The 144,179-nt window shown below is 43.9% G+C and overlaps 6 protein-coding genes and 1 long non-coding RNA gene across 7 annotated transcripts; 2 read left to right on the forward strand and 5 right to left on the reverse strand.

Moving 5' to 3' along the window:
* Positions 1 to 784: 784 nt before the first annotated feature.
* On the reverse strand, positions 785 to 2,609 carry LOC137356395 (histone H2A-like). The gene is made up of 2 exons (XM_068022282.1): positions 2,241 to 2,609; positions 785 to 940 (listed from the first exon to the last, which is right to left on the reverse strand). Exons 1-2 carry the CDS (start codon positions 2,607 to 2,609, stop codon positions 785 to 787), a joined length of 525 nt encoding a protein of 174 aa, XP_067878383.1.
* A 296-nt stretch (positions 2,610 to 2,905) lies between these two features.
* On the reverse strand, positions 2,906 to 4,107 carry LOC137356131 (histone H2B 5-like). The gene has a single exon (XM_068021933.1). It carries the CDS (start codon positions 4,067 to 4,069, stop codon positions 3,689 to 3,691), a length of 381 nt encoding a protein of 126 aa, XP_067878034.1. The 5' UTR covers positions 4,070 to 4,107; the 3' UTR covers positions 2,906 to 3,688.
* Positions 4,108 to 33,626: 29,519 nt separating this feature from the next.
* On the forward strand, positions 33,627 to 35,517 carry LOC137356396 (histone H1-like). The gene is made up of 4 exons (XM_068022283.1): positions 33,627 to 33,765; positions 33,904 to 34,147; positions 34,839 to 34,931; positions 35,475 to 35,517. Exons 1-4 carry the CDS (start codon positions 33,627 to 33,629, stop codon positions 35,515 to 35,517), a joined length of 519 nt encoding a protein of 172 aa, XP_067878384.1.
* Positions 35,518 to 38,886: 3,369 nt separating this feature from the next.
* LOC137356156 (histone H2B 5-like) lies at positions 38,887 to 40,045 on the reverse strand. The gene has a single exon (XM_068021970.1). The coding sequence runs from the start codon at positions 40,032 to 40,034 to the stop codon at positions 39,654 to 39,656; it is 381 nt and encodes a 126-aa protein (XP_067878071.1). The 5' UTR covers positions 40,035 to 40,045; the 3' UTR covers positions 38,887 to 39,653.
* Positions 40,046 to 40,999: 954 nt separating this feature from the next.
* Positions 41,000 to 84,190, forward strand: LOC137356480 (uncharacterized). Its single transcript, XR_010971085.1, has 4 exons — positions 41,000 to 41,052; positions 49,796 to 49,889; positions 74,342 to 74,515; positions 83,989 to 84,190. It is a non-coding gene; the product is annotated as an uncharacterized lncRNA (long non-coding RNA).
* On the reverse strand, positions 41,758 to 42,204 carry LOC137356301 (histone H2B 7-like). Its single transcript, XM_068022175.1, has one exon. It carries the CDS (start codon positions 42,202 to 42,204, stop codon positions 41,824 to 41,826), a length of 381 nt encoding a protein of 126 aa, XP_067878276.1. The 3' UTR covers positions 41,758 to 41,823.
* Positions 84,191 to 120,712: 36,522 nt separating the features above from the next.
* Positions 120,713 to 121,403, reverse strand: LOC137356135 (histone H2B 5-like). The gene has a single exon (XM_068021936.1). The coding sequence runs from the start codon at positions 121,401 to 121,403 to the stop codon at positions 121,023 to 121,025; it is 381 nt and encodes a 126-aa protein (XP_067878037.1). The 3' UTR covers positions 120,713 to 121,022.
* Positions 121,404 to 144,179: the final 22,776 nt, after the last annotated feature.

Genomic DNA, 144,179 nt, shown 5'->3' on the forward strand with positions numbered 1-144,179 from the left:
AAGCACTGCACTTAGGCGGGTGTATTACGAACTTTTATTTGTTACAGATCCGTATTTAGACCGCCGGTTTTCTGTTATCAGTGACTATCAATGCCGAATCTCCAAGTTTTATGCTGAGCTCTAATGTCGAGAATTGTTTTTTCTTGAATTCGCGGTTCGAGCAAGTGGGAGGCGGAGCGAGAGGATCAAAGACATTTCTCTGCTCTGTCTGTCACTCAGTTTCCTCCAGACACGCCTCTGGCTCTCTGTCTCTTTCTCAGTCAGGTCGGGGCAGGCTGTATAAAAAGGCAGCAGAAACTACTCGTTTCTGATTCAGAATTAGGTTTGTGTAAAGAAGCGTCATGACAGGAAGAGGTAAAGGAGGCAAAGGACTGGGCAAAGGCGGAGCAAAGCGGCACCGCAAAGTGCTTCGTGATAACATCCAGGGCATCACCAAGCCAGCAATTCGCCGCCTGGCTCGCCGTGGCGGAGTGAAGCGCATCTCGGGTTTGATCTATGAGGAGACTCGCGGGGTGCTGAAGGTTTTCCTGGAGAATGTGATCAGAGATGCGGTCACCTACACTGAGCACGCCAAGCGCAAGACGGTCACCGCCATGGATGTGGTGTACGCTCTGAAACGTCAGGGCCGCACTCTCTATGGATTCGGCGGCTAAACAAATCGACCTTGTCTACCAAAAACAAAAGGCTCTTCTAAGAGCCACCCAAAACCTCATATAGAGATAAGTGACCTTGAAACTGCAGCGGGGATGTCTTGGGATGTGAAATTGTTGTAGCTCATCCAATGTTATGTGGACTTTATCAGATCAGTATTGGGTTGCATTTGATCATGTCCATTGCCGACCTGAACTGCCGGTAAAGATGTGGAAACGGATTTACTCCCGTTGGAGTAAGAAATGGCTGGAGCTTTATTCCCGCCAGAGACCGAACAGGGAATGAATCCCTATTCAAACCGTGTTGGAAGACACAGAGGGGGATCCAGGGCGGAAAAAAAATCACGCTAAAAGCAATGAGATTTTATAATTGTTCCCGCCGAATTCGGTTTTATTTAATCTTTGAGTAGTTTGCTAATTTGAAATTGGGGGGCTTTTTGAAATTGATGAAATTTCAGTTGCAGTTCAACCAATCAGGGAGCAGCAATTCCCACCGCCCTTTTCCATCCCAGACATCGTTTCAAATTGGATGATGGACGGTGCTTCATCCAATCACAACATTAGGGCGGTCCTTCGACTGTCTTAAATAGGCAGTCCCTGAGCAGCCTCCTCATTAACAGCGAATTTGTTCCAAGATAATGGCGAGAACCAAGCAGACAGCGCGCAAATCGACCGGAGGGAAAGCTCCCCGCAAGCAGCTGGCTACCAAAGCGGCCCGCAAGAGCGCTCCAGCCACGGGCGGAGTGAAGAAGCCTCACCGTTACAGACCAGGCACTGTGGCTCTGAGGGAGATCCGCCGCTACCAGAAATCCACCGAGCTGCTCATCCGCAAACTGCCCTTCCAGCGCCTGGTGCGGGAGATCGCACAGGACTTCAAGACAGACCTGCGCTTCCAGAGCTCTGCCGTCATGGCCCTGCAGGAGGCCAGCGAGGCTTACCTGGTGGGGCTCTTTGAGGACACCAACCTGTGCGCCATCCACGCCAAGCGAGTCACCATCATGCCCAAAGACATCCAGCTGGCACGCCGCATCCGCGGGGAGCGAGCCTAAACTGACCCTGCCCGGAACTGAGTTCGGCATCAAATACCACAACGGCTCTTTTAAGAGCCACCAAATGGACAAAAGAAAGAGTTGTGATCTCTTGTTCATTCCAGCACAGGAACGTCTCAGAAGGTTTTGATCACTTATTTACTAATAGCCGGGAGACACAAATACTATCTGCATCCGGTAGCTGGAGATTTCATGACGTGTCTGTTGTAAGATCTAGAGTAGCGATACCAATGTGCACAGCGCATTTTAATAGACCGGCGATCGTTTTGGGACTGAACAAATGTTTGTGGTACATAAAGGGTAGAATGGTAAAAGTGCCTTTCCAATAGGGTCTGAGGGAATTAGAATGTATTTCATCTGATGAGCAACTAAATACCAAAATCCAGTACACTTCATTCCAACACAAAACAATGATAACTGTATAATATTACAGTCTCTCAGACAGTAACCAGCCCTTTCACAGATAAAGTGGGTGGCTCTGAAAAGAGCCTTTGGGTTCACAGATTCAAGTCAGGCCGCTTCACTTGCCCTTCGTGCTCGGAGCGCTGGTTTTCTTGGGCAGCAGCACGGCCTGGATATTAGGCAGCACCCCGCCCTGAGCGATGGTCACCCCTCCCAACAGCTTGTTCAGCTCCTCGTCGTTGCGGACGGCCAGCTGCAGGTGTCTGGGGATGATGCGGGTCTTCTTGTTGTCCCGGGCCGCGTTGCCGGCCAGCTCGAGGATTTCAGCTGTCAGATACTCGAGCACAGCAGCCAGATAGACCGGGGCTCCGGCACCCACCCGCTCAGCATAGTTCCCCTTTCTGAGGTGGCGGTGAACACGGCCGACCGGGAACTGCAATCCAGCCCGGGAAGAGCGAGACTTGGGTTTGGCCCGAGATTTCCCACCGGTCTTCCCTCTTCCAGACATTGCCACAATCTCACAAACACTTTCACGAAGAATGCTGAGATCCGCCCACATTCCTCCTCCTTGTACCTTCTGGAGGAATGGTGTTGGGGACACTGCTGATTGGTCAGTCAGCACACGGTGTCATTGTACTGTACATGTAACCAATCAGAGAGCTGCTCAATTCACCAATCACAAGAAGACAGTGAGTTGAGAGCGGAAAATAAGAGCGCGAAATGGTCAGGCTCCCAACGATATTTCACATTTGAAAAGCCCGCCAATATATTTGTAAAACAAGGAGCGGCTTCAATATAGAATATCACATTTATATGTCATATTGTTTTACAGAAAACATTGCAAAAACGTTTTCATTTTTTTATTCCACATTTTGTCCCAGATTCGCTTTTGTCATCCGCCATGTATTCTGCTTTATTCTTTTTCATGATACAGTCTAACCAGCGGCTGAAAGACTCATTCACAGCATTTTGTAACCGGACACATTTCAGGTTAATCTTAGTAATTATACTGTATCAGTGATTCTAGATTGATCCCTTTCCGTGGGAGACAAAAGCGGAGTATAGATTTTCAGTGTCACGGGTGAGAGACTGAGGGTGCCTAAACCAACGGGGTTTCTTAACAATAAAATAAAAGCAAAATACTGCGGATGCTGGAAATCTGAAACAAAAACAAGAAATGCTGGATTCACTCAGCAGGTCTGGCAGCATCTGTGGAAAGAGAAGCAGAGTTAACGTTTCGGGTCAGTGACCCTTCTTCGGAACTCGGGGTTTCTTAACAATTTACTTATTCATAAAGATAGCCAAACTTCAACACGGCAACCAAGTAACTGAGAACATCTTTAAATCATGCGTTAAATCAGCTTTCATTTTCGAAATATAGCAAAGGGGCCGAATGAATCTGCATTAACCTGAACTGAATGGATTTAAACAGAAAATACAACCGCCATCAAAAATTTGCAGAGTATTCATATTAACATAAAAAGAATTCGATAATCATGATAATGTTGTAGATTGTTCAGAGAAGTTGTGGGTGGCTCTTAAAAGAGCCTTTTTTGTATATTGTGTTTTTCAGTCCATGGCGGATATTTACTTGGAGCTGGTGTACTTGGTGACCGCCTTTGTACCTTCCGACACGGCGTGTTTGGCCAGCTCCCCGGGCAGCAGCAGGCGCACGGCGGTCTGGATCTCCCGGGAACTGATGGTGCTGCGTTTGTTGTAATGGGCCAGGCGGGAAGCCTCACCCGCGATTCGCTCGAAAATATCATTCACAAACGAATTCATGATGCTCATGGCCTTGGAGGAGATGCCGGTGTCAGGGTGAACCTGCTTCATCACTTTGTACACGTAGATGGAGTAACTTTCTCTCCTGGATTTTCTCCGTTTCTTGCTGCCCTTTGCTGGCGCCTTCTTCAGAACTTTCTTGGCGCCCTTCTTGGAAGGTGCAGTTGTTTTCTTGTCGTCAACCATGATCGCGATCAACTTCAGACACAGTATAAGCGAAATTTTGCTCGTAGCTCGCGTTTTATAGGCATCTCCAGAATCCTATGCTAATGAAGGATGGGAGAAGACCATGCTCATGATTGGCTGGTTTACAATGATGTCACTGGCTGATGTTCGGTATCTGTGTGATTGGATATCTAAAGTAACCAATCACACGTCATGCCGATCACAGCCACAAACTGACGCAGCAGTCAGATCGTCCAACCCCCTTTGCCCGAACTTAACCATGACTTTCTGAGTCCCTCTGCCTCTTCAACCATTTCCATTTTGCTGGTACGAACACGTCTATTTTTTCACTCTGTACATATAGTTTCTCGACACTTCCATTCCTTATCAGGATGTTCCGCCCTGCTGCACTTCCGTCCATCACCAGGATGGAACCGTCCAGTATAGTTGGGGTCAGACATGGGCAAGTGCAAGCATTGAAGTGCAAGTCTTTAATCTATGTTGCGTGCCAAATAAGGTTGGACAGCTGCAGCCACAAGTAACCACATGAAAGATTTATATAGTGGCAATTACATAATTCTGGCTGAAACTAGGCGAGGCATGGGAACTTATTATTACTGGCTACAAATATTCAGCAAGACAGGTCTGAAAAAATATGGAGGGTTGTGGAGTGGAAAGAGTTGATCAAATAGAATATGATAACACTGGCAGCGATGACGTTTTTGAGCTGTAAACAAAATAATCTATTTGGTCACATATACGGAATATGGCAGGAGGAAATACATGGACATTCTGGGTCGTGTCATGTTTGTCTTTCCCTGCAGGACATGTGAGTGTGGGTTTCATTCTGTGCCTATCAGTATGTGATATTTAACTGTGACTTTTACTCCGTATCTGTCAATCTATGGTCAATGATTTAATTCAGTAATTTCAATCTTCAATAGGTGATTCTGTTTTTTCTTTCTTTCTCTGGAACATTCAGTTTCTAAGTGGGTGATTATGGGTTTTGTTCTGTACCTATGAGCTTCTGCTGAGTGAGTGTGGGTTTTGTTATGTTTCTGTTAATATCTGCTTTTGGAGTCTGGGCGTTTCTCTTTATCTGTCAATTTCTGAATTGTGAATTTGGATTTTAATCTGCACCTGTCAGTTTCTGGGATGAAAGGTTGTTTGATTTTGTCTCTGTACCTGTTAGTAAGTGACATTTTTGTGTAGCTTTACACAGCACATGTTAATTGATGACACGTCAGCATTGTTTTCACTCGACATGTCAGTCTCTGGTTTGGAGGCCTCACCTGTGTTCTGTACCCATCAGACGTCTTCATATAAGGATGGGTTTTAACCTGTTCCTTTCAATCTGTTGTATGTAAGTACTGTTTATTATCTGTATCTGTAAGTTTCTGATGAACGAGTGTGGACTGTATCACATCCCTGTCAGTGGTTCATTAAGAGATATTTTACACTGTACCTGCCCGTTCTGATATGTGAGTGTGGGTTGTGATCTACGGCTGGCCGTTTCTGGTATGAGACATGAGCATTGTTTTTACTCTGTGCATGTTAGCCTCAAGTGCAGAAGCTGGGTTTAATAGTACAGCTCACTCTCTGCTGTATGATTATGGATTTTCATCTGGACAAGTTAATTTCTGGTACGGGCATGTGAATTTTATTCTCTATGCCAATTTATGGTATGTGATTATGTGTTCTTTCTGTTCTGTCAGTTTCTGCTGAACTGTATGGTGGATTTGCTTTCAATCTGCCAAGTTCTGCGATGTGAATGTTGGTTTTACTTTGTATTTGTCATTGAGAGATAGAGTCATAGAGTTATACAGCACAGAAACAGGCCCTTAGACACATTGATGGCCGGCACAGGCACAATCAGTGATCTATTCTAATCCCATTTTCCAGCACTTGGCCCATCGCCTTGTATGCTATGGCCTTTCAAATGTATATCTAAATACTTCTTAAATGTTGTGTGGGGTCCTGCCTCTACCACCCCTTTCAGGTAATGTGTTCCAGATTCCAACCACCATTTGGGTGAAAATGAAATTTTAAAAAAAATTCTCAAATCCACTCTGAACCTCCTGCTTCTTACATTAAATCATGGCTGATCTGTTTCTGACTTGAATTCCACACTCCTATCTCCTCCCAATAATCTTTGATTCCCTTGCCTGACAAGAATCTATCAATACCTGACTGAAAAATAATATATTCATTGACACCGCCTCCACCACATTCCAAGGCACTGAATTCCAAAGTCTCACAAACCTCAGAGGGAAAAAAATCTCCTCATCTCGGTCCTAAAAGAGTGACCCATACTTTTAAAGCAGCACCCCCGATTTCTGAACTCATCCACAAGAGGAAACATCCTTTCCCCATCCACCTTGTCAAGACCATTCAGGATCTTATACACTTCAATCAAGTCTCCCCTCACTCTTCTAAACTCCAGTGAAAACTAACCCAGTCTGTCCAACCTTTCCTCATAAGACATCCACTCATTCCAGGTATCAATCTAATAAACCTCCTCTGAAACACCTCCAACACATTTACTTCCTTCCTTAAATATGGAGACCAAAACTGCACACAGTATTCGAGCTGTGGTCTCACCAAAGCCCCGTCTAACTGAAGCATAACATCCTTAGATTAATTTTCAATTCCTGTTTTAATAAAGGATAACTTTCCAATTGCCTTTGTGATTTGCCATACCTGCATACTAACGTTTTGTGACTCAAGCACAAGAACACCTGGATCCCTCTGCACCTCAGAATTCTGCAGTCATTCTCCACAGATACTCAGCAGGCCTGCCAGCATCTGTGGAGACAGAAACAGAGATAACCATTCAGGTCAATGGTCTTTCATCAGAAAGGTCCGTTCTGATCGAAGGTCATTGACCTGAAATGTTAACTCACTTTCTCTCTCTACAGGTGCTGCCAGACTTGCAGATTATTTCCAGCATTTTCTGTTTTTATTTCCACTGTACATCGTATATTCTGGCAAATGAATGTGGGATTAATCTTTAACCTTTGGTTTCTGATATGCAAATGTGGATTTTACCTAGCATGTTGTCAGTTACTGCAATGCAAATATCTGTTTTATTCTGTAACATTTTGTTTGTGGTAATTGATTGTGGGTTTTACTCTGTATCTGCCAGTCTCTGTAATGTGAATGTGGCTTTTGTCTGTGCATGATTTGTGAGTATGTGTTTTACTTTCCCTGTATGTTTCTCAATGTGGATTTTGCTATGTACCTCAGTTACTTTATGTGTATATGTTGTATTCTGTTTCTGTGCATGTATGGTGAGTGTAACATTTCCCCTGTATCTATCAGAATCACTCTTGTGAGGATGGTCATTATTCTGTACTTGTTGGTTTATGGTAGTGCTTGATTTACACTTTTACGGTCACTCTCTGATATGCTACTATACAGTTTACTCTGCACTTGTCAGATTCTGCTATGTGATATTGTCTTTTATCTATCTGTCTGTGTCTGGTATCCTATTGCAAGTTTTACGGTACACCCATCAGCTTCTGGTATTTAAGTATGAGGTTCACATTGTATCTTTCATCTTGTTCTGTGTGAATCTGCTTCTGCCTTGAACTGACAGTTTCTACTCTGTGAGTGAACATTTGAAGGGTGCTTGTTAACTTCTGCTAAATAGATGATCGTTTTACTCTGTGCATGTCAGTCACTGCAATGGGAAGTTGGGATTCATGCTGTATCTGCCATTTGATTTATTGATCTATTCTGGTTTTTGGCTGGCCCATAGAAGACAGAGGGTGGTAGTAGATGGAAAGTATTCAGCATGGAGCTCAGTGGCCAGTGGTGTTCCGCAGGGATCTGTTCTGGGACCTCTGCTCTTTGTGATTTTTTATAAATGATATGGATGAGGAAGTGGAAGGCTGGGTTAGCAAGTTGCTGATGACACGAAGATTGCTGGAGTTGTGGATAGTGTGGAAGGCTGTTGTAGGTTGCAACGGGACATTGACAGGATGCAGAGCTGGGCTGAGAAGTGGCAGATGGAGTTCAACCTGGAAAAGTGTGAAGTGATTCATTTTGGAAGGTCGAATTTGAATGCAGAATACAGGCTTAAAGACAGGATTCTTGGTAGTGTGGAGGAACAGAGGGATCTTGGGGTCCATGTCCATAGATCGCTCAAAGTTGCCACCCAAGTTGATAGGGTTGTTAAAAGGCGTATGGTGTGTTGGCTTTCACTAACAGGGGGATTGAGTTTAAGAGCCGCGAGGTTATGCTGCAGCTCTATAAGGCCCTGGTACGACCACACTTGGAATATTGTGTTCAGTTCTGGTCGCCTCATTATAGGAAGGATGTGGAAGCTTTAGAGAGGGTGCAGAAGAGATTTACCAGGATGCTGCCTGGACTGGAGGGCATGTCTTACGAAGAAAGGTTGAGGGAGCTAGGGCTTTTCTCATTGGAGCAAAGAAGGATGAGAGGTGACTTGATAGAGGGGTACAAGATGATGAGAGGCATAGATAGAGTGGATAGCCAGAGACTTTTTCCCAGGGTGGAAAGGGCTATCGCCAGGGGGCATAATTTTAAGGTGATTGGAGGAAGGTTTCGGGGAGATGTCAGAGGTAGGGTCTTTACACAGAGAGTGGTGGGTGCGTGGAATGCACTGCCAGTGGTGGTAGGAGAAGCAGATACATTAGGAACATTTAAGCGACTCTTGGATAGGTACATGGATGATAGTAGAAAGAAGGGTATGCAGGTAGTTTGATCTTAGAGGAGGTTAAAGGATCGGCACAACATCGTGGGCCGAAGGGCCTGTACGGTTTAGTTTAGTTTAGAGATACAGCACTGAAACAGGCCCTTCGGCCCACCGAGTCTGTGCCGACCATCAACCACCCATTTATACTAATCCTACACTAATCCCATATTCCTACCACATCCCCACCTGTCCCTATATTTCCCTACCACCTACCTATACTAGGGGCAATTTATAATGGCCAATTAACCTATCAACCTGCAAGTCTTTGGCATGTGGGAGGAAACCAGAGCACCTGGAGGAAACCCACGCAGACACAGGGAGAACATGCAAACTCCACACAGGCAGTACCCAGAATTGAACCCGGGTCGCTGGAGCTGTGAGGCTGCGTTGCTAACCACTGCGCTGTACTGTTCTATACCCCGTATCCTGAGACTGTGACCCCTGGTTCTGGACTCCCCAGCCATCGGGAACAACCTCCCTGCATTCAGCATGAATCCTGTTAGAATTTTATAGGTTTCTATGAGATCCCCTCTCATTCTTCTAAACCAAAGTAAATGTAGGCCTACTCTCCTCGTACATCAATCCTGCCAGCCCAGGAACCAAGGCGAGAACAAAATTCCTAAGATAAATAGACCAAAACTACACACAATACGGTGGCACAGTGGTTAGCACCACAGCCTCACAGCTCTAGCGACATGGGTTTGGTTCGGGGTACTGCCTGTGTGGAGTTTGCAAGTTCTTCCTGTGACCATGTGGGTTTCCGCTGGGTGCTCTGATTTTCTCCTACAGCCAAAGAGTTGCAGGTTGATAGGTAAATTGGCCATTGTAAATTGCCCCTAGTATAGGTTGGTGGTCGGGAAGGTGGGTAGAGGTAGGGAATATGGCATTAATGTAGGATTAGTATAAATAGGTGATTGTTGGTCGGATGGGGTTAATGTAGGATTAGTGTAAAAATAGGTGGTTGTTGGTCAGCACAGACTCGGTTGTCCAAAGGGCCTGGTTCAGTGCTGTATCACTCTATGACTCTAAATACTCCAGATGAGTCTCAGCAAGGCCTTGTGTAACTGCAGTAAGACATCTGTGCTCCTGTACTCAAATCCTCTTGCAATGAAGGCCAACATACCATTTTCCTTCCTAATTGCTTGCTGCACCTGAATGCTTGCTTTCAGCGACTGATGTACAAGGACACCCAGGTCTCGTTGCACCTCCCCCTTTCCCTATCTATCACTATTCAGATAATAATCTGCTTTACTGTTTTAAAACCAAAGTAGATAAATTCACTTTTATCCAATTTATATTTCATCTGCCACACAGTTGCCTACTCACCCAGCTTGTCCAAATCACATTGGAGCCTTTTGCATCCTCCTCACAGCTCACAATCCCCACGCCCCCCCCCCCCCCCCCCCAAACCCCACCCACAGCTCTGTGTCATCTGCAAACCTGGAAATGTTACATTTACTTCCCTCACCCAAGTCTGTAAGATATATTGTGAATAGCTAGGGCTCAAGCACAGTTTCCTGCAGTACCCCACTGGACCCTACCTGCCACACAGAAATATCCCCATTTATTCCTACTCTGTTTCCTGTCTGTCAACTAATTCCCAATCCCTGCCAGTATATTACCCCCAATCCCATGTGCTTTAATTTTGCACACTAACCTCTTATGTGGGACCTTGTCAAAAGCATTCTGAAAATCCAAATGCACCACATCCACTAGTTCTCCATTATCGAGTCTGCTAGTTAAATCCTCAAAAAACTCCAGTGGATTTGTTAAGCATGACTTCTCTTTCGTAAAACTATCACATCCTTTATAATAGACTCCAGCATTTTCCCCACTACTGATGTAAGGTTCACTCGTCTGTAATTCCTTTTTTTTCTCTCCCTCCTTGTTTTAAATAGTGAGGTTACATTTTCCACCCTCCAATCTGTACGAACTGCTCCAGAGTCTACAGAATTTTGGAATATCCAGTACTTCATATGTATCTCAGGCATTGTGGTGACAACTCTTTGTTTCACACGTTAATGTATCAATATGTGTTTACTTGTGTTTAATTTAAAATATGGATTAACAATGTTTTATTGCTGTAGGTTTTATTCAATTCTTGTTTGTGAGTTGTAGCATTTTATCCAATTTGTATCTCTGCAAAAGCAATTGTGAATGACAATCTTTCAATTTTAGAGTATGATCTGACATGTAATGTTAAATTCCATCGGTTTGCAGTAAATGAACTAATCCTGTATGTTTCTGTCTGACCCTTAGTGACATGTTTACACTGGTGTGTAATTTGTAGTTCAGTTTATATTGTGGGGTATGTTATTGGGATTCATTCTGTAGCTTTCAATCAGGTATATTTTGTCTGTTCTGTTTAAGATTTGGTATTTGAATTGTAGCCAAGGTGACACAGTGTATTTAAATCAGATAATGTGTGTGTTTTTGGACTGTGATTCATGTATCTACCAGTCAGTTGGAGAGAAATAGAAACAAATACTATCTCTATGCTCTGTTTGACTATTGGATTGATAATGTGTCTCTTTGGGATCAGTCTGGGTCTGACGACTTCTTTTGTTTGTTCCAGTGGAAATGATGACCTGACCATGTCACTGTAGTTTGTGACTGATACTGTACCTAATATGTGTTGGAACGAGCTGGAGGTACTTTTCCATCTATTGATGAGTCATGACTTTCGTTCTGGTTCCTGCAAGTGTTTGCCTGGCAGAAAAAAAAGGTAACTCTTACACTTGAAGAACAGGTGAGTGAGAAGACACAAAAGTAATCAATGTAATATTTTCAATAATAATCATTCTGAGCAATCACAAAAGGAAAGTTCACACATAAGCAGTGTCAGTGCCTGAGTCCACTGCAGTACTGCAGCACTCTGCTTCTGTTTCCCAGGTATTTGGAGCAGTTTTACAGCAATTTTGTGACATTCAGAAACAACCCATGCCCTGCACTGCTCAATGACACGGACGACTCAATGGAGAAGTGACATTTGCACAAGCCAGAGTTCTATTTCCATGTCCAATTGATCAATGGACAAGAAGTAATAACTGTTTAAAAAAGTGTCCTTAATCTCCTCACCTGATCCTGCAATAGAGAGTCTTTGTAAATCTGCCATGTCTTCATTATTCAGCCATTTTTCCCCCACCATTCATCGAGAGATACAATACCTAAACAGGCCCTTCAGCCCATCGAGTCCATGCTGACCACCAACCACCCATTTATACCAATCCTATATTAATCCCATTTTTCCCTCTCACGTCCCCACTATTCTCCTACAACATACATACACCAGGGGCATTCTGTTTTTACAATGGATAATTTACCAATCAACTTGCAAGTCTTTGGCATGTGGAAGGAAACCAGAGCACCCAGCGGAAACCCATGCAGTCACAGGGAACACTTGCAAAATCCACACAAGCAGGGTGAAGAATCGGACCAATGTCACTGGAGCTGTGAGGCTGCGGTGCTAGCCACTGTGCCACTCTGCCACCCACTTCACTATCCAACAACAACAAACAGTGAGATATTGAATCCGAACCAGGAACGTTCATTACAGTTTGGAGAGAGAAATCAGCAATGATTTTGAAAAGGGAGTTCATCATATTCTGTCTCTCTCTCTCTGTGTCCAGACAGTGCCCGAGAAAGACCTCTCCCTTTCCCCTGGCTCACTCCATGTTCCTGGACCAGTTCCTGCTTTACAATGCATATTACAAACAGTCCCCCAGTCCTGCTGAATTAGCAGAAGTAGACCATTCAGCCGCTCGAGCTTGCTCCGCTATTCAATTTGTTCATGGCTGATCAATTTCTGAGTTGAATTCCACACGCCCATCTATGCCTGATAATCTTTGATTCCCTTGCCTAACAAGAATCTATCTACCCCGCCTCAAAAATATTCAATTACCCCACCTCCACCACCTTCTGAGGCAGAGAATTCCAAAGTTGCACAACCCTCGGAGAGAATAAAATCTCATCTCTGTCCTAAAATGGCCACCCCTAATTGGAAAACAGCATCCCCGAGTTTTGAACTCATCCACAAGAGGAAACATCCTTTCCCCATCCACTTGTCAAGACCATTCAGGATGTTATACACTTCAATCAAGTCTCCCCTCACTCTTCTAAACTCCAGTGAAGAAAAGCCCAGTCTGTCCAACCTTTCCTCATAAGACAACCCACTCATTCCAGGTATCAATCTAATAAACCTCCTGTGAAACGCCTCCAACACATTTACTTCCTTCCTTAAATATGGAGACTAAAACTGCACGCAGTATTCAAGATGTGGTCACACCAATGCCCTGTATAACTGAAGCATAACATTCTTACATTTATTTTCAATTCCTCTCATGATAAAGGATAGTATTCCATTTTCCTTCTTGATGACTTGCTGTACCTGCATACTAACTTTTCATGACTCATGCACCAGAACACCTAGATCCCTCTGCACCTCGGAATTATGCAGTTGTTCTCCATTTAAGTAATACTTTGTTTTTTTGAATCTTCCTGACAAAGTGAACAACTTCACATTTTTTCACATTACACTTCATCTGCCAGATTTCTGACCACTCACTCAACCATCTATCAAGGTCTGCAACCTCCTTATGTCCTCTTCACAACACACTTTCCTACCGATCTGTGTGTCATCTGCAAATTTAACTGCCATGCCATTGCTCCCCTCATCTAGGTCATGGATATAAATTGCAAAAAGTTGTGGGCCCAGCACAGACCCCTGTGTTACTCCACTTATCACATCCTCCCGATCAGAATGTTTTCTGTCAGCCAGCCAATCTTCTATCCATGCTAATTAAGTTACCCACTACACCATGAACTCCTGCTTTGCACAATAACCTTTCATGTGACACCTTGACAAAGGCCTTCTTGAAAACCAAATACTGTATGTCAATGGGCTCCCCTTTATCCCCAGTGCATTTTCCTCCTTGAAAGAACTCTAATACTTTGGTTAACCATGATTTCCCTTTCACATAGCCATGCTGAACATTTCCAATGACCTTGTGTTTTTCTAAAGGCCCAGCTATAGCCTCCTTAATGATCAATTCTAATGCCTTCCCTGAATCAGGGGTCAAGCTAACTGGCCTATAGTTACCCAATTTCTGCCTCCCCACCTTCTTGAATAGAGGGGTTATATTTGCTACTTTCCAGTCTGATGGAACCTTTCTAGAATCTCGCAAATCTTGAAAAAATAACGAGTCAACTATTTCAGCAGCCATAACTTTAAGGACCCGAGGATGAAGCCCATCAGGACCCAGAGACTTGTCAGCCAGCAGCTCCATCAGTTTATTCAGTACCACTTCCCTGGTGATTGTAACTTCACCAAGTTCCTCTCTTCCTTCCACCTCCTGATTTACTGCTATTACTGAAATATTTTGTGTATCCTCTAGTGAAGACAGAAGCCAAATAATTGTTCATTTCAACCACCATTTCTTTATTATCTACTATTAACTCCCCATTCTCATTCTCTAAAGGACCAACACTCACTTTACTTACACTTTTCCTTTTTAAATACCTATAGAAACTCTTGCTATCCGTTTTTACATTTCTAGCTAGTTTGCTGTCATAATCTAATTTATTTTCTCCTGATTAACCTTTTAGTTATTCACTGCCGTTCATTATATTCTCACCAATCATCTGACCTGCCACTCGTCTTTGCACAAATATATGCTTTTTCCTTAAGGTTGAGGCTATCCTTAACTTCTTTAGTTAACAATGGATGGTGGGTCCTCCCCTTGGAATTTTACTTTACTGTAGGTATATGGTTAATTTGAGTCTTCTGAAATATCCCCTTAAATGTCTGCTACTGCTTCTCTTTAGATCTATCTCCTAGCCTAGTAACCCAGTTCAATTCAGCTAGCTCAGTTCAATTCAGCTAGCTCAGCTTTCATGCTCACATAGTTGTCCTTATTTAAGTTTAAAATATTAGTCTTAGACCCACTCCTCTCACTTTCAAACTGGATGCAAAATTCAATCATATTGTGGTTGCTGCTACCTAGAGGTGCCTTTACTCTGAGGTCATTAATTAATTCAGTCGAATTACACAATACTAAATCTAATATAACCTGCTCGCTGGATGGTTCTAGAATGTACTGCTCTAAGAAACTATCTCAAAAGCATTCTATGCACTCCTCATCCAGGCTACTATTACCAATCTGATTTTCTTTCCAGTTTATATGTTGATTAAAATCCCCATTATTATTTCCATCCCTTTATCACAAGCACCCAATATTTCTTCTTGTCTACTTCATCCTACATTGTCATTATTGCTTCGGGGCCTGTACACAACTCCCACTAGTGACTTCTTTCCCTGACTATTCCTCATCGTCACCCAAACCAATTCTACATCCTGATCTCCTGAAGCAAGGTCATCTCTTAATATTATACCAATGCCATCCTTGATTAACAGTGAAACCCCTCCTCCTTTACCTTGCTTCCCATTCTTATTGAATGCTTTATCCCCCTAAATATTGAGGAACCAATCCTTGTTATCTTGCAGCCATGTCTCTGTAATGGCTATTATATCATATTTCTTTACTTCAATGTGTGCTATCAGTTCCTCGATCTTGTTATGAATGCTATGTGCATTCACATACAGAGCCTTATATTTTTAACATCTAGTGTTGACTGTTGGTGTGTTCTTAGGTTTTTTCTCTCTGAGCCTTCCCACCATTCACTGGTCTTCATTTCCCATATTACTATTCTGCTCTCTTGCCTTGACTCTACCCTTTGATTTGTTGCATCGACCCAAGCTTGATCCCTCTAACCCTTTGTTTAGTTCAAAGCCCTCTCTATTTCCCTAGATATGCAGTTTGCTAGTACACTGGTCCCAGCACGTTTCAGGTGCAGACCGTCAGAATGGTACAGCCCCCATTTTCCCAGTAATGGTGCCAGTGCCCCATGAACTGAATCCCACTTCTCCCACACCAGTCTGTTGGGGTCTAAGTTTCACTGTATATCTCTCAATTCCCTAGTCTACAATTTAACTCTCTCAGTTTCTGACTTTGAGTATATCTACACCTGTTTTATGTGAGAACCGTCTTATTCTGTACCTTTCAGCTTTTCGTGTGTCTCTGTGTCTGGCTTGTACTTTGTCCCCATCAGTTTAAGGCATATGAGTGTGGATTTGACAGTTAATATTACGATCTCGGGAATATGAGTGGGGGTTCACACTTCATCTTTAAGTGTCTAGTAGGCCAATTTAAGGTTTAACCTGTGCCCTTAAATTTCTAATGTGTAGCTGAGGTTTTTAACCTGTCGCAGTCACTATCTGTTATAAGAGTAAAGGGTACATTCTGGTTTTTGATTGTGGATTTTTCACCACATCTCTACATTGTCTCGAATGTGAATGTGATTTTTAATCTGTACATGCCAGTTTCTGACATATGGCTCTGAGGTTTAATTTATACATGTCATTCTCTGGTATGTGACTGCCAATTTTATTCTGAAACTGTCAGTTTCCTTTACCTGTTTGCGAGTTTTAGTTGGTCGGTCAGTATCCGGTATAAAAATCTTCTTACTTATGTGTTTGTTTTGCTCTATATGTGTCAGTGTCTGAAGTGCCAATTGTTAGGTTTTCTTTGTACCTGTCAATCTCTGTTACGGATGAGAGACTTTCACTCTCTAACTATAAATATCTTGCAATTCACTATGGATTACACTCTGTGTCTGTCAGTCTCTGGTAGTTAAGTGTGGCTTTTATATTTCAACTCCTAATTTCTGATATGTGAATGGTGATTTTAATCTGTACCTTTTGGTTTCCAGTGTGTGAGTCTGTGTTTCAATCTGTATCTGCCAGTTTCTCATATGTGAGGATGGCATTGATTCTGTACCTGTTACTTTCTGAAATGTGTGAAGGTTTTAATCTCAGAGATACAGCACCAAAACAAGCTCACAAGTCCACGCCAACCATCAACCACCCATATAAACTAATACTACATTAATCCCATTCTCCCTCACACATCACCGCCATTCTCCCACCACCTAACTTCACGTGGAGCATTTTTTTTACAATGGCCAACTTACCTATTAACCGAAAAGTCTTTGGCATGTGGGAGAAAACCAGAGCACCTGGAGCAGACCCACACAGTCACAGGGAGAACTTGCAAACTCCACACAGGCAGTACCCAGAACTGGCAGTACCCAGAACTGAACCTAGGTTGCTAGAATTATGAAGGGCTCTACGGTACTAACCACTGTGCCACTGACAGTTTCTGGGAGCTGAATGTGGGTTTATTCTGGATCTTTCAATCTTTGGAATTTGAGTACGTGTTTTACCCTATACCTTTCTGCTTCTGTTAAGTGAATATGGGATTACATCTGTACCTGCCCATTGATAGTAAATTAATATCTGTTTTAGTGTCCCTGGCAGTTTATGGAAAATTAAGGTGGTTTATTTCTCGACCTGCCAGATTCTGATATGTGACTGTTGTTTTATTCTGTACCTGTTATTTTCTACGATATGCTTCTGTTTTTTGATCTGTACCTGTCAGTTGCTGTTACTTGAGTGAGTTTTACTTTGCACCAGTTGATTTCTGGTATATGAGTATCAGTTTTAAGTTGTACCTGTAAAGTTAAGGTATGACAGTGTGGGTTTATTCTGTATCTTTCAAACTCTAGTGTGTGATATGGGTTTTTTCTCTGAATCTGTCGATTTCTGGTCTGTAAGTTCCTGATAGGTATATGTCTGCAGAATTCCTTTTTCTGCAGCTATTAATGTCTGCTACGTGAGTATGTGTAATGTGTGAAGACCAAGGCAAAATATTAGTATAAATTATTTGCCATTTCCCTGTTCCCCATTATCAGTTCTCCACTCACATCCTCCAAGGTCCCCACACTCACTTTAGCTACTCTCGTTCTTTTTATATAACCGGAGAAGATCTCACTGTTCATTTATATATTTCTGGCCAATTTAGAGTCACAGAGTCGTATAGTGTAGAAACAGGCCCTTCAGCCCACCGCGTCCATGCCGACCATAATACCTATCTATACTAATCCCACCTGCCTGCATTAATTCCATATCCCTCCATGCTTTGCTCATTCAAGTACCTGTCCAGATGCCTCTTAAATGTTGCTACAGTTCCTGCCTCCACCACCTCCTCAGGCAGCTCATTCCAGATATCCAGTATTCTTCGTGTGAAAAATTTACCCCTTTGATCCCCTTCAAACTTCCTCCCTTTCACCTTAAATCTATGTCCTCGAGTTTTAGTCACCCCTACCATGGGAAACAGACTCTGGCTATCTACCCTATCTATGCCTCTCATAAATATATATACGTCTATCATGTCCCCTCTCAGCCTCCTTTGCTCCAGGGAAAGCAGACACTGCCTATCCAATCTCTCTTCATAACTCAAACCCTCCAAACCAGGCAACATCCTTGTGAATCTTTTCTGCACCCTCTCTCGCTTAATCACATCTTTCCTGTAGTGTGGTGACCAGAACTACATACACACAGTACTCCAAATGTGGCCTAATTTACTGGCAGAATCAATTTTCCCCTCTCTTTATTAGCTTTTTAGTCGTCCGCTGCTGACTCCTAAAATATTCCCAATCCCCTGGCCAGCCACTAGTTTTTGCCTCTTTGTATGCGTTAGTTTTTAATTGGATATTGTCCTTGACAGCATTTATTAACCACAGATGGTTCATCCTTCTCTTTTTGACTGGGGTAAATTTTTGCTCAGCATTATGAAATATCTGTTTAAATGTCTGCCACTGCTCATCCACTGACCTTCCCCTTCGTCCATTTTCCCAGCCCACTTTAGACAACTCTTTCTTCATCCCACAGGAATTGCCCTTGTTTAAGTTGAGGACACTGGTTTGAGACCCGAGTTGCTCGCCCTCAAACTGAATTTGAAATTCTACCATGTAATGATCACTACCCCCTCAGACGATCCTTATCTATGATATCTCTTGTTAATGCGACCTCATTACACATTACTAGATCGAAAATAGCTGTTTCCTGGGTCGGTTCTGCAATGAATTGATCCAAGTAACAGTCCTTGATGCACTCTACAAATTAATCTTCAATGTTACCTCTGCCAATCTGATTTGTCCAGTCAATATGCAGATTAAAATCACTCATGACAATTCTACCGCCCTTCTTACACAGCTCCATTATTTCCAGATTTATACTTTGCCCTACAGTGAGACAACTCTTCGGGGGCCTATAGACGACTCTCGTTCGTGACTTCTTCCCTTTGCTATTCCTTATTTCCACACAAACTGATTCCACATCGTGATCTATTGCACCTATTTCACTACTCAACACCACACTGATACCATCCTTTATTAACAAAGCTACCCCACCTCCTTTTCCTTTTTGCCTATTTTTCCAGAACATTGTCTACCCTTGAATATTGAGTTTCCAGTCTTGGTCACCCTGCAACTACGTCTCTGTAATAGCTATCAAGTCACATTCATTTATTTCTATTTGTGCCGCCAACTGATCTATCTTGTTACAAATGCTGTGTGCATTCAGATAAAGAGGCTTTGACTTTTTATCATTATTATTCATTCTGGTTCTAATTTCTGCTGCACTCTTCTGCTTCTATTTTCTGCACCGATAAGTCATACTTTGATTACCATTTGCCTCTTCACTATTTTGCACCTCAGTTCTGTCGTTTCTTTTTGATTTTTTAAACTTCCCTTCAATTGAACACCCCCTCACCCCACCCCACCCGAATTATTTAATGTCCTATCTACAACCCTAGTTATATGATTCGCCAGGACATTGGTCCCAGCATGGTCCAAATGAAGCCTGTCCCAGTGGAACAGCTCTCTCCTTCCCCAGCACTGGTGCCAGTGCTCCATGAATTGGAACCCAATTCTCCCACACCAATCTTTGAGCCATACGTTTCCCTCTATAATCTGATTTACCCGACACCAATTTGCATGTTGCTCTGGTAGCATTCTGGAGAGTATTACCTTTCTGGTTCTGCTTTTTAATTTAGCCCCGAGCTGCTCATAGGCCCTGAGCAGAAGCGGATTCCTTGTCCTACCAATGTGGACCAAGACAGCTGGATCCTTCCCCTCCCACTCCAAGTTACTCTCCAGTCAAGAAGAGATGTCGTTAATCTTGGCACCAGGTCGGCAACACAGCCTTTGGGACTCCCTGTTATTGATGCCAGAGAATGGAATCTATTCTCCTAAATCTGCAATCCCCTATTACTAATCCCCCCACTTGAATAGCGCTCTGAACCACGGTGCTGTGGACAGTTTGCTCATCCTCCCTGCAGCCTGTGCCCTCGTCCACACAGGGAGCAAGAAGCACAAACCTATTGGATAAGGGTTAATGATATGTATATGAATGTGGGCCACATTCTGGACTTTCAGTCTCTGGTCCTGTGTGTGAATGTAGGGTTTATTCTGAATTTGACAGTCTCTGGTACTGAATGTGTGTTTGGAATGCATTCCTTATGTTTCTGTCTATGGGGGAGTGTGTAAGTGTGGGAGACATTCTGTATTTGTTAATGATACTGTGTCTGTATATGTGATTCATTCTTGATCAGTGAGGCTCTGCCACCCTGTTTGACTGGAGGATTCACTCTGCATCTATGTGCCTTTGTGCTGTATGTGAGTTGAGATTCTGCTGTATTCAGGACTTAATGTGCATCTCAGGCACTGTGTTGGCAATGCTTTGTTTCACACGTTAATGTATCAATATGTGTTCACTTGTGTTTAATTTAAAATATGAATTAACAATATTTTATTGCTGTAGGTTTTATTCAATTCTTGTTTGTGAGTTGCAGCTTGGTATCCAATTTGTAGCTCTGCAAAAGCAATTATGAATGACGATCTTTCAAATTTAGAGCATGACCTGATTTGGGGCGGCACAGTGGCGCTGTGGTTAGCAGCCTCACAGCTCCAGTGACCCGGGTTCAATTCTGGGTACTGCCTGTGTGGAGTTTGCAAGTTCTCCCCGTGTCTGCGTGGGTTTCCTCCGGGTGCTCCGTTTCCTCCCACATGCCAAAGACTTGCTGGTTGATAGGTTAATTGGCCTTTATAAATTGCCCCTAGTATAGGTAGGTGGTAGGGAAATATAGGGACAGGTGGGGATGTGGTAGTAATGTGGAATTAGTGTAGGATTAGTATAAAATGGGTGGTTGATGGTCGGCACAGACTCGGTGGGCCGAAGGGCCTGCTTCAGTGCTGCATCTCTAACTAACTAACTATGTAATGTCAAATTCCATTGGTTTGTAGAGAATGAATTAATCGTGCATGTTGTTGTCTGACCCTTAGTGACATGTTTGGACTGCTGTGTAATTTGTAGCTCAGTTTATATTGTGGGGTGTGTTACTGGGATTCATTCTGTAGTTTTCATTCAGATACATTTTGCCTGTTCTGTATAAGATTTGGTATTTGAATTGTAGCCAAGGTGACACAATGTATTCAAATCAGATAATGTGTGTGTTTTTGGACTGTGATTGATGTATCTACCAATCAGTTGGAGAGAAATAGAAACAACTCCTATCTCTACTGCTCTATTTGACTATTGGATTGATAATGTGTCTCTCGACCTTGGGATCAGTCTGGGTCTGACTACTTATTTTGTTTGTTACAGTGGAAATGACGACCTGACCATGTCAGTGTGCTTTGTGACTGATACTGTACCTAATGTGTATTGGAACGAGCTGGATGCACGTTTCCTTCTGTCGAGGAATCACGACTTTCATTCTGGTTCCTTCAAGTCTTTGCCTGCGGGAAAAGAAAGGCAACTCTTATACTTGAATAACAGCTGAGTGAGAAGACAGAAAAGTGATCAATGTAATCTTTTCAATGATAAACATTCTGAACAATCAGAAAAGGAAAGTTAACAACACAAGCAGTGTCAGTGTCTGAGTCCACTGCAGTACTGCAGAACTCTGCTTCTACTTGCCAGATATTTGGAGTGGTTTTATAACAATTTTGTGACATTCAGAAACACCCCAAGCCCCGCACTGCTCCATGAATTGGAATACCCGATCGAGTAGTGACATTTGCGTAAGCCAGATTTCTATTTCCATGTTCCATTATTCAACGGACAACAAGTAAGCACTGTTTCAAAAAGTGTCTCTAATCTTCTCACCTGGTCCCTTCAAATCTGCCGCATCTTTATTGTTCAGCCATTTTTTTTCTGCTATTCACTATCCAATAACAATAAATAGTGAGATACTGGATCTGAACCAGGAACATTCATTACTGAAGAAGGGACACTGACCTGAAACGTTAACTCTGCTTCTCTCTCCACAGATACAGCCAGACCTGCTGAGTATTTACAACATTTCTTGTTTTTATTTCAGATTTCCAGCATCCGCAGTATTTTGCTTTTTATTATAACATTCATTACTGTTTGGAGAGAGAAATCAGCAATGATTTTCAATAGTGAGTTCATCATATTCTGTCTCTCTCTCCCTGTCCAGACACTGCCTGAGAAAGACCTCTCCCTTCCCCCCCCAGCTCACTCCATGTTCCAGGACCAGTTCCTGCTCCACAATGTACATTACAAACTGTCCCCCACTCCGGCTGAATGTACCCGGTAATCAATGCTAATCTATGAGCACATCGGCAGACACGGGCCCAAATCTGTTGTACTGCTGTGAGCAGATACTGTTTGTTCACTTACCCCAGGCTTGTAATGTCTCCATTTGCAGCTGATTTAAACAATCGTCCGCTCACTCAGTGAATGACGCTCAGAGGCAGTGCTGGGGGAAGGGGTGCGCATGCGCTCATCTCATTTTGACGTCCAATTAGACTGGCCTATATCGCGCGTGCGCAGATCTCTGCAGCAATTCAGCATTCAAAATTCAATGGGAACTTTCCCCATTTCACATTCATCAATGTCCGATTTGAAAAGCCGAACATGGGGTTAGGGTGGAGGGAGGGAGGGGAGGTGTGGGGCAACATGTAACATATAAAACTGGCAGCTAGTCCAATGTAGATGTTCAAATTGTGATCTGTCTCTGCAGGGTGTTTGTTATTATTGAGCCTCTCCTCTCAAAACAATCGGACAGAAACATGGGAAGACTGAGGGATCCGGTGTGTTTGCTGGGACTTTACAGAGTTAATTTCAGCCAGTAAAATGTTGTTTTACCCGGGTAAAACCCGAGGTCAATGAGAGTAATGTCGGAGGGCGCTCTTCCTCATTTTATTCGAAACAAGAGACACAGGCACGGAAGTACCGCGATTACACCGGACACACAATTACAGTGACAATAGAGTTCCAGCTCCCGGTTGTTAAATGTCCTCATGTTGACAGTCTTTGCTGTGATTCTCAGGGGTTAGTTCCCGATGCCTAGGTCTGTATCCCTTAAACACTCTGAGCCAGGAGATCCTCGCAGTCCCTGTTGTAATATTGATGGACAGGAATTTTTCCAATCTTTGGCCGAGTCGATCATAACCTGCTGTTCAATCATAGTCTTAGTCAAAGAATTAATGAGACATTCTGTTCACTACTCAGGCCTTGAACTCGGTTTGAGCAGACCAAAAACTGAAAGGTTCAGCACTTTTGCAGATAGAGCAGGTAAAGCTGGATAGAGGGACTCAGGGTGAATCCTACACACACAGGATAGAAGCAGTGACAGGTACTCAGGGAGGGGAACTGGTGTCGTTTCTGTTACCTATGTGTGTTCAGACCATCAGTATTAGTCCAAAACTTAGTCTGAACAGGTGCCTCCAAAAACCTGCAAATGCAGAATCCGGAAGCAGCTGTTTTGCTCAGAAATTGGTCGTAGCAGGAGAACCCCTGGCTGAGTGTGGAAACATTTTAGATATGTCCTCAAATCATCTCTCATTTGGGAAGATAGTTTACCCTTCTGGGAAATTTGTTGGTAACATGTGAAGTCGAGGCTCGAAGGCAGCATCCATACCTCCAAACGGGTCATTTACCTGAACCCTTCTCACACCACCTAACCCTCATGTGGCAGAGTCTGCAGATCATGCATTGGATTTATCAGCTATTTCAGAACCCATCAAACTGGAGTGTAAAAAGTCATCCATAATCGCAGGGGACTGTCTGAGATGGAGGAGAATAAATAGGTCAATATGACCATCATCAATAATAATAAAGTGCAGAGGGAGGAGAGCGAGAGGAGGGAGATAGAATAGAGAGGGCAAGTGGGGACAGAAAATGTCCTGTGATTATTGGACAAAATAGACCTACAAGGTACAAACTCAAGTTCTGTGATCAAGTCTGAGAGTTTATTAAGCTTAACTAAAATAGATAAAGTGAATGTTTAACAACAGCAATAGGTTTGCAGCATCACTCAGCACCGGTTCTCGCTTCTGTGCTTACTGGGGCACGAGCTTTTCTCTTTCTGCTTCCCTTGCTGTGTTTTTTTGACCGGAGTCTATCTTTTCCTTCTAAGTGCGCCAATGATGTTCCGTGGACACCACTCCAAGTGCCGACAATGTCCCCTAACACCCTTTCTTTGATCCCTCCTGGGGTGCAAGGATGTTACCATATTAGAACATAGAACATAGAACAGTACAGGCCCTTTGGCCCACGATGTTGTGCCGAACCTTTAATCTACTCAAAGATCAAACTCATTACCTACCCTTCATTCTACTATCATCCATGTACCCATCCAAGAATCACTTAAATGCCCCTAATGTATCTGCTTCTACTACCACCGCTGGCAGCGCATTCCACGCACCCACCACTCTCTGTGTAAAGACCCTACCTCTGACATCTCCACGAAACCTTCCTCCAACCTTAAAATTATGCCCCCTGGTGATAGCCCTTTCCACCCTGGGAAAAAGTCTCTGGCTATCCACTCTATCTATGACTCTCATCATCTTGTACTCCTCTAGCAAGTCACCTCTCATCCTTCTTTGCTCCAATGAGAAAAGCCCTAGCTCCCTCAACCTTTCTTCGTAAGACATGCCCTCCAGTCCAGGCAGCATCCTGGTAAATCTCCTCTGCACCCTCTCTAAAACGTCCACATCCTTCCTATAATGAGGCGACCGGAACTGAACACAATATTCCAAGTGTGGTCGAACCAGGGCTTTATTGAGCTGCAGCATAACCTCACGGCTCTTAAACTCAATCCCCCTGTTAATGAAAGCCAACACACCATACGCCTTCTTAACAACCCTATCAACTTGGGTGGCAACTTTGAGCGATCTATGGACATGGACCCCAAGATCCCTCTGTTCCTCCACACTACCAAGAATCCTGTCTTTAAGCCTGTATTCTGCATTCAAATTCGACCTTCCAAAATGAATCACTTCACACTTTTCCAGGTTGAACTCCATCTGCCACTTCTCAGCCCAGCTCTGCATCCTGTCAATGTCCCGTTGCAACCTACAACAGCCTTCCACACTATCCACAACTCCAGCAATCTTCGTGTCATCGGCAAACTTGCTAACCCAGCCTTCCACTTCCTCATCCAAGTCATTTATAAAAATCACAAAGAGCTGAGGTCCCAGAACAGATCCTTGTGGAACACCACTGGTCACCGAGCTCCAGGCTGAATACTTTTCATCTACTACCACCCTCTGACTTCTTTGGGCCACCCAATTTTGTATCCAGGCAGCCAACTTTCCCTGAATCCCATGCCTCCTTACTTTCTGAATGAGCCGACCATGGAGAACCTTATCAAACGCCTTGCTAAAATCCATATACACCACACCCACTGCTCTTCCTTCATCAATGTGTTTTGTTTAGCTTTGAATTGTTCGAAGTATATTAATTGGACCATGTTGACATCATTGTTTGATCCCAGTAAGTTAATGGTTCAATCTACACACATTACAGATGCTTCCTCTTTCTATTTCAGCAAGGAGACTAAAGGCCACATTCTTGCTGAAGGAAGTCATTTTTTTGCAATTCTGCAGTTTCTCATTGATCTCATCTCACCCTCTGTCAGGATGCTGTGGTGTTCAACCCATCTCTCCCATTGTTCTTCCATAGAGGTTTTAACGGACTATAGCCTTGTCATGTCATTTCATAATGAAGTAAGCATTAGCTCAAACAGACTGTCATATATTGATGTGCATAGCATACAATTAGTCCTATTATTTTAGCTGTCCTTATTATTCACAAACGCAAAATATGTCGCGGTTCATCACCCCCACATTGTGGGACTCCTCCTGCTGCACGTTTTCTTTATGTCGTGACTCAGTGCATCATCCACACAGACACATCTCTCAACAAGACATTTTGACATATTCCTGTGAAGATGACCGTCATGCTTTGCCATCCAGCCTTGACATAGCAGTTCTTGCATAAATGTAAGCCATGGAAATGCTCTAACCTTTACAAAGAGTATAGCAGTGTTCAGGTGATACAGAAAATCCAGTGAATTGGGCAGAGACAATCAGTTGATCTATCAAAGTCTCTTAGTTTTATGCTCCTATCTATACTACTTACTCCACAACTATTCATTTGCACCTGAAAAGCTTGGATAGATGGCTCTGGATTGTGTTCTATAAGTAAAGGGTTGTTCTCCTTTGAGAAATGGAGATTGAGAGGAGGTTTGTTAGAGGTGTATATAAGTTAGACAAGGATAACCTGTTCCCATTAGCTGATGGTACAAGGACTAGGAGACACAGACTGATGGTTTATGGCAAGAGATGGAAGGGAATGTGGGGAAGAACTTTTTCTGTTTTACCTGCTGGAACTCGCTGTCCACAAGTGTGGTGGAAGGAGAGACAATCAATGATTTCAATAAGAAACTGGATAAGCACTTGAAGGAAACAAACTTGCTGCAGGGCGAAGCTGATCAAGCAAGGAAGTGAATCTGATTGGATGTTGAGAATATTTTGTAAGTCTTATTTCTGAATTTACATTGACATTTTTTAAACTGCAAAATTCCACAGCACACTTGACCATCAACTTTAAGGGAGAAGAACATGGATGTTGAGAATATTTGTCACCTTCAATTCAGTCATGGCTTTTCATTTGTCACATTCTATAGCAAGGTTGCAGAAATATATTTGACCGCGAGTGGGCATTGCGATGACCGGGAATCTAACCTGGGTCAATTGTTTGGAAGGCCGATATACTCACCACTATACCAGCATCGCTGGCATACATGTAGCTCGTCATTTATACAGTATACACACCAGAGCTCATTGGAACTCAAATGTCATTTCAACCATTTCAATCTGCACCTTAACACCACGTTCATGTTCCCATTGGAGGATAGAATCATGGAATGGTTACATCATCTCCGAGAAACCGAGAAAATTCTAACAAGACTGGACAGACTAGATGTAGGAAGGATGTTCCTGATGGCGGGGGAGTCCAGGACCAGGGGTGATAGTCTAAAGATAAGGGCTAAGACATTTAAGACTGAGATGAGGAGGGATTTCTTCACCCAGGGAGTAGTGAACCTGTGGAATTCTCTACCACAGAAAAGAGTTGAGGCCAAATTATTAACTAAATTCATACAAGAGTTTGTACTACTGGATTCGGGCATTTAGATGCTCATCAGATGAAATGCATTTTGATTTCCTCTTATATTTGTAAGGCGTTTTTTTTTAAACAGTACTACCTTTTAGGGCCACACAGTGATGAACACCGAAAACTCACAGCCCCAACGACCAGAGTTCAGTTCTGGGGACTGCCTGTGCGGAGTTTGCAAGTTCTCCCTGTGACGTGGGTTTCCGCCAGGTGCTCCGGTTTGCTCCCACAGCCAAACACTTGCAGGTTGATAGGTAAATTGGCCATTGTGAATTCCCCCTCGTGCAGGTAGGAGAATTGAGGGAAGATAGGAATGTGGTAGGGAATATGGGATTAATATAGGAATACCAACTCGTTCTTTCACACTAAACCCTGTCACCAGGTTTCATGGAGGCACCCAAGATCACATCGTTGGCACCAGCTAGACCTCATTGTCACAAGGCGAGCCGCCTTAAACAGTGTTGAAATCACACGCAGCTTCCACAGTGCGGACTGCGACACCGACCACTCCCTGGTGTGCAGCAAGGTTAGACTCAGACCAAAGAAGTTGCATCATTCCAAGCAGAAGGGCCACCCGCGCATCAACACGAGCAGAATTTCTCACCCACAGCTGTTACAAAAATTTCTAAATTCACTTGTAACAGCCCTTCAAAACACTCCCACAGGGGATGCTGAGACCAAGTGGGCCCACATCAGAGACGCCATCTATGAGTCAGCTTTGACCACCTACGGCAAAAGTGCGAAGAGAAATGCAGACTGGTTTCAATCTCATAATGAAGAGCTGGAACCTGTCATAGCCGCTAAGCGCATTGCACTGTTGAACTACAAGAAAGCCCCCAGCGATTTAACATCCGCAGCACTTAAAGCAGCCAGAAGTACTGCACAAAGAACAGCTAGGCGTTGCGCAAACAACTACTGGCAACACCTATGCAGTCATATTCAGCTGGCCTCAGACACCGGAAACATCAGAGGAATGTATGATGGCATGAAGAGAGCTCTTGGGCCAACCATCAAGAAGATCACCCCCCTCAAATCTAAATCGGGGGACATAATCACTGACCAACGCAAACAGATGGACTGCTGGGTTGAGCACTACCTGGAACTGTACTCCAGGGAGAATGCTGTCACTGAGACTGCCCTCAATGCAGCCCAGCCTCTACCAGTCATGGATGAGCTGGACATACAGCCAACCAAATCGGAACTCAGTGATGCCATTGATTCTCTAGCCAGTGGAAAAGCCCCTGGGAAGGACAGCATTACCCCTGAAATAATCAAGAGTGCCAAGCCTGCTATACTCTCAGCACTACATGAACTGCTATGCCTGTGCTGGGACGAGGGAGCAGTACCCCAGGACATGCGCGATGCCAACATCATCACCCTCTATAAAAACAAAGGTGACCGCGGTGACTGCAACAACTACCGTGGAATCTCCCTGCTCAGCATAGTGGGGAAAGTCTTTGCTCGAGTCGCTCTGAACAGGCTCCAGAAGCTGGCCGAGCACGTCTACCCTGAGGCACAGTGTGGCTTTCGTGCAGAGAGATCGACCATTGACATGCTGTTCTCCCTTTGTCAGATACAGGAGAAATGCCGTGAACAACAGATGCCCCTCTACATTGCTTTCATTGATCTCACCTAAGCCTTTGACCTCGTCAGCAGACGTGGTCTCTTCAGACTACTAGAAAAGATCGGATGTCCACCAAAGCTACTAAGTAACATCACCTCATTCCATGACAATATGAAAGGCACAATTCAACATGGTGGCTCCTCATCAGAGCCCTTTCCTATCCTGAGTGGTGTGAAACAGGGCTGTGTTCTCGCAAACACACATTTTGGGATTTTCTTCTCCCTGCTGCTTTCACATGCGTTCAAATCCTCTGAAGAAGGAATTTTCCTCCACACAAGATCAGGGGGCAGGTTGTTCAACCTTGCCCGTCTAAGAGCGAAGTCCAAAGTACGGAAAGCCCTCATCAGAGAACTCCTCTTTGCTGACGATGCTGCTTTAACATCTCACACTGAAGAGTGCCTGCAGAGTCTCATCGACAGGTTTGCGTCTGCCTGCAATGAATTTGGCCTAACCATCAGCCTCAAGAAAACGAACATCATGGGGCAGGACGTCAGAAATGCTCCATCCATCAATATTGGCGACCACGCTCTGGAAGTGGTTCAAGCGTTCACCTACCTCGGCTCAACTATCACCAGTAACCTGCCTCTAGATGCAGAAATCAACAAGCGCATGGGTAAGGCTTCCACTGCTATGTCCAGACTGGCCAAGAGAGTGTGGGAAAATGGCGCACTGACACGGAACACAAAAGTCCGAGTGTATCAAGCCTGTGTCCTCAGTACCTTGCTCTATGGCAGCGAGGCCTGGACAACGTATGTCAGCCAAGAGCGACGTCTCAATTCATTCCATCTTCGCTGCCTCCGGAGAATACTTGGCATCAGGTGGCACGACCGTATCTCCAACACAGAAGTCCTTGAAGCGGCCAACACCCCCAGTTTATACACACTACTGAGTCAGCGGTGCTTGAGATGGCTTGGCCATGTGAGCTGCATGGAAGATGGCAGGATCCCCAAAGACACATTGTACAGCGAGCTCGCCACTGGTTTCAGACCCATCGGCCGTCCATGTCTCCGCTTTAAAGACGTCTGCAAACGCGACATGAAATCCTGTGACATTGATCACAAGTCGTGGGAGTCAGTTGCCAGCGTTCGCCAGAGCTGGCGGACAGCCATAAACGCGGGGCTAAAGTGTGGTGAGTTCCTGCAGTTGGCAGGAAATAAGACAGAGGCACAAGGGAAGAGCCAACTGTGTAACAGCCCCAACAATCAATTTTTTCTGCAGCACCTGTGGAAGAGCCTGTCACTCTAGAATTATCCTTTATAGCCACTCCAGGCACTGCTCCACACACCACTGACCACATCCATTGTCTGTGGAGATAAGGAGGCCAAAGAAGAATTGAATTATAGAGGGTACAGAGGAGATTTACAAGGATGTTGCCGGGACTGGAAAAAATGCAGCTATGAGGAAAGATTGGGTGGGCTGGGACTGTTCCCCTTGGAACAGAGAATGGTAGATCTGATTGAAATGTACAACATTTTGAGAGGCCTGGATAGAGTGGATGTCAAGGGCCTATTTACCTTCGTAGGGAGGTCAGTGACGAGGGGACAAAGACTTAAAGTGTTTGGTAGAAAGATTAGAGGAGAGATAAGGGAACGTTTTCCTCACCCAGCAATGCAAAACTGGGCATCCATGAGGCTCTGTGGGCCATTCGGATTAATGTGTACAGTACTGGTCTCCTTATTTAAGGAACGGTTTAAATGCGTTGGAGGCAGTACAGAGAAGGTTTACGAGGCTAATGCCTGGAATGGACGGGCTGTCTTAAGAGGAAGGATTGGACAAGCTAGGCTTGTATCCACTGGAATTTAGAAGAGTAAGATATGACTTGATTGAAACATATAAGATCCTGAGGGGCCTTGACAGGGTGGATGTGGAAAGGATGTTTCCCCTTGTGGGAGAATCTATAACTAGGGGTCACTGTTTAAAAATCAGGGGTCGCAAATTTAAGACAGAGATAAGGAGATTTTTATTTTCTTTCGGAGGCTCGTGAGCCTTTGGAATTCTCATCCTCAAAAGGCGATATAAGCGGAGTCTTTGAACATTTTTAAGGCAGAGTAAATAGTTTCTTCACGAGCAAGGGAGTGGAGGATTACCGGGGGGTGGTGGAAATGTGAAGTAATCAGTAGAGACAAAACGTATTGAATGGCATGGCAGAGCAGGCTCGAAGGACCGAGTGGCCTACTCCTGATCATAATTCGTATGTTCGTACATGAGGATCGAGTTACCAACAGCAGCAGAATTGTACTCAACTGCAATCTGTAATCTCATGGCCCGGCATATCCCCCACTCGGCCATTACCATCAAGGCAGGAGACCAAACGTGGTTCAATGAAGAGTACAGCAGAGCATGCCAGGAGCAGCACCCGGCATACCTCAAAATGAGGTGTCAACCTGGGGAAGCTACAACACAGGATTATTTGGGGGCCAAATTGCGTAAGCAGCATGCGATAGACAGAGCCAAGTGATCTCATAACCAACAGATCAGATCTAAGCTCTGCAATCCTGTCACATCATCCTGACTTAGAATTATATTGCTGTTCATTCACTGTCGCTGTGTCAAAATCCTGGAACTCCCTTCCTAACCTCACTATGGCTGTACCTACCTCACATGGAGTGCAGCAGTTCAAGAAGCCATTTCACCACAACCTCCTCAAGGGCAGTGAGGGATGGGCAATAAATGCTGGCCGAGCCAGCAACACCCACATCATATGAATGAATTTGAAAAAAAAGTGTGGCGGTTAGTTATTTAGTTAGAGATACAGCACTGAAACAGGCCCTTCGGCCCACCGAGTCTGTGCCGACCATCAACCACCCATTTTATACTAATCCGACACGAATTCCATATTCCTACCACATCCCCACCTGTCCCTATATTTCTCTAACACCTACCTATACTAGGGACAATTTATAATGGCCAATTTACCTGTCAACCTGCAAGTCTTTTGGCATGTGGGAGGAAACCGGAGCACCCGGTTCTGGAACTCACTACCTGAAAGGGTAGTTGAGGCATAAACCTTCAACTCATACAAAAGAGGTCTGGATATGCATCTCAAGTGCCGTAATCTGCGGGTTACGGACCAAATGCTGGCAACTGGGATTAGAATAGGTGGAATTCTTTTCGGCTGGCACAGACACGATGGGCCAAGTGGCTTCTTTCTGTGCCATAAAATTTCGATGCTTCTGTGATTCTAAGTGACTACATATCTCTCTATCTCACCATCCTCCAAGCCTCTCCCCCAATCCAGATCTTTCTCTCTCTCTGCCTTTTTCTCGCTATTGATGCTGTCTCTCTCCCGCTGCCTTTGGTGCTGTATCTATGTTGGAGATACAGTTACTGAGTGTTATATGTATGCATTCTATTGCAGTACTGATAGTCTCTCTCTCTGAATATTCAGGTGAAGGTGAAATACTGTTATTCAGTGTGAAAGGGACACACAGTTGGAAATTGTAAGACTGAAACGGTCTGTCTCCCTCCCTCTCTCACCCCTCTCTCTCTTTCACTCTCCCTCTCTCTGTCGCTCTGTTGTTGTATATGAAAGAGGAATGAAGTTACTGAGCGTGTTATGGACACGCTGAAGAGACGTACGGTATTGGAACAGTGAACACGCCACCGGTGCCGCAGGTGAGACGGTCACTGTCACTTCTCCGCTCGTATGTTCGAATCTGACGGTGTATTTATCCATCTTCAGTCCTGAATCTAAGCACGGAGAGAACCAGCCTGTCACTGCCTGGAACAAAATAAAAACACTGTGTATGAATGTGGGATTATTGTGCAACTGGACGTCTCTCCTTGAGAATGGGATGTCCAGGACACCGAGAAAAAAATATGGATGGAATGTAGGGACAGACAGGGCATAATTTGTATTTTCACCGTCAGGAAACATGTTTGTGTGTGATCAATATAATAACATCAAAGCCGATATTGGTTTGAACAGATTCAAAGCTGTGATTGGCTCTTGCCGTCGAACCTGATAAACAGACAACATTCGCAGCGCCAGTCTCAGAGTGTTTAACACTTACTGAGTCTAGAAAATGCAAATACCCGCCGCGAATCCGCAGCACAGGCCGAGCGGAGGGGAAATCCTGTCCTGGAAACGCTAAATTTAACGAACAGTTCGGCCTGAGATTGTGTGGATGTGAATATTGTGGAAGAGAGTGTATTAAAGGGACGGGCGCGTTAGTCTAATGCCACTGTGTTTGTGGGTCTGGTCTCATCGCCGGATTTCCGAGTCCCTCTTGTGTAAAATGACAAGATTTTCCAGTCAAAGAAGCACTTTGCTCCCCTTCTAATCCTCAAAGTGGGAATTCAGTGTTGTTTGTTTGTTGATTTCAAGATTTCAGTCGAAAAGTATGGAACATGTTAGCGATCGGCTGAGAGAGAGTCATCAGTGCAGCAATGAAACGGGTTTCAGTCGAAAATGGAGTCTTTACTTCAAGTGAAACCTTTGTGACAGCAAACATTCTGATGTCAGAGACAGGAAGGATCTAGCCTGGGACTCTGGAATACCCGAATTTCAGTGGAATTGGAGAGTTTAGGACCAGAGAGAAACACAGAGAGGCAGCAGGAGCCGGGAGCTGACAGCAGGTTGTCTCCGCCCCGTCCGCTCGCTGCCTTTAAGTTGCTCAGTGCCGCCACCACCAGCTTCATTTCTGACCCAGTTCTGACTGACAGAGAGACTTTGTGCAGAGTCCTGGACATGACCGATACTGCAGCCGCCGAAACGGCTCCTCCAGCCGCCGCCGCTCAAGTCAAGACTCCCAAGAAGAAGAAAGCGGCTCCCCGGAAGGGGTCAGGCGGTCCCAAGTTGGGAGAGCTGATCCTCAAGACTGTGGCGGAATGCAGTGTCCGCAGTGGGATGTCACTGCAGGCAATAAAGAAGGCTCTGCGTGTTAAAGGTGTCGATGTGGAGAAGGGCAAGTTCCCAATCAAGCAAAGTATCAAGCGGCTTGTGGCGAAAGACTTCCTGGTGCAGACGAAGGGCACGGGGGCCTCCGGCACCTTCAAAATCGCGAAACAGGAAAAGAAGGGAAATGTAGTGAAGAAGATTAAGACAGGAGCAGCCAAGAGATCTTTAGTGAAGAAAACAGCTGCCAAGAAACTGATCACAAAGAAAACAGCCAAGAAATCCCCAGGGAAGAAAATAGTCTCCAAGAAAGTGAGCAGCAAGAAGACGGCAGCCAAGAAAGTGAGCACCAAGAAGACGGCAACGCCAAAGAAGGCGGTAAAGAAAGCAACGCTTCCAAAAAAATCTCCAGCGAAGAATGCTAATAAAACCAAGAGGGCCACGGGCGGAAAGCCGCCCAAGAAAGTCCAATCATCAAGGGGCGGGAAGAAGCCGAAAGCAGCAAAGGCTCAGAAAGCAGTCCCTGGAAAGAAGTGAGACAGCACGGGAAACTTGTAGACATCTGAACCCAAAGGCTCTTTTCAGAGCCACCCACGTCTCTCAGGAAAGAGCTGATCCCCCGATCAAATGATCCCTGTCCCGCAGTCGTGTGCACATTTCACCTAGAAATGATTTGAAGTAAATCCAGGTTCCCTGGTGACTCTCAACCCATCCCTTCCTCACTCTCTGTAACAAATCAGGGATGTCCGGGCCTCACTGTACCCGGGTATATGTTCGGTGAAGTCTCAGTTCATGCTCGTTTCAGGGCGACAGCCTGGAACACAGTAACACGGGCGTGATACCCCGCGTCACATCTCAAACTCCAATACATGATTTTGTATAATTCAGCTGGGGTTAGGTTTCAGTAAACTGCTCAATCCGTCTGGGAGGAGAGGTGTGCCGAAACAGGTTGACTTGTGATCGGAAGCACTGCACTTAGGCGGGTGTATTACGAAATTTTATTTGTTACAGATCCGTATGTAGACCGCCGGTTTTCTGTTATCAGTGACTATCAATGCCGAATCTCCAGGTTTTATGCTGAGCTCTAATGTCGAGAACTGTTTTTTCTTGAATTGGCGGTTCGAGCAAGTGGGAGGCGGAGCGAGAGGATCAAAGACATTTCTCTGCTCTGTCTGTCACTCAGTTTCCTCCAGACCCGCCTCTGGCTCTCTGTCTCTTTCTCAGTCAGGTCGGGGCAGGCTGTATAAAAAGGCAGCAGAAACTGCTCGGTTCTCATTCAGAATCGGTTTGTCTGAAGAAGCGTCATGACAGGAAGAGGTAAAGGAGGCAAAGGACTGGGCAAAGGCGGAGCAAAGCGGCACCGCAAAGTGCTTCGTGATAACATCCAGGGCATCACCAAGCCAGCAATTCGCCGCCTGGCTCGCCGTGGCGGAGTGAAGCGCATCTCGGGTTTGATCTATGAGGAGACCCGCGGGGTGCTGAAGGTTTTCCTGGAGAATGTGATCAGAGATGCGGTCACCTACACTGAGCACGCCAAGCGCAAGACGGTCACCGCCATGGATGTGGTGTACGCTCTGAAACGCCAGGGCCGCACTCTCTATGGATTCGGCGGCTAAACAAATCGACCCTGTCTACCAAAAACAAAAGGCTCTTATAAGAGCCACCCAAAACCTCATATAGAGATAAGTGACCTTGAAACTGCAGCGGGGATGTCTTGGGATGTGAAATTGTTGTCGCTCATCCAATGTTATGTGGACTTTATCAGATCAGTATTGCATTCTCATAGTCACTTCACGTCTCGCACATTTTTTCACTGTCTTCTTCTGTTCCATGTTTAATAACCGCGTCATGAATTAAAAGGTTGCATTTGATGATGTCCATTGCCGACCTGAACTGCCGGTAAAGATGTAGAAAAGGATTTACTCCCGTTGAGTAAGAAATGGCCGGAGCTTTATTCCCGCCAGAGACCGAACAGGGAATGAACCCCTATTCAAACCGTGTTGGAAGACACAGAGGGGGGGTCTAGGGCGGAAAAAAATCACGCTAAAAGCACTGAGATTTTATAATCTGTCCCGCCAAATTAGGTTTTCTTTCATCTTTGCGTCGTTTATAATTTGAAAATGGCGGGCTTTTTGAAATTGATTCAATTTCAGTTGCAGTTCAACCGGATGTTGCCGGGACTGGAAACAACGCAGCTATGAGGAAAGATTGAATGGTCCGTGGTTGTTCTCTGTGGCACAGAGAATGCTGAGGAGAGATCTGATTGAATTGGATAACATTTTGAGAGGCCTGGATAGAGTGTAGGTGAAGGGCCAATTTACCTTCATACAGAGGTATGGGTCAAAGACTTAAAGCGTTTGGTAGAATGATTAGAGGGAAGATGAGGACAAGGTTTTTTTCCCTCTCATCTAGAGGATGGTGGGGGTCTGGAACTCATTGCCTGAAAGGGTAGTTGAGGCAGAAACCTTCAAATGATTCAAAAGAGGTCTGGATATGCACCTCAAGTGCATATTCTACAGGGTTACAGACCAAATGGTAGCAGGTGGGATTAGAATGGGTGGAGAGCTTTCCGGCTGGCACAGACACGATGGTCCAAGTGGCTTCTTTCTGTGCCATAAACTTTCAATTATTTTCAGAAAAGAGAAGGCTGAGGGGGGACATGATTGAGGGATCCAAAATTATGAAGGTCATTGATTGGTTAGACAGGAGGAAACTTTTTGTTTTCCCTCAGCGAACGGATCGATCAGTCGGTAAGGGGCAGGAGGTTTAATGGAGATGTGAGGGGGGAAAAAACACTCATCATGTGGTTGGAATCTGGAACACACTGCCTGAATAGGTGGCAGAGGCAGGAACCCTCACAACATTTAAGAGGTATTTAGATGAGCACTTGAAACGCCATCGCATACAAGAATACGGGCCAAGTGCTGGAAAATGGGATTAGAATAGTTAGATGCTTGAAGAAATACTTGCAGGTTTATAGGTCAATTGCCCCTAGTGTAGGTAGATGTTAGGAGAATGGTGGGGATGCCGTAGGGAATATGGGATGAATGGAGGATCAGTATAAATGGGTGTTTGTTGGACGGCACAGACTCGGTGGGCCGAAGGGCCTGTTTCTGTGCTGTTTAAATCCATGACTCTATGTTTCGTTATCGCGTCATGAATTAAACGGTTGCATTTGACAATGTCCATTGACGACCTGAACTGCCGGTGAGGATGATGGATTTATTCCCGTTCGAGTAAGCAATGACCGGAGCTTTATTCCCGCCTGAGACCCAACAAGGAATGAACCCCAATTCAAACCGTGTTGGAAGAAACGGAGGTGGAATCGAGGGCCGAAAGATGAAGCTCCAAGCAGTGAGATTTTATAATTGTTCCCGCCGAATTAGGTTTTATTTAATCTTTGAGTAGTTTGCTAATTTGAAATTGGCGGGCTTTTTGAAATTGATGAAATTTCAGTTGCAGTTCAACCAATCAGGGAGCAGCAATTCCCACCGCCCTTTTCCATCGTTTCAAATTGGATGATGGACGGGGCTTCATCCAATCACAACATTAGGGCGGTCCTTCGACTGTCTTAAATAGGCAGTCCCTGAGCAGCTTCTCCATTAAAGCCGACATTGTGTAAGGACTCCGTAGATAATGGCGAGAACCAAGCAGACAGCGCGCAAATCGACCGGAGGGAAAGCTCCGCGCAAGCAGCTGGCTACCAAAGCGGCCCGCAAGAGCGCTCCAGCCACGGGCGGAGTGAAGAAGCCTCACCGTTACAGACCCGGCACTGTGGCTCTGAGGGAGATCCGCCGTTACCAGAAATCCACCGAGCTGCTCATCCGCAAACTGCCCTTCCAGCGCCTGGTGCGGGAGATCGCACAGGACTTCAAGACAGACCTGCGCTTCCAGAGCTCTGCCGTCATGGCCCTGCAGGAGGCCAGCGAGGCTTACCTGGTGGGGCTCTTTGAGGACACCAACCTGTGCGCCATCCACGCCAAGCGAGTCACCATCATGCCCAAAGACATCCAGCTGGCCCGCCGCATCCGCGGGGAGCGAGCCTAAACTGACCCTGCCCTGAACTGAGTTCGGCATCAAATACCACAACGGCTCTTTTAAGAGCCACCAAATCGACAAAAGAAAGAGTTGTGATCTCTTGTTCATTCCAGCACATAAACGTCTCAGAAGGATTTGACCACTTATTTACTCAAAGCCGGGAGACACAAATACTTTTGTCTGCATCCGGTTGCTGGAGATTTCATGACGTGTCAGTTGTAAGATCTAGAGTAGCGATAACAATGTGCACAGCGCATTTTAATAGACCGGCGATCGTTTTAGGACTGAACAAATGTTTGTGGTACATAAAGGGTAGAATGGTAAAAGTGCCTTTCCAATAGGGTCTGAGGGAATTAGAATGCATTTCATCTGATGAGCAACTAAATGCCAAAATCCAGTACACTTCATTCCAACACAAAACAATGATAACAGTATAATATTACAGTCTTTCAGACAGTAACCAGCCCTTTCACAGATAAAGTGGGTGGCTCTGAAAAGAGCCTTTGGGTTCACAGATTCAAGTCAGGCCGCTTCACTTGCCCTTCGTGCTCGGAGCGCTGGTTTTCTTGGGCAGCAGCACGGCCTGGATATTAGGCAGCACCCCGCCCTGAGCGATGGTCACCCCTCCCAACAGCTTGTTCAGCTCCTCGTCGTTGCGGACGGCCAGCTGCAGGTGTCTGGGGATGATGCGGCTCTTCTTGTTGTCCCGGGCCGCGTTGCCGGCCAGCTCGAGGATTTCAGCTGTCAGATACTCGAGCACAGCAGCCAGATAGACCGGGGCTCCGGCACCCACCCGCTCAGCATCGTTCCCCTTTCTGAGGTGGCGGTGAACACGGCCGACCGGGAACTGTAATCCAGCCCGGGAGGAGCGAGACTTGGGTTTGGCCCGAGATTTACCACCGGTCTTCCCTCTTCCAGACATTGAAACAATCTCACAAACACTTTCACGAAGAATGCTGAGATCCGCCCACATTCCTCCTCCTTGTACCTTCTGGAGGAATGGTGTTGGGGACACTGCTGATTGGTCAGTCAGCACACGGTGTCATTGTACTGTACATGTTACCAATCAGAGAGCTGCTCAATTCACCAATCACAAGAAGACAGTGAGTTGAGAGCGGAAAATAAGAGCGCGAAATGGTCAGGCTCCCAACGATATTTCACATTTGAAAAGCCCGCCAATATATTTGTAAAACAAGGGGCGGCTTCAATATAGAATATCACATTTATATGTCATATTGTTTTACAGAAAACATTGCAAAAACGTTTTCATTTTTTTATTCCACATTTTGTCCCAGATTCGCTTTTGTAATCCGCCATGTATTCTGCTTTATTCTTTTTCATGATACAGTCTAACCAGCGGCTGAAAGACTCATTCACAGCATTTTGTAACCGGACACATTTCAGGTTAATCTTAGTAATTATACTGTATCACTGATTCTAGATTGATCCCTTTCCGTGGGAGACAAAAGCGGAGTATAGATTTTCAGTGTCACGGGTGAGAGACTGAGGGTGCCGAAACCAACGGGGTTTCTTAACAATAAAATAAAAGCAAAATACTGCGGATGCTGGAAATCTGAAACAAAAACAAGAAATGCTGGATTCACTCAGCAGGTCTGGCAGCATCTGTGGAAAGAGAAGCAGAGTTAACGTTTCGGGTCAGTGACCCTTCTTCGGAACTCGGGGTTTCTTAACAATTTACTTATTCATAAAGATAGCCAAACTTCAACACGGCAACCAAGTAACTGAGAACATCTTTAAATCATGCGTTAAATCAGCTTTCATTTTCGAAATATAGCAAAGGGGCCGAATGAATCTGCATTAACCTGAACTGAATGGATTTAAACAGAAAATACAACCGCCATCAAAAATTTGCAGAGTATTCATATTAACATAAAAAGAATTCGATAATCATGATAATGTTGTAGATTTTTCAGAGAAGTTGTGGGTGGCTCTTAAAAGAGCCTTTTTTGTATATTGTGTTTTTCAGTCCATGGCGGATATTTACTTGGAGCTGGTGTACTTGGTGACCGCCTTTGTACCTTCCGACACGGCGTGTTTGGCCAGCTCCCCGGGCAGCAGCAGGCGCACGGCGGTCTGGATCTCCCGGGAACTGATGGTGCTGCGTTTGTTGTAATGGGCCAGGCGGGAAGCCTCACCCGCGATTCGCTCGAAAATATCATTCACAAACGAATTCATGATGCTCATGGCCTTGGAGGAGATGCCGGTGTCAGGGTGAACCTGCTTCATCACTTTGTACACGTAGATGGAGTAACTTTCTCTCCTGGATTTTCTCCGTTTCTTGCTGCCCTTTGCTGGCGCCTTCTTCAGAACTTTCTTGGCGCCCTTCTTGGAAGGTGCAGTTGTTTTCTTGTCGTCAACCATGATCGCGATCAACTTCAGACACAGTATAAGCGAAATTTTGCTCGTAGCTCGCCTTTTATAGGCATCTCCAGAATCCTATGCTAATGAAGGATGGGAGAAGACCATGCTCATGATTGGCTGGTTTACAATGATGTCACTGGCTGATGTTCGGTATCTGTGTGATTGGATATCTAAAGTAACCAATCACACGTCATGCCGATCACAGCCACAAACTGACGCAGCAGTCAGATCGTCCAACCCCCTTTGCCCGAACTTAACCATGACTTTCTCAGTCCCTCTGCCTCTTCAACCATTTCCATTTTGCTGGTACGAACACGTCTATTTTTTCACTCTGTACATATAGTTTCTCGACACTTCCATTCCTTATCAGGATGTTCCGCCCTGCTGCACTTCCGTCCATCACCAGGATGGAACCGTCCAGTATAGTTGGGGTCAGACATGGGCAAGTGCAAGCATTGAAGTGCAAGTCTTTAAATCTATGTTGCGTGCCAAATAAGGTTGGTCAGCTGCAGCCACAAGTAACCACATGAAAGATTTATATAGTGGCAATTACATAATTCTGGCTGAAACTAGGCGAGGCATGGGAACTTATTATTACTGGCTACAAATATTCAACAAGACAGGTCTGAAAAAATATGGAGGGTTGTGGAGTGGAAAGAGTTGATCAAATAGAATATGATAACACTGGCAGCGATGACGTTTTTGAGCTGTAAACAAAATAATCTATTTGGTCACATATACGGAATATGGCAGGAGGAAATGCATGGACATTCTGGGTCATGTCATGTTTGTCTTTCCCTGCAGGACATGTGATTGTGGGATTCATTCTGTGCCCATCAGTATGTGATATTTAACTGTGACTTTTACTCCGTATTGGGCAATCTATGGTCAATGATTTTGTGATTTAATTCAGTAATTTCAATCTTCAATCGGTGATTCTGTTTTTTCTTTCTCTGTAACATTCAGTTTCTAAGTGGATGATTATGGGTTTTGTTCTGTACCGATGAGCTTCGACTGAGTGAGTGTGGGTTTTGTTATGTATCTGTTAATCTCCGCTTTTGGAGTCTGGGCATTTCTCTTTATCTGTCAATTTCTGAATTGTGAATTTGGATTTTAATCTGCACCTGTCAGTTTCTGGGATGAAAGGTTGTTTGATTTTGTCTCTGTATCTGTTAGTAAGTGGCATTTTTGTGTAGCTTTACACTGCACATGTTAATTGATGACACGTCAGCGTTGTTTTCACTCAACATGTCAGTCTCTGGTTTGGAGGCCTCACCTGTGTTCTGTACCAATCAGACGTCTCACCAGCGGCTGAAAGACTCATTCACAGCATTTTTTAACCGGACACATTTCAGGTCAATCTTCGTAATTATACTGTCTCACTGGTTATAGATTGATCCCTTTTCGTGGGAGACAAAAGCGGAGCATAGATTTTCTGTGTCACCGGTTAGAGACTGAGGGTGCCTAAACCAACGGGGTTTCTTCATGTGCTTATTCGTAAAGATAGCCAAACTTCAACACGGCAACCAAGTAACTGAGAACATCTTTAAATCATGCGTTAAATCAGCTTTCATTTTCGAAATATAGCAAAGGGGCCGAATGAATCTGTATTAACCTGAACTGATTTAAACAGAGATTTACAACCGCCATCAAAAATTTGCAGATTATTCGTATTAACATAAAAAGAATTCGATAATCATGATGATGTTGTAGCTATTTCAGAGAAGTTGTGGGTGGCTCTTAAAAGAGCCTTTTTTGTATATTGTGTTTTTCAGTCCATGGCGGATATTTACTTGGAGCTGGTGTACTTGGTGACCGCCTTTGTACCTTCCGACACGGCGTGTTTGGCCAGCTCCCCGGGCAGCAGCAGGCGCACGGCGGTCTGGATCTCCCGGGAGCTGATGGTGCTGCGTTTGTTGTAATGGGCCAGGCGGGAAGCCTCACCCGCGATTCGCTCGAAAATATCATTCACAAACGAATTCATGATGCTCATGGCCTTGGAGGAGATGCCGGTGTCAGGGTGAACCTGCTTCATCACTTTGTACACGTAGATGGAGTAACTTTCTTTCCTGGATCTTCTCCGTTTCTTGCTGCCCTTCGTTGGCGCCTTCTTCTGAGTTTTCTTGGCGCCTTTCTTGGAACCTGCTGCAGTTTTCTTGTCATCAACCATGATCACGATCAACTTCAGACACAGAATAACTGAAATTTCGCTCCAAGCTCGCATTTTATAGACATCCCCAGAACCCTATGCTAATGAAGGATGGGAGAAGACCATGCTCATGATTGGCTGGTTTACAATGATGTCACTGCCTGATGTTGGGCGGCACAGTGGCGCAGTGGTTCGCACCGCAGCCTCACAGCTCCAGTGACCCGAGTTCAATTCCAGGCGCTGCCTGTGTGGAGTTTGCAAGTTCTCCCTGTGTCTGCGTGGTTTTCCTCCAGGTGCTCCGGTTTCCTCCCACATGCTGGTTGATAGGTTAATTGGCCATTATAAAAATAGGTGGGAATGTGGTAGGAATATGGAATTAGTGTAGGATTAGTATAAATGGGTGGTTGATGGTCGGCACAGACTCGGTGGGACGAAGGGCCTGTTTCAGTGCTGTATCTCAAACTAAAACTAAAAGCTAAATCTGTCTGATTGGATATCTAAAGTAACCAATCACACTTCATGCCTATCACAGCCACAAACTGACGCAGCAGTCAGATCGTCCAACCCCCTTTGCCCGTCCTTAACCATGACTTTCTCAGTCCCTCTGCCTCTTCATCCATTTCCATTTTGCTGGTACGAACACGTCTATTTTTTCACTCTGTACATATAATTTCTCGACACTTCCATTCCTTATCAGGATGTACCGGCCTGCTGCACTTCCCTCCATCACCAGGACGGAACCGTCCAGTATAGTTGGGGTCAGACATGGGCAAGTGCAAGTATTGAAGTGCAAGTCTTTAAATCTACGTTGCGCGCCAAATAGGTTTGGTCAGCTGCAGCCACAAGTAACCACATGAAAGATTTATATAGTGGCAATTACATAATTCTGGCTGAAACTAGGCGAGGCATGGGAACTTATTATTACTGGCTACAAATATTCAGCAAGACAGGTCTGAAAAAATATGGAGGGTTGTGGAGTGGAAAGAGTTGATCAAATATAATATGATAACACTGGCAGCGATGATGTTTTTGAGTTATTAACAAAAGAATCTATTTGGTCATATATACGGAATATGGCAGGAGGAAATGCATGAACATTCTGGGTCGTGTCATGTTTGTCTTTCCCTGCAGGACATGTGAGTGTGGGTCTCATTCTGTGTCTATCAGTATGTGATATTTAACTGTGGCTTTTACCCCGTATTGGGCAATCTATGGTCAATGATTTTGTGATTTAATTCAGTAATTTCAATCTTCAATAGGTGATTGTTTTTTTTTTCTTTCTCTGTAACATTCAGTTTCTAAGTGGGTGATTATGAGTTTTGTTCTGTACCTATGAGCTTCTACTGAGTGAGTGTGGGTTTTGCTATGTATCTGTTAATATCTGATTTTGAAGTCTGGGCATTTCTCTTTATCTGTTAATTTCTGAATTGTGAATTTGGATTTTAATCTGCACCTGTCAGTTTCTGGTATGAAAGGTTGTTTGATTTTGTCTCTGTACCTGTTAGTAAGTGACATTTTTGTGTAGCTTTACACAGCACATGTTAATTGATGACATGTCAGCATTGTTTTCACTCGACATGTCAGTCTCTGGTTTGGAGACCTCACCTGTGTTCTGTACCCATCAGACGTCTTCATATAAGGATGGGTTTTAACCTGTTCCTTTCAATCTGTTGTATGTAAGTACTGTTTATTATCTGTATCTGTAAGTTTCTGATGAATGAATGTGGACTGTATCACGTCCCTGTCAGTGGTTCATTAAGAGATATTTTACACTGTACCTGCCTGTTCTGATATGTGAGTGTGGGTTGTGATCTACGGCTGGCCGTTTCTGGTATGAGACATGAGCATTGTTTTTACTCTGTGCATGTTAGCCTCAAGTGCAGAAGCTGGGTTTAATAGTACAGCTCACTCTCTGCTGTATGATTATGGATTTTCATCTGGACAAGTTAATTTCTGGTACGGGCATGTGAATTTTATTCTCTATGCCAATTTATGGTATGTGATTATGTGTTCTTTCTGTTCTGTCAGTTTCTGCTGAACTGTATGGTGGATTTGCTTTCAATCTGCCAAGTTCTGCGATGTGAATGTTGGTATTACTTTGTATTTGTCATCGAGAGATAGAGTCATAGAGTTATACAGCACAGAAACAGGCCCTTGGACACATTGATGGCCGGCACAGGCACAATCAGTGATCTATTCTAATCCCATTTTCCAGCACTTGGCCCATCGCCTTGTATGCTATGGCCTTTCAAATGTATATCTAAATACTTCTTAAATGTTGTGTGGGGTCCTGCCTCTACCACCCCTTTCAGGTAATGTGTTCCAGATTCCAACCACCATCTGGGTGAAAATGAAAAAAGAACAATCCTCAAATCCCCTCTAAACCTCCTGCTTCTTACATTAAATCATGGCTGATCTGTTTCTGACTTGAATTCCACACTCCTATCTACTCCCAATAATCTTTGATTCCCTTGCCTAACAAGAATCTATCAAGACCTGACTGAAAAAATAATATATTCAGTGACACCGCCCCCACCACCTTCTAAAGCACTGAATTTCAAAGTCTCACAAACCTCAGAGGGATAAAAAAAATCTCCTCATCTCGTTCCTAAAAGTGTGACCCATACTTTTAAAGCAGCGCCCCCGATTTCTGAACTCATCCACAAGAGGAAACATCCTTTCCCCATCCACCTTGTCAAGACCATTCAGGATCTTATACACTACAATCAAGTCTCCCCTCACTCTTCTGAACTCCAGTGAAAACTAACCCAGTCTGTCCAACCTTTCCTCATAAGACATCCACTCAATCCAGGTATCAATCTAATAAACCTCCTCTGAAACACCTCCAACACATTTACTTCCTTCCTTAAATATGGAGACCAAAACTGCACACAGTATTCGAGCTGTGGTCTCACCGAAGCCCCGTATAACTGAAGCATAACATCCTTCGATTAATTTTCAATTCCTGTTTTAATAAAGGATAACTTTCCAATTCCCTTTGTGATTTGCCACACCTGCATACTAACTTTTTGTGACTCAAGCACAAGAACACCTGGATCCCTCTGCACCTCAGAATTCTGCAGTCATTCTCCACAGATACTCAGCAGGCCTGCCAGCATCTGTGGAGACAGAAACAGAGATAACCATTCAGGTCAATGGTCTTTCATCAGAAAGGTCCGTTCTGATCGAAGGTCATTGACCTGAAATGTTAACTCACTTTCTCTCTCTACAGGTGCTGCCAGACTTGCAGATTATTTCCAGCATTTTCTGTTTTTATTTCCACTGTACATCGTATATTCTGGCAAATGAATGTGTGATCAATCTTTAACCTTTGGTTTCTGATCTGTAAATGTGGATTTTACCTAGCATGTTGTCCGTTACTGCAATGCAAATATCTGTTTTATTCTGTAACATTTTGTTTGTGGTAATTGATTGTGGGTTTTACTCTGCATCAGCCAGTCTCTGTAATGTGAATGTGGCTTTTGTCTGTGCATGATTTGTGAGTATGTGTTTTACTTTCCCTGTATGTTTCTCAATGTGGATTTTGCTATGTACCTCAGTTACTTTATGTGTATATGTTGTATTCTGTTTCTGTGCATGTATGGTGAGTGTAACATTTCCCCTGTATCTATCAGAATCACTCTTGTGAGGATGGTCATTATTCTGTACTTGTTAGTTTATGGTAGTGCTTGATTTACACTTTTACAGTCACTCTCTGATATGCTACTATACAGTTTACTCTGCACTTGTCAGATTCTGCTATGTGATATTGTCTTTTATCTATCTGTCTGTGTCTGGTATCCTATTGCAAGTTGTACTGTATACCCATCAGCTTCTGGTATTTAAGTATGAGGTTCACATTGTATCTTTCATCTTGTTCTGTGTGAATCTGCTTCTGCCTTGAACTGACAGTTTCTACTCTGTGAGTGTACATTTGAAGGGTGCTTGTTAACTTCTGCTAAATAGATGATAGTTTTACTCTGTGCATGTCAGTCACTGCAATGGGAAGTTGGGATTCATGCTGTATCTGCCATTTGATTTATTGATCTCTTCTGGTTTTTGGCTGGCCCATAGAAGACAGAGGGTGGTAGTAGATGGAAAGTATTCAGCATGGAGCTCGGTGACCAGTGGTGTTCCGCAGGGATCTGTTCTGGGACCTCTGCTCTTTGTGATTTTTATAAATGACTTGGATGAGGAAGTGGAAGGCTGGGTTAGCAAGTTTGCCGATGACACGAAGATTGCTGGAGTTGTGGATAGTGTGAAAGGCTGTTGTAGGTTGCAACGGGACATTGACAGGATGCAGAGCTGGGCTGAGAAGTGGCAGATGGAGTTCAATCTGGAAAAGTGTGAAGTGATTCATTTTGGAAGGTCGAATTTAAATGCAGAATACAGGCTTAAAGACAGGATTCTTGGAGGTGTGGAGGAACAGAGGGATCTTGGGGTCCATTTCCATAGATCGCTCAAAGTTGCCACCCAAGTTGATAGGGTTGTTAAAAGGCGTATGGTGTGTTGGCTTTCATTAACAGGGGGATTGAGTTTAAGAGCCGCGAGGTTATGCTGCAGCTCTATAAAGCCCTGGTTAGACCACACTTGGAATATTGTGTTCAGCTCTGAACGCCTCATTGTAGGAAGGATGTGGAAGCTTTAGAGAGGGTGCAGAAGAGATTTACCAGGATGCTGCCTGGACTGGAGGGCATGTCTTACGAAGGAAGGTTGATGGAGCTAGGGCTTTTCTCATTGGAGCAAGGAAGGATGAGAGGTGACTTGATAGAGGGGTACAAGATGATGAGAGGCATAGATAGAGTGGATAGCCAGAGACTTTTTCCCAGGGTGGAAAGGGCTATCACCAGGGGGCATAATTTTAAGGTGATTGGAGGAAGGTTTCGGGGAGATGTCAGAGGTAGGGTCTTTACACAGAGATTGGTGGGTGCGTGGAATGCACTGCCAGTGCTGGTAGTAGAAGCAGATACATTAGGAGCATTTAAGCGACTCTTGGATAGGTACATGGATGATAGTAGAAAGAAGGGTATGCAGGTAGTTTGATCTTAGAGTAGGTTAAAGGTTCGGCACAACATCGTGGGCCGAAGGGCCTGTACTGTTTAGTTTAGTTTAGAGATACAGCACTGAAACAGGCCCTTCGGCCCACCGAGTCTGTGCCGACCATCAACCACCCATTTATACTAATCCTACACTAATCCCATATTCCTACCACATCCCCACATGTCCCTATATTTCCCTCCCACCTACCTATACTCGGGGCAATTTATAATGGCCAATTAACCTATCAACCTGCAAGTCTTTGGCATGTGGGAGGAAACCGGAGCACCCAGAGGAAACCCACGCAGACACAGGGAGAACTTGCAAACTCCACACAGGCAGTACCCAGAATTGAACCCGGGTCGCTTGAGCTGTGAGGCTGCGGTGCTAACCACTGCGCCACTGTGCTGTACTGTTCTATACCCCGTATCCTGAGACTGTGACCCCTGGTTCTGGACTCCCCAGCCATCGGGAACATCCTCCCTGCATTCAGCATGAATCCTGTTAGAATTTTATTGGTTTCCATGAGATCCCCTCTCATTCTTCTAAACCAAAGTAAATGTAGGCCTACTTGACCCAATCTCTCCTCGTACATCAATCCTGCCATCCCAGGAACCAAGGCGAGAACAAAATTCTTAAGATAAATAGACCAAAACTACACACAATACGGTGGCACAGTGGTTAGCACCACAGCCTCACAGCTCTAGCGACATGGGTTTGGTTCTGGGTACTGCTTGTGCAGAGTTTGCAAGTTCCTCCTGTGACCATGTGGGTTTCCGCCGGGTGCTCTGATTTTCTCCCACAGCCAAACACTTGCAGCTTGATAGGTAAATTGGCCATTGTAAATTTCCCCGAGGATAGGTTGGTGGTAGGGAAGGTGGGTAGAGGTAGGGAATATGGGATTAATGTAGGATTAGTATAAATAGGTGATTGTTGGTCGGATGGGGTTAATGTAGGATTAGTATAAAAATGGGTGGTGGTTGGTCAGCACAGACTCGGTTGCCCAAAGGGCCTGGTTCAGTGCTGTATCACTCTATGACTCTAAATACTCCAGATGAGTCTCACCAAGGCCTTGTATAACTGCAGTAAGACATCTGTGCTCCTGTACTCAAATCCTCTTGCAACGAAGGCCAACATACCATTTTCCTTCCTAATTGCTTGCTGCACCTGAATGCTTGCTTTCAGCGACTGGTGTACAAGGACACCCAGGTCTCGTTGCACCTCCCCCTTTCCCTATCTATCACTATTCAGATAATAATCTGCTTTACTGTTTTAAAACCAAAGTGGATAACTTCACTTTTATCCAATTTATATTTCATCTGCCACACAGTTGCCTACTCACCCAACTTGTCCAAATCACAATGGAGCCTTTTGCATCCTCCTCACAGCTCACAATCCCCCCCCACAAACCCCACCCCCAGCTCTGTGTCATCTGCAAACCTGGAAATGTGACATTTACTTCCCTCACCCAAGTCTGTAAGATATATTGTGAATAGCTGGGGCTCAAGCACAGTTTCCAGCAGTACCCCACTGGACCCTGCCTGCCACCCAGAAATATACCCATTTATTCCTACTCTGTTTCCTGTCTGTCAACTAATTCCCAATCCCTGCCAGTATATTACCCCCAATCCCATGTGCTTTAATTTTGCACACTAACCTCTTATGTCGGACTTTGTCAAAAGCCTTCTGAAAATCCAAATGCACCACATCCACTAGTTCTCCGTTATCGAGTCTGCTAGTTACATCCTCAAAAAACTCCAATGGATTTGTTAAGCATGACTTCTCTTTCGTAAAACTATCACATCCTGTATAATAGACTCCAGCATTTTCCCCACTACTGATGTAAGGTTCATTCGTCTGTAATTCCTTTTTTTTCTCTCCCTCCTTGTTTTAAATAGTGGGGTTACATTTTCCACCCTCCAATCTGTACGAACTGCTCCAGAGTCTACAGAATTTTGGAATATCCGGTACTTCATATGTATCTCAGGCATTGTGGTGACAACTCTTTGTTTCACACGTTAATGTATCAATATGTGTTTACTTGTGTTTAATTTAAAATATGGATTAATGATGTTTTATTGCTGTAGGTTTTATTCAATTCTTGTTTGTGAGTTGTAGCTTTTTATCCAATTTGTATCTCTGCAAAAGCAATTGTGAATGACAATCTTTCAATTTTAGAGTATGACCTGACATGTAATGTCAAATTCCATCAGTTTGTAGTAAATGAACTAATCCTGTATGTTTTTGTCTGACCCTTAGTGACATGTTTACACTGGTGTGTAATTTGTAGCTCAGTTTATATTGTGGGGTATGTTATTGGGATTCATTCTGTAGCTTTCAATCAGGTACATTTTGTCTGTTCTGTTTAAGATTTGGTATTTGAATTGTAGCCAAGGTGACACAGTGTATTTAAATCAGATAATGTGTGTGTTTTTGGACTGTGATTCATGTATCTACCAGTCAGTTGGAGGGAAATAGAAACAAATACTATCTCTATGCTCTGTTTGACTATTGGATTGATAATGTGTCTCTTTGGGATCAGTCTGGGTCTGACTACTTCTTTTGTTTGTTACAGTGGAAATGATGACCTGACCGTGTCACTGTAGTTTGTGACTGATACTGTACCTAATATGTGTTGGAACGAGCTGGAGGTACGTTTCCATCTATTGGTGAGTCATGACTTTCATTCTGGTTCCTTCGAGTGTTTGCCTGGCAGATAAAAAAGGTAACTCTTACACTTGAAGAACAGGTGAGTGAGAAGACACAAAAATGATCAATGTAATATTTTCAATATTAATCATTCTGAGCAATCACAAAAGGAAAGTTCACACATAAGCAGTGTCAGTGTCTGAGTTCACTGCAGTACTGCAGCACTCTGCTTCTGTTTCCCAGGTATTTGGAGCAGTTTTACAGCAATTTTGTGACATTCCGAAACAACCCATGCCCCGCAGTGCTCAATGACTCGGACGACTCAATGGAGAAGTGACATTTGCACAAGCCAGAGTTCTATTTCCATGTCCAATTGTTCAATGGACAAGAAGTAATAACTGTTTAAAAAAGTGTCCTTAATCTCCTCCTGATCCTGCAATAGACAGTCTTTGAAAATCTGCCGTGTCTACATTATTCAGCCATTTTTTTTTCGCCATTCATAGCGAGATACAGTACCTAAACAGGCCCTTCAGCCCATCGAGTCCATGTTGACCACCAAGCACCCATTTATACCAATCCTATATTAATCCCATTTTCCCTCTCACGTCCCCACTATTCTCCTTCAACATACCTACACTAGGGGCATTTTATTTTAACAATGGCTAATTTGCCTATCAACTTGCAAGTCTTTGGCATGTGGAAGGAAACCAGAGCACCCAACGGAAACCCATGCAGTCACAGGGAAAACTTGCAAAATCCACACAAGCAGGGTGAAGAACCGGACCAATGTCACTGGAGCTGTGAGGTTGCGGTGCTAGTCACTGTGCCACTCTGCCACCCACTTCACTATCCAACAACAACAAACAGTGAGATATTGAATCCGAACCAGGAACATTCATTACAGTTTGGAGAGAGAAATCAGCAATGATTTTGGAAAAGGGAGTTCATCATATTCTGTCTCTCTCTCCCTGTCCAGACAGTGCCCGAGAAAGACCTCTCCCTTTCCCCTGGCTCACTCCATGTTCCTGGACCAGTTCCTGCTTTACAGTGCATATTACAAACAGTCCCCCAGTCCTGCTGAATTAGCAGAAGTAGACCATTCAGCCGCTCGAGCTTGCTCCGCTGTTCAATTTGTTCATGGCTGATCAATTTCTGAGTTGAATTCCACACTCCCATCTATGCCTGATAATCTTTGATTCCCTTGCCTAACAAGAATCTATCTACCCCTGCCTTAAAAATATTCAATTATCCCACCTCCACCACCTTCTGAGGCAGAGAATTCCAAAGTTGCACAACCCTCGGAGAGAAAAAAATCTAATCTCTGTCCTAAAATGGTGACCCCAAATTCGAAAACAGCACCCCCGAGTTCTGAACTCATCCACAAGAGGAAACATCCTTTCCCCATCCACTTGTCAAGACCATTCAGGATGTTATACACTTCAATCAAGTCTCCCCTCACTCTTCGAAACTCCAGTGAAGAAAAGCCCAGTCTGTCCAACCTTTCCTCATAAGACAACCCACTCATTCCAGGTATCAATCTAATAAACCTCCTGTGAAACACCTCCAACACATTTACTTCCTTCCTGAAATATGGAGACTAAAACTGCACGCAGTATTCAAGATGTGGTCACACCAATGCCCTGTATAACTGAAGCATAACATTCTTCCATTTATTTTCAATTCCTCTCATGATAAAGGATAGTATTCCATTTTCCTTCTTGATGACTTGCTGTACCTGCATACTAACTTTTCATGACTCATGCACCAGAACACCTAGATCCCTCTGCACCTCGGAATTATGCAGTTGTTCTCCATTTAAGTAATACTTTGTTTTTTTAATCTTCCTGACAAAGTGAACAACTTCACATTTTTTCACATTACACTTCATCTGCCAGATTTCTGACCACTCACTCAACCATCTATCAAGGTCTGCAACCTCCTTATGTCCTCTCCACAACACACTTTCCTACCGATCTGTGTGTCATCTGCAAATTTAACTGCCATGCCATTGCTCCCCTCATCTAGGTCATGGATATAAAGTGTAAAATGTTGTGGGCCCAGCACAGACCCCTGTGTTACTCCACTTATCACATCCTCCCGATCAGAATGTTTTCTGTCAGCCAGCCAATCTTCTATCCATGCTAATTATGTTACCCACTACACCATGAACTCCTGCTTTGCACAATAACCTTTCATGTGACACCTTGACAAAGGCCTTCTTGAAAACCAAATACTGTATGTCAATGGGCTCCCCTTTATCCCCAGTGCATTTTCCTCCTTGAAAGAACTCTAATACTTTGATTAACCATGATTTCCCTTTCACATAGCCATGCTGAACATTTCCAATGACCTTGTATTTTTCCATATGCCCAGCTATAGCCTCCTTAATGATCAATTCTAACGCCTTCCCTGAATCAGGGGTCAAGCTAACTGGCCTATAGTTACCCAATTTCTGCCTCCCCACCTTCTTGAATAGAAGGGTTATATTTGCTACTTTCCAGTCTGATGGAACCTTTCTAGAATCTAGCGAATCTTGAAAAAATAACGAATCAACTGCTTCAGCAGCCATAACTTTAAGGACCCGAGGATGAAGCCCATCAGGACCCAGAGACTTGTCAGCCAGCAGCTCCATCAGTTTACTCAGTACCACTTGACTGGTGATTGTAACTTCACCAGGTTCCTCTCTTCCTTCCACCTCCTGATTTACTGCTGTTACTGAAATATTTTGTGTATCCTCCAGTGAAGACAGAAGCCAAATAATTGTTCATTTCAACCACCATTTCCTTATTATCGACTATTAACTCCCCATTCTCATTCTCTAAAGGACCAACACTCACTTTACTTACACTTTTCCTTTTTAAATACCTATGGAAACTCTTGCTATCTGTTTTTACATTTCTAGCTAGTTTGCTGTCATAATCTAATTTATCTTCCCCTGATTAACCTTTCAGTCATTCTCTGCCATTCATTATATTGTAACCAATCATCTGACCTGCCACTCGTCTTTGCACAATTATATGCTTTTTCCTTAAGGTTGAGGCTATCCTTAACTTCTTTAGTTAACAATGGATGGTGGGTCCTCCCCTTGGAATTTTACTTTACTGTAGGTATATAATTCCTTTGAGTTTTCAGAAATATCGCATTCAATGTCTGCTACTGCTTCTCTATTGATTTATCTCCTAGCCTAGTAACCCAGTTCAATTCAGCTAGTTCAGCTTTCATGCCCACATAGTTGTCCTTATTTAAGTTTAAAATACTAGTCTTAGACCCACTCCTCTCAATTTCAAACTGGATGCAAAATTCAGTCATATTGTGATTGCTGCTACCTCGAGGTGTCTTTACACTGAGGTCATTAATTAATCCTGTCAAATTACACAATACCAAATCTAATATAACCTGGTTCCAGAATGTACTGCTCAAAGAAACTATCTCAAAAGCATTCTATGAACTCCTCGTCCAGGCTGCTATAACCAATCCCATTTTTCCAGTTTATATGTTGAATAAAATCCCCATTATTATTTCCATCCCTTTATCACAAGCATCCAAAATTTGTTCTTGTATACTTCACCCTACATTGTCATTATTGCTCGGTGGCCAGTACACAACTCCTACTAGTGACTTCTTTCCCCGACTATTCCTCATTGTCACCCAAACCGATTCTACATCCTGATCTCCGGAACCAAGGTCATCTCTAACTATTGCACCAATGCCATCCTTGATTAACAGTGCAACCCCTTCACCTTTATCTAACTTCCTATTCTTCTTGAATGCTGTATACCCCTCAATATTCAGGACCCAACCATTGTTATCTTGCAACCATGTCTCTGTAATGGTTATTATATCATATTGATTTACTTCAATGTGCACTATCTGTTCCTCTACCTTGTTATGAATGCGATGTGCATTCACATACAGAGCCTTATATTTTTGTTATCTTTGTAACACCTCATGTTGACTGTTGCTGTGTTCTTCGGTTTTTTTCTCTCTGTCCCTTCCACCATTCACTGGTCTTCATTTCCCATATTACTATTCTGCTCTCTTACCTTGATTCTACCCCTTGATTTGTTGCACCTACCCAAGCTTGATCACTTTACCCCTTTGTTTCATTCAAAGCCCTCTCTACTTCCCTAGTTATGCAGTTTGCCAGAAAACTGGTCCCAGCATGTTTACCTCTCAATTCCCAAGTCTACAATTTATCTCTGTCAGTTTCTGATTTTGAGTGTGAGTAAATCTGTACCTGTTTTATGTGAGAACCGTCTTATTCTGTATCTTTCAGATTTTGATGTGTCTGTGTGTCTGGCTTGTACTTTGTCCCCATCAGTTTAGGGTATGTGAGTGTGGATTTGACTGTTAATATTACATTCTTGGGAATATGAGTGAGCGTTCACACTTCATCTTTGATAGTAGGCCAATTTAAGGTTTAATCTGTGCCCTTAAATTTCTAATGTGTAGCTGTGGTTTTTATCCTGTCGCTGTCACTATCTGTTATAAGAGTAAGGGGTACATTCTGGTTTTTGATTGTGGATTTTTCACCACATCTCTACATTGTCTCGGATGTGAATGTGATTTTTGTGTACATGCCAGTTTCTGATATATGGCTCTGAGGTTTAATTTGTACATGTCATTCTCTGGTATGTGACTGCCAATTTTATTCTGAACCTCTCAGTTTCCTTTACCTGTGTGCGAGTTTTAGTCTGTATCTGTCAGTATCTGGTATATGAATCTTCTTCCTTATGCGTATGTTTTGTTCTGTATTTGTCAGTGTCTGAAGTGCCAATTGTTAGGTTTTCTTTGTCCCTGTCACACTCTGTTATGCATCACAGACTTTCCCTCTCTAACTGTAAATTTTTTACAATTCACTGTGGATTTCACTCTGTGTCTGTCAGTCTCTGGTAGTTAAGTGTGGTTTTTATACTTCATCTCCTAATTTCTGATATGTGAATGGAGATTTTAATCTGTACCTTTTGGCTTCTAGTGTGCGAGTCTGTGTTTCAATCTGTATCTACCAGTTTCTCAATGTGAGGGTGGCATTTATTCTGTACCAGTTACTTTCTGAAATGTGTGAAGATTTCAATCTTTCCCTGTCAGTTTCTGGTATGTGAATGTGGGTTTATTCTGGATCTTTCAAATCTTTGGAATTTGAGTACGTGCTTTATCCTATACCTTTTTGCTTCTGTTAAGTGAATGAAGGATTAGATCTGTACCTGTCCATTGATAGTAAATGAATATCTGTTTTAGTCTGTACCTGGCAGTTTATGGCAAAGTAAGGTGGTTTATTTCTCTACCTGCCAGATTCTGATATGTGACTGTCGTTTTATTCTGTACCTGTTATTTTCTGTGATATGATTCTGGTTTTTGATCTGTACCTGTCAGTTGCTGTTACTTGACTGAGTTTCACTTTGCACCAGTTGGTTTCTGGTATGTGAGTGTCAGTTTTAAGTTGTACCTGTAAAGTTAAGGTATGACAGTGTGGGTTTGTTCTGTATCTTTCCAACACCAGTGTGTGATATGGGTTTTTTTTTCTCTGAATCTTGCGATTTCTGGTCTGTAAGTTTGTGTTCTTATCTGCATCTTACAGTTCCTTATAGGTGTCTGTGTGCACATTTCCTTTTTCTGCAGCTATCAACGTCTGCTACGTGAGTATGTGTAATGTGTGAAGACCAAGGCAAAATATTGGTATAAATTATTTGCCATTTCCCTGTTCCCCATTATCAGTTCTCCTTTTGCATCCTCTGAGGTCCCCTCACTCACTTTAGCTACTCTCGTTCTTTTTATATACCCGGAGAAGCTCTCGCTGTTTGTTTATATATTTCTTGCCAATTTACTGTCAGAATCAATGTTCCCCCTCTTTATTAATGTTTTAGTCATCCGTTGCTGATTCCTAAAATATTCCCAATCCCCTGGCCAGCCACTAGTTTTTGCCTCTTTGTATGCCTTAGTTTTTAATTGGATATTCTCCTTGGCAGCATTTATTAACCACAGATGGTTCATCCTTCTCTTTTTGACTGGGATAAATTTTTGCTCAGCATTATGAAATATCTGTTTAAATGTCTGCCACTGCTCATCCACTGACCTTCCCCTTAGTCCATTTTCCCAGCCTGCTTTAGACAACTCTTTCTTCATACCACAGCAATTGCCATTGTTTAAGTTGAGGACACTGGTTTGAGACCCGAGTTGCTCGCCCTCAAACTGAATTTGAAATTCTACCATGTTGTGATTGCTACCCCATAGAGGATCCTTAACTACAATATCTCTTGTTAATCCTATCACATTACACATTACTAGATCCAAAATAACCTGTTCCTGGGTATGTTCTGCAATGTATTGATCGAAGTAACAGTCCCTGATGTACTCGACAAATTCACCTTCCATATTACCTCTGCCAATCTGATTTGTCCAGTCAATATGCAGATTAAAATCACTCGTGACTATTGTAGCACCCTTCTTACACAGCTCCATTATTTCCCGATTTATACTTTGTCCTACAGTGAGACAGCTCTTCGGGGGCCTATGGATGACTCCCACCCGTGACTTCTTCCCTTTGCTATTCCTTATTTCCACCCAAACCGATTCCACATCATGATCTATTGCACCTATTTCACTACTCAACACCGTACTGATACCATCCTTTATTAACAAAGCTACCACCTCCTTTTCCTTTTTGCCTATTTTTCCAGAGCATTGTATATCCTTGAATATTGAGTTTCCAGTCTTGGTCACCCTGCAACTACGTCTCTGTAATAGCTATCAAGTCACATTCATTTAGTTCTATTTGTGCCCCCAACTGATCTATCTTGTTACAAATGCTGTGTGCATTCAGATAAAGAGGCTTTGACTTTTTATCATCATTATTCATTCTGGTTCTAATTTCTGCTGAACTCTGCTGCTTATATTAGCTGCACCTTCCTGTCATACTTTGATTACCGTTTGCCTCTTCACTACTCTGCACCTCTGTTCTCTCGTTCCTTTTTGATTTTTTAAACTTCCCTTCAATTGAACGCCACCCCCCACCCCACACTAATAAATTTAAAGTCCTATCTAGAACCCTAGTTATATGATTCGCCAGGACATTGGTCCCAGCATGGTCCAAATGAAGCCTGTCCCAGTGGAACAGCTCTCTCCTTCCCCAGTACTGGTGCCAGTGCCCCAGGAATTGGAACCCGTTTCTCCCACACCAATCTTTGAGCCATACGTTTACCTCGATAATCTGATTTACCCTACACCAATTTGCACGTTGCTCTGGTAGCATTCTGGAGAGTATTACCTTTCTGGTTCTGCTTCTTAATTTAGCCCCGAGCTGCTCATTGGCCCTCAGCAGAACCGGATTCCTTGTCCTACCGATGTGGACCAAGACAGCTGGATCCTTCCCCTCCCACTCCAAGTTACGTAGGCAACACAGCCTTTGGGACTCCCTGTTATTGATGCCAGAGAATGGAATCTATTCCCCTAAATCTGCAATCCCCTATTACTAATCTCCCCATTGAATAGCGCTCTGAACCACGGTGCTGTGGTCAGTTTGCTCATCCTCCCTGCAGCCTGTGCCCTCGTCCACACAGGGAGCAAGAAGCTCATACCTATTGGATAAGGGCTCATGATATGTATATGAATGTGGTCTACATTCTGGACTTTCAGTCTCTGGTCCTGTGTGTGAATGTAGGGTTTATTCTGAAGTTACTAATACTGTGTTTTTATACTGTGATTCATTCTCAATCTCTGAGACTCTGGTTCTATTTAAGTGTAGGATTCATTCTGCATCTATGTGTCTACGTGCTGGATGTGAGTGTGGGATCTTGCTGGATTCAGAAACAGAGAAAATAGGGACAGGAGTAGGTCATTTGACCCTGTGGGCGAGCTCCGCCATTCAAATAGGGATCATGGCTGTTTGTCTAATTCAGTGCCCTGTTCCCACATTCTCCCCATATCAGTTGATCACATTGGCATTAAGAAATATATCTATTTCCTTCTTGAATATATCTAATAACTCGGCCTCCACTGCCTTTTGCGGTAGAGAATTCCACAGGTTCACCACCCTCTGAGTGAAGAAATTTCTCCTCAACTCAGTTCTAAATGGCATACCCCGTATCCTGAGACTGTGACCCCTGGTTCTGGACTCCCCAGCCATCGGGAACATCCTCCCTGCATCCAGCATGATTAGTCCTGTTAGAATTTTATCGGTTTCTATGAGATCCCCTCTCATTCTTCTGAACTAAAGTGAATATAGGCCTACTTGACCCAATCTCTCCTCATATGTCAATCCTACCATCCCAGGAAACAAGGTGAGAACAACCTTCCTACGACAAAGAGACCAAAACTGCACACAATACTCCAGATGAGTCTCACCAAGGCCCTGTATAAATAACTGCAGTAAAACATCCTTGCTCCTGTACTTAAATCCTCTTGCAATGAAGGCCAACATACCATTCGCCTTCCAAACTGCTTGCTGCACCCAAATGCTTACTTTCACCCAGGTCTCGTTGTACATCCCCCTTTCCCAATCTATCACCATTCAGATAATAATCTGATTTTCTGATTTTAAAACCAAAGTGTTTTACCTCCCTTTTATCCACTTTATATTTCATCTGCCACGCATTTGCCTACTCACCTACCTTGTGCAAATCACATTGGGGGCCTCTTTGCATCCTCCTCACAGCTCACAATTCCACCCAAACCCCACCCCCAGCTCTGTGTCATCTGCAAACCTGGAAATGTTACTTTTATTTCCCTCACCCAAGTCATTCAGATATATTGTGAATAGTTGGGGTCCAAACACAGATCCCTGCAGTACCCCACTAGTCCCTGCCTGCCACCCAGAAAAAGACCCATTTATTCCTACTCTCTGCTTCCTGTCTGTCAACTAATTCCCAATCCCTGCCAGTAGTCTGCTGGTTACATCCTCAAAAAATCCAGTGAATTTGTTAAGCATGACTTCCCTTTCGTAAAACCCATGCTGACTTTGCCCAAACCTGTTTATGTTTTCTAGGTGTTCTGCAATCACATCCTTTATAATCGACTCTAGGTGTTCTGCTATCACATCCTTTATAATAGACTCTAGGTGTTCTGCTATCACATCCTTTATAATAGACTCTAGGTGTTCTGCTATCACATCCTTTATAATAGACTCTAGGTGTTCTGCTATCACATCCTTTATAATAGACTCTAGGTGTTCTGCTATCACATCCTTTATAATAGACTCTAGGTGTTCTGCTATCACATCCTTTATAATAGACTCTAGGTGTTCTGCTATCACATCCTTTATAATAGACTCTAGGTGTTCTGCTATCACATCCTTTATAATAGACTCTAGGTGTTCTGCTATCACATCCTTTACAATAGACTCTAGGTGTTCTGCCATCACATCCTTTATAATCGACTCTAGGTGTTCTGCCATCACATCCTTTATAATAGACTCTAGGTGTTCTGCCATCACATCCTTTATAATAGACTCTAGGTGTTCTGCTATCACATCCTTTATAATAGACTCTCGGTGTTCTGCCATCACATCCTTTATAATAGACTCTAGGTGTTCTGCTATCACATCCTTTATAATCGACTCTAGGTGTTCTGCCATCACATCTTTTATAATAGACTCTAGGTGTTCTGCCATCACATCCTTTATAATAGACTCTAGGTGTTCTGCTATCACATCCTTTATAATAGACTCTAGGTGTTCTGCCATCACATCCTTTATAATAGACTCTAGGTGTTCTGCCATCACATCCTTTACAATAGACTCTAGGTGTTCTGCCATCACATCCTTTATAATAGACTCTAGGTGTTCTGCCATCACATCCTTTATAATAGACTCTAGGTGTTCTGCCATCACATCTTTTATAATAGACTCTAGGTGTTCTGCCATCACATCCTTTATAATAGACTCTAGGTGTTCTGCTATCACATCCTTTATAATAGACTCTAGGTGTTCTGCCATCACATCCTTTATAATAGACTCTAGGTGTTCTGCCATCACATCCTTTACAATAGACTCTAGGTGTTCTGCCATCACATCCTTTATAATAGACTCTAGGTGTTCTGCCATCACATCCTTTATAATAGACTCTAGGTGTTCTGCCATCACATCTTTTATAATAGACTCTAGGTGTTCTGCTATCACATCCTTTATAATAGACTCTAGGTGTTCTGCTATCACATCCTTCATAATAGACTCTCGGTGTTCTGCCATCACATCCTTTATAATAGACTCTAGGTGTTCTGCTATCACATCCTTTATAATAAACTCTAGGTGTTCTGCTATCACATCCTTTATAATAGACTCTAGGTGTTCTGCTATCACATCCTTTATAATAGACTCTAGGTGTTCTGCTATCACATCCTTTATAATAGACTCTTGGTGTTCTGCTATCACATCCTTTATAATAGACTCTAGGTGTTCTGCTATCACATCCTTTATAATCGACTCTAGGTGTTCTGCTATCACATCCTTTATAATCGACTCTAGGTGTTCTGCTATCACATCCTTTATAATAGACTCTAGGTGTTCTGCTATCACATCCTTTATAATCGACTCTAGGTGTTCTGCTATCACATCCTTTATAATAGACTCTAGGTGTTCTGCTATCACATCCTTTATAATAGACTCTAGGTGTTCTGCTATCACATCCTTTATAATCGACTCTAGGTGTTCTGCCATCACATCCTTTATAATAGATTCCAGCAGTTTCCCCACTACCAATGTCCGGCTCCCTGGTCTGCAGTTCCCTGTGTTTTCTCTCCCTCCTTGTTTTAAATAGTGAGGTTACATTTTCCACCCTCCAATCTGTATGAACTGCTCCAGAGTCTACAGAATTTTGGAATATCCGGTACTTCATATGTATCTCAGGCATTGTGGTGACAACTCTTTGTTTAACACCTTAACATATCAATATGTGTTTACTTGTGTTTAATTTAAAATATGGATTAACAATATTTTATTGCTGTAGGTTTTATTCAATTCTTGTTTGTGAGTTGCAGCTTGGTATCCAATTTGTATCTCTGCAAAAGCAATTGTGAATGATGATCTTTCAATTTTAGAACATGACCTGATATTTAATGTCAATTTCCATCAGTTTGCAGAAAATGAATTAATCCTGTATGTTTTTGTCTGACCCTTAGTGACATGTTTGAACTGGTGTGTAATTTGTAGCTCAGTTTATATTGTGGGGTACGTTATTCTGTTATTCTGTAGCTTTCGATCAGGTACATTTTGTCTGTTCTGTTTAAGATTTGGTATTTGAATTGTAGCCAAGGCGACACAGTGTATTTAAATCTGATAATGTGTGTGTTTTTGAACTGTGATTGATGTATCTATCAGTCAGTTGGAGTGAAATAGAAACGACTACTGTCTCTAATGCTCTGTTTGACTATTGAATTGTTAATGTGTCTCTTGGGATCAGTGTGGGTCTGATACTTCTTTTGTTTGTTACACTGAAAATGATAACCTGACCGTGTCACTGTGCTTTGTGAATGATACTGTACCTAATATGTGTTGGAACGAGCTGGATGCACATTTCCTTCTGTCGAGGAGTCATGCCTTTCATTCTGGTTCCTTCAAGTGTTTGCCTGCAGGAAAAGAAAGGCAACTCTTATACTTGAATAACAGCTGAGTGAGAAGACAGAAAAGTGATCAAAGTAATCTTTTCAATAATAATCATTCTGAACAATCACAAAAGGAAAGTTAACAACACAAGCAGTGTCAGTGTCTGAGTCCACTGCAGTACTGCAGAACTCTGCTTCTACTTGCCAGGTATTTGGAGCAGTTTTATAACAATTTTGTGACATTCAGAAACACCCCAAGCCCCGCACTGCTCCATGAATTGGAATACCCGATCGAGTAGTGACATTTGTGTAAGCCAGATTTCTATTTCCATGTCCCATTGTTCAACGGACAACAAGTAAGCACTGTTTAAAATAGTGTCCTTAATCTTCTCACCTGGTCCCTTCAAATCTGCCGCATCTTTATTGTTCAGACAGATTTTCTGCTATTCACTATCTCGTAACAATAAATAGTGAGATACTGGATCTGAACCAGGAACATTCATTACTGAAGAAGGGTCACTGACCTGAAACGTTAACTCTATTTCTCTCTCCAAAGATGCAAACAGACCTGCTGAGCATTTACAAGATTTCTTGTTTTTATTTCAAATTTCCAGCATCCGCAGTATTTTGCTTTTTATTATAACATTCATTACTGTTTGGAGAGAGAAATCAGCAATGATTTTCAATAGTGAGTTCATCATATTCTGTCTCTCTCTCCCTGTCCAGACACTGCCTGAGAAAGACCTCTCCCTTCCCCCCTCGGCTCACTCCATGTTCCAGGACCAGTTCCTGCTCCACAATACACATTACAAACTGTCCCCCACTCCCGCTGAATGTACCCGGTAATCAATGCTAATCTATCAGCACATCGGCAGACGCGAGCCCAAATCTGTTGTACTGCTGTGAGCAGATACTGTTTGTTCACTTACCCCAGGCTTGTAATGGCTCCATTTGCAGCTGATTTAAACAATCACAGTGAATGGTGCTCAGAGACAGAGCTGGGGATGGGGTGAGCATGCGCTCTTCTCCGCGTTATGACGTCATATTCGACAGGCCTATATCGCGCGTAAGCAGATCTCTGCAGCGAGAGCGGGAACAGGCGAGAGGAGCCGGGAGATAAAAGGAGCCGAAGCCAGAGACCAGAAGCAGCAGCGAGAGCCGCTCGGTTCTGTTCTGTGGACCTGCTTGACCAGCAAAAGGTGAAGTGTGATGTCACAGGAGAGCTGCTCAGTGATTGGTGGGTATTTCTTTCTTCCATTTGAGCAGTGGGAGTGGTGAGAGTGCGAGGCAGGGGGCAGCCGGGAAGGTAAGTTTCACTAGAAAGTACTTACCTCGTGATTGGGCGGACGCGGACACTGCTGGGTAAGTGAACTTATATATTCAGGCAGTGGTTGAACCTGAAACACTACACGTGTAGTGTCTCCCACCCATCCTCCTCCTCTAACCAAAAAAAAAGGTCTCTTGTGTGGAGGGTTCGGTCAGGTAAGTTTTTTCCTTTATTTTTTTAAATCTCTTTTGTCAATTTAGAGTGGAGGAGATGGAAGCTCGGGTAGTTGCATGCTCCTCTTACAGGATGTGGGAGGTAAGGGTCACCACTTGTTTAATATAGGCAGGCATCAAGGTCTGCGCAGGCCTGGAGGGCCGAATGGCCTGTTCCTGTGCTGTACTGTTCTTTGTTCTTTGAGGCAGTTCAGAGGAGGTTCACTGGACTGATTCCAGATATGAAAGGTTTGTCTTATGAAGAGAGATTGAGCAGTTTAGGCCTTTGCTCTCTAGTGTTTAGAAGAATGAGGGGAGATCTAATTGAGGGATAGAAGATGATTAAGGGGATTGACAAAGTAGACAGAGAGGATGTTTCCTCATGTGAGGCAATCTAGAACGAGAGGTCTTAGTTTCAGAATAAGGGGGAGCAGATTTAAAACAGAGATGAGGAGACATTACTTCTCTCAAAGGGTCGTGAGACTGTGGAATTCACTACCCCACATTGTGCTGGATGACTGGACGTTGAGTAAAGTTGAGGAGGAGATGGTCAAATTTTGAATTAATAATGGGTTGAAGGGTTATGGAGAACGGGCAGGAAAGTGGAGTTGAGGACGAAATGAGATCAGCCATGGTTGTATTGAATGGCGGGGCAGGTTTGAGGGGCTGAATTGCTCCTCCATTTCTCACCATCTCTTGCTCTCTCACTCTCTCCCTCTCACCTATTTTCTCTCAGTCTCTCCATCTCTCTATGATTCTTTCAAGCTCAGTTCTTCCTCTCTCTCTCCCCATCACTCTCTCTTTTCTATTTCCCTCTCTATTACTTGCTCTCCAACTGTCTTGCTCTGTCTGCTCATGATGGGTCACTTTAAGAGTTTGGGACAGTTCTGGTGGTGCATGGTCCCTTTAAGAGTCTGGTGCTGACCCCACCCCAGGGGGGGGGGTGGGGTTCCAAGTCGCCCAAACCGCGGCTGCGCGGAGGCTGGGGGGCAGCTTTTGACCCCCTTACCTCCAGACACGTGTGGCGCGGCAGCCAATGAGACCTCAATAACGCCAGGGTGGGAGGGAGGTGTCATCAGCCGCCATGTTTGCGTGACGTCACCCGCCGGCCGCTTTTTTCCGCAAACAGCAGCTGAAAGGAGAAGCGGCTTCAGCTCTCGATCTCAATGGAGGAAAGTTGAACATCTGAGCCGGGGGACAATATAAAAAAGCGGCGGTTAACGCTCTTGTGGAGATGCGCATGTGCGGAGCATCCTCCCATAGTGCAGCGCGGCCTGTACCGCAGAAAGGGGCCGTTCCCAGTCGCGCGGCATTGTGGGAGCCGCAGGACGCCATTGCCCCCTCATTAACTCAGTCAAAATTAACTCATTCCCTCTCAGCTCTCTATCCCTCCTTTTCATATTGCAGGCTGAAATGGGCTTTGTTGGCATCCATTACACCATCCCGGGTGTGATCAGATACTCTGTCCCTTCGTAATCGATTTCCCGTCCCTCCAACAGATTGTGCTCGTTATTGGCTCTTCTCCAACTGAAATGGTTGCTGAATTTGTTGGTCTTTTTCTCCTGGCTTCAAAGCTAACCCTCTCTCCCTCTGTCTCTCTCCTGGTGTCAGAGATTGCAGGAGGGAGAGAGAGAGGAAGACGGAGAAAGACACAGAGAACAACCCCAGCTTCTCCAATCTATCCACGTAACTGAAGTCCCTCATCCCTGGAACCTTGCTCGTGAATCTTTTATGCATCCTCTCTAAAGCCCCCACATCCTTCCTAAAGTATGGTGTCCAGAATTGGACACAATACTAGATGAGGATGAAGCAGTGTTTTATAAAGCTTCATCATAACCTCCTTGCTTTTACACTCTCAGCCTCTATTTACAAAGCCTGGATCCTAAATGCCTTTTAACCACTTTCTCAACTAGCCCTGCCACCTTCAATTTGTGCACAGACATCCCCAGGTCTCTCTGTTCCTGCACCCACTTCCTTCTCTTCTTCGGTTCTCATAACACAGAGGGACAGGAGGACAGGGAGGTCGAGAAATAAGGAGGGGGAGAGAGAGCAAACAAACAGGAAACACATATGGGAACACCACCACCTGCAAGTTTCCCTTCCAGTCTCACACCATCCTGACTTGGAACTACATCACTTCACTGTCACTAGGTCAAAATCCTGGACCTCACTTCCTAACAGCACTGTGGGTCTATCTACCCCACATGGACTGCAGCGGTTCAAGAAGGTTCAACGGCAATTTGTGATGGGCAATAAAATGCTGGCATAGCCAGTAATGCACACATCCAACAAATGAATAAAAATAATAACAATTTGGCACCAAGTCACTAAAGGGGAGACCAATGGAGGGACAGAGAGAGAAGGAGAGAGGGAGTGTCAGGGAGGGAAAGACAGATGGAGGGACAGAGTGAGAGACAGAGAGAGAAGGAGACAGATGGAGTGACAGAGGGAAGGACAGACGGAGGGATAGACAGAGAGACAGTGATAGAAGGACAGAGAGGGAGTGTCAGGGAGGGAAAGACAGATGGAGAGACAGAGAGAGAGAGACAGAGACTGAAGGAGAGAGAGGGAGAGGCAAAGAGGGAAAGACAGATAGAGGGACAGAGAGAGAGACAGAGAGAGAGGCAGAGACAATGATAGAAGGAGAAAGAACAATGGAGGGACAGAGAGAGAGGCAGAGAAGGAGAGAGATGGAGTGACAGGGAGGGAAGGACAGATGGAGGGATAGAGGGATCGAGAGAGAGAGACAGAGATAGAAGGAGAGGGAGGGAGTGACAGAGAGGGAAAGACAAATGGAGGGACAGAAAGAGAGACAGAGAGAGAGGCAGAGACAATGATAGAAGGAGAAAGAACAATGGAGGGACAGAGAGAGAGGCAGAGAAGGAGAGAGATGGAGTGACAGGGAGGGAAGGACAGATGGAGGGATAGAGGGATCGAGAGAGAGAGACAGAGATAGAAGGAGAGGGAGGGAGTGACAGAGAGGGAAAGACAAATGGAGGGACAGAAAGAGAGACAGAGAGAGAGGCAGAGACAATGATAGAAGGAGAAAGACCAATGGAGGGACAGAGAGAGAGGCAGAGAAGGAGAGAGATGGAGTGACAGGGAGGGAAGGACAGATGGAGGGATAGAGAGTGAGAGTGACAGAGACAGATAGAAGGAGAAAGACGGAGAGACAGACAGGGAAAGACAGATGGAGGGACAGAGAGAGTGGCAGAGACAGAGATAGAAGAGGAGAGAGGGAGTCAGGAAAGGAAAGACAGATGGAGGGACACAGAGAGAGAGAGAGAGAGAAGGAGAGAAATGGAGTGACATGGGGGGGGAAGGTCAGATGGAGAGATAGAGACAGAGACAGAGATAGAAGGAGAGAGAGGGAGAGGCAGAGAGGGAAAGACAGATGGAGGGAAAGACAGATGGAGGGATAGAGAGAGAGAGAAACAGACAGGGAAAGACAGATGGAGGGACAGAGAGAGATACAGAGATAGAAGGAGACAGATGGAGTGACGGAGGGAAGGACAGACGGAGGGATAGACAGAGAGACAGTGATAGATGGACAGAGAGGGAGTGTCAGGGAGGGAAAGACAGATGGAGAGACAGAGACAGAGAGAGAGACAGAGATAAAAGGAGAGAGATGGAGTGACAGGGAGGGAAGGACAGATGGAGAGATAGAGAGAGAGACAGAGATAGAAGGAGAGAGAGGGAGTGACAGAGAGACAGAGGGAGAGGCAGAGACAGAGAGAGAAGGAGAGAGTGGGAGAGAAACAGAGGCAAAGGAAGTTGGAGAGACAGACAGACAGAGAAGCAGAGATGGAAGGAGAGAGAGGGAGTGACAAGGTAGGAAAGACAGATGGAAAGACAGAGAGAGAGATTCAGAGAAAGGAGAGAGAGGGAGAGACAGAGAGGGAAAGACAGAGGGAAAGATAGATGGAGAGACAGAGACAGACAGAGGCGGGGGAGGGAGAGACAGAGAGGGAAAGACAGATGGAGGGACAGAGAGAGAGACAGAGACAGAAGGACAGAGAGGGAGTGACAGGGAGGGAAGGACAGATGGAGGGATAGAAGAATAGAGAGAGACAGAAATAGGAGAGAGAGGGAGAGGCAGAGAGGGAAAGACAGATGGAAAGACAGAGAGAGAAGGAGAGAGTGGAAGAGACAGAAAGGGAAAGACAGATGGAGGGATAGAGAGAGAGAGAGACAGAGATAGAAGGAGAGAGAGGGAGTGACAGAGAGGGAAAGACAGATGGAGGGACAGAGAGAGAGAGAGAGAGAGAGAGAGACAGAGACAGAGTCGGTGGGCCGAAGGGCCTGTTTCAGTGCTGCATCTCGAAAACTAAAACTAAAAGCTAAATCTGTCTGATTGGATATCTAAAGTAACCAATCACACGTCATGCCTATCACAGCCACAAACTGACGCAGCAGTCAGATCGTCCAACCCCCTTTGCCCACCCTTAACCATGACTTTCTGAGTCCCTCTGTCTCTTCAACCATTTCCATTTTGCTGGTACGAACACGTCTATTTTTTCACCCTGTCCGTATAATTTCTCGACACTTCCATTCCTTATCAGGATGTACCGCCCTGCTGCACTTCCCTCCATCACCAGGACGGAACCGTCCAGTATAGTTGGGGTCAGACATGGGCAAATGCAAGCATTGAAGTGCAAGTCTTTAAATCTACCTTGCGTGCCAAATAAGGTTGGTCAGCTGCAGCGACAAGTAACCACATGAAAGATTTATATAGTGGCAATTACATAATTCTGGCTGAAACTAGGCGAGGCATGGGAACTTATTATTACTGGCTACAAATATTCAGCAAGACAGGTCTGCAAAAATATGGAGGGTTGTGGAGTGGAAAGAGTTGATCAAATATAATATGATAACACTGGCAGCGATGATGTTTTTGAGTTGTTAACAAAAGAATCTATTTGGTCATATATACGGAATATGGCAGGAGGAAATGCATGGACATTCTGGGTCGTGTCATGTTTGTCTTTCCCTGCAGGACATGTGAGTGTGGGTTTCATTCTGTGCCTGTCAGTATGTGATATTTAACTGTGGCTTTTACCCCGTATTGGTCAATGATTTTGTGATTTAATTCAGTAATTTCAATCTTCAACAGGTGATTCTGTTTTTTCTTTCCTTGGAACATTCAGTTTCTAAGTGGGTGATTATGGGTTTTGTTCTGTACCTATGAGCTTCTACTGAGTGAGTGTGGGTTTTGTTATGTATCTGTTAATCTCTGATTTTGGAGTCTGGGCATTTCTCTTTATCTGTTAATTTCTGAATTGTGAATTTGGATTTTAATCTGCACCTGTCAGTTTCTGGTATGAAAGGTTGTTTGATTTTGTCTCTGTACCTGTTAGTAAGTGGCATTTTTGTGTAGCTTTACACAGCACATGTTAATTGATGACACGTCAGCGTTGTTTTCACTCTACATGTCAGTCTCTGGTTTGGAGGCCTCACCTGTGTTCTGTACCCATCAGACGTCTTCATATAAGGATGGGTTTTAACCTGTTCCTTTCAATCTGTTGTATGTAAGTACTGTTTATTATCTGTATCTGTAAGTTTCTGATGAATGAATGTGGTCTGTATCACGTCCCTGTCAGTGGTTCATTAAGAGATATTTTACACTGAACCTGCCCGTTCTGATATGTGAGTGTGGGTTGTGATCTACGGCTGGCCGTTTCTGGTATGAGACATGAGCATTGTTTTTACTCTGTGCATGTTAGCCTCAAGTGTCAGAAGCTGGGTTTAATAGTACAGCTCACTCTCTGCTGTATGATTATGGATTTTCATCTGGACAAGTTAATTTCTGGTACGGGCATGTGAATTTTATTCTCTATGCCAATTTATGGTATGTGATAATGTGTTCTTTCTGTTCTGTTAGTTTCTGCTGAACTGTATGGTGGATTTGCTTTCAATCTGCCAAGTTCTGCGATGTGAATGTTGGTATTACTTTGTATTTGTCATCGAGAGATAGAGTCATAGAGTTATACAGCACAGAAACAGGCCCTTAGACACATTGATGGCCGGCACAGGCACAATCAGTGATCTATTCTAATCCCATTTTCCAGTACTTGGCCCATAGCCTTGTATGCTATGGCCTTTCAAATGTATATCTAAATACTTCTTAAATGTTGTGTGGGATCCTGCCTCTACCACCCCTTTCAGGTAATGTGTTCCAGGTTCCAACCACCATCTGGGTGAAAATGAAAAAAAAACAATCCTCAAATCCACTCTAAACCTCCTGCTTCTTACATTAAATCATGGCTGATCTGTTTCTGACTTGAATTCCACACTCATATCTCCTCCCAATAATCTTTGATTCCCTTGCCTAACAAGAATCAATCAAGACCTGACTGAAAAATAATATATTCATTGACACCGCCTCCACCACATTCCAAGGCACTGAATTCCAAAGTCTCACAAACCTCAGAGGGAAACAAAATCTCCTCATCTCGGTCCTAAAAGTGTGACCCATACTTTTAAAGCAGTGCCCCCGATTTCTGAACTCATCCACAAGAGGAAACATCCTTTCCCCATCCACTTGTCAAGACCATTCAGGATCTTATACACTACAATCAAGTCTCCCCTCACTCTTCTAAACTCAAGTGAAAACTAACCCAGTCTGTCCAACCTTTCCTCATAAGACATCCACACATTCCAGGTATCAATCTAATAAACCTCCTCTGAAACACCTCCAACACATTTACTTCCTTCCTTAAATATGGAGACCAAAACTGCACACAGTATTCGAGCTGTGGTCTCACCAAAGCCCCGTATAACTGAAGCATAACATCCTTAGATTAATTTTCAATTCCTGTTGTAAGAAAGGATAACTTTCCAATTGCCTTTGTGATTTGCCATACCTGCATACTAACTTTTTGTGACTCAAGCACAAGAACACCTGGATCCCTCTGCACCTCAGAATTCTGCAGTCATTCTCCGCAGATACTCAGCAGGCCTGCCAGCATCGGTGGAGACAGAAACAGAGATAACCATTCTGGTCAATGGTCTTTCATCAGAAAGGTCCGTTCTGATCGAAGGTCATTGACCTGAAATGTTAACTCACTTTCTCTCTCTGCAGGTGCTGCCAGACTTGCAGATTATTTCCAGCATTTTCTGTTTTCATTTCCACTGTACATCGTATATTCTGGCAAATGAATGTGGGATTAATCTTTAACCTTTGGTTTCTGATCTGTAAATGTGGATTTTACCTAGCATGTTGTCAGTTACTGCAATGCAAATATCTGTTTTATTCTGTAACATTTTGTTTGTGGTAATTGATTGTGGGTTTTACTCTGTATCTGCCAGTCTCTGTAATGTGAATGTGGCTTTTGTCTGTGCATGATTTGTGAGTATGTGTTTTACTTTCCCTGTATGTTTCTTAATGTGGATTTTGCTATGTACCTCAGTTACTTTATGTGTATATGTTGTATTCTGTTTCTGTGCATCGATGGTGAGTGTAACATTTCCCCTGTATCTATCAGAATCACTCTTGTGAGGATGGTCATTATTCTGTACTTGTTGGTTTATGGTAGTGCTTGATTTACACATTTACGGTCACTCTCTGATATGCTACTATACAGTTTACTCTGCACTTGTCAGATTCTGCTATGTGATATTGTCTTTTATCTATCTGTCTGTGTCTGGTATCCTATTGCAAGTTTTACTGTATACCCATCAGCTTCTGGTATTTAAGTATGAGGTTCACATTGTATCTTTCATCTTGTTCTGTATGAATCTGCTTCTGCCTTGAACTGACAGTTACTACTCTGTGAGTGTACATTTGAAGGGTGCTTGTTAACTTCTGCTAAATAGATGATTGTTTTACTCTGTGCAGGTCAGTCACTGCAATGGGAAGTTGGGATTCATGCTGTATCTGCCATTTGATTTATTGATCTATTCTGGTTTTTGGCTGGCCCACAGAAGACAGAGGGTGGTAGTAGATGGAAAGTATTCAGCCTGGAGCTCGGTGACCAGTGGTGTTCCACAGAGATCTGTTCTGGAACCTCTGCTCATTGTGATTTTTATAAATGACTTGGATGAGGAAGTGGAAGGCTGGGTGACCAAGTTTGCCGAAGACACGAAGATTGCTGGAGTTGTGGATAGTGTGGAAGGCTGTTGTAGGTTGCAACGGGACATTGACAGGATGCAGAGCTGGGCTGAGAAGTGGCAGATGGAGTTCAACCTGGAAAAGTGTGAAGTGATTCATTTTGGAAGGTCGAATTTGAATGCAGAATACAGGCTTAAAGACAGGATTCTTGGTAGTGTGGAGGAACAGAGGGATCTTGGGGTCCATGTCCATAGATCGCTCAAAGTTGCCACCCAAGTTGATAAGGGTTGTTAAAAGGCGTATGGTGTGTTGGCTTTCATTAACAGGGGGATTGAGTTTAAGAGCGGCGAGGTTATGCTGCAGCTCTATAAAGCCCTGGTTAGACCACACTTGGAATATTGTGTTCAGTTCTGGTCGCCTCATTATAGGAAGGATGTGGAAGCTTTAGAGAGGGTGCAGAAGAGATTTACCAGGATGCTGCCTGGACTGGAGGGCATGTCTTACGAAGAAAGGTTGAGGAAGCTAGGGCTTTTCTCATTGGAGCAAAGAAGGATGAGAGGTGACTTGATAGAGGGGGACAAGATGATGAGAGGTATAGATAGAGTGGATAGCCAGAGACTTTTTCCCAGGGTGGAAAGGGCTATCGCCAGGGGGCATAATTTTAAGGTGATTGGAGGAAGGTTTCGGGGAGATGTCAGAGGTAGGGTCTTTACACAGAGATTGGTGGGTGCGTGGAATGCACTGCCAGTGCTGGTAGTAGAAGCAGATACATTGGGAACATTTAAGCGACTCTTGGATAGGTACATGGATGATAGTAGAAAGAAGGGTATGCAGGTAGTTTGATCTTAGAGTAGGTTAAAGGTTCGGCACAACATCGTGGGCCGAAGGGCCTGTATTGTTTAGTTTAGTTTGGAGATACAGCACTGAAACAGGCCCTTCGGCCCACCGAGTCTGTGCCGACCATCAACCACCCATTTATACTAATCCTACACGAATCCCATATTCCTACCACATCCCCACCTGTCCCTATATTTCCCTACCACCTCCCTATACTCGGGGCAATTTATATTGGCCAATTAACCGAGCAACCTGCAAGTCTTTGGCATGTGGGAGGAAACCAGAGCACCCGGAGGAAACCCACACAGACACAGGGAGAACTTGCAAACTCCACACAGGCAGTACCCAGAATTGAACCTGGGTCGCTGGAGCTGTGAGGCTGCGGTGCTAACCACTGCGCCACTGTGCTGTACTGTTCTATACCCCGTATCCTGAGACTGTGACCCCTGGTTCTGGACTCCCCAGCCATCGGGAACATCCTCCCTGCATTCAGCATGTATCCTGTTAGAATTCTATTGGTTTCTATGAGATCCCCTCTCATTCTTCTAAACCAAAGTAAATGTAGGCCTACTTGACCCAATCTCTCCTCGTACATCAATCCTGCCATCCCAGGAACCAAGGCGAGAACAAAATTCCTAAGATAAATAGACCAAAACTGCACACAATACAGCGGCATGGTGGTTAGCACCACAGCCTCACAGCTCCAGTGACATGGACTTGGTTCTGGGTACTGCTTGTGCGGAGTTTGCAAGTTCTTCCTGTGACCATGTGGGTCTCCGCTGGGTGCTCTGATTTTCTCCCACAGCCAAAGACTTGCAGGTTGATAGGTAAATTTCCCATTGTAAATTGCCACTAGTATAGGTTGGTGGTCGGGAAGGTGGTTAGAGGTAGGGAATATGGGATAAATGTAGGATTAGTATAAATAGGTGATTGTTGGTCGGATGGGGTTAATGTAGGATTAGTATAAAAATGGGTGGTTGTTGGTCAGCACAGACTCGGTTGCCCAAAGGGCCTGGTTCAGTGCTGTATCACTCTATGACTCTAAATACTCCAGATGAGTCTCACCAAGGCCTTGTATAACTGCAGTATGACATCTGTGCTCTGATACTGAAATCCTCTTGCAACGAAGGCCAACAGACCATTTTCCTTCCTAATTGCTTGCTGCACCTGAATGCTTGCTTTCAGTGATTGATGTGCAAGGACACCCAGGTCTCGTTGCACCTCCCCCTTTCCCTATCTATCACTATTCAGATAATAATCTGCTTTACTGTTTTAAAACCAAAGTGGATAACTTCACTTTTATCCTATTTATATTTCATCTGCCACACAGTTGCCAACTCACCCAACTTGTCCAAATCACATTGAAGCCTTTTGCATCCTCCTCACAGCTCACAATCCACCCCCCAAACCCCACCCCCAGCTCTGTGTCATCTGCAAACCTGGAAATGTTACATTTACTTCCCTCATCCAAGTCTCTAAGATATATTGTGAATAGCTGGGGCTCAAGCACAGTTTCCTGCAGTACCTCACTGGACCCTGCCTGCCACCCAGAAATATACCCATTTATTCCTACTCTGTTTCCTGTCTGTCAACTAATTCCCAATCCCTGCCAGTATATTACCCCCAATCCCATGTGCTTTAATTTTGCACACTAACCTCTTATGTGGGACCTTGTCAAAAGCCTTCTGAAAATCCAAATGCACCACATCAACTAGTTCTCCCTTATCTAGTTTTCTAGTTACATCCTCAAAAAACTCCAGTGGATTTGTTAAGCATGACTTCTCTTTCGTAAAACTATCACATCCTTTATAATAGACTCCAGCATTTTCCCCACGACTGATGCAAGGTTCACTCGTCTGTAATTCCTTTTTTTTCTCTCCCTCCTTGTTTTAAATAGTGAGGTTACATTTTCCACCCTCCAATCTGTACGAACTGCTCCAGAGTCTACAGAATTTTGGAATATCCGGTACTTCATATGTATCTCAGGCATTGTGGTGACAACTCTTTGTTTCACACGTTAATGTATCAATATGTGTTTACTTGTGTTTAATTTAAAATATGGATTAACAATATTTTATTGCTGTAGGTTTTATTCAATTCTTGTTGGTGAGTTGTAGCTTTTTATCCAATTTGTATCTCTGCAAAAGCAATTGTGAATGACAATCTTTCAATTTTAGAGTATGACCTGACATGTAATGTTAAATTCCATCGGTTTGTAGTAAATTAACTAATCATGTATGTTTTTGTCTGACCCTTAGTGACATGTTTACACTGGTGTGTAATTTGTAGCTCAGTTTATATTGTGGGGTATGTTATTGGGATTCATTCTGTAGCTTTCAATCAGGTACATTTTGTCTGTTCTGTTTAAGATTTGGTATTTGAATTGTAGCCAAGGTGACACAGTGTATTCAAATCTGATAATGTGTGTGTTTTTGGACTGTGAATCATGTAACTATCAGTCAATTGGAGAGAAATAGTAACAAATACTATCTCTATGCTCTGTTTGACTATTGGATTGATAATGTGTCTCTTTGGGATCAGTCTGGGTCTGACTACTTCTTTTGTTTGTTACAGTGGAAATGATGACCTGACCATGTCACTGTGCTTTGTGACTGATACTGTACCTAATATGTGTTGGAACGAGCTGGAGGTACTTTTCCATCTATTGATGTGTCATGACTTTCGTTCTGGTTCCTTCGAGTGTTTGCCTGGCAGAAAAGAAAGGTAACTCTTACACTTGAAGAACAGGTGAGTGAGAAGACACAAAAGTGATCAATGTAATATTTTCAATAATAATCATTCTGAGCAATCACAAAAGGAAAGTTCACACATAAGCAGGTCAGTGTCTGAGTCCACTGCAGTACTGCAGCACTCTGCTTCTGTTTCCCAGGTATTTGGAGCAGTTTGACAGCAATGTTGTGACATTCAGAAACAACCCATGCCCCGCAGTGCTCAATGACCCGGACGACTCAATGGAGAAGTGACATTTGCAAAAGCCAGAGTTCTATTTTCATGTCCAATTGTTCAACGGACAAGAAGTAATAACTGTTTTAAAAAGTGTCCTTAATCTCCTCTCCTGATCCTGCAATAGACAGTCTTTGAAAATCTGCCGTGTCCACATTATTCAGCCATTTTTTTTCCACCATTCAGAGAGAGATACAATACCTAAACAGGCCCTTCAGCCCATCGAGTCTTTCCTGACCATCAACCACCCATTTATACCATTCCTATATTAATCACATTTTTCCCTCTCAAGTCCCCACTATTCTCCGACAACATACCTGCACCAGGGGCATTTTTTTTTTTGCAATGGCTAATTTACCAATCAACTTGCAAGTCTTTGGCATGTGGAAGGAAACCAGAGCACCCAGCGGAAACCCATGCAGTCACAGGGAAAAGTTGCAAAATCCACACAAGCAGTATGAAGATCCGGACCAATGTCACTGGAGCTGTGAGGCTGCGGTACTAGTCACTGTGCCACTCTGCCACCCAATTCACTATCCAACAACAACAAACAGTGAGATATTGAATCCGAACCAGGAACATTCATTACAGTTTGGAGAGAGAAATCAGCAATGATCCTGAAAAGCGAGTTCATCATATTCTGTCTCTCTCTCCCCGTCTAGACACTGCCCGAGAAAGACCTCTCCCTTTCCCCTGGCTCACTCCATGTTCCAGGACCAGTTCCTGCTTCACAGTGCATATTACAAACAGTCCCCCAGTCCTGCTGAATTAGCAGAAGTAGACCATTCAGCTGCTCGAGCTTGCTCCGCTATTCAATTTGTTCATGGCTGATCAAGTTCTGAGTTGAATTCCACACTCCCATCTATGCCTAATAATCTTTGATTCCCTTGCCTAACAAGAACCTATCTACCCCTGCCTTAAAAATATTCAATTACCCCACCTCCACCACCTTCTGAGGCAGAGAATTCCAAAGTTGCACAACCCTCGGAGAGAAAACAAATCTCATCTCATCCCTAAAATGGCGACCCCTAATTCGAAAACAGCATCCCCAAGTTCTGAACTCATCCACAAGAGGAAACATCCTTTCCCCATCCACTTGTCAAGACCATTCAGGATGTTATACACTTCAATCAAGTCTCCCCTCACTCTTCTAAACTCCAGTGAAGAAAAGCCCAGTCTGTCCAACCTTTCCTCATAAGACAACCCACTCATTCCAGGTATCAATCTAATAAACCTCCTGTGAAACACCTCCAACACATTTACTTCCTTCCTGAAATATGGAGACTAAAACTGCACGCAGTATTCAAGATGTGGTCACACCAATGTCCTGTATAACTGAAGCATAACATTCTTACATTTATTTTCAATTCCTCTCATGATAAAGGATAGTATTCCATTTTCCTTCTTGATGACTTGCTGTACCTGCATACTAACTTTTCATGACTCATGCACCAGAACACCTAGATCCCTCTGCACCTCGGAATTATGCAGTTGTTCTCCATTTAAGTAATACTTTGTTTTTTTAATCTTCCAGACAAAGTGAATAACTTCACATTTTTTCACATTACACTTCATCTGCCAGATTTCTGACCACTCACTCAACCAGCTATCAAGGTCTGCAACCTCCTTATGTCCTCTTCACAACACACTTTCCTACCGATCTGTGTGTCATCTGCAAATTTAGCTGCAATGCCATTGCTCCCCTCATCTAGGTCATGGATATAAATTGTAAAAAGTTGTGGGCCCAGCACAGACCCCTGTGTTACTCCACTTAACACATCCTCCCGATCAGAATGTTTTCTGTCAGCCAGCCAATCTTCTATCCATGCTAATTAAGTTACCCCCTACACCATGAACTCCTGCTTTGCACAATAACCTTTCATGTGACACCTTGACAAAGGCCTTCTTGAAAACCAAATACTGTATGTCAATGGGCTCTCCTTTATCCCCAGTGCATTTTCCTCCTTGAAAGAACTCGAACACTTTGATTAACCATAATTTCCCTTTCACATCGCCATGCTGAACATTTCCAATGACCTTGTGTTTTTCTAAATGCCCAGCTATAGCCTCCTTAATGATCAATTCTAATGCCTTCCCTGAATCAGGGGTCAAGCTAACTGGCCTATAGTTACCCAATTTCTGCCTCCCCACCTTCTTGAATAGAGGGGTTATATTTGCTACTTTCCAGTCTGATGGAACCTTTCTAGAATCAAGCGAATCTTGAAAAAATAACGAGTCAACTACTTCAGCAGCCATAACTTTAAGGACCCGAGGATGAAGCCCGTCAGGACCCAGAGACTTGTCAGCCAGCAGCTCCATCAGTTTACTCAGTACCACTTCCCTGGTGATTGTAACTTCACCAAGTTCCTCTCTTCCTTCCACCTCCTGATTTACTGCTATTACTGAAATATTTTGTGTATCCTCTAGTGAAGACAGAAGCCAAATATTTGTTCATTTCAACCACCATTTCCTTATTATCTACTATTAACTCCCCATTCTCATTCTCTAAAGGACCAACACTCACTTTACTTACACTTTTCCTTTTTAAATACCTATGGAAACTCTTGCTATCCGTTTTTACATTTCTAGCTAGTTTGCTGTCATAATCAAATTTATTTTCCCCTGATTAACCTTTCAGTCATTCTCTGCATTTATTACATTCGAACCAATCATCTGACCTGCCACTCGTCTTTGCACAATTATATGCTTTTTCCTTACGGTTGAGGCTATCCTTAACTTCTTTAGTTAACAATGGATGGTGGGTCCTCCCCTTGGAATTTTACTTTACTGTAGGAATATACTTCCTTTGAGTATTCAGAAATATCGCCTTCAATGTCTGCTCCTGCTTCCCTATTGATTTATCTCCTCGCCTCGTAACCCAGTTCAATTCAGCTAGCTCAGCTTTCATGCCCACATAGTTGTCCTTATTTAAGTTTAAAATACTAGTCTTAGACCCACTCCTCTCAATTTCAAACTGGATGCAATATTCAGTCATATTGTGGTTGCTGCTACCTAGAGGTGTCTTTACACTGAGGTCATTAATTAATCCTGTCAAATTACACAATACCAAATCTAATATAACCTGGTTCCAGAATGTACTGCTCGAAGAAACTATCTCAAAAGCATTCTATGAACTCCTCGTCCAGGCTGCTATAACCAATCCCATTTTTCCAGTTTATATGTTGAATAAAATCCCCATTATTATTTCCATCCCTTTATCACAAGCACCCAAAATTTGTTCTTGTATACTTCACCCTACATTGTCATTATTACTCGGTGGCCAGTACACAACTCCTACTAGTGACTTCTTTCCCCGACTATTCCTCATCATCACCCAAACCGATTCTACATCCTGATCTCCTGAACCAAGGTCATCTCTCCCTCTTGCACCAATGCCATCCTTGATTAACAGCGCAACCCCTTCACCTTTATCTAACTTCCTATTCTTCTTGAATGCTGTATACCCCTCAATATTCAGGACCCAACCATTGTTATCTTGCAACCATGTCTCTGTAATGGCTATTATATCATATTGATTTACTTCAATGTGTGCTATCTGTTCCTCTACCTTGTTCTGAATGCTATGTGCATTCACATACAGAGCCTTATAATTTTGTTATCTTTGTAACCCCTCGTGTTTACTGTTGCTGTGTTCTTCGGTTTTTTTCTCTCTGTCCCTTCCGCCATTCACTGGTCTTCATTTCCCACATTACTATTCTGCTCTCTTACCTTGACTCTACCCCTTGATTTGTTGCACCTACCCAAGCTTGATCCCTCTACCCCTTTGTTTCGTTCAAAGCCCTCTCTGCTTCCCTAGTTATGCAGTTTGCCAGAACACTGGTCCGAGCACGTTTACCTCTCAATTCCCTAGTCTACAATTTATCTCTGTCAGTTTCTGATTTTGAGTGTGAGTATATCTGTACCTGTTTTATGTGAGAACCGTCTTATTCTGTATCTTTCAGATTTTGATGTGTCTGTGTGTCTGGCTTGTACTTTGTCCCCATCAGTTTAGAATATGTGAGTGTGGATTTGACTGTTAATATTCCATTCTTGGGAATATGAGTGGGGGTTCACACTTCATCTTTGATTGTCTCGGCCAATTTAAGGTTTAACCTGTGCCCTTAAATTTCGAATGTGTAGCTGTGGTTTTTATCCTGTCACTGTCAGAGTCTCATCGACAGGTTTGCGTCTGCCTGCAATGAATTTGGCCTAACCATCAGCCTCAAGAAAACGAACATCATGGGGCAGGATGTCAGAAATGCTCCATCCATCAATATTGGCGACCACGCTCTGGAAGTGGTTCAAGAGTTCACCTACCTAGGCTCAACTATCACCAGTAACCTGTCTCTAGATGCAGAAATCAACAAGCGCATGGGTAAGGCTTCCACTGCTATGTCCAGACTGGCCAAGAGAGTGTGGGAAAATGGCGCACTGACACGGAACACAAAAGTCCGAGTGTATCAGGCCTGTGTCCTCAGTACCTTGCTCTACGGCAGCGAGGCCTGGACAACGTATGCCAGCCAAGAGCGACGTCTCAATTCATTCCATCTTCGCTGCCTTCGGAGAATACTTGGCATCAGGTGGCAGGACTATATCTCCAACACAGAAGTCCTTGAAGCGGCCAACACCCCCAGCTTATACACACTACTGAGTCAGCGGCGCTTGAGATGGCTTGGCCATGTGAGCCGCATGGAAGATGGCAGGATCCCCAAAGACACATTGTACAGCGAGCTCGCCACTGGTATCAGACCCACCGGCCGTCCATGTCTCCGTTATAAAGACGTCTGCAAACGTGACATGAAATCGTGTGACATTGATCACAAGTCGTGGGAGTCAGTTGCCAGCATTCGCCAGAGCTGGCGGGCAGCCATAAAGACAGGGCTAAATTGTGGCGAGTCGAAGAGACTTAGTAGTTGGCAGGAAAAAAGACAGAGGCGCAAGGGGAGAGCCAACTGTGCAACAGCCCCAACAAACAAATTTCTCTGCAGCACCTGTGGAAGAGCCTGTCACTCCAGAATTGGCCTTTATAGCCACTCCAGGCGCTGCTTCACAAACCACTGACCACCTCCAGGCGCGTATCCATTGTCTCTCGAGATAAGGAGGCCCAAAAGAAAAAAGAAAAAGAAAGAACTGTCACTATCTGTTATAAGAGTAAGGGGTACATTCTGGTTTTTGATTGTGGATTTTTCACCACATCTCTACATTGTCTCAGATGTGAATGTGATTTTTAATCTGTACATGCCAGTTTCTGACATATGTCTCTGAGGTTTAATTTGTACATGTCATTCTCTGGTATGTGAGTGCCAATTTTATTCTGAACCTCTCAGTTGCCTTTACCTGTGTGCGAGTTTTAGTCTGTATCTGTCAGTATCTGGTATATGAATCTTCTTCCTTATGCGTATGTTTTGTTCTGTATTTGTCAGTGTCTGAAGTGCCAATTGTCAGGTTTTCTTTGTCCCTGTCACTCTCTGTTATGCATCACAGACTTTCCCTCTCTAACTGTAAATTTTTTACAATTCACTGTGGATTTCACTCTGTGTCTGTCAGTCTCTGGTAGTTAAGTGTGGTTTTTATACTTCATCTCCTAATTTCTGATATGTGAATGGAGATTTTAATCTGTACCTTTTGGCTTCTAGTGTGTGAGTCTGTGTTTCAATCTGTATCTACCAGTTTCTCAATGTGAGGGTGGCATTTATTCTGTACCAGTTACTTTCTGAAATGTGTGAAGGTTTCAATCATTTCCTGTCAGTTTCTGGTATGTGAATGTGGGTTTATTCTGGATCTTTCAATCTTTGGAATTTGACTACATGCTTTATCCTATACCTTTTTGCTTCTGTTAAGTGAATGGAGGATTAGATCTGTACCTGTCCATTGATAGTAAATGATTATCTGTTTTAGTCTGTACCTGGCAGTTTATGGCAAAATAAGGTGGTTTATTTCTCTACCTGCCAGATTCTGATCTGTGAATGTTGTTTTATTCTGTACCTGTTATTTTCTGTGATATGAATCTGGTTTTTGATCTGTACCTGTCAGTTTCTGTCACTTGACTGAGTTTCACTTTGCACCAGTTGGTTTCTGGTATGTGAGTATCAGTTTTAAGTTGTACCTGTAAAGTTAAGGTATGACAGTGTGGGTTTAATCTGTATCTTTCAAACTCTAGTTAGTGATATGGGTTTTTTTTCTATGAATCTTTCGATTTCTGGTCGGTAAGTTTGTGTTCTTATCTGCATCTTACAGTTCCTTATAGGTGTCTGTGTGCACATTTCCTTTTTCTGCAGCTATCAACGTCTGCTGCGTGAGTATGTGTAATGTGTGAAGACCAAGGCAAAATATTGGTATAAATTATTTGCCATTTCCCTGTTCCCCATTATCAGTTCTCCTTTTGCATCCTCTGAGGTCCCCTCACTCACTTTAGCTACTCTCGTTCTTTTTATATACCCGGAGAAGCTCTCGCTGTTTGTTTATATATTTCTTGCCAATTTACTGTCAGAATCAATGTTCCCCCTCTTTATTAATGTTTTAGTCATCCGTTGCTGATTCCTAAAATATTCCCAATCCCCTGGCCCACCACTAGTTTTTGCCTCTTTGTATGCCTTAGTTTTTAATTGGATATTCTCCTTGGCAGCATTTATTAACCACAGATGGTTCATCCTTCTCTTTTTGACTGGGATAAATTTTTGCTCAGCATTATGAAATATCTGTTTAAATGTCTGCCACTGCTCATCCACTGACCTTTCCCTTAGTCCATTTTCCCAGCCTGCTTTAGACAACTCTTTCTTCATACCACAGTAATTGCCATTGTTTAATTTGAGGACACTGGTTTGAGACTCGAGTTGCTCGCCCTCAAACTGAATTTGAAATTCTACCATGTTGTGATCACTACCCCATAGAGGATCCTTAACTACAATATCTCTTGTTAATCCTATCACATTACACATTACTAGATCCAAAATAACCTGTTCCTGGGTATGTTCTGTAATGTATTGATCGAAGTAACAGTCCCTGATGTACTCGACAAATTCACCTTCCATATTACCTCTGCCAATCTGATTTGTCCAGTCAATATGCAGATTAAAATCATTCGTGACTATTGTAGCACCCTTCTTACACGGCTCCAATATTTCCCGATTTATACTTTGTCCTACAGTGAGACAGCTCTTCGGGGGTCTATGGATGACTCCCACCCGTGACTTCTTCCCTTTGCTATTCCTTATTTCCACCCAAACCGATTCCACATCATGATCTATTGCACCTATTTCACTACTCAACACCGTACTGATACCATCCTTTATTAACAAAGCTACCCCACCTCCTTTTCCTTTTTGCCTATTTTTCCAGAGCATTGTATACCCTTGAATATTGAGTTTCCAGTCTTGGTCACCCTGCAACTACGTCTCTGTAATAGCTATCAAGTCACATTCATTTATTTCTATTTGTGCCGCCAACTGATCTATCTTGTTACAAATGCTGTGTGCATTCAGATAAAGAGGCTTTGACTTTTTATCATTATTATTCATTCTTTTTCTAATTTCTGTTGAACTCTGCTACTTATATTAGCTGCACCTTCCTGTCATTCTTTGATTACCGTTTGCCTCTTCACTACTCTGCACCTCTGTTCTCTCGTTCCTTTTTTTATTTTTTAAACTTCCTTTCAATTGAACGCCACCCCCCACCCCACACTAATAAATTTAACGCCCTGTCTACAACCCTAGTTATATGATTCGCCAGGACATTGGTCCCAGCATTGTCCAAATGAAGCCTGTCCCAGTGGAACAGCTCTCTCCTTCCCCAGTACTGGTGCCAGTGCCCCAGGAATTGGAACCCGTTTCTCCCACACCAATCTTTGAGCCATACATTTGCCTCTATAATCTGATTTACCCTACACCAATTTGCACATTGCTCTGGTAGCATTCTGGAGAGTATTACCTTTCTGGTTCTGCTTTTTAATTTAGCCCCGAGCTGCTCATAGGCCCTCAGCAAAAGCGGATTCCTTGTCCTACCTATGTGGACCAAGACAGCTGGACCCTTCCCCTCCCACTCCAAGTTATTCTCCAGTCAAGAAGAGATGTCGTTAATCTTGGCACCAGTTAGGCAATACAGCCTTTGAGACTCCCTGTTATTGATGCCAGAGAATGGAATCTATTCCCCTAAATCTGCATTCCCCTATTACTAATCCCCCCACTTGAATAGCGCTCTGAACCACGGTGCTGTGGACAGTTTGCTCATCCTCCCTGCAGCCTGTGCCCTCGTCCACACAGGGAGCAAGAAGCTCATATCTATTGGATAAGGGTTAAGGATATGTATATGAATGTGGGCCACATTCTGGACTTTCAGTCTCTGGTCCTGTGTGTGAATGTAGGGTTTATTCTGAATTTGACAGTCTCTGGTACTGAATGTGTGTTTGGAATGCATTCCTTATGTGTCTGTCTATGGGGGAGTATGTAAGTGTGGCAGACATTCTGTATCTGCCAGTATCTATACTGTGCACACAGGATAGACACATTCAATATATGTAAGTTACTGATACTGTGTCTGTATATGTGATTTATTCCTGATCTGTGAGGCTCTGGCACCCTGGTTGAGTGTAGGATTCACTCTGCATCTATGTGTCTTTGTGCTGTATGTGAGTTGAGATCCTGCTGTATTCAGGACTTAATATATATTTCAGGCATTGTGTTGTCAATGCTTTGTTTAACTCATTAATGTAACAATATGTGTTTACTTGTGTTTAATTTAAAATATGGATTTGCGATATTTTATTGCTGTAGGTTTTATTCAATTCTTGTTTGTGAGTTGCAGCTTTGTATCCAATTTGTAGCTCTGCAAAAGCAATTCTGAATGATGATCTTTCAATTTTAGAACATGACCTGATATGTAATGTCAAATTCCATCTGTTTACAGAAAATGAATTAATCCTGTGTGTTTTTGTCTGACCCTTAGTGACATGTTTGGACTGCTGTGTAACTTGTATCTCAGTTTATATTGTGGGGTACGTTATCGGGATTCATTCTGTAGCTATCAATTCGGTACATTTGTTCAGTTCCACTTAAGATTTGGTAACTGAATTGTAATCAAGGTGACACAATGTATTTAAATCTGATAATGTGTGTGTTTTTGGACTGTGATTGATATATCTACCAGTCAGTTGGAGTGAAATAGAAACGACTACTATCTCTAATGCTCTGTTTGACTATTGAATTGATAATGTGTCTCTTTGGGATCTGTGTGGGTCTGACTACTTCTTTTGTTGGTTACAGTGGAAATGATGACCTGACCGTGTCACTGTGCTTTGTGAGTTACACTGTACCTACTGTGTATTGGAACGAGCTGGATGCACATTTCCTTCTGGTTCCTTCAAGTGTTTGCCTGCAGGAAAAGAAAGGCAACTCTTATACTTGAATAACAGCTGAGTGAGAAGACAGAAAACTGATCAATGTAATCTTTTCAATAATAAACATTCTGAACAATCACAAAAGGAAAGTTAACAACACAAGCAGTGTCAGTGTCTGAGTCCACTGCAGTACTGCAGAACTCTGCTTCTACTTGCCAGATATTTGGAGTGGTTTTATAACAATTTTGTGACATTCAGAAACACCCCAAGCCCCGCACTGCTCCATGAATTGGAATACCCGATCGAGTAGTGACATTTGCGTAAGCCAGATTTCTATTTCCATGTCCCATTGTTCAATGGACAACAAGTAAGCACTGTTTAAAAAAGTGTCCTTAATCTTCTCACCTGGTCCCTTCAAATCTGCCGCATCTTTATTGTTCAGCCATTTTTTTCTGCTGTTCAATATCCAATAACAATAAATAGTGAGATACTGGATCTGAACCAGGAACATTCATTTCTGAAGAAGGGTCACTGACCTGAAACGTTAACTCTATTTCTCTCTCCAAAGATGCAAACAGACCTGCTGAGTATTTACAACATTTCTTGTTTTTATTTCAGATTTCCAGCATCCGCAGTATTTTGCTTTTTATTATAACATTCATTACTGTTTGGAGAGAGAAATCAGCAATGATTTTCAATAGTGAGTTCATCATATTCTGTCTCTCTCTCCCTGTCCAGACACTGCCTGAGAAAGACCTCTCCCTTCCCCCCCGGCTCACTCCATGTTCCAGGACCAGTTCCTGCTCCACAATGCACATTACAAACTGTCCCCCACTCCCGCTGAATGTACCCGGTAATCAATGCTAATCTATGAGCACATCGGCAGACGCGGGCCCAAATCTGTTGTACTGCTGTGAGCAGATACTGTTTGTTCACTTACCCCAGGCTTGTAATGTCTCCATTTGCAGCTGATTTAAACAATCACAGTGAATGGTGCTCAGAGGCAGTGCTGGGGGATGGGGTGCGCATGCGCTCTTCTCTGCATTATGACGTCATATTCGACAGGCCTATATCGCGCGTGAGCAGATCTCTGCAGCGAGAGCGGGAACAGGTGAGAGGAGCCGGGAGATAAAAGGAGCCGAAGCCAGAGACCAGAAGCAGCAGCGAGAGCCGCTCGGTTCTGTTCTGTGGACCTGCTTGACCAGCAAAAGGTGAAGTGTGATGTCACAGGAGAGCTGCTCAGTGATTGGTGAGTATTTATTTCTTCCATTTGAGCAGTGGGAGTGGTGAGAGTGCGAGCCAGGGGGCAGCCGGGAAGGTAAGTTTCACTAGAAAGTACTTACCTCGTGATTGGGCGGACACGGACACGGGGACTGCTGGGTAAGTGAACTTATATATTCAGGCAGTGGTTAAACCTGAAACACTACACGTGTAGTGTCTCCCACCCATCCTCCTCCTCTAACCAAAAAAAAAGGACTCTTGTGTGGAGGGTTCGGTGAGGTACGTTTTTTCCTTTATTTTTTTAAATCTCTTTTGTCAATTTAGAGCGGAGGGGATGGAAGCTCGGGTAGTTGCATGCTCCTCTTACAGGATGTGGGAGGTAAGGGTCACCACTTGTTTAATATAGGCAGGCATCAAGATCGGCGCAGGCTTGGAGGGCCGAATGGCCTGTTCCTGTGCTGTTCTGTTCTTTGTTCTTTGAGGCAGTTCAGAGGAGGTTCACTAGACTGATTCCAGATATGAAAGGTTTGTCTTATGAAGAGAGATTGAGCAGTTTAGGACTTTGCTCTCTAGTGTTTAGAAGAATGAGGGGAGATCTAATCGAGGGATATATAAGATGATTAAGGGGATTGACAAAGTAGACAGAGACGATGTTTCCTCATGCGAGGCAATCTAGAACGAGAGGCCATCGTTTCAGAATAAGGGGGAGCAGATTTAAAACAGAGATGAGGAGACATTACTTCTCTCAAAGGGTCGTCAGACTGTGGAATTCACTACCCCACATTGTGCTGGATGACGGGACGTTGAGTAAAGTTAAGGAGGAGATGGTCAGATTTTCGATTAATAATGGGTTGAAGGGTTATGGAGAACGGGAAGGAAAGTGGAGTTGAGGACGAAATGAGATCAGCCATGGTTGTATTGAATGGCGGGGCAGGTTTGAGGGGCTGAATTCTTCCTCCATTTCTCACCATCTCTTGCTCTCTCACTCTCTCCCTCTCACCTATTTTCTCTCAGTCTCTCCATCTCTCTCTCTCCATCTCTGTCCAATTGAGGAAATTCTTCCTCCATTTCTCTCCATCTCTTGCTCTGTCACTCTCTCCCTCTCACCTGTTTTCTCTTAGTGTCTCCATCACTCTCTCTCCATCTCTGTCCAATTGAGGAGATTCTCCCTCCATTTCTCACCATCTGTTGCTCTCTCACTCTCACCTATTTTCTCTCAGTCTCTCCATCTCTCTATGATTCTTTCAAGCTCAGTCCTTCCTCTCTCTCTCTCCCCATCACTCTCTCTTTTCTATTTCCGTCTCTATTACTTGCTCTCCAACTGTCTTGCTCTGTCTGTCCATGTTGGGTCCTTTTAAGAGTTTGGGACAGTTCTGGTGGTGCAGGGTCCCTTTAAGAGTTTGGTGCTGACCCCCTCCCCCACCCCGGGGGTGGGGTTGCAAGTCGCCCAAACCGCGGCTGCGCGGAGGCTGGAAGCACTTTTTGACTCCTTGACCTCCAGACACGTGACGTGGGGCTAGGCAGCCAATGAGACCTCATTGACGCCGGAGCGGGAGGGAGGTGTCATCAGCCGCCATGTTTGCGTGACGTCACCCGCCGGCTACTTATTTCCGCAAACAGCAGCTGAAAGGAAAAGGAGAAGCGGCTTCAGCTCTCGATCTCAATGGGGGAAAGTTGAACGTCTGAGCAGGGGGAGAATATAAAAAAGCGGCTTTTAACGCTCTTGTGGAGATGCGCATGTGCGGAGCATCCTCCCAGAGTGCAGCGCGGCCTGGACCGCAGAAAGGGGCCGTTCCCAGTCGCGCGGCATTGTGGGAGCCGCTGGACGCCATTGCCCCCTCATTAACTCAGTCAAAATTAACTCATTCCCTCTCAGCTCTCTATCCCTCCTTTTCACATTGCAGGCTGACATGGGCTTTTTTGGCATTCATTACACCATCCCGGGTGTGATCAGATAGTCTGTCCCTTCGTAATCGATTTCTCGTCCCTCCAACAGCTTGTGCTTGTTATTGGCTTTTCTCCTCCTGAAATGGTTGCTGAATTTGTTGGTCTTTTTCTCCTGGCTTCATAGCTAACCCTCTCTCCCTCTGTCTCTCTCCTAGTGTCAGAGATTGCAGGAGGGAGAGAGAGAGGAAGACGGAGAAAGACACAGAGAACAACCCCAGCTTCTACAATCTATCCACGTAACTGAAGTCCCTCATCCCTGGAACCTTGCTCGTGAATCTTTTATGCATCCTCTCTAAAGCCCCCACATCCTTCCTAAAGTATGGTGTCCAGAATTGGACACAATACTAGATGAGGATGAAGCAGTGTTTTATAAAGCTTCATCATAACCTCCTTGCTTTTATACTCTCAGCCTCTATTTACAAAGTCTGCATCCCATATGCCTTTTAACCACTTTCTCAACTAGCCCTGCCACCTTCAATTTGTGCACAGACATCCCCAGGTCTCTCTGTTCCTGCACCCACTTCCTTCTCTTCTTAGGTTCCCATGACAGAGAGGGACAGAAGGACAGGGAGGTCTAGAAATAAGGAGGGAGAGAGAGAGCAAACAAACAGGAAACACATATGGGAACACCACCACCTGCAAGTTTCCCTTCCAGTCTCACACCATCCTGACTTGGAACTATATCACCATTCCTTCACTGTCACGAGGTCAAAATCCTGGATCTCACTTCCTAACAGCACTGTGGGTCTATCTACCCCACATGGACTGCAGCAGTTTAAGAAGGTTCAACGGCAATTCGTGATGGGCAATAAAATGCTGACATAGCCAGTAATGCACACATCCAACAAATGAATAAAAAATAATAACAATTTGGCACCGAGTCACTAAAGGGGAGACCACTGGAGGGACAGAGACAGAGAGAGAAGGGGAGAGATGGAGTGACAGGGAGGGAAGGACAGATGGAGGGATAGAGAGAAAGAGTGACAGAGAGAGAGGCAGAGACAGAGATAGAAGGAGAGAGAGGGAGTGTCAGGAAGGGAAAGACAGATGGAGGGATAGAGAGAGAGAGAGAGAGAGGCAGAGATAGAAGAGAGAGGGAGTGTCAGGAAGGGAAAGACAGATGGAGGGACAGAGTGAGAGACAGACAGAGAAGGAGAGAGATGGAGTGTCAGGAAGGGAAAGACAGATGGAGGGAGAGAGAGAGAGACAGAGATAGAAGGAGAGAGAGGGAGTGTCAGGAAGGGAAAGACAGATGGAGGGACAGAGAGAGAGAGAGAGAGAGGCAGAGATAGAAGAGGAGAGAGGGAAAGACAGAGAGACAGAGATAGAAGGACAGAGAGGGAAAGACAGATGGAGGGACAGAGAGGGAAAGACAAATGGAGGAACATAGAGAGAGAGAGAGGCAGAGATGGAAGGAGAGAAAGGGAGAAATAGACAGGGAAAGACAGATGGAGGGACAGAGAGAGATACAGAGATAGGAGAGACAGGGAGTGTCAGGGAGGGAAAAGACAGATGGAGGGACAGAGTGAGAGACAGAGAGAGGAGACAGATGGAGTGACAGGGAGGGAAGGACAGATGGAGGGATAGAGAGAGAGACACAGATAGAAGGAGAGAGAGGGAGTGACAGAGAGACAGGCAGAGACAGAGATAGAAGGAGAGAGAGGGAGTGACAAGGAGGGAAAGACAGATGGAAAGACAGAGAGAGAGACAGAGAAAGAAGGAGAGAGAGGGACAGACAGATGGAGGGACAGAGAGAGAAGGAGAGAGAGGGACTGTCAGGGAGGAAAAGACAGATGAAGGGACAGAGTGTTCGGTGCTGCATCACTCTATGACTCTAAGTACTCCAGATTAGCCTCACCAAGGCCTTGTATAACTGCAGTAAGACATCTGTGCTCCTGTACTCAAATCCTCTTGCAACGAAGGCCAACATACCATTTTCCTTCCTAATTGCTTGCTGCACCTGAATGCTTGCTTTCAGCGACTGGTGTACAAGGACACCCAGGTCTCGTTTCACCTCCCCCTTTCCCTATCTATCACTATTCAGATAATCTGCTTTACTGTTTTAAAACCAAAGTGGATAACTTCACTTTTATCGTATTTATATTTCATCTGCCAGACAGTTGCCTACTCACCCAACTTGTCCAAATCACATTGGAGCCTTTTGCATCCTCCTCACAGCTCACAATCCCCCCGCAAACCCACCCCCAGCTCTGTGTCATCTGCAAACCTGGAAATGTTACATTTACTTCCCTCACCCAAGTCTGTAAGATATATTGTGAATAGCTGGGGCTCAAGTACAGTTTCCTGCAGTACCCCACTGGACCCTGCCTGCCACCCAGAAATATACCCATTTATTCCTGCTCTGTTTCCTGTCTGTCAACTAATTCCCAATCCCTACCAGTATATTACCCCCAATCCCATGTGCTTTAATTTTGCACACTAACCTCTTATGTGGGACCTTGTCAAAAGCCTTCTGAAAATCCAAATGCACCACATCCACTAGTTCTCCATTATCGAGTCTGCTAGTTACATCCTCAAAAAACTCCAGTGGATTTGTTAAGCATGACTTCCCTTTCGTAAAACTATCACATCCTTTATAATAGACTCCAGCATTTTCCCCACCACTGATGTAAAGTTCTGTCTGTAATTCCTTTTTTTTTCTCTCCCTCCTTGTTTTGAACAGTGAGGTTACATTTTCCACCCTCCAATCTGTACGAACTGCTCCAGAGTCTACAGAATTTTGGAATATCCGGTACTTCATATGTATCTCAGGCATTGTGGTGACAACTCTTTGTTTCACACGTTAATGTATCAATATATGTTTACTTGTGTTTAATTTTACATCTGGATTAACAATGTTTTATTGCTGTAGGTTTTATTCAATTCTTGTTTGTGAGTTGTGGCTTTTTATCCAATTTGTATCTCTGCAAAAGCAATTGTGAATGACAATCTTTCAATTTTAGAGTATGACCTGACATGTAATGTTAAATTCCATCAGTTTGTAGTAAATGAATTAATCCTGTATGTTTTTGTCTGACCCTTCGTGACATGTTTACACTGATGTGTAATTTGTAGTTCAGTTTATATTGTGGGGTATGTTATTGGGATTCATTCTGTAGCTTTCAATCAGATACATTTTGTCTGTTCTGTTTAAGATTTGGTATTTGAATTGTAGCCAAGGTGACACAGTGTATTTAAATCAGATAATGTGTGTGTTTTTGGACTGTGATTCATGTATCTACCAGTCAGTTGGAGAGAAATAGAAACAAATACTATCTCTATGCTCTGTTTGACTATTGGATTGATAATGTGTCTCTTTGGGATCAGTGTGGGTCTGACTACTTCTTTTGTTTGTTACAGTGGAAATGATGACCTGACCGTGTCACTGTACTTTGTGACTGATACTGTACCTAATATGTGTTGGAACGAGCTGGAGGTACTTTTCCATCTATTGATGAGTCATGACTTTCGTTCTGGTTCCTTCGAGTGTTTGCCTGGCAGAAATAAAAGGTAACTCTTACACTTGCAGAACAGGTGAGTGAGAAGACACAAAAGTAATCAATGTAATATTTTCAATAATAATCATTCTGAGCAATCACAAAAGGAAAGTTTACACATAAGCAGTGTCAGTGTCTGAGTCCACTGCAGTACTGCAGCACTCTGCTTCTGTTTCCCAGGTATTTGGAGCAGTTTTACAGCAATTTTGTGACATTCAGAAACAACCCATGCCCCGCAGTGCTCAATGACAAGGACGACTCAATGGAGAAGTGATATTTGCACAAGCCAGAGTTCTATTTCCATGTCCAATTGTTCAATGGACAAGAAGTAATAACTGTTTAAAAAAAGTGTCCTTAATCTCCTCACCGGATCCTGCAATAGAGAGTCTTTGAAAATCTGCCATGTCTTCATTATTCAGCCATTTTTCCCCCACCATTCATCGAGAGATACAGTACCTGAACAAGCCCTTCAGCCCATCGAGTCCATGCTGACCATCAACCACCCATTTATACCAATCCTATATTAATCCCATTTTTCACTCTCACGTCCCCACTATTCTCCAACAACATACCTACACCAGGGGCATTTTGTTTTAACAATGGCTAATTTGCCTATCAACTTGCAAGTCTTTGGCATGTGGAAGGAAACCAGAGCACCCAGCAGAAACCCATGCAGTCACAGGGAAAACTTGCAAAATCCACACAAGCAGGGTGAAGAACCGGACCAATGTCACTGGAGCTGTGAGGCTGCGGTGCTAGTCACTGTGCCACTCTGCCACCCAATTCACTATCCAACAACAAACAGTGAGATATTGAATCCGAACCCGGAACATTCATTACAGTTTGGAGAGAGAAATCAGCAATGATCTTGAACAGCGAGTTCATCATATTCTGTCTCTCTCTCCCCGTCTAGACACTGCCTGAGAAAGACCTCTCCCTTTCCCCTGGCTCACTCCAAGTTCCAGGTCCAGTTCCTGCTTCACAGTGCATATTACAAACAGTCCCCCAGTCCTGCTGAATTAGCAGAAGTAGACCATTCAGCCGCTCGAGTTTGCTCCGCTATTCAATTTGTTCATGGCTGATCAATTTCTGAGTTGAATTCCACACTCCCATCTATGCCTGATAATCTTTGATTCCCTTGCCGAACAAGAATCTATCTACTCCTGCCTTAAAAATATTCAATTACCCCACCTCCACCACCTTCTGAGGCAGAGAATTCCAAAGTTGCACAACCCTCGGAGAGAAAACAAATCTTATCTCTGTCCTAAAATGGCGACCCGTAATTCGAAAACAGCACCCCCGAGTTCTGAACTCATCCACAAGAGAAAACATCCTTTCCCCATCCACTTGTCAAGACCATTCAGGATGTTATACACTTCAATCAAGTCTCCCCTCACTCTTCTAAACTCCAGTGAAGAAAAGCCCAGTCTGTCCAACCTTTCCTCATAAGACAACCCACTCATTCCAGGTATCAATCTAATAAACCTCCTGTGAAACGCCTCCAACACATTTACTTCCTTCCTGAAATATGGAGACTAAAACTGCACGCAGTATTCAAGATGTGGTCACACCAATGCCCTGTATAACTGAAGCATAACATTCTTACATTTATTTTCAATTCCTCTCATGATAAAGGATAGTATTCCATTTTCCTTCTTGATGACTTGCTGTACCTGCATACTAACTTTTCATAACTCATGCACCAGAACACCTAGATCCCTCTGCACCTCGGAATTATGCAGTTGTTCTCCATTTAAGTAATACTTTGTTTTTTTAATCTTCCTGACAAAGTGAACAACTTCACATTTTTTCACATTACACTTCATCTGCCAGATTTCTGACCACTCACTCAACCATCTATCAAGGTCTGCAACCTCCTTCTGTCCTCTCCACAACACACTTTCCTACCGATCTGTGTGTCATCTGCAAATTTAACTGCCATGCCATTGCTCCCCTCATCTACTTTCCAGTCTGATGGAACCTTTCTAGAATCTAGCGAATCTTGAAAAAATAACGAGTCAACTATTTCAGCAGCCATAACTTTAAGGACCCGAGGATGAAGCCCATCAGGACCCAGAGACTTGTCAGCCAGCAGCTCCATCAGTTTACTCAGTACCACTTCCCTGGTGATTGTAACTTCACCAAGTTCCTCTCTTCCTTCCACCTCCTGATTTACTGCTATTACTGAAATATTTTGTGTATCCTCCAGTGAAGACAGAAGCCAAATATTTGTTCATTTCAACCACAATTTCTTTATTATCTACCATTAACTCCCCATTCTCATTCTCTAAAGGACCAACACTCACTTTACTTACACTTTTCCTTTTTAAATACCTATGGAAACTCTTGCTATCCGTTTTTTACATTTCTAGCTAGTTTGCTGTCATAATCTAATTTATTTTCCCCTGATTAACCTTTCAGTCATTCTCTGCCATTCATTATATTCTGACCAATCATCTGACCTGCCACTCGTCTTTGCACAATTATATGCTTTTTCCTTAAGGTTGAGGCTATCCTTAACTTCTTTAGTGAACAATGGATGGTGGGTCCTCCCCTTAGAATTTTACTTCACTGTAGGAATATACTTCCTTTGAGTATTCAGAAATATCACCTTCAGTGTCTGCTACTGCTTCTCTATTGATTTAGCTCCTAGCCTAGTCTTTTTTTTTTTTTCTTTTTGGGCCTCCTTATCTCGAGAGACAATGGATACGCGCCTGGAGGTGGTCAGTGGTTTGTGAAGCAGCGCCTGGAGTGGCTATAAAGGCCAATTCTGGAGTGACAGGCTCTTCCACAGGTGCTGCAGAGAAATTTGTTTGTTGGGGCTGTTGCACAGTTGGCTCTCCCCTTGCGCCTCTGTCTTTTTTCCTGCCAACTACTAAGTCTCTTCGACTCGCCACAATTTAGCCCTGTCTTTATGGCTGCCCGCCAGCTCTGGCGAATGCTGGCAACTGACTCCCACGACTTGTGATCAATGTCACACGATTTCATGTCGCGTTTGCAGACGTCTTTATAACGGAGATATGGACGGCCGGTAGGTCTGATACCAGTGGCGAGCTCGCTGTACAATGTGTCTTTGGGGATCCTGCCATCTTCCATGCGGCTCACATGGCCAAGCCATCTCAAGCGCCGCTGACTCAGTAGTGTGTATAAGCTGGGGATGTTGGCCGCTTCAAGGACTTCTGTGTTGGAGATATAGTCCTGCCACCTGATGCCAAGTATTCTCCGAAGGCAGCGAAGATGGAATGAATTGAGACGTCGCTCTTGGCTGGCATACGTTGTCCAGGCCTCGCTGCCGTAGAGCAAGGTACTGAGGACACAGGCCTGATACACTCGGACTTTTGTGTTCCGTGTCAGTGCGCCATTTTCCCACACTCTCTTGGCCAGTCTGAACATAGCAGTGGAAGCCTTACCCATGCGCTTGTTGATTTCTGCATCTAGAGACAGGTTACTGGTGATAGTTGAGCCTAGGTAGGTGAACTCTTGAACCACTTCCAGAGCGTGGTCGCCAATATTGATGGATGGAGCATTTCTGACATCCTGCCCCATGATGTTCGTTTTCTTGAGGCTGATGGTTAGGCCAAATTCATTGCAGGCAGACGCAAACCTGTCGATGAGACTCTGCAGGCATTCTTCAGTGTGAGATGTTAAAGCAGCATCGTCAGCAAAGAGGAGTTCTCTGATGAGGACTTTCCGTACTTTGGACTTCGCTCTTAGACGGGCAAGGTTGAACAACCTGCCCCCTGATCTTGTGTGGAGGAAAATTCCTTCTTCAGAGGATTTGAACGCATGTGAAAGCAGCAGGGAGAAGAAAATCCCAAAAAGTGTGGGTGCGAGAACACAGCCCTGTTTCACACCACTCAGGATAGGAAAGGGCTCTGATGAGGAGCCACCATGTTGAATTGTGCCTTTCATATTGTCATGGAATGAGGTGATGATACTTAGTAGCTTTGGTGGACATCCGATCTTTTCTAGTAGTCTGAAGAGACCACGTCTGCTGACGAGGTCAAAGGCTTTGGTGAGATCAATGAAAGCAATGTAGAGGGGCATCTGTTGTTCACGGCATTTCTCCTGTATCTGACGAAGGGAGAACAGCATGTCAATAGTCGATCTCTCTGCACGAAAGCCACACTGTGCCTCAGGGTAGACGCGCTCGGCCAGCTTCTGGAGCCTGTTCAGAGCGACTCGAGCAAAGACTTTCCCCACTATGCTGAGCAGGGAGATTCCACGGTAGTTGTTGCAGTCACCGCGGTCACCTTTGTTTTTATAGAGGGTGATGATGTTGGCATCGCGCATGTCCTGGGGTACTGCTCCCTCGTCCCAGCACAGGCATAGCAGTTCATGTAGTGCTGAGAGTATAGCAGGCTTGGCACTCTTGATTATTTCAGGGGTAATGCTGTCCTTCCCAGGGGCTTTTCCGCTGGCTAGGGAATCAATGGCATCACTGAGTTCCGATTTGGTTGGCTGTATGTCCAGCTCATCCATGACTGGTAGAGGTTGGGCTGCATTGAGGGCAGTCTCAGTGACAGCATTCTCCCTGGAGTACAGTTCTAGGTAGTGCTCAACCCAGCGGTCCATCTGTTTGCGTTGGTCAGTGATTATGTCCCCCGATTTAGATTTGAGGGGGGTGATCTTCTTGATGGTTGGCCCAAGAGCTCTCTTCATGCCATCATACATTCCTCTGATGTTTCCGGTGTCTGAGGCCAGCTGAATATGACTGCATAGGTGTTGCCAGTAGTCGTTTGCGCAACGCCTAGCTGTTCTTTGTGCAGTACTTCTGGCTGCTTTAAGTGCTGCGGATGTTAAATCGCTGGGGGCTTTCTTGTAGTTCAAAAGTGCAATGCGCTTAGCGGCTATGACAGGTTCCAGCTCTTCATTATGAGATTGAAACCAGTCTGCATTTCTCTTCGCACTTTTGCCGTAGGTGGTCAAAGCTGACTCATAGATGGCGTCTCTGATGTGGGCCCACTTGGTCTCAGCATCCCCTGTGGGAGTGTTTTGAAGGGCTGTTACAAGTGAATTTAGAAATTTTTGTAACAGCTGTGGGTGAGAAATTCTGCTCGTGTTGATGCGCGGGTGGCCCTTCTGCTTGGAATGATGCAACTTCTTTGGTCTGAGTCTAACCTTGCTGCACACCAGGGAGTGGTCGGTGTCGCAGTCCGCACTGTGGAAGCTGCGTGTGATTTGAACACTGTTTAAGGCGGCTCGCCTTGTGACAATGAGGTCTAGCTGGTGCCAACGACGTGATCTTGGGTGCCTCCATGAAACCTGGTGACAGGGTTTAGTGTGAAAGAACGAGTTGGTGATGCAGAGGTTATGATAGGTACACAACTCAAGCAGTCTCTGCCCGTTCTCATTCATCCTTCCAACGCCATAGCGCCCAAGGCAGGAGGGCCATGAGTCATGGTCGGCCCCAACCCTGGCATTAAAGTCCCCCAGCAGGAATAGGTGTTCGGTGTTGGGGATGCTGCTAATGATGTTATGGAGTTGTTCATAGAACTGGTCTTTAGCTTCAGGTGCGGAACAGAGTGTTGGAGCATAGATGCTGAGTAGGTGTACTGGACCAGAGGTGGTGAGCAGTCGGATGGACAGTATGCGTTCCGAGCCATTTGAGGGAGGCTCTATCATGCTGAGCAAGGAGTTTCTGATGGCGAAGCCCACTCCATGCTGTCTTGGTTCTTCAGGATCCCTGCCCTGCCAGAAGAAGGTGTAGTCTTGCTCTGCTAGAGAGCCACTCGCGGGGAGGCGAGTCTCCTGAAGTGCTGCAATGTCCACATTGAGTCTACTGAGCTCGTTGTTAATGATGGCGGTCTTCCGAGAATCGTTGATTTGTGTAAGGTCTTCCGACAGGCCAGGACACATAGTTCTGACGTTCCAGCTTGCAAAGCGAAGGGCTGGTACCTTCTTTCCTTTTTTCATGTTGTTTGGTGCGGTGTATCAGTCCACCTTTCGGGCAATGACCCTGAGCTCCAAGCACCCATTGAAGCAGGCAGACTGTGGCGGGACAGAACCTTATTGACCGGGGGCTGCCCGGTTTGAGGCGGGCGGTAGCTGTCCAGTGAGGTGCAATGACCTCTCCCACCGACAAAGGCAACCCGTGGCGCCCAGTTTCTACGCCAATTTATCTGGACTTATAACCCGTAACTGCTGCCTTCCGTGTTGTTTCAGTCCCACAGGGGATGCTGAGACCAAGTGGGCCCACATCAGAGACGCCATCTATGAGTCAGCTTTGACCACCTACGGCAAAAGTGCGAAGAGAAATGCAGACTGGTTTCAATCTCATAATGAAGAGCTGGAACCTGTCATAGCCGCTAAGCGCATTGCACTTTTGAACTACAAGAAAGCCCCCAGCGATTTAACATCCGCAGCACTTAAAGCAGCCAGAAGTACTGCACAAAGAACAGCTAGGCGTTGCGCAAACGACTACTGGCAACACCTATGCAGTCATATTCAGCTGGCCTCAGACACCGGAAACATCAGAGGAATGTATGATGGCATGAAGAGAGCTCTTGGGCCAACCATCAAGAAGATCACCCCCCTCAAATCTAAATCGGGGGACATAATCACTGACCAACGCAAACAGATGGACCGCTGGGTTGAGCACTACCTAGAACTGTACTCCAGGGAGAATGCTGTCACTGAGACTGCCCTCAATGCAGCCCAACCTCTACCAGTCATGGATGAGCTGGACATACAGCCAACCAAATCGGAACTCAGTGATGCCATTGATTCCCTAGCCAGCGGAAAAGCCCCTGGGAAGGACAGCATTACCCCTGAAATAATCAAGAGTGCCAAGCCTGCTATACTCTCAGCACTACATGAACTGCTATGCCTGTGCTGGGACGAGGGAGCAGTACCCCAGGACATGCGCGATGCCAACATCATCACCCTCTATAAAAACAAAGGTGACCGCGGTGACTGCAACAACTACCGTGGAATCTCCCTGCTCAGCATAGTGGGGAAAGTCTTTGCTCGAGTCGCTCTGAACAGGCTCCAGAAGCTGGCCGAGCGCGTCTACCCTGAGGCACAGTGTGGCTTTCGTGCAGAGAGATCGACTATTGACATGCTGTTCTCCCTTCGTCAGATACAGGAGAAATGCCGTGAACAACAGATGCCCCTCTACATTGCTTTCATTGATCTCACCAAAGCCTTTGACCTCGTCAGCAGACGTGGTCTCTTCAGACTACTAGAAAAGATCGGATGTCCACCAAAGCTACTAAGTATCATCACCTCATTCCATGACAATATGAAAGGCACAATTCAACATGGTGGCTCCTCATCAGAGCCCTTTCCTATCCTGAGTGGTGTGAAACAGGGCTGTGTTCTCGCACCCACACTTTTTGGGATTTTCTTCTCCCTGCTGCTTTCACATGCGTTCAAATCCTCTGAAGAAGGAATTTTCCTCCACACAAGATCAGGGGGCAGGTTGTTCAACCTTGCCCGTCTAAGAGCGAAGTCCAAAGTACGGAAAGTCCTCATCAGAGAACTCCTCTTTGCTGACGATGCTGCTTTAACATCTCACACTGAAGAATGCCTGCAGAGTCTCATCGACAGGTTTGCGTCTGCCTGCAATGAATTTGGCCTAACCATCAGCCTCAAGAAAACGAACATCATGGGGCAGGATGTCAGAAATGCTCCATCCATCAATATTGGCGACCACGCTCTGGAAGTGGTTCAAGAGTTCACCTACCTAGGCTCAACTATCACCAGTAACCTGTCTCTAGATGCAGAAATCAACAAGCGCATGGGTAAGGCTTCCACTGCTATGTTCAGACTGGCCAAGAGAGTGTGGGAAAATGGCGCACTGACACGGAACACAAAAGTCCGAGTGTATCAGGCCTGTGTCCTCAGTACCTTGCTCTACGGCAGCGAGGCCTGGACAACGTATGCCAGCCAAGAGCGACGTCTCAATTCATTCCATCTTCGCTGCCTTCGGAGAATACTTGGCATCAGGTGGCAGGACTATATCTCCAACACAGAAGTCCTTGAAGCGGCCAACATCCCCAGCTTATACACACTACTGAGTCAGCGGCGCTTGAGATGGCTTGGCCATGTGAGCCGCATGGAAGATGGCAGGATCCCCAAAGACACATTGTACAGCGAGCTCGCCACTGGTATCAGACCCACCGGCCGTCCATGTCTCCGTTATAAAGACGTCTGCAAACGCGACATGAAATCGTGTGACATTGATCACAAGTCGTGGGAGTCAGTTGCCAGCATTCGCCAGAGCTGGCGGGCAGCCATAAAGACAGGGCTAAATTGTGGCGAGTCGAAGAGACTTAGTAGTTGGCAGGAAAAAAGACAGAGGCGCAAGGGGAGAGCCAACTGTGCAACAGTCCCAACAAACAAATTTCTCTGCAGCACCTGTGGAAGAGACTGTTACTCCAGAATTGGCCTTTATAGCCACTCCAGGCGCTGCTTCACAAACCACTGACCACCTCCAGGCGCGTATCCATTGTCTCTCGAGATAAGGAGGCCCAAAAAAGAAAAAGAGATGACACTAAGGTCGGTGGAGTTGTGGATAGTGCCGAAGGATGTTGTAGGGTACAGAGGGACATAGATAGGCTGCAGAGCTGGGCTGAGAGATGGCAAATGGAGTTTAATGCGGAAAAGTGTGAGGTGATTCACTTTGGAAGGAGTAACAGGAATGCAGAGTACTGGGCTAATGGGAAGAATCTTGGTAGTGTAGATGAACAGAGAGATCTTGGTGTCCAGGTGCATAAATCCCTGAAGGTTGCTACCCAGGTTAATAGGGCTGTTAAGAAGGCATATGGTGCGTTAGCTTTTATTAGTAGGGGGATCGAGTTTCGGAGCCACGAGGTCATGCTGCAGCTGTACAAAACTCTGGTGAGACCGCACCTGGAGTATTGCGTGCAGTTCTGGTCACCGCATTATAGGAAGGATGTGGAAGCTATGGAAAGCGTGCAGAGGAGATTTACTAGGATGTTGCCTGGTACGGAGGGAAGGTCTTACGAGGAAAGGCTGAGGGACTTGAGGTTGTTTTCGTTGGAGAGAAGGAGGAGGAGAGGTGACTTAATAGAGACATATAAGATAATCAGAGGGTTAGATAGGGTGGATAGTGAGCGTCTTTTTCCTCGGATGGTGATGGCAAACACGAGGGGACATAGCTTTAAGTTGAGGGGTGATAGATAAAGGACAGATGTGAGAGGTAGTTTCTTTACTCAGAGAGTAGTAAGGGCGTGGAACGCCCTGCCTGCAACAGTAGTAGATTCGCCAACTTTAAGGGCATTTAAGTGGTCATTGGATAGACACATGGATGAAAATGGAATAGTGTAGGTCAGATGGTTTCACAGGTCGGCGCAACATCGAGGGCCGAAGGGCCTGTACTGCGCTGTAATGTTCTAATTCTAAAAAAAAAACAGAGATAACCATTCAGGTCAATGGTCTTTCATCAGAAAGGTCTGTTCTGATCGAAGGTCATTGACCTGAAATGTTCACTCACTTTCTCTCTCTACAGGTGCTGCCAGATTTGCAGATTATTTCCAGCATTTTCTGTTTTTATTTCCACTGTGCATCGTAAATTCTGGCAAATGAATGTGGGATCAATCTTTAACCTTTGGTTTCTGATATGTAAATGTGGATTTTACCTAGCATGTTGTCAGTTACTGCAATGCAAATATCTGTTTTATTCTGTAACATTTTGTTTGTGGTAATTGATTGTGGGTTTTACTCTGCATCTGCCAGTCTCTGTAATGTGAATGTGGCTTTTGTCTGTGCATGATTTGTGATTATGTGTTTTACTTTCCCTGTATGTTTCTCAATGTGGATTTTGCTATGTACCTCAGTTACTTTATGTGTATATGTTGTATTCTGTTTCTGTGCATGTATGGTGAGTGTAACATTTCCCCTGTATCTATCAGAATCACTCTTGTGAGGATGGTCATTATTCTGTACTTGTTGGTTTATGGTAGTGCTTGATTTACACTTTTATGGTCACTCTCTGATATGCTACTATACAGTTTACTCTGCACTTGTCAGATTCTGCTATGTGATATTGTCTTTTATCTATCTGTCTGTGTCTGGTATCCTATTGCAAGTTTTACTGTATACCCATCAGCTTCTGGTATTTAAGTATGAGGTTCACATTGTATCTTTCATCTTGTTGTGTGTGAATCTGTTTCTGCCTTGAACTGACAGTTTCTACTCTGTGAGTGTACATTTGAAGGGTGCTTGTTAACTTCTGCTAAATAGATGATAGTTTTACTCTGTGCATGTCAGTCACTGCAATGGGAAGTTGGGATTCATGCTGTATCTGCCATTTGATTTATTGATCTATTCTGGTTTTTGGCTGGCCCATAGAAGACAGAGGGTGGTAGTAGATGGAAAGTATTCAGCCTGGAGCTCGGTGACCAGTGGTGTTCCACAGGGATCTGTTCTGGGACCTCTGCTCTTTGTGATTTTTATAAATGACTTGGATGAGGAAGTGGAAGGCTGGGTTAGCAAGTTTGCCGATGACACAAAGATTGCTGGAGTTGTGGATAGTGTGGAAGGCTGTTGTAGGTTGCAACGGGACATTGACAGGATGCAGAGCTGGGCTGAGAAGTGGCAGATGGAGTTCAACCTGGAAAAGTGTGAAGTGATTCATTTTGGAAGGTCGAATTTGAATGCAGAATACAGGCTTAAAGACAGGATTCTTGGTAGTGTGGAGGAACAGAGGGATCTTGGGGTCCATGTCCATAGATCGCTCAAAGTTGCCACCTAAGTTGATAGGGTTGTTAAAAGGCGTATGGTGTGTTGGCTTTCATTAACAGGGGGATTGAGTTTAAGAGCCGCGAGGTTATGCTGCAGCTCTATAAAGCCCTGGTTCGACCACACTTGGAATATTGTGTTCAGTTCTGGTCGCCTCATTATAGGAAGGATGTGGAAGCTTTAGAGAGGGTGCAGAAGAGATTTACCAGGATGCTGCCTGGACTGGAGGGAATGTCTTACGAAGAAAGGTTGAGGGAGCTAGGGCTTTTCTCATTGGAGCAAAGAAGGATGAGAGGTGACTTGACAGAGGAGTACAAGATGATGAGAGGCATAGATAGAGTGGATAGCCAGAGACATTTTCCCAGGGTGGAAAGGGCTATCACCAGGGGGCATAATTTTAAGGTGATTGGAGGAAGGTTTCGTGGCGATGTCAGAGGTAGTGTCTTTACACAGAGAGTGGTGGGTGCATGGAATGCACTGCCAGTGGTGGTAGTAGAAGCAGATACATTAGGAACATTTAAGCGACTCTTGGATAGGTACATGGATGATAGTAGAAAGAAGGGTATGCAGGTAGTTTGATCTTAGAGTAGGTTAAAGGTTCGGCACAACATCGTGGGCCGAAGGGCCTGTACTGTTAAGTTTAGAGATACAGCACTGAAACAGGCCCTTCGGCCCACCGAGTCTGTGCCGACCATCAACCACCCATTTATACTAATCCTACACTAATCCCATATTCCTACCACATCCCCACCTGTCCCTATATTTCCCTACCACCTACCGATACTAAAGGCAATTTATAATGGCCAATTAACTGATCAACCTGCAAGTCTTTGGCATGTGGGAGGAAACCAGAGCACCCGGAGGAAACCCACGCAGACACAGGGAGAACTTGCAAACTCCACACAGGCAGTACCCAGAATTGAACCCGGGTCGCTGGAGCTGTAAGGCTGCGGTGTTAACCACTGCGCCACTGTGCTGTACTGTTCTATACCCCGTATCCTGAGACTGTGACCCCTGGTTCTGCACTCCCCAGCCATCGGGAACATCCTCCCTGCATTCAGCATGAATCCTGTTAGAATTTTATTGGTTTCTATGAGATCCCCTCTCATTCTTCTAAACCAAAGTAAATGTAGGCCTACTTGACCCAATCTCTCCTCCTACATCAATCCTGCCATCCCAGGAACCAAGGCGAGAACAAAATTCCTAAGATAAATAGACCAAAACTACACACAATATGGTGGCACAGTGGTTAGCACCACAGCCTCACAGCTCCAGTGACATGGGTTTGGTTCTGGGTACTGCTTGTGTGGAGTTTGCAAGTTCTTCCTGTGACCATGTGGGTTTCCGCCGGGTGCTCTGATTTTCTCCCACAGCCAAAGACTTGCAGGTTGATAGGTAAATTGGCCATTGTAAATTGCCCCGAGTATAGGTTGGTGGTAGGGAAGGTGGTTAGAGGTAGGGAATATGGCATTAATGTAGGATTAGTATAAATAGGTGATTGTTGGTCGGATGGGGTTAATGTAGGATTAGTATAAAAATGGGTGGTTGTTGGTCAGCACAGACTCGGTTGCCCAAAGGGCCTTGTTCAGTGCCGTATCGCTCTTTGACTCTAAATACTCCAGATGAATCTCACCAAGGCCTTGTATAACTGCAGTAAGACATCTGTGCTCCTGTACTCAAATCCTCTTGCAATGAAGGCCAACATACCATTTTCCTTCCTAATTGCTTGCTGCACCTGAATGCTTGCTTTCAGCGACTGATGTACAAGGACACCCAGGTCTCGTTGCACCTCCCCCTTTCCCTATCTATCACTATTCAGATAATAATCTGCTTTACTGTTTTAAAACCAAAGTGGATAAATTCACTTTTATCCAATTTATATTTCATCTGCCACACAGTTGCCTACTCACCCAACTTGTCCAAATCACATTGGAGCCTTTTGCATCCTCCTCACAGCTCACAATCTCCACCCCCACCCCCCCCCACCCCCGAAGCAAACCCACCCCCAGCACTGTGTCATCTGCAAACCTGGAAATGTTACATTTACTTCCCTCACTTATGTCTGTAAGATATATTGTGAATATCTGGGGCTCAAGCACAGTATCCAGCAGTACCCCACTGGACCCTGCCTGCCACCCAGAAATATACCCATTTATTCCTACTCTGTTTCCTGTCTGTCAACTAATTCCCAATCCCTGCCAGTATATTACCCCCAATCCCATGTGCTTTAATTTTGCACACTAACCTCTTATATGGGACCTTGTCAAAAGCCTTCTGAAAATCCAAATGCACCACATCCACTAGTTCTCCATTATCGAGTCTGTTAGTTACATCCTCAAAAAACTCCAGTGGATTTGTTAAGCATGACTTCTCTTTCGTAAAACTATCACATCCTTTATAATAGACTCCAGCATTTTCCCCACGACTGATGTAAGGTTCTGTCTGTAATTCCTTTTTTTGTCTCCCTCCTTGTTTTAAATAGTGGGGTTACATTTTCCACCCTCCAATCTGTACGAACTGCTCCAGAGTCTACAGAATTTTGGAATATCCGGTACTTCATATGTATCTCAGGCATTGTGGTGACAACTCTTTGTTTCACACGTTAATGTATCAATATGTGTTTACTTGTGTTTAGTTTAAAATATGGATTAACAATATTTTATTGCTGTAGGTTTTATTCAATTCTTGTTTGAGAGTTGTAGCTTTTTATCCAATTTGCAGCTCGGCAAAAGCAATTGTGAATGACAATCTTTCAATTTTAGAGTATGACCTGACATCTAATGTCAAATTCCATCAGTTTGTAGTAAACAAACTAATCCTGTATGTTTTTGTCTGACCCTTAGTGACATGTTTACACTGGTGTGTAATTTGTAGTTCAGTTTGTATTGTGAGGTATGTTATTGGGATTCATTCTGTAGCTTTCAATCAGGTACATTTTGTCTGTTCTGTTTTAGATTTGGTATTTGAATTGTAGCCACAGTGACACAGTGTATTTAAATCAGATAATGTGTGTGTTTTTGGACTGTGAATCATGTATCTACCAGTCAGTTGGAGAGAAATAGAAACAAATACTATCTCTATGCTCTGTTTGACGATTGGATTGATAATGTGTCTCTTTGGGATCAGTCTGGGTCTGACTACTTCTTTTGTTTGTTACAGTGGAAATGACGACCTGACTGTGTCACTGTGCTTTGTGACTGATACTGTACCTAATATGTGTTGGAACGAGCTGGAGGTACTTTTCCATCTATTGATGAGTCATGACTTTCGTTCTGGTTCCTTCCGAGTGTTTGCCTGGCAGAAAAAAAAGGTAACTCTTACACTTGAAGAACAGGTGAGTGAGAAGACACAAAAGTGATCAATGTAATATTTTCAATAATAATCATTCTGAGCAATCACAAAAGGAAAGTTCACACATAAGCAGTGTCAGTGTCTGAGTCCACTGCAGTACTGCAGCACTCTGCTTCTGTTTCCCAGGTATTTGGAGCAGTTTTACAGCAATGTTGTGACATTCAGAAACAACCCATGCCCCGCACTGCTCAATGACTCGAACGACTCAATGGAGAAGTGACATTTGCACAAGCCAGAGTTCTATTTCCATGTTCAATTGTTCAATGGACAAGAAGTAATAACTGTTTTAAAAAGTGTCCTTAATCTCCTCACCTGATCCTGCAATAGACAGTCTTTGAAAATCTGCCGTGTCTACATTATTCATCCATTTTTTTTTCGCCATTCATAGAGAGATACAGTACCTAAACAGGACCTTCAGCCCATCGAGTCCTTCCTGACCATCAACCACCCATTTATACCAATCCTATATTAATCCCATTTCTACCTCTCAAGTCCCCACTATTCTCCTACAACATACCTACACCAGGGGCATTTTTTCTTTTGCAATGGCTAATTTACCAATCAAATTGCAAGTCTTTGGCATGTGGAAGGAAACCAGAGCACCCAGCGGAAACCCATGCAGTTACAGGGAAAACTTGCAAAATCCACACAAGCAGTATGAACCAATGTCACTGGAGCTGTGAGGCTGCGGTGCTAGTCACTGTGCCACTCTGCCACCCAATTCAGTATCCAACAACAAACAGTGAGATATTGAATCCGAACCAGGAACATTCATTACAGTTTGGAGAGAGAAATCAGCAATGATCTTGAAAAGCGAGTTCATCATATTCTGTCTCTCTCTCCCTGTCTAGACACTGCCCGAGAAAGACCTCTCCCTTTCCCCTGGCTCACTCCATGTTCCTGGACCAGTTCCTGCTTTACAGTGCATATTACAAACAGTCCCCCAGTCCTGCTGAATTAGCAGAAGTAGACCATTCAGCCGCTCGAGCTTGCTCCGCTATTCAATTTGTTCATGGCTGATCAATTTCTGAGTTGAATTCCACACTCCCATCTACGCCTAATAATCTTTGATTCCCTTGCCTAACAAGAATCTATCTACCCCTGCCTCAAAAATATTCAATTACCCCACCTCCACCACCTTCTGAGGCAGAGAATTCCAAAGTTGCACAACCCTCGGAGAGAAAAAAATCTCATCTCTGTCCTAAAATGGCCACCCCTAATTCGAAAACAGCAACCCCGAGTTTTGAACTCATCCACAAGAGGAAACATCCTTTCCACATCCACTTGTCAAGACCATTCACGATGTTATACACTTCAATCAAGTCTCCCCTCACTCTTCTAAACTCCAGTGAAGAAAAACCCAGTCCGTCCAACCTTTCCTCATAAGACAACCCACTCATTCCAGGTATCAATCTAATAAACCTCCTGTGAAAAGCCTCCAACACATTTACTTCCTTCTGAAATATGGAGACTAAAACTGCACGCAGTATTCAAGATGTGGTCACACCAATGCCCTGTATAACTGAAGCATAACATTCTTACATTTATTTTCAATTCCTCTCATGATAAAGGATAGTATTCCATTTTCCTTCTTGATGACTTGCTGTACCTGCATACTAACTTTTCATGACTCATGCACCAGAACACCTAGATCCCTCTGTACCTCGGAATTATGCAGTTGTTCTCCATTTAAGTAATACTTTGTTCCTTTAATCTTCCAGACAAAGTGAACAACTTCACATTTTTTCACATTATACTTCATCTGCCAGATTTCTGACCACTCACTCAACCATCTATCAAGGTCTGCAACCTCCTTATGTCCTCTCCACAACACACTTTCCTACCGATCTGTGTGTCATCTGCAAATTTAACTGCCATGCCATTGCTCCCCTCATCTAGGTTATGGATATAAACTGTAAAAAGTTGTGGGCCCAGCACAGACCCCTGTGTTACTCCACTTATCACATCCTCCCGATCAGAATGTTTTCTGTCAGCCAGCCAATCTTCTATCCATGCTAATTAAGTTACCCACTACACCATGAACTCCTGCTTTGCACAATAACCTTTCATGTGACACCTTGACAAAGGCCTTCTTGAAAACCAAATACTGTATGTCAATGGGCTCCCCTTTATCCCCAGTGCATTTTCCTCCTTGAAAGAACTCTAATACTTTGGTTAACCATGATTTCCCTTTCACATAGCCATGCTGAACATTTCCAATGACCTTGTGTTTTTCTAAATGCCCAGCTATAGCCTCCTTAATGATCAATTCTAATGCCTTCCCGACTCCGGGGTCAAGCTAACTATCCTATAGTTACCCAATTTCTGCCTCCCCACCTTCTTGAATAGAAGGGTTATATTTACTACTTTCCAGTCTGATGGAACCTTTCTAGAATCTAGCGAATCTTGAAAAAATAACGAGTCAACTATTTCAGCAGCCATAACTTTAAGGACCCGAGGATGAAGCCCATCAGGACCCAGAGACTTGTCAGCCAGCAGCTCCATCAGTTTATTCAGTACCACTTCCCTGGTGATTGTAACTTCACCAAGTTCCTCTCTTCCTTCCACCTCCTGATTTACTGCTATTACTGAAATATTTTGTGTATCCTCTAGTGAAGACAGAAGCCAAATAATTGTTCATTTCAACCACCATTTCCATATTATCGACTATTAACTCCCCATTCTCATTCTCTAATGGACCAACACTCACTTTACTTACACTTTTCCTTTTTAAATACCTATAGAAACTCTTGCTATCCGTTTTTACATTTCTAGCTAGTTTTCTGTCATAATCAAATTTATTTTCCCCTGATTAACCTTTTAGTTATTCACTGCCGTTCATTATATTCTGACCAATCATCTGACCTGCCACTCGTCTTTGCACAATTATATGCTTTTTCCTTAAGGTGGAGGCTATCCTTAACTTCTTTAGTGAACAATGGATGGTGGGTCCTCCCCTTTGAATTTTACTTTACTGTAGGAATATACTTCCTTTGAGAATTCAGAAATATCACCTTCAGTGTCTGCTACTGCTTCTCTATTGATTTATCTCCTCGCCTAGTAACCCAGTTCAATTCAGCTAGCTCAGCTTTCATGCCCACATAGTTGTCCTTATTTAAGTTTAAAATACTCGTCTTAGACCCACTCCTCTCAATTTCAAACTGGATGCAAAATTCAGTCATATTGTGGTTGCTGCTACCTAGAGGTGCCTTTACACTGAGGTCATTAATTAATCCTGTCAAATTACACAATACCAAATCTAATATAACCTGGTTCCAGAATGTACTGCTCAAAGAAACTATCTCAAAAGCATTCTATGAACTCCTCGTCCAGGCTGCTATAACCAATCTCATTTTTCCAGTTTATATGTTGAATAAAATCCCCATTATTATTTCCATCCCTTTATCACAAGCACCCAAAATTTGTTCTTGTATACTTCACCCTACATTGTCATTATTACTCAGTGGCCAGGACACAACTCCTACTAGTGACTTCTTTCCCCGACTATTCCTCATTGTCAACCAAACTGATTCTACATCCTGATCTCCTGAACCAAGGTCATCTCTAACTATTGCACCAATGCCATCCTTGATTAACAGTGCAACCCCTTCACCTTTATCTAACTTCCTATTCTTCTTGAATGCTGTATACCCCTCAATATTCAGGACCCAACCATTGTTATCTTGCAACCATGTCTCTGTAATGGCTATTATATCATATTGATTTACTTCAATGTGCACTATCTGTTCCTCTACCTTGTTATGAATGCTATGTGCATTCACATACAGAGCCTTATATTTTTTTTATCATTGTAACACCTCGTGTTGACTGTTGCTGTGTTCTTAGGTTTTTTTCTCTCTGTCCCTTCCGCCATTCACTGGTCTTCATTTCCCATGTTACTATTCTGCTCTCTTCTGAACTCTACACCTTGATTTGTTGCACCTACCCAAGCTTGATCCCTCTACCCCTTTGTTTCATTCAAAGCCCTCTCTACTTCCCTAGTTATGCAGTTTGCCAGAAAACTGGTCCCAGCACGTTTACCTCTCAATTCCCTAGTCTACAATTTATCTCTGTCAGTTTCTGATTTTGAGTGTGAGTATATCTGTACCTGTTTTATGTGAGAACCGTCTTATTCTGTATCTTTCAGATTTTGATGTGTCTGTGTGTCTGGCTTGTTCTTGGTCCCCATCAGTTTAGGGTATGTGAGTGTGGATTTGACTGTTAATATTACATTCTTGGGAATATGAGTGGGGGTTCACACTTCATCTTTGAGTGTCTAGTCGGCCAACTTAAGGTTTAATCTGTGCCCTTAAATTTCTAATGTGTAGCTGTGGTTTTTATCCTGTCGCTGTCACTATCTGTTATAAGAGTAAAGGGTAAATTCTGGTTTTTGATTGTGGATTTTTCACCACATCTCTACATTGTCTCGGATGTGAATGTGATTTTTAATCTGTACATGCCAGTTTCTGACATATGTCTCTGAGGTTTAATTTGTACATGTCATTCGCAGGTATGTGAGTGCCAATTTTATTCTGAACCTCTCAGTTTCCTTTACCTGTGTGCGAGTTTTAGTCTGTATCTGTCAGTATCCGGTATATGAATCTTCTTCCTTATGTGTATGTTTTGTTCTGTATTTGTCAGTGTCTGAAGTGCCAATTGTCAGGTTTTCTTGGTACCTGTCACTCTCTGTTATGCATCACAGACTTTCCCTCTCTAACTGTAAATTTTTTACAATTCACTGTGGATTTCACTCTGTGTCTGTCAGTCTCTGGTAGTTAAGTGTGGTTTTTATACTTCATCTCCTAATTTCTGATCTGTGAATATAGATTTTAATCTGTACCTTTTGGCTTCTAGTGTGTGAGTCTGTGTTTCAATCTGTCTCTCCCAGTTTCTCATATGTGAGAGTAGCATTTATTCTGTACCAGTTACTTTCTGAAATGTGTGAAGGTTTCAATCTTTCCCTGTCAGTTTCTGGTATGTGAATGTGAGTTTATTCTGGATCTTTCAATGTTTGGAATTTGACTACATGCTTTATCCTATACCTTTTTGCTTCTGTTAAGTGAATGAAGGATTAGATCTGTACCTGTCCATTGATAGTAAATGACTATCTGTTTTAGTCTGTACCTGGCAGTTTATGACAAAGTAAGGTGGTTTATTTCTCTACCTGCCAGATTCTGATCTGTGACTGTTGTTTTATTCTGTACCTGTTATTTTCTGTGATATGATTCTGGTTTTTGATCTGTGCCTGTCAGTTACTGTTACTTGACTGAGTTTCACTTTGCACCAGTTGGTTTCTGGTATGTGAGTGTCAGTTTTAAATTGTACCTGTAAAGTTAAGGTATGACAGTGTGGGTTTATTCTGTATCTTTCAAACTCTAGTGTTTGACATGGGTTTTTTTTTCTCTGAATCTTTCGATTTCTGGTCTGTAGGTTTGTGTTCTTATCTGCATCTTACAGTTCCTTATAGGTGTCTGTGTGCACATTTCCTTTTTCTGCAGCTATCAACGTCTGCTGCGTGAGTATGTGTAATGTGTGAAGACCAAGGCAAAATATTGGTATAAATTATTTGCCATTTCCCTGTTCCCCATTATCAGTTCTCCAGTTGCATCCTCTGAGGTGCCCTCACTCACTTTAGCTACTCTCGTTCTTTTTATATACCCAGAGAAGCTCTCACTGTTTGTTTATATATTTCTTGCCAATTTACTGTCAGAATCAATGGTCCCCCTCTTTATTAACTTTTTAGTCATCCGTTGCTGATTCCTAAAATATTCCCAATCCCCTGGCCCACCACTAGTTTTTGCCTCTTTGTATGCCTTAGTTTTTAATTGGATATTCTCCTTGGCAGCATTTATTAACCACAGATGGTTCATCCTTCTCTTTCTGACAGGGATAAATTTTTGCTCAGCATTATGAAATATCTGTTTAAATGTCTGCCACTGCTCATCCACTGACCTTCCCCTTAGTCCATTTTCCCAGCCCGCTTTAGACAACTCTTTCTTCATACCACAGCAATTGCCATTGTTTAAGTTGAGGACACTGGTTTGAGACCCGAGTTGCTCGCCCTCAAACTGAATTTGAAATTCTACCATGTTGTGATCACTACCCCATAGAGGATCCTTAACTACAATATCTCTTGTTAATCCTATCACATTACACATTACTAGATCCAAAATAACCTGTTCCTGGGTATGTTCTGCAATGTATTGATCGAAGTAACAGTCCCTGATGTACTCGACAAATTCACCTTCCATATTACCTCTGCCAATCTGATTTGTCCAGTCAATACGTTTACCTCTATAATCTTATTTACCCTACGCAAATTTGCACGTTGCTCTGCTAGTAATCTGAGGAGTATTACCTTTCTGGTTCTGTATTTTAATTTAGCCCCGAGCTGCTCATAGGCTCTGAGCAGAAGTGGATTCCTTGTCCTACCGATGTGGACCAAGACAGCTGGATCCTTCCCCTCCCACTCCAAGTTACTCTCCAGTCAAGAAGAGATGTCGTTAATCTTGGCACCAGGTCGGCAACACAGCCTTTGGGACTCCCTGTTATTGATGCCAGAGAATGGAATCTATTCCCCTAAATCTGCAATCCCCTATTACTAATCCCCCCACTTGAATAGCGCTCTGAACCACGGTGCTGTGGACAGTTTGCTCATCCTCCCTGCAGCCTGTGCCCTCGTCCACACAGGGAGCAAGAAGCTCATACCTATTGGATAAGGGCTAATGATATGTATATGAATGTGGGCCACATTCTGGACTTTCAGTCTCTGGTCCTGTGTGTGAATGTCGGGTTTATTCTGAATTTGACGGTCTCTGGTACTGAATGTGTGTTTGGAATGCATTCCTTATGTGTCTGTCTATGGGGGAGTGTGTAAGTGTGGGAGACATTCTGTATCTGCCAGTATCTCTACTGTGCACACAGGATAGACACATTCAATATATGTAAGTTACTGATACTGTGTCTGTATATGTAATTCATTCCTGATCTGTGAGGCTCTGGCACCCTGTTTGACTGCAGGATTCACTCTGCATCTATGTGTCTTTGTGCTGTATGTGAGTTGAGATCCTGCTGTCTTCAGGACTTAATGTGTATCTCAGGCACTGTGTTGGCAATGCTTTGTTTAACTCATTAATGTATCAATATGTGTTTACTTGTGTTTAATTTAAAATATGGATTAACGATATTTTATTGCTGTAGGTTTTATTCAATTCTTGTTTGTGAGTTGCAGTTTGGTATCCAATTTGTAGCTCTGCAAAAGCAATTATGAATGACGAGCTTTTAATTTTAGAGCATGACCTGATATGTAATGTCAAATTCCATCCGTTTGTAGAGAATGAATTAATCCTATGTGTTTTTGTCTGACCCTGAGTGACATGTTTGGACTGATGTGTAATTTGTAGCTCAGTTTATATTGTGGGGTACGTTATTGGGATTCATTCTGTAGCTTTCAATCAGGTACATTTTGTCTGTTCTGTTTAAGAATTAGAATTAGAATTAGAATATTACAGCGCAGTACAGGCCCTTCGGCCCTCGATGTTGCGCCGATCATCTGACCTACACTATTCCATTTACATCCATATGTCTATCCAATGACCACTTAAATGCCCTTAAGGTTGGCGAGTCTACTACTGTTGCAGGCAGGGCGTTCCACGCCCCTACTACTCTCTGCGTAAAGAAACTACCTCTGACATCTGTCCTATATCTTTCACCCCTCAACTTAAAGCTATGTCCCCTCGTGTTTGCCATCCTCATCCGAGGAAAAAGACTCTCACTATCCACCCTATCTAACCCTCTGATTATCTTGTATGTCTCTATTAAGTCACCTCTCCTCCTCCTTCTCTCTAACGAAAACAACCCCAAGTCCCTCAGCCTTTCCTCGTAAGACCTTCCTTCCATACCAGGCAACATCCTAGTAAATCTCCTCTGCACCCTTTCCAAAGCTTCGACATCCTTCCTATAATGCGGTGACCAGAACTGCACGCAATACTCCAGGTGCGGCCTCACCAGAGTTTTGTACAGCTGCATCATGACCCCGTGGCTCTGAAACTCGATCCCCCTACTAATAAAGGCTAACACACCATATGCCTTCTTAACAGCCCTATTAACCTGGGTAGCAACTTTCAGGGATTTATGTACCTGGATACCAAGATCTCTCTGCTCATCTACACTACCAAGAATCTTCCCATTAGCCCAGTACTCTGCATTGCTGTTACTCCTTCCAAAGTGAATCACCTCACACTTCTCCGCATTAAACTCCATTTGCCATCTCTCAGCCCAGCTCTGCAGCCTATCTATGTCCCTCTGTACCCTACAACACCCTTCGACACTATCCACAACTCCACCGACCTTCGTGTCATCCGCAAATTTACTAACCCACCCTTCTACACCCTCATCCAGGTCGTTTATAAAAATGACAAACAGCAGTGGCCCCAAAACAGAACCTTGCGGTACACCACTAGTAACTAAACTCCAGGATGAACATTTGCCATCAACCACCACCCTCTGTCTTCTTTCAGCTAGCCAATTTCTGATCCAAAGCTCTAAATCACCTTCAACCCCATACTTGCGTATTTTCTGCAATAGCCTACCGTGGGGAACCTTATCAAACGCCTTACTGAAATCCATATACACCACATCCACGGCTTTACCCTCATCCACCTGTTTGGTCACCTTCTCGAAAAACTCAATAAGGTTTGTGAGGCACGACCTACCTTTCACAAAACCGTGCTGACTATCGCAAATGAACTTATTCTTTTCAAGATGATTATAAATCCTGTCTCTTATAACCTTTTCCAACATTTTACCCACAACCGAAGTAAGGCTCACAGGTCTATAATTACCAGGGCTGTCTCTACTCCCCTTCTTGAACAAGGGGACAACATTTGCTATCCTCCAGTCCTCCGGCACTACTCCTGTCGACAATGACGACTTAAAGATCAACATCAACGGCTCTGCAATCTCCTCCCTGGCTTCCCAGAGAATCCTAGGATAAATCCCATCTGGCCCAGGGGACTTATCTATTTTCACTCTTTCCAAAATTGCTAACACCTCCTCCTTGTGAATCTCAATCCCATCTAGCCTAGTAGGCTGTATCTCAGTAATCTCCTCGGCAACATTTTCTTTCTCTACTGTAAATACTGACGAAAAATATTCATTTAACGCTTCCCCTATCTCCTCTGATTCCGCACACAACTTCCCACTACTATCCTTGATTGGCCCTGTTCTAACTCTTATCATTCGTTTATTCCTGATATACCTATAGAAAGCCTTAGGGTTTTCTTTGATCCTATCCGCCAATGACTTCTCGTGTCCTCTCCTTGCTCTTCTTAGCCCTCCCTTTAGATCCTTCCTGGCTAGCTTGTAACTCTCAAGCGCCCTAACTGAGCCTTCACGTCTCATCCTAACATAAGCCGCCCTCTTCCTCTTGACAAGCGCTTCAACTTCTTGAGTAAACCACGGCTCCCTTGCTCGACAACTTCCTCCCTGCCTGACAGGTACACACTTATCAAGGACACGCATTAGCTGCTCCTTGAATAAGCTCCACATTTCGTTTGTGCCCATCCCCTGCAGTTTCCTTCCCCATCCTACACATCCTAAATCTTGCCTAATCGCGTCATAATTTCCTTTCCCCCAGCTATAATTCTTGCCCTGCGGTATATACCTGTCCCTGCCCATCGCTAAGGTAAACCTAACTGAATTGTGATCACTATCGCCAAAGTGCTCACCTACATCTAAATCAAACACCTGGCCGGGTTCATTACCCAGTACCAAATCCAATGTGGCATCGCCCCTGGTTGGCCTGTCCACATACTGTGTCAGAAAACCCTCCTGCACACACTGGACAAAAACAGACCCATCTAAAGTACTCGAACTATAGTATTTCCAGACAATATTTGGAAAGTTAAAGTCCCCCATAACCACTACCCTGTTACTCTCGCTCCTGTCGAGAATCATCTTCGCTATCCTTTCCTCTACATCTCTGGAACTATTCGGAGGTCTATAGAAAACTCCCAACAGGGTGACCTCTCCTCTCCTGTTTCTAACCTCGGCCCAGACTACCTCAGTAGACGAGTCCTCAAACGTCCTTTCTGCCGCTGTAATACTTTCCTTGATTAACAATGCCACACCCCCCCCTCTTTTACCCTCTTCTCTGTTCTTTCTGAAACATCTAAATCCCGGAACCTGCAACATCCATTCCTGCCCCTGCTCTACCCATGTCTCCGAAATGGCCACAACATCAGGATCCCAGGTACCAACCCATGCTGCAAGCTCACCCACCTTATTCCGGATGCTCCTGGCGTTGAAGTAGACACACTTTAAACCAAGTTCTTGCTTGCCAGTGCCCTCTTGCGTCCCTGTAACCTTATCCCCTACCTCACTACTCTCAACAGCCTGTACACTGGCACTGCAATTTAGGTTCCCATTCCCCTGCTGATTTAGTTTAAACCCCCCCGAAGAGCACTAACAAATCTCCCCCCCAGGATATTGGTACCCCTCTGGTTCAGGTGAAGACCATCCTGTTTGTAGAGGTCCCACCTACCCCAGAAAGAGCCCCAATTATCCAGGAAACCAAAACCCTCCCTCCTACACCATCCCTGCAGCCACGTGTTCAACTCCTCTCTCTCCCTATTCCTCTCTTCGCTAGCACGTGGCACAGGCAACAACCCAGAGATAACAACTCTGGTTGTTCTCGCTCTAAGCTTCCACCCTAGCTCCCTGAATTTCTGCCTTAAATCCCCATCTCTCTTCCTACCTATGTCGTTGGTGCCTATGTGGACCACGACTTGGGGGTGCTCCCCCTCCCCCTTAAGGATCCCAAAACTTGATCTCTAAATTGTAGCCAAGGTGACACAGTGTATTCAAATCTGATAATCTGTCTGTTTTTGGACTGTGATTGATGTATCTACCAGTCAGCTGGAGTGAAATAGAAACAACTCCTATCTCTACTGCTCTATTTGACTATTGGATTGATAGTGTGTCTCTCGACCTTGGAATCAGTGTGAGTCTGACTACTTATTTTGTTTGTTACAGTGGAAATGATGACCTGACCATGTCAGTGTGCTTTGTGACTGATACTATACCTAATGTGCATTGGAACGAGCTGGATGCACGTTTTCTTCTGTCGAGGAATCACAACTTTCATTCTGATTCCTTCAAGTCTTTGCCTGCAGGAAAAGAAAGGCAACTCTTATACTTGAATAACAGCTGAGTGAGAAGACAGAAAAGTGATCAAAGTAATCTTTTCAACAATAATCATTCTGAACAATCACAAAAGGAAAGTTCACAACACAAGTAGTGTCAGTGTCTGAGTCCACTGCAGTACTGTGCTTCCACTTGCCAGATATTTGGAGCGGTTTTGTAACAATTTTGTGACATTCAGTAACACCCCAAGCCCCGCACTGCTCCATGAATTGGAATACCCGATCGAGTAGTGACATTTGCGTAAGCCAGATTTCTATTTCCATGTCCCATTGTTCAACGGACAACAAGTAAGCACTGTTTAAAAAAAGTGTCTTTAATCTTCTCACCTGGTCCCTTCAAATCTGCCGCATCTTTATTGTTCAGCCATTTTTTTTCTGCTGTTCAATATCCAATAACAATAAATAGTGAGATACTGGATCTGAACCAGGAACATTCATTACTGAAGAAGGGTCACTGACCTGAAACGTTAACTCTGCTTCTCTCTCCACAGATACAGCCAGACCTGCTGAGTATTTCCAACATTTCTTGTTTTTATTTCAGATTTCCAGCATCCGCAGTATTTTGCTTTTTATTATACCATTCATTACTGTTTGGAGAGAGAAATCAGCAATGATTTTCAATAGTGAGTTCATCATATTCTGTCTCTCTCTCCCTGTCCAGACACTGCCTGAGAAAGACCTCTCCCTTCCCCCCCAGCTCACTCCATGTTCCAGGACCAGTTCCTGCTCCACAATGTACATTACAAACTGTCCCCCACTCCCGCTGAATGGACCCGGTAATCAATGCTAATCTATGAGCACATCGGCAGACACGGGCCCAAATCTGTTGTACTGCTGTGAGCAGATACTGTTTGTTCACTTACCCCAGGCTTGTAATGTCTCCATTTGCAGCTGATTTAAACAATCGTCCGCTCACTCAGTGAATGGCGCTCAGAGGCAGTGCTGGGGGAAGGGGTGCGCATGCGCTCTTCTCATTTTGACGTCCAATTAGACTGGCCTATATCGCGCGTGCGCAGATCTCTGCAGCAATTCAGCATTCAAAATTCAATGGGAACTTTCCCCATTTCACATTCATCAATGTCCGATTTGAAAAGCCGAACATGGGGTTAGGGTGGAGGGAGGGAGGGAGGGGAGGTGTGGGGCAACATGTAACATATAAAACTGGCAGCTAGTCCAATGTAGATGTTCAAATTGTGATCTGTCTCTGCAGGGTGTTTGTTATTATTGAGCCTTTCCTCTCAAAACAATCGGACAGAAACATGGGAAGACTGAGGGATCCGGTGTGTTTGCTGGGACTTTGCAGAGTTAATTTCAGCCAGTAAAATGTTGTTTTACCCGGGTAAAACCCGAGGTCAATGAGAGTAATGTCGGAGGGCGCTCTTCCTCATTTTATTCTAAACAAGAGACACAGGCACGGAAGTACCGCGATTACACCGGACACACAATTACAGTGACAATAGAGTTCCAGCTCCCAGTTGTTAAATGTACTCATGTACACAGTCTTTGCTGTGATTCTCAGGGGTTAGTTCCCGATGCCTAGGTCTGTATCCCTTAAACACTCTGAGCCACGAGATCCTCGCAGTCCCTGTTGTAATATTGTTTGGAAGGCAGATATACTCAGCACTATACCAGCATCGCTGGCACATATGTGGGTCGTCATTTATACAGTATACACACCAGAGCTCTTTCGAACTGAACTGTAATTGATGAAATGCTTCACAACCATTTCAACCTGCACCTTCACGTTCCCATTAGAGGATAGAATCATGGAATGGTTACATCATCTCCGAGTAACCGACAAAATTCTAACAGGACTGGACAGACTAGATGTAGGAAGGATGTTCCTGATGGCGGGGGAGTCCAGGACCAGGGGCGACAGTCTAAGGATAAGGGGTAAGACATTTAGGACTGAGATGAGGAGGGATTTCTTCACCCAGGGAGTGGTGAACCTGTGGAATTCTCGACCACAGAAAAGAGTTGAGGCCAAATTATTAAATAAATTCATGAGAGTTTGTTGCACTGGATTCGGGCATTTAGATGATCAGATGAAATGCATTTTAATTTACTCTTGTCATATGTGTAAGGCTCTTTTTACAATTCTAACCTTACACAGTGATTAACACAACCTCACAGCTCCAGCGACCCGGGTTCAGTTCTGGGTCCTGCCTGTGCGGAGTTTGCAAGTTCTCCCTGTGACCGCGTGGGTTTCCGCCGGGTCCTCCGGTTTCTTCCCACAGCCAAAGACTTGGAGGTTGATAGGTAAATTGGCCATCGTAAATTGTCCCTAGTGCAGGGAGGTGGTAGGAGAATTGAGGGAAGGTGGGAATGTGGTACGGAATATGGGATTAGCGTTGGAATAGTATGGTTGATGGTCGACAAAGACTCGGTGGGCCGAAGGGCCTGTTTCAGTGCTGTATCTCTCTTTGACTCTAGGTACTACTAAAGCGTGTCTTTTAGTTCGAAAACGGTCGCCGCTTATGTCTAAAGGGATCAAAGGATACGCGGACAAAGCGAGAACAGGGTACTTAGTTTGGATGCTCAGCCATGATCATATTGACTGGCGGTGCAGGCTCGAAGGGCCGAATGATTTACTCGTGCTCCAATTTTTCTATGTTTCTATTAAATTGATAATTCGGCCCGTCGTGTCGTGGCCGGCTCTCAGCAAGACCAGTTCACCTCCTCCCACCGACCCGCCTTTTCTCCATTGCTCTGCAGTTTTGTTTTATTCTTGATATAATTATCCAATTCTGTTTTCAGGGTCTCGATTGGATCTACCCCCAACACACTCGATGTTATTCCTCTCCAATTTCAGATATTTCTGAAGGAATGGGAATATTCTTGCATGACTCACTTTTAGCCAGTAGATGGCATCAGTCTACAATCATTTGGATCTTGTGATTTGTGTACACACATATCGACCGCAATGGGTCTGCTGCTGCCCGGGGAGTTCTCCAAGCACGCCGCCTTGGCAGGGACAAAAACACTGACGAATTATCCCAGTTCCTTGTAAATCTCCACAATGTACAGAAATAAAACACGAAACGCAACATCTCTTTTAAAATCAGCCGACAGCTTCTTTGAAACAACTGCCCTGAAAAAAAAACTGACCCTGCCCGGAACTGAGTTTGGCATCAGATAACACAACGGCTCTTCAAAGAGACATCAAATTGGCAAAAGATAGAGCTGTTATCTCTTGTTGATTCCAGCACATAAACGTCTCAGAAGGATTTGACCACCCTCTTTACTGTCCACTGATAACTCTTGAAGCAGAGTGACCCAGATTCCTTTGTCTCCATATTGTAGCTGGGAATTTCAGGACCTTGCAGTTCTCAGTGTGAGAGCAATGACACCATTGTATACAAGACATTTTATCAGAGTAGCTCATTTTAGAACTCAAGACACGCCTTAGTGGTATATAAACGGTAGAATTGTAAAAAAAAAAGACTTACAAATATGGCAAGAGAAAATTAAAATGCATTCCATCTGATGAGCAGATAAATGCTTGACTCCAGTACAATTCATACCAACACAAAATAACGCGAACAGTATAACATTACCGTCTCTCAGACAGTAACCAGCCCTTTCACAGATGAAGTGGGTGGCTCTGAAAAGAGCCTTTGGGTTGACAAATTCAGGTCTGGCAGCTTCACTTGCCCTTCGTGCTCGGAGCGCTGGTTTTCTTGGGCAGCAATACGGCCTGGATATTAGGCAGCACCCCGCCTTGTGCGATGGTCACCCCTCCCAGCAGCCTGTTGAGCTCCTCGTCGTTACGGACGGCCAGCTGCAGGTGTCTGGGGATGATACGGCTCTTCTTGTTGTCCCGGGCCGCGTTGCCGGCCAGCTCGAGGATTTCAGCTGTCAGATACTCGAGCACAGCAGCCAGATAGACCGGGGCTCCGGCACCCACCCGCTCAGCATAGTTGCCCTTTTTAAGGAACCTGTGAACACGGCCCACCGGGAACTGCAGTCCAGCTCGGGAGGAGCGGGACTTGGCCTTGGACCGAGCTTTACCACTGGTCTTCCCTCTTCCAGACATTTCCACAATCTCACAAGCACTTTCACGAAGAATGTTGAGATCCGCCCACATTCCTCCTCCTTGTACCTTCTGGAGGAATGGAGTGGTGGGCACTGCTGATTGGTCACTCTGCTCTGTGCTCTTCATGTAACCAATCGGAGAGCTGCTGAATTCACCAATCAGGAGACGCCAAGGAGATGAGGGCGGAAAATAACGGCGCCAAATTGTCAGACTGCAACCGATTTTTCAAATTTGAAAAGCCCGCCAATATATTGGGGCGACTTCAATATAGAATATCATATTTATAGTTCTTTTTTTACGGTTAAATAAATAAAACCTTTTTCATATTGTGTTATTCTACATTTGGTAACAAGTTCCAGATTGGCTTTTACATTCTGACATCTATTCGGGTTTACTCTCTGTCCTTTTTGAAACCAGCGAGCAGAAAGTCTCTTTCACAACATTCTCCAACCGGGCACATTTCATGTCAATTTTCATAATAATACCGCATCACTGATGAACGATTGTTTGTTATTCGTGGGAGACAACAGCGGAGTGTAGATTTTCAGTGTCAGTTGTCAGCGTGTGAGACGGAGGGTTCCGACACCACCAGGGGTTCGAGATAATGTACTTATTAATTTTTGAGGTCAAACTTGAACTCGGGAAATTAGTGACTGCGAACTGATGGATGTGCGTTAAATCAGCTTTTATTGTCGAAATACAGAAAAGAGGCCGAATATAAACACGTCCGAGAACAAACCTCACAAATGGTCAGTGGCCAGTAATTTATGTACGGGACATTATTAAATAGAGACAGAAAGATCGCACGGGCAGTGAAACTGCATTAACCAGAATCTATGGGAGTAAAACAGAGATCACAAAGGCAAGGACACTTGATATATAAATCAATATAAGTCGATACTATACACACAATGTTGTAGCTTTTTCAGAGAAGTTGTGGGTGGCTCTTAAAAGAGCCTTTTTGTCTTTTGGGTGTGTTTCAGTACATTGCGGATTTTTACTTGGAGCTGGTGTACTTGGTGACCGCCTTTGTACCTTCCGACACGGCATGTTTGGCCAGCTCCCCGGGCAGCAGCAAGCGCACGGCGGTCTGGATCTCCCGGGAGCTGATGGTGCTGCGTTTGTTGTAATGGGCCAGGCGGGAAGCCTCACCCGCGATTCGCTCGAAAATATCATTCACAAACGAATTCATGATGCTCATGGCCTTGGAGGAGATGCCGGTGTCAGGGTGAACCTGCTTCATCACTTTGTACACGTAGATGGAGTAACTTTCTTTCCTGGATTTTCTCCTTTTCTTGCTGCCCTTTGTTGGCGCCTTCTTCAGAACTTTCTTGGCGCCCTTCTTGGAAGGTGCTGCAGTTTTCTTCTCGTCAACCATGATCACTATCAACTTCAGACACAGAATAACCAAAATTTTGCTCCAAGCTCGCATTTTATAGACATCCCCAGAACCCTATGCTAATGAGGAATGGGAGAAGGCCATGTTCATGATTGGCTGGCTTACAATGATGTCACTGCCTGATGTTCTATATCTATCTGATTGGGTGTCTAAAGTAACCAATCACATTTTGTGCTTCTCACAGACACAAACTGTCGCAGCAGTCAGATCGTCCAAACCCCTTTGCCCGCCCTTATCCATCTACATCAGTGACTTTCTGAGTCCCTCTTCCTCATCAACCATTTCTATTTTGCTAGTACGAACTCGTCTCTTTTTTCACTCTCTATAGTTCCCTTCCTAATCAGGATGTAGCGCCCCTCTGCACTTCCGTCCATCAACAGGACCGAATCGTCCAGTAAAGTGGGTGTCAGATACATAAATGATTTGGAGGAAAGTATAGGTGGTCTGATTAGCAAGTTTGCAGACGACACTAAGATTGGTGGAGTAGCAGATAGTGAAGGGGTCTGTCAGAGAATACAGCAGAATATAAATAGATTGGAGAGTTGGGCAGAAAAATGGCAGATGGAGTTCAATCAGGGCAAATGCGAGGTGATGCATTTTGGAAGATCCAATTCAAGAGTGAATTATACAGTAAATGGAAAAGTCCTGGGGAAAATTGATGTACAGAGAGACTTGGGTGTTCAGGTCCATTGTTCCCTGAAGGTGGCAAAGCAGGTCAATAGAGTGGTCAAGAAGGCATACGGCATGCTTTCCTTCATTGGACGGGGTATTGAGTACAAGGGTTGGCAGGTCATGTTACAGTTGTATAAGACTTTGGTTCGGCCACATTTGGAATACTGCGTGCAGTTCTGGTCGCCACATTACCAAAAGGATGTGGATGCTTTGGAGAGGGTGCAGAGGAGGTTCACCAGGATGTTGCCTGGGATGGAGGGTGCTAGCTATGAAGAGAGGTTGAGCAGATTAGGATTATTTTCATTAGAAAGACGGAGGTTGAGGGGGGACCTGATTGAGGTGTACAAAATCATGAGAGGAATAGACAGGGTGGATAGCAAGAAGCTTTTTCCCCAGAGCGGGGGATTCAATTACTAGGGGTCACGAGTTCAAAGTGATAGGGGAAAAGTTTAGGGGGGATATGCGTGGAAAGTTCTTTACACAGAGGGTGGTGGGTGCCTGGAACGTGTTGCCAGCGGAGGTGGTAGACGCGGGCACGATAGCGTCTTTTAAGATGTATCTAGACAGATACATGAATGGGCAGGAAGCAAAGAGATACAGACCCTAAGAAAATAGGCGACATGTTTAGATAGAGGGTCTGGATCGGCACAGGCCTGGAGGGCCGAAGGGCCTGTTCCTGTGCTGTAATTTTCTTTGTTCTTTGAGTGGGGCAAATGCGAGCATTGAAGTGCAAGTCCTTATCTCCATGTAGCGTGCCAAATAAGATTGGTCAGCTGCAGTCACAAGTAACCACATGAAAGATTTATATGACAGCGCTTCTGATATGTCTTCCTTTTTCCTCAACCGAGGATACCCTTGTCCTCACTTTCCACCCCATCAGCCTCCACATCCAAAGAATCATCCTCCGCCATTTCTGCCACCTCCAGCGTGATGCCACGACCAAATACATCTTCCCCTCCCTTCCCCTGTCAGCATTCCGAAGGGATCATTCCCTCCGCGACACCCTGGTCCACTCCTCCATTACCCCCACCACCTTGTCCCCTTCACATGGCACCTTCCCCTGCAATCACAGGAGATGTAATACCTGCCCATTTTACTCCTCTCTACTCACAATCCCAGGCCCCAAACACTCCTTTCGAGTGAAGCAGCGATTTACTTGTACTTCTTTCAATATGGTATACTGTATTCGCTGCTCACAATGTGGTCTCCTCTACATTGGGGAGACCAAACATATACTGGGTGACCGCTTTGCGTAACACCTCCGCTCAGTCCGAAAGCATGACCCCGAGCTTCCGGTTGCTTGTCATTTCAACACTCCCCCCTGCTTACATCTCTGTCCTGGGATTGCTGCAGTGTTCCAGTGAACATCAAGGTAAGCTCGAGGAACAGCATCTCATTTACCGATTAGGCACAATGCAGCCTGCCAGACTGAGCATTGAGTTCAATAATTTCAGAGCATGACGGGCCCCCCAATTTACTTTTATTTTTAGTTATTCTTTCCTTTTTATCTTTATTTTTATATTTATTTTATTTTATATCACCTCAGTTGGTTCAGTTTGCTTACCCACTTTTTTTCATATTTGTACTTGCGGCTGTTCAATTTTCATCCATTAACACCCGATCTGTACGAATGCTTTGTCTTTCAACACACCATTAACATAATGTTTGCCTTTGCTCCATGACCTTCTGGTCAGCTATTCTGTGACATTTTCCTTTCTACACCTTCTCCCATGTTATCTCTTGCCCCACCCCCGCTTTACTTGCTTAAAACCTTTCACATTTCTAATATTTACCAGTTCTGAAGAAGGGTCACTGACCAGAAATGTTAACTCTGCTTCTCTCTCCACAGATGCTGCCAAACCAGCTGAGTATATCCAGCATTGTTAATCAAGGAAAGTATTACAGCGGCAGAAAGGACGTTTGAGGACTCGTCGACTGAGGTAGTATGGGCCGAGGTTAGAAACAGGAGAGGAAAGGTCACCCTGTTGGGAGTTTTCTATAGAACTCCGAATAGTTCCAGAGATCTAGAGGAAAGGATAGCGAAGATGATTCTCGACAGGAGCGAGACTAACAGGGTAGTGGTTATGGGGGACTTTAACTTTCCAAATATTGACTGGAAATACTATAGTTCGAGTACTTTAGATGGGTCTGTTTTTGTCCAGTGTGTGCAGGAGGGTTTTCTGACACAGTATGTGGACAGGCCAACCAGGGGCGATGCCACATTGGATTTGGTACTGGGTAATGAACCTGGCCAGGTGTTCGATTTAGATGTCGGTGAGCACTTTGGCGATAGTGATTACAATTCGGTTAGGTTTACCTTAGCGATGGGCAGGGACATGTATATACCGCAGGGCAAGAATTATAGCTGGGGGAAAGGAAATTATGACGCAATTAGGCAAGATTTAGGATGTGTAGGATGGGGAAGGAAACTGCAGGGGATGGGCACAAACGAAATGTGGAGCTTATTCAAGGAGCAGCTAATGCGTGTCCTTGATAAGTATGTACCTGTCAGGCAGGGAGGAAGTTGTCGAGCGAGGGAGCCGTGGTTTACTCAAGAAGTTGAAGGGCTTGTCAAGAGGAAGAGGGCGGCTTATGTTAGGATGAGACGTGAAGGCTCAGTTAGGGCGCTTGAGAGTTACAAACTAGTCAGGAAGGATCTAAAGGGAGGGCTAAGAAGAGCAAGGAGAGGACACGAGAAGTCATTGGTGGATAGGATCAGGGAAAACCCTAAGGCTTTCTAAAGGTATATCAGGAATAAAAGAATGATAAGAGTTAGAACAGGGCCAATCAAGGATAGTAGTGGGAAGTTGTGTGCGGAATCAGAGGAGATAGGGGAAGCGTTAAATGAATAATTTTCGTCAGTATTTACAGTAGAGAAAGAAAATGTTGCCGAGGAGATTACTGAGATACAGCCTACTAGGCTAGATGGGATTGAGATTCACAAGGAGGAGGTGTTAGCAATTTTGGAAAGAGTGAAAATAGATAAGTCCCCTGGGCCAGATGGGATTTATCCGAGGATTCTCTGGGAAGCCAGGGAGGAGATTGCAGAGCCATTGTTGTTGATGTTTATGTCGTCATTGTCGACAGGAGTAGTGCCGGAGGACTGGAGGATAGCAAATGTTGTCCCCTTGTTCAAGAAGGGGAGTAGAGACAGCCCTGGTAATTATAGACCTGTGAGCCTTACTTCGGTTGTGGGTAAAATGTTGGAAAAGGTTATAAGAGATAGGATTTATAATCATCTTGAAAAGAATAAGTTCATTTGCAACAGTCAGCACGGTTTTGTGAAAGGTAGGTCGTGCCTCACAAACCTTATTGAGTTTTTCGAGAAGGTGACCTAACAGGTGGATGAGGGTAAAGCCGTGGATGTGGTGTATATGGATTTCAGTAAGGCGTTTGATAAGGTTCCCCACGGTAGGCTATTGCAGAAAATACGGAAGTATGGGGTTGAAGGTGATTTAGAGCTTTGGATCAGAAATTGGCGAGCTGAAAGAAGACGGTGGTTGATGGCAAATGTTCATCCTGGAGTTTAGTTACTAGTGGTGTACCGCAAGGTTCTATTTTGGGGCCACTGCTGTTTGTCATTTTTATAAATGACCTGGATGAGGGTGTAGAAGGGTGGGTTAGTAAATTTGCGGATGACACGACGGTCGGTGGAGTTGTGGATAGTGTCGAAGGGTGTTGTAGGGTACAGAGGGACATAGATAGGCTGCAGAGCTGGGCTGAGAGATGGCAAATGGAGTTTAATGCGGAGAAGTGTGAGGTGATTCACTTTGGAAGGAGTAACAGCAATGCAGAGTGCTGGGCTAATGGGAAGATTCTTGGTAGTGTAGATGAGCAGAGAGATCTTGGTGTCCAGGTACATAAATCCCTGAAAGTTGCTACCCAGGTTAATAGGGCTGTTAAGAAGGCATATGGTGTGTTAGCTTTTATTAGTAGGGGGATCGAGTTTCGGAGCCACGAGGTCATGATGCAGCTGTACAAAACTCTGGTGAGGCCGCACCTTGAGTATTGCGTGCAGTTCTGGTCACCGCATTACAGGAAGGATGTGGAAGCTTTGGAAAGGGTGCAGAGGAGATTTACTAGGATGTTGCCTGGTATGGAGGGAAGGTCTTACGAGGAAAGGCTGAGGGACTTGAGGTTATTTTCGTTGGAGAGAAGGAGGAGGAGAGGTGACTTAATAGAGACATACAAGATAATCAGAGGGTTAGATAGGGTGGATAGTGAGAGTCTTTTTCCTCGGATGAGGATGGCAAACACGAGGGGACATAGCTTTAAGTTGAGGGGTGATAGATATAGGACAGATGTCAGAGGTAGTTTCTTTACGCAGAGAGTAGTAGGGGCGTGGAACGCCCTGCCTGCAACAGTAGTAGACTCGCCAACTTTAAGGGCATTTAAGTGGTCATTGGATAGACATATGGATGAAAATGGAATAGTGTAGGTCAGATGGTCAGCGCAACATCGAGGGCCGAAGGGCCTGTACTGCGCTGTAATGTTCTAATTCTAATTCTAATTTCTTGTTTTCATTATGAAAGATTTATATCGTGACCATTACATAATTCTGGCTGAAACTAGGCGAGGCAAGGCAACTTATTATTACTGGCGACAAATATTCAGGAAAGACAGGTCTGAAAAAATATGGAGGGTTGTGGAGTTGAAATAATTGATCAAATATAATATGATAACACTGGCAGGGATGATGTTTTTGAGGTGTTAACAAAAGCATCTATTTGGTCACATATGTGGAATATGGCAGGAGGAAATGCATAGACATTCTGGGTCGCGAAATATTTGTCCTTCCCTGCCGGACACGTGAGTGTGGGATTCATTCTGTGCCCATCAGTATGTGATATTTACCCGTGGCTTTTACTCTGTATTTGTCAATCTATGGTCAATGATTTGGTCATTTCATTCAATAATTTCAATCTTCAATAGGTGATTCTGTTCCATTTTTCTCTGTAACATTCAGTTTCTAAATGGGTGATGATGGGTTTTGTTCTGTGAGCGTGGGTTTTGTTATGCATCTGTTAATATCTGATTTTGGAGTCTGGGACTTTCTCTTTATCTGTTAATTTCTGAATTGTGAATTTGGATTTTAATCTGCACCTGTCAGTTTCTGGTATGAAAGGTTGTTTGATTTTGTCTCTGTACCTGTTAGTAAGAGGCATTTTTGTGTAGCTTTACACTGCACATGTTAATTGATGACATGCCAGCGTTGTTTTCACTCGACATGTCAGTCTCTGGTTTGGAGGCCTCACCTGTGTTCTGTACCCATCAGATGTCTACATATGAGAGTGGGTTTTAACCTGTTTCTTTCAATCTGTTGTATGTAAGTACTGTTTATTATCTGTATCTGTAAGTTTCTGATGAACGAATGTGGACTGTATCGTCTCCCTGTCAGTGGTTCATTAAGAGATATTTTACAAGGTACCTGCCAGTTCTGATATGTGAGTGTGGGTTGTGATCTACATCTGGCCGTTTCTGGTACGAGACATGAGCATTGTTTTCACTCTGTGTACGTTAGCCTCAAGTGTCAGAAGCTGGGTTTAGTCATACATCTCATTCTCTGCTGTATGATTGTGGATTTACATCTGTACAAGTTAGTTTCTGATACGGGCGTGTGAATTTTATTCTGTATGCCAATTTCTGGTATGTGAGTGTGTGTTTTTTCTGTCCTGTCACTTTCTGCTGAACTGTATGGTGGATTTGCTTTGGATCTGTGAATTTCTGCTATCTGAATGTTGGCTTTCCTTTACATTTGTCATAGAGTTATACAGCACAGAAACAGGCCCTTTGGCCCACCGTGTCTTTGCCTCCCATCAAGCATGAATCTATTCGAATCACATTTTCCAGCACTTGGCCCATAGTCTTGTATGCTATGACGTTTCACGTGTTCATCGAAATCCTTCTCAAATGCTATGAGGGGTCCTGCCTCTACCAGCCCTTCAGGTAGTGTGTTCCAGATTCCAACCACACTCTGCGTGAAATATTTTCTCCTCAAGTCCCCTCTAAACCTGCTGCCCATTACTTAAATCTATCTCCCCTGGTTGTTGATCCCTCCACTGAGGGAACGTTTTCTTCCGATCTGTACTATCAATGTCCCGTGTAATTTTGTATACCTCAATCAGTTCCCTCCTCAGCCTTCTCTGCTCCAAGGAAAACAACCCTAGCCTATCCAGTCTCTCTTCATAACTGAAATGCCACAGCCCAGGAAACATCCTGGTAAATCTCCTCTGCACGCTCTCCATTGCAATCACGTCCTTCCTTTGGTGAGTTGACCAGAACTGTACATAGTACTCCAGCTGTGGCCTAACTAGCATTTCATTCAGCTCCCTCATAACCTCCCTGCTCTTATATTCTATGCCTCAGCTAATAAAGACAAGTATCCCATATGCCTTCTTAACCACCTTATCTACCCATGCTGCTGCCTTCAGTGATCTATGGACAAGTACACCAATGTCCCTCAGTCCCTCTGTATATCTTAGGATCTGACCATTCATTGTATATTCTCTTGCCTTGTTAGGCCTCCCAAAATGCATCACCTCACATTTTCGCACTTCTCTGGATTAAATTCCATTTGCCACTGCTCCACCCATCTTACCAGCCCATCTATATCATCCTGTAATCTAAGGCTTTCCTCCTCACTATTTATGACACCAATTTTCGTGTCATCTGTGAACTTACTGATCATATCTACTACATTCACGTCTAAATCATTCATGTACACTACAAACAGCAATGGTCCCAGCACCGATCACTGTGGTACACCACTGGTCACAAACTTCAACTCACAAAAACAACGCTCGACCATCACCCTCTGCTTCCTGCCACTAAGCCAATTCTGAATCCAATTTACCAAATTGCCCTGGATCCCATGGGCTCTTACCTTCTTAACCAATCTCCCATGTGGGACCTTATCTGAAGCCTTACTGAAGTCCATGTAGACAACATCAACTGCCTTACCCTCATCTACACATCGAGTCACCTCCTCAAAAAATTCAATCAACTTTGTTAGACACGACTTTTTTTTCAAGTCACCTCCTCACTCTGCTTATTATTCTTATATATTTTTTTTTAAGTACCACCTCCCCCCACCCCCCCTTACTTTTTCTATAATCCTCTAGCGCCTCCGCTGTTTTCTGCCCTAATCCTCTTTTTTTTTCCCTTATCCAATCCTCTATATCCCTAGACATCCAGGGTTCCCTGGATTTGTTGGTCCTACACTTCACCTTTATGGGAACATGTTGGCCCTGAACTCTCATTATTTCCTTTTTGAATGACTCCCACTAGTCTGATGTAGACTTTCCTATAAGTAGCTTCTCGCAGTCCACTTTGGCCAGATCCTGTTTTATCATATTGAAATCGGTCTTCCCCAAATTGAGTACATTTATTTCAGGTACCTCTTTGTCCTTTTCCATAACTACCTTAAATATTACAGAGTTATGGCCACTATCCCCGAAATGCTCCCCCACTGACACTCCTACCACTTGTCCGGCTTCACTCCCTAGGATTAGGTCGAGCACGGCTCCTTCTTTTGTAGGACTTTCTACCTGCTGGCTCAAAAAGATCTCCTGTATGAACTGAAGAATTCTGCATCCTTTAAGCCATTTGCACTAAGACGATCCCAGTTGATATTGGGTAAGTTGAAATCCCCTACAATTATTACCCTATTATTTTTACACCTCTCTGAGATTTGCCTACATATCTGCTCTTCTATCTCTCCCTGACTGTTTGGAGGCCTGTCGATCACTCCCAGCCAAGTGATTACCCCCCTTTTTGTATTTATGTTCTACCCATATGGATCATTTGAGGAATGTGTGAAGATATCATCCCTCCTTATACAGTAATTGACTCCTAGATCAACAGTGCACTGCCACCTCCTATGTTATACCCTCCCCTGTCATGCCTGAAGTTTCTGGACCCTGGAATATTGAGCTGCCAGTCCTGCCCTTCCTTCAACCATGTCTCCGTGAAAACAATAATATCATATTTCCATGTGTTAATAAATGGCCTCAATTCATCTGCCTTACTAGTAAGATTCCTTGCGTTAAAATAGATGTAATCCAGCCTTGCATTGTTATCTTGTGTCTTAACATGTCTGTCTTTTCTCTGCCTTGCAGACTGACTCAGTTTCTCTTCTATATTTGACTGTACATCAACCCTTACTGCACGTCCCCTCTGTATCCCACCCCCTTGCCAAATTAGTTTACAACCACCACCCACCCCTCACCCCCCTCCCCCAAAAGCACGTGCAAACCTCCCAGCAAGGCTGTTGGTCCCGATCCAGTTCAGGTGCAATCTGTCCAACTTGTACAATTCCCACCTTGGCCAGAAACAGACCCAGTGATCCAGGAAATTAAAGCCCTCCCTCCTGCACTATCTCTTCAGCCACACATTCATCTGCTCTATCCTCCTATTCCTATACTCACCTGCACGTGGCAGCGGGGGTCATCCAGCGATTACAACCTTTGCGGACCCCTTTTCTTTAATCTGCTACCGACCTTCCGAAGTTCATGTTGCATGACCTCATCCCTCTTTGTACCTGTCAGTTTCTGGTATGGAATAAAGATCTTTACTCTGTACCTGCTAGTTGCTGGCAAGTAATTGTGGCATCAATCCATATCTGTCAGAGTGTGATGTTACTTCAGATTTTACTCTTCAGCTGTCAGTTTCTGACATGTGAATATGGATTTTCCTCATTCTGGTCACTTACTGCAATGTAAGTCACTCCTTTATTCTGTGCCTGTCAGTTTCAGGTCTGGAAGAAAGATTTTTTTCATTACCTTTTATAATCTGGCAAGTGAATGTGAGATCACCCTGTATCTGTCAGTTTGTGACATATTACTGTGACTTTTACTCTTCACTTGTCAGTTTCTGATACGTGAATGTGTATTTTATTCTGGGTACCTGTCAGATACTAAAATGCAAGTATGTATTCTATTCTGTTCTTGTTTGTTACTTGTAATTAATTGGAGTGTTTACTCTTGATCTGTCAGTCTCTGGAATGTGAATGTGGCTCTTACTCTGTGTCTGTCTGTATTGGATTTGCCAGCAAGTGTTATTCTTTCCTTTCTGTTCCTGATATGTGAATGTGAATTTTACTATGTACCTCTCAGTTACTGGTATGTGATTGTGGTTTTATTCTGTCTCCATGAGCCTATGATTAGTGTTTGCAGCTTGTGTCTAAGGCATGTCAGTATCTTGTTTGCACATGCCCATTCTTATGTGCATGTTGCTTTATGGGAATTGACTATAGGATTTACTCTTTTTTCTGCCATATTACTTCTATGGCTTCAAGGGCTGGTCAGAGACTGGGAATTCTATGATGAGCAACTCATGTCCTAACTTAGTTTAGTTTAGAGATACAGCACTGAAACAGGCCCTTCGGCCCACCGAGTCTGAGCCGACCATCAACCACCCATTTATACTAATCCTCCACTAATTCCATGTTCCAACCACATCCCCACCTGTCCCTATATTTCCCAAACACCTACCTATATTAGGGGCAATTTATAATGGCCAATTTACCTATCAACCTGCAAGTCATTGGCATGTGGGAGGAAACTGGAGCACCCGGAGAAAACCCATGCAGACACAGGGAGAACTTCCCAAAGTCTTTCCACCACCTACAAGCCACAAGTCAGAATTCTGATGGATTACTCTCCACTTGCTTGGTTGAGTGCAGCTCTAAAAACACCGAAGAAGCTTGATACCATCCAGGACAAATCAGCAGGCTTGATTATCTTACCATTCACCAGGTTATGCATTTACTCCCTCCACCACCAGTACACAGTGTGTCCCATCTAAAAGATGTACTGCATCAACCTGAGGAAGTACCGTACAACAGCACCTTCCAAACCCATGACATCTGCTACTGACTGGAACATGGGCAGCAAGCTTCTAAGAACATTACCACCTGCAATTTAATCTCTAGTTTGCACAACATCCTGACTTCAAAAATATAACACCATTCCTTCATCATCACTCAGCCCAAATTCTGGAACTCCCACTTTTATGAATGACATTCATTCTGTAGCTGTTCATCAATGGTACAGTCTGAGTGTAGAACTTATTCTGCATCTGCCACTCTGAAAGACAGGATCTGTTTGTTTATATTTAAGGAACAATGAAGGATCTCTTACACACCTAGATCTGTCCAAATATCTGTCCCTCTTTGTATGGTGTGTGTGAGGGATTCATTCTTTATCTCAGAATGTGGAATGTGACTATATTTATCTCTGTCACTTACTGATATGTGCATGTGCACTTTTCACTCTACCTGCCAGCTTCTGATGTGAGTGGATTGTTTTCTGTACCTGTTATTTACTGATGAATTGAACGGTGGTTTTGGTTTGAATCGCTCACTTTCTGTTTACATGAATACGAGTATTCCTTCGTACTTGTCAATTACTGGTATTGAAGTAAGATCTTTAAACTGCACCTAATACAAAGCAAAATACTGTTAATGCTGGAATTTGGAAAAAAAAGCAGAAAATTCTGTAAATACACAGCAGGACTGCCAGCATCTGTGGAGACAGAAACAGAATTAGCCTTTCAGGTCAATGACATTTCATCAGAAAGGTCTGTCCTGATCAAAGGTCATTGACCTGAAATGTGAACTGAATTTCTCTCTCCACTGGTGCTGCCAGACTTGCAGAGTATTTCCAGCATTTTCCATTTTCATTTACACTGTACATGGAGATGTAAATGTTCTGGCAAGTGAATGTGGGATCAATATTTAACCTTTCAGTTCTGATACGCAAATGAGGATTTTACCCAGCATGTTGTCAGTTCCTGCAGTGCAATTATCTGATTTATTCTGTAACTTTATGATTGTGGTAATTGATTGTGGGTTTGACCCTACATCTACCAGTCTCTGTAATGTGAATGTGGCTATTACTCTGTATTTATCTGTGCACAATTTGTGAGTGTGTGTTTTCCTCTCTGTGTCTGTTTCTGACATGTAAATGTGGATTTTGCGATGTACCTCAGTTACTTTATGTGTATGTGCTTTATTCTGTTTCTGTCCATCTGTTGTGAGTGTAATATTTTCCCTGTACCGATCAGCATCACACTTCTTTGTATGGCCATTATTCTGCACTTGTTGGTTTATGGTAGTGCTTGAATTATTCTTTCCCTCTCATTCCCTGATATGCTACTGTAAATTTTCCTCTTCACTTGTCAGATTCCACTCTGTGATAATGTTGTTTCTCTGTCTGTCTGCGTCTGGTATGCTTTTGTAAGATTTACTGTGTGCCCATCAGCTTCTGTTATTTAAATATGAAGTTCACATTGTAACATTCAATTTGATCTGTGTGAATCTGCTTCGACCTTGAACTGGCAGTTTCTATTCTGTGAGTGTACATTTACAAGTGCACTTGTTAATTTCTGCTAAATAACTGTTTGTTTTACTCTGTGCATGTCAGTTGCTGCAATGGGAAGATGGGAAAGGTTTTTAATTCTGAAAATGGCTATTACTGATAATTGAGTGTGGGTTTTACTCTGTAACCCTCATTCTCTGGTATTTGAGTTTGTGTCTTTTTCTTCTGGTTAGCTGTTATGCTCACTTCTCTGACATAAACCTCCTTTGAACCGCCTCCAACACATTTACTTCCTTCCTTAAAGAAGGAGACCAAAACTGCACACAGTGTTCTAGATGTCGTCTCACCAATGACCTGTATAAGTGAAGGATAACAGGCTTCTTGTCATTTTCAATTCCTCTCATAATACTGGATAACATTCCATTTGCCTTCTTTATGTCTTGCTGTAACTGCACACTAACTTTTTTGACTCATGCACTAGAACACCTAGATCCCTCTGCACCCCAGAATTCTGCAGTCACGCTACATTGATGTATCTTTTGATCATCCTGACAAAGTGAACAACTTCACATTTTCTCACATTGTACATCATCTGCCAGATTTCTGCCCTGTCACTCAACCTATCTATATTAATCTGCAACCTCCTTCTGTCCTCTTCACAACATACTTTCCTACCTATCTTTGTTTCATCTGCAAATTTAGCTGCCATGTCATCGCTCCCCTCATCTAAATCATTGATATAAATTGTAAAAAGTGGAGATCCCAGCACTCGTCACATCCTGCCAATCAGAAAAGGACCCATTTATGCATTCTCTGTTTTCTGCCAGCCAGTCAATCTTCTATCCATGCCAATATGTTACCCACTATGTCATCAGCTCATACACTGCACAATAACCTTTTATGTGGCACCTTGTCAAATACCTTCTGGAAATCCAAGTACTTTATGTCAAAGGATTCCCCTTTATCCACAGTGCATGTTAGTCCTTCAACGAACTTCAATAAATCAGTTAAACATGATTTCCTCTACACAAAACCATGCTGAATATTCCTGATGACCTTGTGTTTTTCAAAATGCCCAGCTATAGCCTCCACATTGAGCAATTCTACCACCTTCCTGATCACAGGGGTTAAGCTATAGGGGTCTATAGTTACCCTGATGAAGGGTCACTGACCTGAAATGTTAACTCTGCATCTCTCTCCACAGATGCTGCCAGACCTGCTGAGTATTTCCCACATTTATTGTTTTTATTTCAAATTTCCAGCATCTGCAGTATTTTGCTTTAAGATTACTATAGTTACCCTTTCTCTGCCTCCCTACCTTCTCGAATAGAGGGGTTATATTTTCTACAGTCCAGTCTGAAGCAACCTTTCCAGAATCTTGCGAATTTTGAAAAATTAACACCCACAAATCTATTACTTCAGTAGCCACCATTTTAAGACACTAGGATGAACACCAACAGGACCCAGGGACTTGTCAGCCCACAGCTCCATCAGTTTACTCAGTGCTGCTTCCCTGGTGATTGTAATTTCAACAAGTTCCTCTCTTCCATCCACCTCTTGATTTACAGCTATTACGGGAATGATTTTTGTCTCCGCTATTTTTAAGACAGAAGGAATTTTTAAATTCATTTCTTCTGCCATTTTCTTATTACCAAACGTTAACTCCCAATTTTCATTCCATAGAGGACCAACACTCAATTTACTTAAACTTTTCCTTTTCAAATACCTGCAGAAACCCTTGCTATCCATTATTACATTTCTAGCTAGCTTACTCCCATGCTCTAATTTATTTTCTCCTGATTAACCTTTGGTCAGAATATATAGAATGGCACAGAATGACTCAATCATCTGACCTGCCAATCATCTTTGCACAATTATATGCCTTTTCATTCAGGTTGATGCCTTCCTTAACTTCTTTAATCAACCATGGATGGGGGATCCTCCCCTTGGAATTATTCTTTATAGTAGGGATTCTTTTGGGCCTCCTTATCTCGAGAGACAATGGATACGCGCCTGGAGGTGGTCAGTGGTTTGTGAAGCAGCGCCTGGAGTGGCTATAAAGGCCAATTCTGGAGTGACAGGCTCTTCCACAGGTGCTGCAGAGAAATTTGTTTGTTGGGGCTGTTGCACAGTTGGCTCTCCCCTTGCGCCTCTGTCTTTTTTCCTGCCAACTACTAAGTCTCTTCGACTCGCCACAATTTAGCCCTGTCTTTATGGCTGCCCGCCAGCTCTGGCGAATGCTGGCAACTGACTCCCACGACTTGTGATCAATGTCACACGATTTCATGTCGCGTTTGCAGACGTCTTTATAACGGAGACATGGACGGCCGGTGGGTCTGATACCAGTGGCGAGCTCGCTGTACAATGTGTCTTTGGGGATCCTGCCATCTTCCATGCGGCTCACATGGCCAAGCCATCTCAAGCGCCGCTGACTCAGTAGTGTGTATAAGCTGGGGGTGTTGGCCGCTTCAAGGACTTCTGTGTTGGAGATATAGTCCTGCCACCTGATGCCAAGTATTCTCCGAAGGCAGCGAAGATGGAATGAATTGAGACGTCGCTCTTGGCTGGCATACGTTGTCCAGGCCTCGCTGCCGTAGAGCAAGGTACTGAGGACACAGGCCTGATACACTCGGACTTTTGTGTTCCGTGTCAGTGCGCCATTTTCCCACACTCTCTTGGCCAGTCTGGACATAGCAGTGGAAGCCTTACCCATGCGCTTGTTGATTTCTGCATCTAGAGACAGGTTACTGGTGATAGTTGAGCCTAGGTAGGTGAACTCTTGAACCACTTCCAGAGCGTGGTCGCCAATATTGATGGATGGAGCATTTCTGACATCCTGCCCCATGATGTTCGTTTTCTTGAGGCTGATGGTTAGGCCAAATTCATTGCAGGCAGACGCAAACCTGTCGATGAGACTCTGCAGGCATTCTTCAGTGTGAGATGTTAAAGCAGCATCGTCAGCAAAGAGGAGTTCTCTGATGAGGACTTTCCGTACTTTGGACTTCACTCTTAGACGGGCAAGGTTGAACAACCTGCCCCCTGATCTTGTGTGGAGGAAAATTCCTTCTTCAGAGGATTTGAACGCATGTGAAAGCAGCAGGGAGAAGAAAATCCCAAAAAGTGTGGGTGCGAGAACACAGCCCTGTTTCACACAACTCAGGATAGGAAAGGGCTCTGATGAGGAGCCACCATGTTGAATTGTGCCTTTCATATTGTCATGGAATGAGGTGATGATACTTAGTAGCTTTGGTGGACATCCGATCTTTTCTAGTAGTCCGAAGAGACCACGTCTGCTGACGAGGTCAAAGGCTTTGGTGAGATCAATGAAAGCAATGTAGAGGGGCATCTGTTGTTCACGGCATTTCTCCTGTATCTGACGAAGGGAGAACAGCATGTCAATAGTCGATCTCTCTGCACGAAAGCCACACTGTGCCTCAGGGTAGACGCGCTCGGCCAGCTTCTGGAGCCTGTTCAGAGCGACTCGAGCAAAGACTTTCCCCACTATGCTGAGCAGGGAGATTCCACGGTAGTTGTTGCAGTCACCGCGGTCACCTTTGTTTTTATAGAGGGTGATGATGTTGGCATCGCGCATGTCCTGGGGTACTGCTCCCTCGTCCCAGCACAGGCATAGCAGTTCATGTAGTGCTGAGAGTATAGCAGGCTTGGCACTCTTGATTATTTCAGGGGTAATGCTGTCCTTCCCAGGGGCTTTTCCGCTGGCTAGGGAATCAATGGCATCACTGAGTTCCGATTTGGTTGGCTGTATGTCCAGCTCATCCATGACTGGTAGAGGCTGGGCTGCATTGAGGGCAGTCTCAGTGACAGCATTCTCCCTGGAGTACAGTTCTAGGTAGTGCTCAACCCAGCGGTCCATCTGTTTGCGTTGGTCAGTGATTATGTCCCCCGATTTAGATTTGAGGGGGGTGATCTTCTTGATGGTTGGCCCAAGAGCTCTCTTCATGCCATCATACATTCCTCTGATGTTTCCGGTGTCTGAGGCCAGCTGAATATGACTGCATAGGTGTTGCCAGTAGTCGTTTGCGCAACGCCTAGCTGTTCTTTGTGCAGTACTTCTGGCTGCTTTAAGTGCTGCGGATGTTAAATCGCTGGGGGCTTTCTTGTAGTTCAAAAGTGCAATGCGCTTAGCGGCTATGACAGGTTCCAGCTCTTCATTATGAGATTGAAACCAGTCTGCATTTCTCTTCGCACTTTTGCCGTAGGTGGTCAAAGCTGACTCATAGATGGCGTCTCTGATGTGGGCCCACTTGGTCTCAGCATCCCCTGTGGGAGTGTTTTGAAGGGCTGTTACAAGTGAATTTAGAAATTTTTGTAACAGCTGTGGGTGAGAAATTCTGCTCGTGTTGATGCGCGGGTGGCCCTTCTGCTTGGAATGATGCAACTTCTTTGGTCTGAGTCTAACCTTGCTGCACACCAGGGAGTGGTCGGTGTCGCAGTCCGCACTGTGGAAGCTGCGTGTGATTTGAACACTGTTTAAGGCGGCTCGCCTTGTGACAATGAGGTCTAGCTGGTGCCAACGACGTGATCTTGGGTGCCTCCATGAAACCTGGTGACAGGGTTTAGTGTGAAAGAACGAGTTGGTGATGCAGAGGTTATGATAGGTACACAACTCAAGCAGTCTCTGCCCGTTCTCATTCATCCTTCCAACGCCATAGCGCCCAAGGCAGGAGGGCCATGAGTCATGGTCGGCCCCAACCCTGGCATTAAAGTCCCCCAGCAGGAATAGGTGTTCGGTGTTGGGGATGCTGCTAATGATGTTATGGAGTTGTTCATAGAACTGGTCTTTAGCTTCAGGTGCGGAGCAGAGTGTTGGAGCATAGATGCTGAGTAGGTGTACTGGACCAGAGGTGGTGAGCAGTCGGATGGACAGTATGCGTTCCGAGCCATTTGAGGGAGGCTCTATCATGCTGAGCAAGGAGTTTCTGATGGCGAAGCCCACTCCATGCTGTCTTGGTTCTTCAGGATCCCTGCCCTGCCAGAAGAAGGTGTAGTCTTGCTCTGCTAGAGATCCATCAGGGATATACTTATTTTAAGTACTCTGAAATATCCACTTAAATGTCTGCCACTGCTTCTCTATTGAACTATCTCCTGGCCCAGTAACCCAGTTCACTTCAGCGAGCTCAGCTTTTATGCTCACATAGTTGCCCTTATTTATGTTTACAATACTAGTCTTTGACACACTCCTCTCACTTTTAAACTGGATGCAAACTTCAGTCACATTGTGATCATTGCTACCAAGAGGTGCCTTTATCGGAGGTCATTAATTAATCCTGTCAAATTGCACAATACCCAGTCGAAAATAACCTGCTCACCGGATGGTTCTGGAACATGCTGCTCGAAGAAACGATCTCGAAAGCATTCTATGAACTCCTCATACAGGCTTCCATTACCAATCTGATTTTTTCCAGTTTATATGTTGACTAAAATCACCCATGATTATTTCCATCCCTTTATCACAAGCACCCATTAGTTATTCTTGAATACTTCATCCTACATTGTGATTTCTGTCTGGGGGCCTGTCGACGACTCCCACGAGTGCCTTTTTTCCTGACTATTCCTCATCTCCACTCAAACCGATTCTACATCCTGATCTCCTGAACCAAGGTCATGTCTAACTATTGCAACAATACGATCCTTGATTAACAGTGCCAAACATCCACCTTTACCTCGCTTCCTATTCTTCTTGAATGTTATATATCCATCAATATTGAGGACCCAATCCTTGTCATCCTGCAACCATGTCTCCATAATGGCTATGAGATCATATTTATTTACATCAACATGTGCTATCAGTTCCTCTACTTTGTTATGAACGCTACGTGCATTCACATAAAGAGCCTTTGGTTTTACCTTTTTGTTATCTTTGTCACATCTAGTGTTGACTGTCGGTCTGCTCTTAGGTTTTATTTCTCTTTGCCCCTTCCTGCCATTCACTGGCCTTCATTTCCCCTGTTACTATTGTGTTCTCCTGCCCTGACTCTAACCCTTGATTTGTGACATCTACTAAAGCTTGATCCCTTTACCCCTTTGTATGGATCAAGTACCTCTCTACATCCCTAGTTAAATGGATTTCGCGAACACTGGTCCCGGCTCAGTTCAGGTATAGACTGTCCGAACGGTACAGCCTCCACTTTCCCTAGTACTGGTGCCAGTGCCCCACAAACTGAACCTGACTTCTCCCACACCGGTCTTGGTGGGTGCAAGTTTCACTGTATATCTCTCAATCCCTAGTCTACAATTTACCTCTGTCAGTTTTGGATTTTGAGTGTGGCTTTATCTGTACCTGTCAGTTTGTTTTATGTGAGAAACGTCTTATTCTGTACCTTTCAGCTTCCTGTGTGTAAAAGTATCTGGGTTGTACTTTGTCCCCATCAGTATATGGTATGTGAGTGTGGATTTGACAGTTAATATTACATTCTTGTGTATATGAGTGGGAGTTCACACTTTATCTTTGATTGTCTAGTATGCCAATTTAAGGTTTGACTTGTGCCCTTAAATGTCTCATGTGTAGCTGAGGCTTTTAACCTCTCTCTGTCACTGTCTGGTATAAGAGTAAGAGTTTCAGTCTGGTTTTCGAGTGTGGATTTTACACCACATCTCTACTTGCTCTCGGATGTGATATTTAATCTGTGATGCCAGTTTCTGACATGTGGCTGTGTGGTTTACTTTGTACATTGTAATTCTCTGATATGTGACTACCAATTTTATTCTGAACCTGTCTGTTTTTTATTTCTGTTTGTGTGAGTTTTAACCTGTATCTGTCAGTATCTGGTATATGAATCTTCTTAATTATGTGCGTGTTGACCTGTATCTGTGAGTGTCTGAAGTGCAATTGTTAGGTTTTCTTTGTACCTGTCAGTGTCTCTTATGGATGAGAGACTTTCACTCTCTAACTGTTAATTTCTTGCAATTCATTATGGATTTCACTCTGTGTCAGTCTCTGTCAGTTAAGTCTGGCATTTTTACTGTATCTCCTAATTTCTGATATGTGAATGTTGATTTTAATGTGTACCTCTTGGTTTCTCCTATGTGAGTCTTTTTACAATCTGTTTCTGCCAGTTTCTCATATGTGAGGGTGGCATTTATTCTGTACCTGTTACTTTCCGAAATGTGGGAAGAATTTACTCTTTCCCTGTCAGTTGCTGATATGTGAATATGAGTTTATTCTGGATCTTTCAATCTTTGGAATTTGAGTCCATGCTTTACCCTATATCTGTTTGCTTCTGTTAAGTGAATGAGGGATTAAATCTGTTCCAGTGCATTGATTGTATATGAATGTAGTTTTCAGTCTGTACCTGTCAGTTTATGAAAAATGAAGGTGGTTTTATTTATCTTTCTGCCAGATTTTGTTATGTGACTGTTGATTTATTCTGTACCTGTTATTTTCTGGGATATGATTGTGGTTTTTGATCTGTCCCTGTCAGTTTCTATTACTTGAGTGAGTTTTACTTTGCACCAGTTGTCTTCTGTTATGTGAGTGTCAGTTCTAAGCTGCACCGGTAAAGTTAAGGTAATATAGTGTGGGTTTATTCTGTATCTTTCAAACTCTAGTGTGTGACATGGGGCCTTTCTCTGAATCTGTCGATTTCTGCTCTGTAACTGTACGTTTTAAACTGCAACATACAGTTCCTGATAGGTGTTTGAGCACATTTTCTTTTTTCTGCAGCTATCTATGTCTACTACAATGTCTATGTGTGTTATTCCTAGATTTCAATTTCTGTTATTGAAGAATTGATTTTCCTTTGTACTTCTCAGTCTCTGCAATGTGTCCATGTCTGTTACTGGTAACTGTCTGTCTCTGTTAGGTGACTCTGGTGTTATTCTCTATCTGACAGTCTCTTGCCTGTGAGTGGTTTCATTTTCTTCTCTGTATCTGTCAGTTTCCTTTCTGTGGCTGAATGTTTTAATCTTTACTTAAACTTTTTCATAATTTGTAAATGTGAATTTCACTTTGTGCCTGTCTGTTTATATTATGTGAATGTGTTTATTTTAATTTTGTCAACATCAGTTTCAGGTATGTGAGGGTGAGATTCACTGTCTCCAGGATGCACCCTCTTGTGAGATTGACAGAGTGCCTTTTAATCTGATCGTGGGTTCTGCTTTTGAACTTTACCTAACTTTCAGCAGTATTGATTTGGAATGGATTGGATACAATGTCTGTCTCTTCTGATTTGTTTGATTGCTGGATTGGAAATGTGTCTCCAAACTTAGGATCAGTGAAACTTTGACTACATCTGCTTCTTGTGACAATGACATGAACTGAAGGCCTATGGGAGTGGTACTGTACCTTGTCTGTGATGGAAAGAGCCGACTGCACTTGCCCTTGTGCCTGGGAATCATCACATTCATTCTGCTCCCTTGAACTATTTGCCTACAGAAAGGAAGAAAACTATGTCTTGTAAGTCACGATCAGTTGAGTTGGAAGCTAGAAAAGAGATTAATGTAACATTTCAATTAATAATATTTATGACTAATCACAAAGGCGAACCAAAAATACAAAAAATATCACTGTCTGATTCCACTGCAGCTCTCAGCATCTGCTGACGAGGTGTCTTGGCAGTTTCACAGCAATTTTGGGACATCCAGAAATAAGCCAACATCTACACTGCTCCAAGGTTGGGACGACCTGATGGAGCAGGGATATTTGTGCAGGTCAGGTTTCTATTTCCATCTGGCATTATAATGTAATAACCTAAGAACTCGGAGCAGGAGTCAGCCATTCAGCCTCTCCAGCCTGATCCACCATTCAATAAAATCATGCCTGATTTGATCTTGGCTTCAGCTCCATTATCCCGCCTGGGTAAAAACCCATTACTCCCTTGTAGATTAAATATATTCCAGGATGAGTTTTTTTTTTATCATCAGCATCCACTGCTCTCTTAGGTATAAAATTCCTTAGATTAATGACGCTTTGAGAGATGAAATTCTTCCTTACCTCCGTCTAAAATGGGAGACTCCTTATTCTGAAACTGTGCGGCGTGGTTCTTGATTCCCTCAAGAGGGGAGATATCTTTGCAGCATCTACTCTGTCAAGACCCCTCAGAATCTTACATTGTTTCGATAAGATTAGATCTGATTATTACAAACTCCAATGAGTGTAACACAACCTGCTCAGCCTTTTCCTCACAAGGCAACCGATTCATCGCAGGAAGCAACCGAACGAACCTTGCCTGAACTGCATCCAATGCACGTATACATCCCTCATGAGCGAAGGAGACCACAACTGTATCCAGTAATCCAGGTGAGGTCTCAACAACACCCTGCAGAGTTGTAGAAAGACTTTCCTACATTTATATTCCATCCCCCTTGCAATAAATGCCAACAGTCCGGCTCTGTTTTCACGATTCACTTTTCAATAACAACAAACAGCGTGAAATAGGAGCTAAACCAGGGGCAAGTATTACAGGATGAGTAGAGAAAACAGCCATGAATTTCAACAGCAGCTTCTTGACCTTTTGTCTCACTTACGCAGTGCACACGCAGCCCGAGAAATGCCTCTGCCTTCCGTCGCTCACTCCATGTTACAGGATCACTTCCTGCCTCACTCTGTTTCTTGCAAGTAAATGACGATCAGCAGCCGAGCTGGCGCAAGTGAGCGCATGCGCTCTAAAGGTTAGCAATCATCAGCGGTGTGGGCGGGGCTATGACGCACATGCGCATCTTTAGGCAACGTTGTGAAATTCAATAAAATCAATTGGAACTTTATCCAGTTCAGTTTTTTTCACATTTTGAGCAATGAAACCGGGGCTGTGGGTAAGATAGTGATGTTTCCCTTCTGGGAGATTACCCCTTTGTGAAGTTCAACTTGAGATTATTCTCTGCAGTATGCTTGCTGTCCTTCAGCCCGGCTTCTCAAAGCAATCCTCTGAGGGAGTCGGTGTGTTTGCTGGGATCGCGCAGGAGTTAATATCTGACAATAACAGTCCTACATTCATGTCAGCAGATTTAAACTGTCGGTCACTGAGAGTCATAGCGAACGGTTTGAGCTGAAAGATTGCAGAGAGCTCAACAGGGCAGAAACAAGTTAAATTTGGGACATTGTGTGCCTCACTTTCGGACACGTCCTCGGAATGTGAGATTAATAATGTGGCTGCCTGTTGCACCATATCAGTGAGAGATGAGTTTGTATCGTCGCTCTCCCCTGGCGGAACTTTCGAGATGAAACAAATCTTACAGTTCAGCCTACAACTCAATAATTACAGGCTCAGTCGTGGGCAAAATATTGGAATCCATTCAGAGAGAAAGGATAAACTGTCACTTAGAAAGACAAAGATTAATCAAGCATAGTCAGCGTGGATTTGTGAAGGGAAGATCTCGTCTGATCAACTTGATCCAATTTCTTGAAGAAGTAACAAGGAAGTTGGATGATGGCACTGTAGTTGATGCGGTCTAGATGGATTTTAGCAAGGATTTTGACAAGGTCCCACATGGCAGACTGGTTAAAAAAAATAAAATCCCGTGTGATCCAGGAAAATACAGTAAGCTGGATGCAAATTAAGTTTAGTGGCAGGCAATAAATGGTAATTGTTAACGGGTGTTTTTGCGATTGGAGGGCTGTTTCCATTGGCGTTCCGCTTGGCTCAGGACTGGGTCACCTGCTCATTGTGGTCGATATTAATGATTTGAACGTAAATGTACGGAACATGAAGAAGAAGTTTACAGATGACATAAAAATTGGTCGTGTGATAGAAAACGAGGAGGATTGCTGTCGGCTGCAGGAAGATGTTGATGGTCTGGACATATGAGC

This window comes from Heterodontus francisci, chromosome 45, assembly GCF_036365525.1.
Source record: "Heterodontus francisci isolate sHetFra1 chromosome 45, sHetFra1.hap1, whole genome shotgun sequence".
Taxonomy (NCBI): Eukaryota; Metazoa; Chordata; class Chondrichthyes; order Heterodontiformes; family Heterodontidae; genus Heterodontus; species Heterodontus francisci.

Excerpts from the sequence above, each read along its gene's own strand:
- LOC137356395 (XM_068022282.1), bottom strand. The coding sequence starts at position 2,609 with ATGTCTGGAAGAGGGAAGACCGGTGGGAAATCTCGGGCCAAACCCAAG. Across the intron at positions 941-2,240 it reads TGCCCAAGAAAACCAGCGCT|GGATTCATTCCCTGTTCGGT; the intron begins CCGAGCACGAAG and ends CGGTTTGAATAG.
- LOC137356131 (XM_068021933.1), bottom strand. The coding sequence starts at position 4,069 with ATGGTTGACGACAAGAAAACAACTGCACCTTCCAAGAAGGGCGCCAAG.
- LOC137356396 (XM_068022283.1), top strand. The coding sequence starts at position 33,627 with ATGTCACTGCAGGCAATAAAGAAGGCTCTGCGTGTTAAAGGTGTCGAT. Across the intron at positions 34,148-34,838 it reads AAAGCAGTCCCTGGAAAGAA|TCAGGTCGGGGCAGGCTGTA; the intron begins GTGAGACAGCAC and ends TCTCTTTCTCAG. Across the intron at positions 34,932-35,474 it reads AAGCGTCATGACAGGAAGAG|GTTGCATTTGATGATGTCCA; the intron begins GTAAAGGAGGCA and ends ATGAATTAAAAG.
- LOC137356156 (XM_068021970.1), bottom strand. The coding sequence starts at position 40,034 with ATGGTTGACGACAAGAAAACAACTGCACCTTCCAAGAAGGGCGCCAAG.
- LOC137356301 (XM_068022175.1), bottom strand. The coding sequence starts at position 42,204 with ATGGTTGATGACAAGAAAACTGCAGCAGGTTCCAAGAAAGGCGCCAAG.
- LOC137356135 (XM_068021936.1), bottom strand. The coding sequence starts at position 121,403 with ATGGTTGACGAGAAGAAAACTGCAGCACCTTCCAAGAAGGGCGCCAAG.